The sequence below is a fragment of the Periplaneta americana genome, chromosome 8 (assembly GCF_040183065.1).
Source record: "Periplaneta americana isolate PAMFEO1 chromosome 8, P.americana_PAMFEO1_priV1, whole genome shotgun sequence".
Classification (NCBI taxonomy): Eukaryota; Metazoa; Arthropoda; class Insecta; order Blattodea; family Blattidae; genus Periplaneta; species Periplaneta americana.
In genome coordinates this window covers 182,587,238-182,731,416 of record NC_091124.1, presented here as the reverse complement: position 1 = coordinate 182,731,416, position 144,179 = coordinate 182,587,238, and the positions used below count along the sequence as shown (strand labels likewise).

The following is a 144,179-nucleotide window of genomic DNA, read 5'->3' as shown; positions in this document are numbered from 1 at the left end:
CGCAGTAAATGAACGGTGCTGGCTGAGCGAAATTATGACCCATGCTGACGCCCCTCTCGCAAGCGGGGCGGGACATGGTCCGGAATATTTTGGCGTCGCCCGTTCGACGAATGCAGTGAACTCCGCGCAAAGCAGAGAATGGCCCAGACTTCATCTGTGCACTCTACTGCATTCTGAAAGGAAAAGTACATGTGTTGTTTTTCTGTTATTCTAAGAAGCGTAAGAAGCTTTATTCGGTGGATTTATCCCAGAAACTGCAACGTGTTCATAATGCGTGTGTTCGTTTCATTTGTAATGTCCGCTACTACGATCACATTTCGCCTTCTTTCGATAAATTATTGTGGCTCAGGTTAAATGAGAGGAGAAAGTTACATTCCCTTTCTCTCTTATGCCGAATTTTGCACACCTCTACTCCCTCTTACTTATCTGTCCGATTCCACAGTCTTTCTCGGTATCATAACTTAAATACTCGGTCACAATATGATAACACGCTAGAAATACCACTGCACACATCATCTCTTTATTCTTCATCTTTCACTGGTGCTACTTCTCGTCACTGGAATTCTCTGCCGCCTGAAGTCAAGGGCTGCCGAACTTTAATTTCCTTTAAATGTAAATTAGAAAAATATCTTATGATGAGTTGCCAGACCTAACGCGTTGCAAATATTTAATGGGATGTGTTCCACTGTATTTATTTTAACTTTTTTTTATTTTTTTTTGTTTCTTATTTTTATTGTGTAATCATGTAAATCGTGTTTATTAATCACTTAACGCCAATATGTATCCCACTGTGTTGTTTTTTATTATTAATCTATTTTTTGTGTACATTTTATTCAATTGTCGGTTTCTGGTTTAATTATGTAAATCCTACTTAATTGTAATCTAACACTAATATGTATACTAATGTGTTTATTTTTATTTTTACTGTGTACATTTTTTTATTGAATTATCGGCTTCTGTTTTTATGTGATTCGTATTTGATTCTAACAACATTAATATATATTCCACTATGTTTATTTTTATTTTATGAGGTAATTTTTTACGTAACTACCTCTTTTGATCTCATTATGCACCTAAATTGTATCAGTATGTAATTACTTCATTCCGATCCAGTTTTATGTTCAACTATGTAAGCAAGTTTTAATCCTGGTTGAGTGTAAGAGAAGGCCTTACGGCCTTAACTCTGCCAGGTTAAATAAAGGCATTATTATTATTATTATTATTATTATTATTATTATTATTATTATTATTATTATTATTATTATTATTATTATTATCACTTTGTCCTAATGGCTAAGGGCCAGAAATTTCTCGAAACGGGCGTTTATTCAAATCGATTTCTTCTGGACAGCAGTGTACACACAGTCCGATTTTTTCCCTTTCATAATGAAATTTAAATTATATAAGAGAAAAAAATCGAACCGTGTGAATTAGAGTGCTGCAGAACAGCGCTTAGAATCGGTTTGTATTCGACCGGTCGGAGAACAACCGGCGAGGTTGAACATCCGACCGAATAGCCGATGTTTTGCAGGGTAGACAGAACACCAGGGCACTTCATCATACAAGAACTCTGAGGACATTTTCTGACTACACAAATGGAGTAACAATTGAAGGAAATTTACTTTTCCTAATTAAAATAAAAGTGCTACCTTGAAATGGGCCTATAATTGATTGTACAATTTGGTACATTTATCTTCATAACTAATATATCAATCAATTAATGTACACCGGTAACAACAAAGAAAATAAGCGTAGTGCATAGATAAAATCTGACATAAATGCAAGAATAAAATAAATTGCAATTACTTATAAAATAGAAGAACAAATAAGTACGCACTTACTATTGTAACATTCATACTTAAACTCAAAATGCATAGGTTACCTGTAAAACAGTAATGTTAATATAGCCTATGCCTTTTAATTATTCTAAGTGGATGTAAGTTATTATTATCTATACTAATAATAAATCTGTAGCCGAAATTTTTCTGGTAATTTTCGCTTTTCCAAAAATAACTGGTCCTAACATGTATAATTAACCATCCTGAAACCGAAAATCGCTTTTTATTAATTTTTGTTTGTATGTCTGTCTGTCTGTCTGTCTGGATGTTTGTTACCTTTTCACGCGATAATGGCTGACCCGATTTATATGAAAATTGGAATATAAATTAAGTTCGTTGTAACTTAGATTTTAGGCTATATGACATTCAAAATACTTTACTTAAAAGGGGAATTATAAGCGGGCCTGAATTAAATAAATCGAAATATCTCCCTTATTATTGATTTTCTTGAAAACTATTACATAACAAAAGTTTCTTTAAAAATGATTTCCGATAAGTTTTATTCTAAGCAAAATTTTGATAGGACTGATATTTAATGAGATAAATGAGTTTTAAAATTAAAATAACGATGCCACCTATTGGCCTGTAATGAAATGGAAACAAATGACTCCATCTATAAGGGGCCTTGGACAACAACAATCGAAAGCTATTAAACATAGCCTACAGAGAATGTTTCTGTGTTTGTATGAAGTAATATCGAAAGCTAATTAACCATTTGTACAATTAATTATTATTTCACCATTGGAAAGTGTAGTTTCTCTAAATGGACATAATAGTATAGCAAGTAATACAGGGACATCATTTTATTTTTACTTCAATTTTTATTGTACCTGAGTTTTTAAATGTACTTCACTCTCACCCCTTCTACTAATGAAGTTCAACCGTCCTCCACACAGATCCAAGACCGCATATACAGTCATAGTAGCCAGTAAACAGTACCTTCCAAAAATATGTTTTCCAGTGACGAAAGAGCTTTCAATATTGAATCATTTTCGCACAGGTACTGTCATTCATTTGCCTACGTCGTACCCTGGTTTCCCCCACCAGCTTTTATTAGCCAGCTAGTGGCTGGGCTGTCTTAGCTCTTTTCTGAGAACATTAATTTCTGTTAGAAATTGGACGTCTACGTAATATTATACAACTGTTTAAAATAACTTAAATAAAGGGGCCTCGTTAAGTAAATAACCGTCACGTGATTTCCTCCCTTTCTACGACCCTACGACATAACCACTTGGACGGACAATAGATAGTATGTCTGAGTAATTTTATCTTTTCGGATCGGGCGGAAGTGAAGATTGAATTTACAGTACGTAAGGTACTCTTTTATAGAGTAAGTACAGAATTATTTCAACATGAGTTACTAGTACGAAGGACGAAACTGGTAATTGGAATTAGGTACAATAGTTTATAGTGAGATAATATGCACGAAAGAACTGAAGCCTGTATCGAAATGAACTGCCACCATTTTCAAAAATGTGTTTAAATATCCATATTATGATTATTTTTCAATTTATCTTCATTCTCTGTATTGCACGCTAATGTGCTGTAGACAGTATAATATACACTGCATAATGATTACGTCTGAATGGATAGCTCAGTTCGTGAGTAAAAACACTAATTGTTAATACTGTTCTGTATTTTGATTAAACAAAAACCTAACGAAAATTATCAAACTCAAATGCGCAGTATTTCCCAGTTTACGTAAATGGATGAACTACTTTTCTTCCCTCCTATACCTAGTAAAGTGATTTGTTTGTATATTACGCCAGTATCATCGAACTCCAGTCGTGGAAGGGGGTAGCAAACGGCGTTGATTCAGAGGTATAGGCAAGTTAATATTAAAAATGTTAGTAAAAATAAAATGATGTCCCTGTACAAAGTATACACATTAAAACTAAATGATATGTCAATCTTCATTAAACTATGGTTGCATGTAATAACAATTAAGAAACTTGTTAAGGAATTGTCATTGCACCAAATGAGTTGTCTCTGGATCAAAATGATCGCATTTTAATTTTTTTAAATACAATTTAAATTAAGTAACATACTAAACGATTTAACCTTCTATCAAACACGAATATTCTCTGGATCAAATGTCCTATTTTAATTATGTAATTACTTTATATTTTTATTTCTAATAGGTGCAGCGGAGCGCACGGGTACGGCTAGTTTCATTAATAAATCATTTTAAAGGAGATAAAAGGTTATTAACAAAAATAAAAACACTTTCAAGCTATAATGATTGTAGTTTCATGATCAGTTGCTTCTGACGATACCTAACTGCAATACCTGAATGAATGAATGAATGAATGAATGAATGAATGAATGAATGAATGAATGAATGAATGAATGAATGAATGAATGAATGAATGAATGAATGAATGAATGAATGAATGAATGAATGAATGAATGGGGAGAGAGGAGGAAATATCAATTGAAAGGTACACGGTGATAATCACGTTCTTGAAACTCCTGATGGTTCAATGTCGTCTGTCTTTCTAGATCCAGAGTCGTCCACCCGAGAAACACTCGGACATTCGGATCACTCCGCGAGACGGAAGAGCTTAGCATACTGTCTATAGCGCCAGGCGTTCTGTACCAATACAGAGTATATCATTTTTATTTTTCGTAAGGGTTGTGCACGACTCTAGTGTACACTGCTGTCCGCAAGAAATCCATTCGAATAAATAAATACCCGTTTCGAAAATTCCCGCACCGTGTGAACAGGCTCTAATTCATCAGTTTCGCAAGTTTCTCTTACCGAATGCAAGTTCGACTTTACGTGGTATCGGTACATAATTTTGTCAAAGGAATTTTATTCCATTCTTATGTTTGTAGATAACCAAGTCATTATTCTAATAATAAACAAAGCCACCGGCATAGCTCACCATTCAGAGATGTTTCCTGATGATTCTGAGTTGCACTCGGACATAGGTTCGATTCCCGCTTGGGCTGATAATTTGCTTGGGTTTGTTCCGATATTTTTCTCAACCGTAAAGCGAATGTCAGATAATCCTCGGCCTCATGTCGAATACCATCTCGCTATTATCAATTTCATCGACGCTAAATAACCTAGTAGTTGACACAGCGTCATTAAATAACAACTAAAAAACTCAAAATAATAATAAACAACTTTTATACGAATAACTACCATTTTAGAGCAGTAGTGGAAAGATTCCTGCACTGTTCAAGAACAACGTCTACATAGAGTGGACCCGGTTCTCATCCGAAGCGGTACCATAACACGTGAGAAGCCACCGGCGTAGCTCAGGCGGTAGCGCGTTTTTCTACTGCTCCGGAGTTGTGTTCTGGCGTAGGTTAGATTCCCGCTTGGGCTGATTACTTGGTTGGGTTTTTCCGAGGTTTTACTCTACCATAAGGCGAATGTCGGGTAATCTATGGTGAATCCTTGGCCTCATCTCGACGCTAAACAACCTAATAGTTGATAGGGGAGAAGTGGGTACAGAGAGACAGGGAGAACAGTGAGACATTTTTTTATTAGATGGTAAATTTTGATGTTGAAATGTTTGTAACAGTGGAGTTGTATGTTGCATGAGTAAAGTAACAGTATTTTCATACTCGATTTGATTCTAGTTATAAAGGTGAGTGATGAAAAAATAATTATTAATTTTTCACTCTAGAAGTAAAATTTTGGCTTGTGTTTAATGAATATACAAATGAAATAGAAATATGAATGTTTTGTTACTTAATACTATGGTATTTGACGTTATGTTTGGCAAAGTTTCGTCTTTCTTGTTTTGATTTTGAAGTGATGGCGCCATTTTTAAACGAACTATGCGTAAAGGGAACAGTGAGACATGCCATTGAAGGGTACACTGAGACGTCTCACTGTTCCCATTTACCAATGATTTGCAAAAATAAACTGTAATTATATTACATTTACCGGTAACTAACATTAAAAATGAACATACTAGTAACCAATTTAGGAACTGTAGCTTAAAATAATGGATACATCACATTTTAATGATTTCTCAAATAAAAGATTATTCACAAAATTTAAGAAAATATTAAAAAGTAATAAAGAATTAAATTAAATTCTTATAATTATAAGCTTTGTTATCACCAAAAATTCATTTTTTTCGAAAAAGTTTGAAAAATCATGGAAAATTTACTTTTCCAAATGTTCCAGATGTTTCAATAGTTTCGAAGTCAGACATCAAAATGATTCTAAATAAGTCTACAGAACATGTCAAGATAAAGAGACAGCAAGCTTTCTTTTCTTTTGAAATAAATGTAAATCATTTCATTGTCCGTTAATAGACACTGTGGTGTCTCACTGTACCCTCCTGAATGGGAACAGTGAGACATTTGCATTTTTTTGACAAACACGCATTGTATATTATATCCTTTATCTATTAACATTTCTGTTTATGTATTAGTGTACTCCATGTTTTAATGTATATTTCTATTCCACTTGATTTTAAAATTACTTGAAATTTCACTTGCATACATATGTCTCAATATTTAGTGTCCCCTACAGCGTCGTTAAATAACCAAGTAAAAAAAAAACGTGAGGATGCGTTAAAGATGAATGAGTTGCTTGGATGAACAAATCGAAGTGAACTAAATCGCGTATGTAAATAAATACTGTAAACAATAAAATTAATTATATTGAAGGCACTTTTTTGTTTTAAATGCATCAGTTGGACCAAAAATATGTTAACACACTTAAAAAAGAACACAGAGTTAAGGAATACTTCTTTGAAGAACAATTTAAAATAAAAAACCTGCATTTCTTCTAGAAGAAAGATCTCTAATAATGCATAACACATTCGTGATACACGGCATGTCGCAAGTTTATTATTACCAAGGTTATTCAGATGCACTTCACGATCTATTCCTACGACATCTTCATACTGACTGAAATGGCATATTTTATAATTATGGTTTAAATTAAATTTTCTAATAATAGGGTAGTAGTAACTTTCTTACATACTGAACACTGTGCCCCATTTTCTACCTTCAAAAATAAATATTTAGTCTCTTCCCCACAGAGGATTCAACTGAGATCCTAACATAATTTGTAGGCATCCACACTGTGACTGACTCACTGAAACTCTCTTTATATACAACATTGATTTATTATGTATACATTCAAGCGATGCAATCGATGTTTGTCAGCGCCTAGAGGTTAGGCAGTTTTAACAATGGACACGAGTGAAAGCGCAGAATGACGCACAAGTACACCCATGACTGATCTGGAGAATTATTTACAGCGAGCTTTAAACTGATATTAAATATGATGGGTAAGTAAACAAATGTAAACATTATACCATTCATGAAAAGTAATAGTAATATGCGTTACAAGAGCGGTATGTTGAAGTTTTCATGTTCGAGGAAAAGTTTGAAAAAGTGAAACGTAGTTGAGCTTTTTTAATTTCCGAGAATTGAAAGAAAACATACCGCTCGTGTATCATACATTATTTTGTGCAAAGATCGTTTATTACATACCTGAAAGAGGAATTTCTAATTAGTTGCAATGAAATCTCCATCTTGGTTTCTATTCAATGACGGCAAATTAGCAAAACAAAAATATCTATCTTCAACATTGTTGCTTTAAAATGTTTTCTGTGTTTACTATACTCCAGCAGGCCGTGATATACGTCTGTCTTTTTTCCCCCCAGTCCAGAAATGCGAACTTAAAACAAACGGTAAGGTTATGTAATGATTTATTTTTCATTTTAATATTTTAACAATATTATTTATATAACATATTGCAGTAATAATATCGGCATCTGGAATCTTGTTGATTTTTTCACGGCTTCCTTAATGTTACTTGCATCACGAATGCAGTAACTTTAGTGGAGTTGTAGAGTTTACTTAATTTTTGCAAATATTTAAAAACAATAATTAACAGTGCAATTTAGTTGAAATTGCAGTGGTAAGTTTCCAATTTATAATTATTACTATATTGAATGTCTCTAAAAATAATATGTTAAAAGCCTAAAGCAGTAAAATCAATATGTCACTTAAGCGGTAAGAAGAGGGAAATTGTTATGTGTGTTACGTTGGGAATACTGAATGTGGAATTTTAGACTTTCCGCGGATTGGTTTTGTGCGGAAACCAAGCAAATACGCACGATCTCGCACAAAAGAAATTGTCGTTTTATATATATATATATATATATATATATATATATATATATATATATATATATATACAAGTTACATGTATAACAACGAAGTACGTAGTTTGAAGAAATAGAATAAAAACAAAATGCAGACAGTTAATAGGCATTTTAAGAGCTGTGACAAGAGTAATAAGAAGGAATCGGTTCATGTTAGTAGAACTATGTATCAGCACATTTGCAGAAGAGATTAACGATTACAGACACCGCTGATGAGACCATTAACAATGACTGAAGGATACAATTTATTTTCCGCAGAGACTTTGGAGTACAAACCAGTAGGATGAAAAAATATTGTAGTCCGAGAAAGCACTGATCACAAAAATAGAGGAATTGTAACAAATATTTCGGTCAAAAGTTTAAATAAAGAAGAACAACAATGTAAAAATCATTGTCATATTAGGGGACCGGACCCTGTGATTTGCTCAAAATTTCAATTTTTTTTTCTTTTATAGATTTATATTCTCTGAAAAATTCTCTTTTCAGCGGTATATCATTTATGCACATTATTATGGAAATATATTTTTAAATTTTTATCCAAGAAGATTATGCAGCTCGGGTGTTTGATAATTTTCCGTAAGTTTGTATTTTTCTCTATAAAGTGTACCATATCTCAGCTAATCCCCCTAATTCCACGACCAAAGAAATCAGATTCACAAGAGCATACTATTCATAAAGTAAATGTTGTACCTACATTTTTGTTCTCTTCTACGAAATTACTTCAAAGAACGAGACATTTTTCTCTCCTTTTCAAGAGTTCAAAAATTTCTTTGCTGCAGAGCTCCATTTATTGCTCGTGAAGTCAGAGTAATGAAACCAAAGAAATAATAGCTACAGAAAGTCACATTCTTCTCCACTCTCTCCTTACAGATATGTGCAATGTGAGTTTTTCCATTGTCAAGTTGAACAATTTTTTTTTTCTTTCACTGGACATTTGTCATTCAGTGCAACAACTCTAGTGGAACCGGTCGAAAGCTACCTCGCGCATTGCTTGACGAAAGTGCAGAGAAGAAAATCGTTCTCAAACACGGCAGCACATGATCTCAGAGTGCAAATCTCTCAGCAGAGAAAGTAAAGGGTAAAGTATGAGACATGCTCTCCGATGTAGTATACGCACAGTCTGGGTCTGGCTGCCATCTTGTTTCTAGAAATCAGATGCTAGTTATTTATATTTTTTAAACCAACAAAGATGACCAACTTGCAATGCGCTGGCCTGTTAGAAGCTCTATCGCAAGCACGTCTTTAATCCTGCAAAGGTTACAGAATGTGTTGCAAAGTTATACATTCACACTCTTCAGGTAGCATTACTAATGTAAAATTTTTACATTGAAGGAATTATAGAGGGGACTTAATTTTGTATTTCAAACTTATACAGGGTGTTTCAAAAATACGGGGCATAATTTCAGGTATGTATTTCCCACATGTAGACAATCAAAATAGTTCATTACAACATGTGTCCGGAAATGCTTTATTTCCGAGTTATGGCCTTCACAACATTGAAATTCACCGGAACCATACCTCATGTTTTAGAAGACACTCGACTGATCAATCGTCAACACATTCACTTCTTGCATGATGGCGCTCCTGCACACTTCAGTCGTACGGCTCGCCGGTACTTGGATCGAAGGTTTCCTGATCGATGGATAGGTAGAGGTGGCCCAATTGCTTGGCCTCCACGCTCACCTGATCTGAACGCTCTCGATTTCTACTTGTGGGGCCATTTAAAATCATTGGTTTATTCGTCTCCGGTGCCTGATTTGGAATCCCTTCGGAATCGAATTGTGGCATGTTCTGAGGACATACGCAATACTCCTGGAGTTTGGGATCCTGTTCGCAGGTCAATGAGACATCAATGTGAGGTCTGTATTCAAGCAGGAGGTGGACATTTTGAACATCTTCTGTAATGACAACGACCTGCGGAAAGAAAAACGTTCCGGTGAATTTCAATGTTGTGAAGGCCATAACTCGGAAATGAAGCATTTCCGGACACATGTTGTAATGAACTATTTTGATTGTCTACAAGTGGAAAATACATACCTGAAATTATGCCCCGTATTTTTTTAACATCCTGTATACTATTATTAATTATATAAAAATTAACTACTTTGTGCTATGGTGATAGAAAAAATATGCACTACGGAAAAGTGTGAATTGTGTATTTATGATTAAATATTTTCAAATATTTATTCAAGTATGAAAAAGGGAAAACACGTCTTTTGTGTGAAATAAAACCCGATGTGCATAGGCTACTCAGAAATGCATGTCCATAATATTTAACTAATTCGGAAAGCCTATGTTCGTACAAAAAAAAATTATTTACATAAGAATACGCTTCTTATTTACGACGTTACGTCCACACCTGTGGAGTAACGGTTAGTGCGTCTGGCCGCGAAACCAGGTGGCCCGGGTTCGATTCCCGGTCGGGGCAAGTTACCTGGCTGAGGTTTTTCCGGAATTTTCCCTCAACCCAGTATGAGCAAATGCTGTACTGGAAAGCCGGACTCACTTCACCAGCATTATTATTATTATTATTATTATTATTATTATTATTATTATTATTATTATTATTATTATTATTATTGTATCTCCAATGGGGGGTAGCCCTATTTTGCATATGTATGCTAGGGCTATAGTTTTATACAAAAAAATAGGCCTAAGCATAAAAACAAATTGAAAAGAAAAATAAATTAGCTTACACAATGGAAACAAAACATAAACAATCTGTAATTTAAACATTGCGATTGTAAATCAAACATCAGGCATCAATTTGAGACATACAGAAAACAGTTACAACACATAAACAAAACATTTCTTATAGCCTTTCTCTATAACACAAATATGCAACTTTCCGTAACATACATAATAATTTAATACATAATAGTCACACAAACACAATCAAGCATCCCATAACTATGACTCACATACACAACAAATCAAGCATCCTCTACAACACATACACTTCAACATGATAACCATACTTTTAAAAGTTACAAATTTGGCTGGAAAAGAATAAATAGGACACTGTTACTAAATACTGTTATTTCTACAAGGTCTTAAATACACCTGTAATAAATATGTGAAATTCCTTTATGCAACATTACTTCAGAAGAACTTTTGTTATTGGTGGTGAGAAAGTTGTATCGCACATGCTAGCCGGTATCTCTTGCGTTCTTGTAGCGGACACTCAAATAACAGGTGGTCGACTGTTTGTGTGGGGTGTTCACAGGGGCACGAAGAGCCGTTTGGATTGTCAATTTTGAAAAGTTCAAAATATGTATTAAATTTTCCGTGTCCAGTCATGAATTGCGTGGATATGTATGATGGTTCATAATTCTTTACGGTTAGTCTATCTTTAACTGTGGGAAAATATAGTGATTTTGTGATTTGGCCATTTGCCATTTGTGCCTTCATCTCTTTCAGACGCTAAATAATTAAATATGTTGATAAAACGTCGTAAAATAACCTACTGAAAATAAAAATAAAAAGATTTACGACGTTACATGGCGAGACAAAACCATACCTTAAGCACTAAAGCTAAAATAGCTTCATTGTACAACCCTGTCAAGTGAGCTGCAGGCCCATTTTGTACACTGTCAAGGCAGGTTCTCCATCTGTCGCAACGTGTCGTGCCCGAGCCGTGGCAAAATAAACATATTATTATTATTTTTTTATGTACAAATAATTTTATTCAATTCACCAATTACATTTTTGGAGTGTCATACAAATAAGATTACATGATTGTAGTTAAAATTGTTATATCACATTACTATTAAATGCGGTATATAGAGGAAAAATCGAGAAAATGTTCAAAAGGAGTTCACACAAGATACCCTGAATTGATTTTTATCTGGAAGCGAATTATAGTTTCATATTAACTTGTTTTAAGTTTTTCACAGTGGTGGTGACATTCCGTAATGTCATAAATTTGAATCCTTGCACCATTAAAAGATATTTCACTTGTCCACTGGAAACACAAAGGAAGATGATACAGGACACATTTGAGTAGGCTACTTAACGTGTTCACAGGTCTAACACCATTAACTGTTTTTGTCTTGTACTTTCCTTGTCGAATTTGTTAACATAAGCTCTTCTACTCTGACTAAGAGAGGTCTTCAATTCTGCCAGGCTGTGGTGTTCGTTTTTGAGTATATAGTAGTTTACACCCATTGCTAGCCAAAGTTGAACAAATCGAGTAGATTTATTTTCGATGTCAAAAAATCTTATTAATTTTAGGTGATCGTTTGGGTTCGTGCGAGGATCTATTTTATTGAGTTGCTGTTTAGTCCACCTCCATATGGGTGCTGTGTTCGTACAGTTTGTAAGGAGATGTTGTAGCGTTCCAATGTGACCACACTTCTTACAGGCCGGTGATTCTGTTAAGTTGTGACTATACTTTTTTTCTTCAGTGAGGATGATGTTATTCACTACACAATATGCATTTTCTTTCCAGTCAAGTGGTATGTGTGGGGTATTGACATTTCTCCATATATTGGACCAATGTAAATTGGGAAATTTTTCCATTATATATGGAAGTTTGTATTGAGGTCTTTGTAGATATGTATATATATCCTTAGTTGTGATGTTAATATTATTTGGATGTGTCAAACCTAGATTTGTCATACGTGTGAATATTCTGGCGAAACTATGTGGAACTTTGGTTATGGTAATGTGATTATTGTTGTTGTAATGGCTCCAGAAAGCTACATCCTCTGGATCACCTTGTCCGTGCAGTGTTGTTATGAAGTGTCGCATCATTATCGCTTGTGCTTTATTACTGACCGCAGTGAGGCGAAGACCTCCTTGCTTGTAGTCGTTCCTGATCTGCAATCTGTTAACCTTATAGAGATGGCCTTTCCATAAGTAAACTCCTACCGCTCGTTCAATCTGTTGGGCAAATTTTTCAGGTAATGGTAAAATTCTGGCTGTGTACCAAATTTTTGCAAGGGCTATGGCATTTATATGCCAAATTCTTTGTATGATATTTAAATTTCTACTTAACTGTTGCAACATAATGCCCTTTACTTTACCCACAATCTTAGACCAGTTTATTTCTAGTGTTTCTTCAAGACTGCGTGTGAAAACAATGCCTAAAATTTTAATTTGTTCTTGGGTAGGTATATTTATAAGTGATGCTTCCACGGGCCATTTACCAGGAGGGAGTAAGGAAGATTTTAAATAATTTATTTTTGCTCCTGAAGCTTCCATGTGGTAAGACAAATTTTTTTTAATTGGATGTATATGGTTCGGATCTTCAATGAGAAAAGAGATGTCATCAGCATAAGCTCGTACGGTGTGTAGATTCTTGTTGGTACTAATGCTTGAAACATAATCATATATTGATCTAATACAAGGTTCCATAATAATAGCGAAAAGTATAGTTGATAAGGGGCAGCCTTGTCGAATACCTTTCTCTATTTTCACTGGGGTCGTAAGATATCCATTAACAGATATCTTTGAGTGCGCTGTTTCATACAAAGCCCGAATTGTGTCTAGCATTACTACGGGAATATTGAAACGTTCCAGGACTCGATACATATACTGATGGTCGATGTTGTCAAAGGCTTTTTCGAGATCCAAAGAAATCAGAGCTGCTTGTTCGTTAGGATGAATATGGTAGTGCATAATAGCATTACGTACTGTTGCCAAATTTTCGAAAATATTTCGTCCAGGAATGCCACACGTCTGCCCAATTTTAATGATGTCGGGTAAAACTTCTTTTAAGCGATTGGCCATGACTTTCATTAAAAGTTTATAGTCTGTATTTAGTAAAGAGATGGGACGAAAATCTGTAATGGTCTTGGGAGATCGTTTGGGAATTAGGACTATGATACCATCGGTGAAACCTAAGGGAATCTTATGTTCAATGTAAATTTCATTGAATGCTTCTAACAATGAATCTTTAACATACTGCCAATAGGATTTATAAAAATTATACGTTAGCCCATCTGGACCTGGAGCAGTGTTACTTGTTGTTTGCTTTAATGCGCTCTCAATTTCTTGCAGAGTTATTTGTCGTGCCATGGCATCGTGTTGATCTAAATTGATGTGATGTTTTACACCCTGAAGTAGAAAATTACTAGCTTCTTCAGATGTTGGAGTCCTCTGGTACAGATGTGTGTAATAGTTCCTGGCTTCATTCAAACACTGTTTTGTTGTTTTTAAGTCGTCTCCATTGGTGTTCTTTAAATTAGTGATGTAATGCATTTGTCCTCGTTGCTTTCCTTTTACTATATGATATAGGGCACTTCTTTCTTCTGCAGCCATTGATAATTGTCTTGCTCGGATTGTCGTACCTTCCATCACGTTCTTTTGAATTGCACAGAGTTTGTGTTTAATTTCTTGCATTTCTGCGTAGACACATTCTCCCTGAGATTGTTTTGCATGCAAATCCTGTAGTACACTATAATAAAAGTTAAGAGAATTTGTTCTGTTTTTTGCGTTCATATACCCTACAGATTTAAAAAAGGATTGTATCTTGGGTTTTATAAGTTGTTGCCACATATCACCTTTTGTTAATTTAATTTTGTTAACTTCCTGTCGACGTTTTAATTGATACAGTTCTTCTTGAAATTGTCGTCTTGTATTTTCATCATTCAAGAGCGCAGAATTTAATTTCCAATATCCTTTACCATATAACGGTAACGCTCTGTCAGTGGTTAATTTCATGATAACACTATCGTGATCAGAGAATGGGATTGGAAGGACAGAAATATGACGTACGGATTGTATCATTCCTTGTGTGAGGTAAAAACGGTCAATTCTAGAAGCCATATTTTGACGATGAAATGTGTAATTGGTTTGAGAAGGATGTTTCTGCTCCCAAGCATCTTTTAAATGAAGTCGTGTGACCATAGTATCTAACGCTGGCGAAAAATTATAATTTCCGGATTGATCTTTTGCACTGAGTACACAATTAAAGTCTCCGCCAAAAATTAACTTATGGTACCTATGACGGAAAAAATATGGCAGTTCGGTTCTAATGAAATTCTCTCTTTCTTGCCTTTTATTTGTTCCAGATGGTAAGTATGTATTTATTATCAATGTATCGTCAGCTGTGATTGATGTTATTCTACCACTGGGATGCAATTCTTGTGTAGAAATATGGATTCCGTTCCTATAAACTACAGCGGTTCCTCGTTGGTGTTCGCCAATGTTTACAACATAATTAAAATTGGGGCCGAGAAAGCTAAAGTTATCAGTATTTACCTCCTGTAATAGTAAAATATCGATATCACTGTGTACTAAAAAGTCTCGTAACATAATCTGTTTGTGTCTTTCTCTGATACAATTGACATTGATGGTGGCGATAGTTCTTAATAATATCGCCAATAATGGAATATATACGAGCAGTGGCGTGTGGTGATAAATAATCCTGGTGGTGCACAAATATTTATTATGATTATTATTATTATTATTATTATTATTATTATTATTATTATTATTATTATTATTATTATTATTATTATTATTATTATTATTATAGGTACTAACTACTACATAACTATTAACATATGTTACGTAGGTACAGATTTACATAATTTTGTTAGTCAAGAAATTGTGGTTAATCAGTTTCCTATGTAGGTCCAGTAATAGCAAAGTAAAGTGTTCAATTTCTATTCAACACACCGTAAATAATATTGTTTTCGCTATATTGCGTTTTATAACACAGGTCACACGTTCACAAGCATTCGATACGTGTGTCGTTTCATCAGCCTTAACTGCTAAAAAGTCAGCAGTTTCTTTATTTCTTTGAAATCTCATCATGGCATACATCAAAATGGCTTGAAGGACTTCGTGCTATATAGTGTTTGATGTGCTCTTAAACACTGTTCCCCTTTCCAAATATTCCTTAAGAGTCACTTATAATTTTAATTCATGTGTAGGTCTACGTATCTTCTTTATTTTGATCTTTTCGTGTAAAGGTCTTATAGAAAATTACACATTTAAACGATTTTGCACACTATTCATTGTAACATTTATGATGGAACGAGCTTGAGAACACATCTGAAAGTGCTCCTAACCCCTCCTACGCACACTGTACTGGTTCCCTACCATGCTCCAAAGCCTGCCAGCGAAACAGTACTACTGCGCATGCTCGAATGGAGCAGTGTGCCGCAAGTGTTGAGCGGTAAACGTAAGTCCCAGGCGTCAACAAGAACAGTACACCCATGAAGTGTTATTTTTACACGGTATTATAATAAAGAATTATGTCGCTCACATAGTCTACTGCAGCTCATTGTTATAAATTAAAAAATATGCGTTATTTGAAGAGGTGGTGCATTGCTCCTGTGCTCCTTAAGAGAAATCGCCACTGTATACGAGACTGAACTTAAAGAACATTACAATCATGTGACATGAGCCTGTTTGTTGTTTATGGTATAAGACTGGTTGAACCATGCTTCAAAATATCCTTCTTTTTTTCAGCTTTGTAGTTTTTACTCGATCCTTGATAAGGATGTGGTCGACATTTTGTTTTATCTTTTTCGTCTTTAGACAGTTCCTTATATTCCGGAATCAATTGTTCTTGTTGCTGTGCACGTTCTTTTCCTTCTTGTGTTTCTAGCTGTAAGTCATTCTGGGTAGATTCTTGAATCATTCCTGATGATGAAAGTGTGTCCATTTTTTCCATTGACTTGTCATTCGACGTTACAGGATGATTATTGCCACTGATGTTCGACTTGTATGCTGATCTTCCCGTTGGTGGGTCGATCGTCAACAAAACAATTTCTTTGTTGTCATGTTGTTTACGTTTAATCTTGTCTTTAACTGGTAATACGTCAGATTCTCTCTCTCCTTCCGAGCCTGATTCCGTCTCTTCTTGTAAGTCCAGTTCCGCGGTGTGTTTTCTCTTAGTTGTACTGTTTTCAGTTTCCATTGCGTGTGTCTCTTGTGAGATGTTTTTTTATCTGTGTCTTCTTTACTCTGGGAAGTTAAGTGTGATTGAAGGATGTCACTCATGAGTAGTTTAGTATGTCGGGGTTGTATGGGGAGTCTAGTGCGTTGTTTCGGACATTGCTCTTTTAAATGGGTTGATTCATGACAAATGAAGCATGTCTGAACTTGTCCTGGGTATGAGAGGGATACCTGATAATTGGCAATGTTCAGAGTGGCAGGAATATTATCTTTAATTTCCATTCTAACTGCTTTGATTCCGTTATTAACTGGTAATAGATACTGTGTACTCCATTTTTCATTTTTGATGTCAAGCACTTTTCCATATTTACTAAGAACTCCTGTAAGTATAGAGTTAGGTACTTCTGGTGGGAGATTAAAACATCGTACTGTTATCGTATATGTGTCTGCCGCCGATATTGTAACTTTGGTTATTTCGCCCGATTCATATCTAAAGTCTTGGGGTTGTTGATATTTATGTAACAAATTTTCATATATAACAGGAGACATTACCTTGACATAAATTGCTCGTTCTCTGCTGTTAAGTTGTACCGTGTCCACTTGATCGATGTTCAAACCAATATAGTTTACAAGCCAGTGGTGAATTTCTAATGCTGCGGGTCTTGTTGCTGCAGGGTCGAAGTTGATTTTTATTGTGTTGACACGTGTATATGTTGACATGTTTACAGTATAACATTATAAAACTGTTCCCGTTGGTTATATTATTAATGTTAATAATTTGAAATAATAGACTTAAGTAGACAAAAAAAAAACAAAGTTAGTATCACGTAGTGATGTAAACAAAAGTATATGAAAGTTTCACTATAACACTGGTCAGATGCTTATCTGCTACGCACACAACCTTCACTCACCGTGTCTCTTAGTGAACTGACTATTATGAGAAGCAAGCGTGTTGTGCAATTGGACAATAGTTGCCAGTCAGTGAAGTGAATACAGAGAGACAGCGCTGTGCAGATTGAATGCGAAAACATTGCTTTCGTACAATGCCTGTCTCCGAGTTCAGTAAACCAAACCATCTAATGTAAATTTGATGCCAAATGGTCGACACAATTTTTACCGTAAGTATGAAGGAGAGGAGCAACGTCTGTGTACAAAAATAAACACGACGCAAACAAAGCAGCATTACGAAGGGTATCATTCAGTGCAGTAAGTCTCTAAGATGGTGAGAACAACAAACAAACGAATTATAAACTAATATATGTATATATGACTTGTAAAATTCCATCTCAGCAGTAAATAAAGCAGTATAATATTTAGTAAAATATAGTAATTCAAGGATGACCGAACTGTTAATTTTTATTTAAACTTTCAACAACTTTACACTAACCAGAGAGTCAAACATGGTTGCAGTCTTTTTCCAATTTTGTTTAATGTGTACGTATGAAATAATAACAAGGAATGAAATAAATAATTAAATAAAATTGAGCAATACAAATTACTTGAAAACATTACTATATGCTCGTGACCAGGTAACAGTAGCAAGTACAGAAGACGAACTGCGAAGGAATATTTTTAAATTACATAAAATATTCCAACAACACAATATTGAATATTCATTGAAAAATAAGGTTATGGCATTCTAAGGCAAACAACAAACTAGATCCAAACTAGCAATAGAACACAAAATCATAGAATGAGTAAACTATTTTGATTTCCTAGATGTGACATCACAATTGATTATGGCAATGAATAAGATATTAAAATTACTGTTTTCAGAACATGGGAGGGATGATAGTAGGAGGAAGAAGAATAAAGTGCTTACGATTTGCTGACGAAACGGCGTTGTTAGCAGAAGAGGACACGATACTGAGGGATATGCTACTGGAGTTAAATGACAGCTGTGAGCGGTATGGGATGAAGATAAATGCCAACAAGACGAAGAGCATGGTTATAGGTAGAAAAATAAAGAAGGTAAACATGCGAATACTAGATCAGGCAGTAGAGCAAGTGAACAGCTTCATATACTTTGGCTGTACTGTAAGCAGTAACATGAGCTGCTGCCAGGAAGACAAAAGGAGGACAGCAATGGCAAAGGAAGTCTTTAATAGAAAAAGGAGCATCTTTTTCGGACCTTTGGAAAAAGAACTAAGGAAGAGACTAGTGAAGTGCTTTGTGTGAAGTATAGCATTATATGGGGCAGAAAATGCACATTACGACGAAGTGAAGAGAAGGGACAAGAAGCATTTGAAACGTGGATATGGATAGGAATGGAGCGTGTGAAGTGGACAGACAGAATAAGAAATGAAGCTGTGTCAGAAAGGGTGGGTAAAGAAAAAGTGATACTGTAACTCATCAGGAAGAGAAAAAGGAATTGTTGGGTCACTGGCAAGACTCAACTCATTTCAGTATATTGTTAGAATCAGTATTTGTTCACTTGCCTAAGTTGTACTTCATGTTTCAATCTGCAATGTGCAGCTAGCAGATATAAATAATCTTCTTTTATTCTAGTATCCTCCATCCCTCTTTCAATACAGAAATACTTATACAGTTCGTATAAGCTCCCTCTCGTTGGTAAGCCTTCATTTCTTAATTTTATTTCATAGTAAATGTACATTTAAAGTCCTTTATAAGATTAAAACATTTTCTCCATCTTCTTCACCTAAACATCGTTTTAAAGAAATAAAATAGTTATTACCAGTCGTGAGTTACAGAAAACCCACATGTCCAGGCAATTCACTTTTTTTTTTCAGATAATACTAGATAGTGAAAAAAAATAAATTTCCTCTATGTCAAACACTAGAACTTATTATGCTTCAATAGAAAAATAATCACTTAAAAATACAAACGCTTTCGAAGATAATCAGTTTCCTGTGCCTCCTGAAAAATATACTCAAATGGACATGTGAGGTTTCTATAATTCTTGTATCGCATTATGCTTACATACTATTAAGCTCTGATTCTTCCAACCCGTTTCGCAAAGGAACAAAATATGCATTTATTTTCTCCATCTTTGCTTCTTACCCCACCGTATTTTCGTCCTCCTCCTCTTCAGCGGCTTTGTACCTCACTTGGTAGAGCAGCTCGCTACGGACCAGGAGGTCTGCGCTTCGATGCCAGGGGGTGACTTTCTCGTGATCAAATTTTGAGAACGTTTCCGAGATTCACTCAGCCTCCTATCAAACTGAGTACACTACTTCGTCGATATAGAAGAAAGCCAATGTTTACCTACTTAGATCTAACACACGGACCAAGTCCCCTGCAATCGGCAAGCATCATGTTTAGGTAGAGCATGAAAGTCGAGGAATATTATGGAGAGTAAAAATCTATCATACGGGACTGGGTATTTAAGAGTTCTTAATTCATTATAAAAAGTGAATCTGATACAACCTTAATACAGATAAATTTTATTTCCTAGAATATATGAGTGTCTATCTATAAAATACGGTAATAAATAAATAAGTAAATAAATAAGAAAGTACGAGTAAATAAATAAGTAAAATAAATTTAATTAATTAATATTACCTTAAACTCTCCAGCAATATCCTCAATATCTGCGCCGTTTTCAAGGGGTTGAATAATATTTACTTTGTCATAAATACTCAGACGTGAACGTGTTTGTGACGCGTGCGTTACCGATATGCGGGGACTGGACTCGCATCACAACAGACCACGTTGTGCTGTTTTGATGCTTTCTTTAGACTCAAAAACGCATTCTACCGAATCAGCGTAGCAGTATATCAGGTCTTTCCTGGGAGTAAAAAGGCGGTCGGAGCGTGGTGCAGACCACTCCACTTCATTCTAGTGTCGATGTCAAGAAAGCATGGGACTCTACCTCCATGTTTCTATGTGCCTCGTAGCATGCATAGGGGTATCGTTTACTTTACCTCCTCTCCATCCTCCTGGTTGTCTATTCGTTGTTCGTGTTCTTATTTTAATTTAGAAATAACTTCAATTATTATACAGCTTTTAATGTAATTAATTCATTAGAAATAAAATTGGTAACGAAACCTTGCACAAAAGAAGGCGTTGTGCGATTCCGTGCATCTCACGTTAACAATTCCGGGTCATTGTTTTTCAGAGAGGCGCTTCCATAAATCCCAGCTCTGTGGCGGAGCGCGGCTCGTAATGAAGAGTTAGTGAACACGCGCAGACCAGCATTCCGCGAGCTTCAGTTGCTATGCGTGATGCAGGAACACAGTTCACATTCCACAAGTTTCGCTCGTCCTAAAACTTCATCTACTGAGTGCACAGGTTTCAGACTTGTGTTCGCTATCACTAAGGAACTTCCAACATTCATATCTAAGAAGTATAAATTCACTTTCTCGTAACCTACAAGGACGCAAAACCCATAAAGTTGTCTTTTAGATATACACCAAATATGCCCGTGTTTATAGGAAAACGCCTAATATAGCTAGAGACCTTATGCCGGTCTTAGTAGTTGCAAGGATAAGGCACACAGCGTTGACGTTACCGAAAGACAACAATCGTGGGTTTGAATCCCGCCTAGGATATGGACGTTACTGCGTAGTTAATGTAATATTCCCTGTTATCTCAGGCGGAGACCCGGTGTCGTGCTCACCTCAGGTCATTGGAGTCTAGCCGTTTGTGTTAACGAAAACTTCTACTTAAGTAAGCCAGAGCCCATAAGGACTGTAGAACCATTGATGAATGAATGAGAAGGCCTAGTACCGTATAACAACAGTATGTAACTCTGATAAAATATCTGTTTTTAGAGGTATTCTCTCGTATTGTTAATAGAACAACGGTATCCAAAGATATTATCGACATAAAAACGAAGAACAATATAACTAAATTTCAATTATTCCATTAAGTATTAGGAATATTAAGTCAAATTATCAACCATTACCAAATTTAAAAGATTATGAGATTTGATGTTTACAATATTATCAATATTATCACAATCTAGTACAGGTATGTTAATTGATGCCCACAGGAGCAAGCGCGCGCTTTAGAGCCCAGGAGAGCCTGAGCGCTTTACAGCGGAAAGGAAAGAGACAGACGAAAGAGGTGGTATATGCCGCTTGGTCGAGCTATATTCAGGGATGGCCAGCACTGATTCAATAGATAAAGGGAAGAGAACTTATTAAAACTGTATCCATGGTAATTTTTAGATTTGCTTGAGAAGTATAAATGCATTATAAGAATGTAAGTTTTAATTTTAATGCTCATTTTTCACAAGTTTGATTTTTTTATTCAAAAGAAATATTTTCTCAACTTTTCGTATAGAAAAGTGAAATTTTCAGGTATAGGCCTATTTATTTAGCAGCCTTACAGAATGTTTTCGTAAATCTAATATACCGTATATACGTATTATTGAAGATAGTGTATTGAAAATTTTGAAAATATTCGCATGGAAATTGTTTGTAAGGAAATGAATTAATAAAGCAACTACTGTTACATCATAAGCAAAAGATACGTGGCCATGTGTTGTAAAAATGTCAGCTCTATAGCTTCAGCAGACTTCGAGAAAATAATTTAATATTCTGATGATAGGAAGTTGCTCACAAATATCACCTTAAAAGCATAATGCGATAAGAGTTTTGTTATGTAATATTAGTTACACTTAAAACAGATACAGTACCTAGTTAACTTTGCTTTGTACTGTAATATTGTTTTGATTAGTTTATTGAATACTTTTGTAAGGCTAAAGATACCATCAATATCAATTCCAACTTATGGAATATCACTTTCTTTATGAATGATGTGTTTCATCCACTTAATACAGTATAATATTATACTACTATGGAATTTAAGTGAATATTCCTTCTTAACTCTCTATTATGTTATTAAGATTTAAAACACAAGTGCAATATTAAGAAATCAGTGTTAGTACTTTTGTTTTACAGACAACATAGATAATATTAAACAGAAAGAAGCCATATAAAAATAACGACATAAAATTTCACGTTCCGTTTGAAGTTTGTGCACCACTGTTTTCTTAATCCAACAGGTTGCTTATTCATATACACAACCCTTCCTCTTTCCATACTTAGCGCTTGCTGCCCGCGCACGACGTCAAGGTCAGAAAAATGCGCTTGCTTTGACATCACTGGTCTAATATATACAGTCACGACCTTCAAGAGTCGGCACATTATTTTTTCTGGTGCTGTACATAATGGAATGTTATTCTAAAAAAAATGTCGGAAGTAGGAATTCACTTAAAAATTGTTATGTTATTATTATTAAGCTGAGGATATTTCCTGTTTGCTCCTGTAACTGTTAAACATGCAGAGTGAAGTTAAAAACCAATTTTTGGTCACATTACTAATAATAAAAGGCATTTTAGTGCCTATAAGTGCCTATTTTGCGATAAATGCCTACTTAAGGACTTAAAACGTTGTTTTTTTTTAATTATGTTTTATTTTTTGTCACGATATATCTCTTTGAACGGCAGGAAGCAACAGGTCACTTATGATCTTCGGAACAGACAGCAGACGATGCGTTCTGTTACATCTGATCAGTGTGCAGACTCACGGTCACATGACCAAACATACAGACACTTTCTGCGATGCATTGGGAAGCTGTGACTCCACGATGAATTCTTTCTTTTCTTCCGCGGTGTTGGAAGGTGGTTATATTTTAAACACAGTGGCGAGATTCTTGTAGTGTTTTCTACCTAGTACACTGACATCATTTTATTTTTACTTCAATTTTTATTGTACCTGAATTTTTTAATGTACTTTACTCCCACCCCTCTACTAGGAAACTTCCAACCGTCCTCCACACAGAACCGAGGCCGCGTAAGCAGTACTGAGTGAGTATAGTACGTTCCAGAAATATGTTCGCGTTTTCCAGTGACGAAAGGGCTTTCAATATTGAATCATATTTTCGCACAGGTACTGTCGTCCGTTTGCCTACGTCGCATCCCGATTTCTCCCACCTGCTTCTGTTCGCCCCTCTGTAAAGTCTAGTAGCTGGGCTGTCTTAGCTCTTTTCTGGAAACATTAATTTCTTTTAGGAATTGGACGTCTACGTAATATTATACAACTGTTTAAAATAACTTAAATAAAAAGGGCCTCGTTAAGTAATTAACTGTCACGTGAGTCCCCGATTCACCCCCTTTCTACAACCCTACGACAAAACCACTTGAACGGACAGTAGATAGCATTTCTGAGTAATTTTATCTTTTCGGATCGGGCAGTAGTGAAGATTCAATTTACAGTACGTAAGGTACTCTTTTATAGAGTAAGTATAGAATTATTTCAACATGATTTAGCCTACTCGTACGAAGGACGAAACTGGTAATTGGAATTAGGTACAATAGTCTATAGTGCGATAATGTGCACAAAAGAACTGAAGCCATTTTCAAAAATGTGTTTAAATATCCATATTATGATTATTTTTCAATTTAACTTCATTCTCTATATTGTACGCTAATGTGCTGTAACAGTACAATATACACTGCATAATTAATACGTCCGAATGGATAGCTCAATTCGTGAGTAAAAACACTAGGTCAAATAGTGTAAGTTCTTACAGTCAATTACTCAACAATATTGCATACATTGAACTTTTATGTTATTACATGAAGTAGTATTTAAAAATTACGACAAACGCTTTCACCAATAAATTTAGCATCTTCAGGTAACATTAAAAAACATTAGTGAAAACGTTTGTCATAACTTTTAAATACTACTTCATGTAATAACATAAAGGTTCAATGTATGTAATATTGTTGAGTAATTGACTGTAAGAACTTACACTATTTGATTGATACTATACTTATCGGACCCAACATGCCTTTAAAAAAACACTAAGTGTTAACACTGGACTGTATTTTGATTAAACAAAAATCTAATGAAAATTATCGAACTCAAAATCGCGATATTTCCTAGTTTACATAAATGGATGAACTACTTTTCTTCCCTCCTATACCTAGTAAAGTGATTTGTATTTTACGCCAGTACCATCGAACTCCAGTCTTGGATGGGGGAACAAGCGGCGTTTCCGGTTCTAGACATTTAATATAGCCAGGTTAATATAAAAAATGTTAGTAAATATAAAATGATGTCCCTGTATAACTGCAATTATCCGAAGTTCTTTTAAAATGTCCAAATCACCGAACGTATTTATATTTAAATAATGGATATGGACAATACCTTTAGGACCAAATTCAGGATATTTCTGCAAATAAATCCTGATTGGGAACGTGCAAACAAATAAATGATGAGTTCTGTGGAAATTCTACGGCCTCGTAGAGCTGGCAGCAGTGGAAATGGCCTCATTTAAGTGTTGCCAACCACATCCTGTGAGGCTGAGAGGACATTCAATCAATTTACAAATGTCCTAACTGAAACGAGGCGTAAATTTACATCAGAAAACCTTGAAAATACACAGTAGTCAAATACAATGTAGAGGGCGATTAAGTGGTTTCAGTAAGCTACAGCTTTATTCTATCTTCACAAAATTGAGATCAAAAACCAACTGGCTTGCTTACTTACTTACTTACTTACTTATTTACTTACTTACTTACTTACTTACAAATCTCCTTTAAGGAACCCGCAGGTTCATTGTCGCCCTCACATAAGCCCGCCATTGGTCCCTATCCTGAGCAAGATTAATCCACTCTCTATCATCATATCCCACCTCCCTCAAATCCATGTTAATATTATCCTCCCATCTACGTCTCGGCCTCCCCAAAGGTCTTTTTCCCTCCGGTCTCCCAACTAACACTCTATATGCATTTCTGGATTCGCCCATACGTACTACATACCCTGCCCATCTCAAACGTCTGGATTTAATGTTCCTAATTATGTCAGGTGAAGAATACAATGCGTGCAGTTCTGTGTTGTGTAACTTTCTCCTTTCTCCTGTAACTTCATGTCTCTTAGCCCCAAATATTTTCCTAAGAACCTTATACTCAAACACCCTTAATCTCTGTTCCTCTCTCAAAGTGAAAGTCCAAGTTTCACAATCATACAGAGCAACTGGTAATATAACTGTTTCATAAATTCTGACTTTCAGATTTTTTTGGCAGCAGACTAGATGACAAAAGCCTCTCAACTGAATAATAATACGCATTTCTCATATTTATTCTGCGTTTAATTTCCTCTCGAGTGTCATTTATATTTGTTACTATTGCTCCAAGATATTTGAATTTGTCCACCTCTTCGAAGGCTAAATCTCCAGTTTTTATATTTCCATTTCGTACAATATTCTGGTCACGAGACATAATCATATACTTTGTCTTTTCGGAATTTACTTCCAAACCAATCGCTTTACTTGCTTCAAGTAAAATTTCCGTGTTTTTCCTAATCGTTTGTGGATTTTCTCCTAACATATTCACGCCATCCGCATAGACAAGAAGCTGATGTAACCCGTTCAATTCCAAACCCTGTCTGTTATCCTGAACTTTCCTAATGGCATATTCTAGAGCGAAGTTAAAAAGTAAAGGTGATAATGCATCTCCCTGCTTTAGACCGCAGTAAATTGCAAAAGCATCAGATAGAAACTGGCCTATACGGACTCTGCTGTAAGTTTCACTGAGACACATTTTAATTAATCGAACTAGTTTCTTGGGAATACCAAATTCAGTAAGAATATTATATAAAACGTCTCTCTTAACCGAATCATATGTCATTTTGAAATCTATGAACAACTGATGTACTGTACCCTTATACTCACATTTTTTCTTCAATATCTGTCCTCCATATGTAGATGAAATTATTGGGGATCAACAGTGTGGTTTTAGACGTAATAGATCAACTATTGATCAGCTATTTTGTATTCGACAGATAATGGAGAAAAAATGGGAGTATAAGGGTACAGTGCATCAGTTATTCGTAGATTTCAAAAAGGCATATGACTCGGTTAAGAGAGAAGTTTTATATGATATCCTTATTGAATTTGGTATTCCCAAGAAACTAGTTCAATTAATTAAAATGTGCCTCAGTGAAACGTACAGCAGAGTACGTATAGGTCAGTTTCTGTCAGATGCGTTTCCAATTCACTGCGGGCTAAAGCAAGGAGATGCACTATCACCTTTACTTTTTAACTTTGCTCTAGAGTAGGCTATGCCATTACGAAAGTCCAGGATAACAGACAGGGTTTGGAATTGAACGGGTTACATCAGCTGCTTGTCTATGCGGATGTCGTGAATAGGTTAGGAGAAAATCCACAAACGATTAGAGAAAACACGGAAATTTTACTGGAAGTAAGTAAACAGATACGTTTGGAAGTAAATCCCGAAAAGACAAAGTATATTATTATGTCTCGTGACCAGAATATTGTACGAAATGGAAATATAAAAATTGGAAATTTATCTTTTGAAGAGGTGGAGAAGTTCAAATATCTTGGAGCAACAGTGACAAATATAAATGACACTCGGGAGGAAATTAAACACAGAATAAATATGGGAAATGCCTGTTGTTATTCTGTTGAGAAGCTTTTATCATCCAGTCTGCTGTCTGAAAGTTAGAATTTATAAAACAGTTATATTACCGGTTGTTCTTTATGGTTGTGAAACTTGGACTCTCACTTTGAGAGAAGAACATAGGTTAAGGGTGTTTGAGAATAAGGTACTTAGAAAATATTTGAGGCTAGGAGGGATGAAGTTACAGGAGAATGGAGAAAGTTACACAACACAGAACTGCACGCATTGTATTCTTCACCTGACATAACTTAATTAGGAACATTAAATCCAGACGTTTGAGATGGGCAGGGCATGTAGCACGTATGGGCGAATCCAGAAATGTATATAGAGTGTTAGTTGGGAGGCTGGAGGGAAAAAGATCTTTGGGGAGACCGAGACGTAGATGGAAAGATAATATTAAAATGGATTTGAGGGAGGTGGGATATGATGATAGAGAATGGATTAATCTTGCTCAGGATAGGGACCAATGGCGGGCTTATGTAAGGGCGGCAATGAACCTGCGGGTTCCTTAAAAGCTAGTAAATAAGTATCTGTCGAATACAAAATATCTGATCAATAGGTGATCTATTACGCCTAAAACCGCACTGATGATCCCCAATAATTTCATGTACGTACGGAGTTAATCTTCTCAAAAGAATATTGGACAAAATTTTATACGACGTCAGCAAAAGTGATATTCCTCGAAAGTTACCACAGTTAGTCTTATCCCCCTTCTTAAAAATATGTACAATTATTATTGTATGGATTCGTAATAAGCCTTTTTTATGGTGATGGGTTGTTAGCAGCTACCCTCCATATCTGGAGGCCGTCTCCTCTATCCGCAACCTGAGGACGCGCCATGCCGTGGTGATAGGGACCCACAATACAAGCTGGCACTTCAAAAATAGTAACATTATTCAGCACTCCTGAATCAGGAGATAATTTACGTTTTAAATAGTTAATACAAAGTAATACAAATTTTGATAGTGCCTATTTAGGTTGCCTAAATGTCCTCAGCCTAATTATCATTTTCAGTAAGTAATAATTTGAGAATGTCGTTACTGACATGTAATAAAAATTTTAATTTCCACTTATTTCAATACCAATTTTTTTTTAAATAAGTTATACACTCTGCACTGCCTGTAATATGATTTATACTAACAGCAATACGCCACTCTGTGTTGTTACTTCTGTCCTCAAGTGAACTGGCTTTTGACACATCTGCAATAGGTTCCTTCTGGGTTTCGAACCGGTACGATTTAATTGCGGCCATTGTCTTAGGAATGCTTATTAAAATGAAGGCTATGACAAGTAGGCTTCAGCTATTTGATACTGCTTAGTGTTTCTTTTTTTGCACTCGTCATCACCGTCCGCGCTGATCTTGACCCCAAGGAATGTGAAGCTAAGCGCCTTCGTACACGACGGCCGATAACTCGTAACTGTGCATTATAATGTGAAAAAGAACAGCAAAACTGAGTTTCTATTGAAAACGCTAATAATGTTTTTTTCTTTCTAATTTATGTACTCGACATAATTTTGAAAATTACATTTGTGCGAGATCGTGCGTATTTGCTTGGTTTCCGCACAAAACCAATCCGCGGAAAGTCTAAAATCCCATATTCAGTATTCCCAACCTAACACACATAACAATTTCCCTCTTCTTATCTCTTAAGTGACATATTGATTTTACTGCTTTAGACTTTAACATATTATTTTTAGACACGTTCAATATAGTAATAATTATAAATTAGAAACTTACCACTGCAATTTCATGTAAATTGCACTGTTAATTATTGTTTTTAAATATTTGCAAAAATTAAGTAAACCCTACAACTCCACTAAAGTTACTGGATTCGTGATGCAAGTAACATTAACCCTGCATTACTCAGGTGGGGTGTGGTAAACCCCGGTGCGTATAGTTCAACGAAAATCTAAGAGATGGAGCTAGTGTGTACTCTGTGCATCAGCATAGCTTTCAATCACATCCAGAAGAGTTCACTTAAGAAATTGTTTAAGTGAACTAAGAATAGTATATTTAATTGCGTTTATCTGATTTCTGAAACTTGCGGAAAAATATATTAGTTATTTAAAATGGGGTTTGTGAAACCCCACCTGAGCAATGGTGAGAATATTTATAACATGAGTAACGCAGGGTTAAGGAAGCCGTGAAAAAATCAAGATTCCAGACTCATCATAGACTGGGGGGGAAAAAAAGACAGACATATATCACGGCCTGCTGGAGTATAGTAAACACAGAAAACATTTTAAAGCAACAATGTTGAAGATAGATATTTTTGTTTTGCAAATTTGCCGTCATTGAACAGAAACCAAGATGGAGATTTCATTGCAACTAATTAGAAATTCCTCTTTCAGGTATGTAATAAACGATCTTGCACAAAATAATGTACGATACACGAGCGGTATGTTTTCTTTCAATTCTCGGAAATTAAAAAAGCTCAACTACGTTTCTCTTTTTCAATATTTTCCTCGAACATCAAAACTTCAACATACCGCTCTTGTAACGCATATTACTATTTAACGTAATTAAAGTGAATACGATTAGACTGAGATGCAGGGTGATATAAGTCACATACCGGCATTTATTCAGGTCAAGAAGACAATGACAGTCCTGTCTGCACGGGGAGGGGAGGGGTCGAAGAAATAAGAATGAAGTTCGTTTGATCCAATTCTAAAGCATCGCAGTCTCGCAGGTACGTGACTCACAACATGGCTCACGTATTCATGAAAGTTTGGTTGCGAGGATTCAGATAACGCTTCGTGGCACGTGGTCCGTGTTGGAAGGGAGAAGGGGCTGACGTCGGGTCGCAGAGTACGCAATTGGAGATCTAGGCAACTGAAGAGACAATTCGTAGGCAATTTGAGACATTCACATTTTGTATCGAAGAATCGGAGAGCTCATCACCTACTCTATTAAGTTACTATTAAATCCACCTTAGGCACACACATTTAGCGGCGTTATTGATGTAAGTTGAGGTTACCAGACGTCCTCGTTTTCCTGATTTTCCTTTCTGTCTCCGGACAAAATTCGTCCCCGAAATGTCCCCGGATTTAATCACATTTTCACAGATATCACCGGATTTTCATTGTTAATTATCAACATGGTTTAATGATCCTTGCACATTGCTGTAATAAATTTTGATAATGCAACTTTGCTGCTTTTCCACGATGCCGTAATTAAAACTGAAGATGAGGACACAATGCAGTCGAGTCTTACGTTTTTATCGAAGTTAATAAAAAAATTGATTCCAGGAAAGAAGATAAATGTATTCCACTATCAAATAAGCTACTTTTGGACACCTTTAGAAAAAGTGGTTCTTATTTCTTAATGTCTCCGATGAGTTTTATGAAAATGCTGTCGAATATCCCAGCGCCCGGGTTATTCATTTACAAGATAAGATATCTATGAAATGTACTTACATTACTGGAACCTTCTCTAGAAAGAGAAAAACTTGAAGAGACAATCCATTATTTTTCTTTAAATGTAGATGGACCTGACCTGAATGAAGATAATTCTTTTGATGAAATTTCTTTCTTGAAGAAATATGTGACTTCATAGAAAGTGACAACTTGGAATGAAAAAAATGCACCCTTTTATTTTTCCCTGAGAAAATGATTCTTGTGCATAACTCCAGAAGTTGATTGAATTACCTCTGAGTCTTGGAAGCAATGCGTCAGTGGAGAGAGTTTCTTCAACGATCACGATGTGGACATCTAAAAAATTCCAGAACGAGTTCAGAAAATTTTCGTGCCATGCTTCAGCATGATCTGCCAGGAATTTTCTGAAAAACTGGGATCTGGAGAAGACCTTATTAAAAAATGTATTCGTCTGAAAAACGTTTAGTCTGTAAATAGAATGACTACCAGTTTTTTTTTCAATTTTTTTAATTATGAAAAACCAATATAAGTGGACGTCAAACTAACTAATGTTAAAAGTATTTTCATATGTCGATGTCTGTCTCTGGAAATTGAGAAAAAAACTGGTAACCTTATCGTAAGTGCATAATATATTTCGTTACTGGAGGTACGTTAACAGGAAGCCACAATTTAAGTCACACAGAATCTGTGTGCACTCAAAGTTGGGTTCTGGCGTCTTGTCAGCCCATTTGTGTTGTGTGGATATAAAGAAAAAAAATTGTGACGGTGTCGTGTATAGTTCCTGGGGTAGCTCAGTCGAGAGAGCATTCGCGCTAAGCGAAGGGTCCGGGGATCGATACCCGGCCCGGGAACAATTTTTCCTTGAAATTATTCAAACCTGCTTTACAGGGAGCTACTACGTGAAAGCCAGATTTGCATAGTACCTGCAAGAGTTAACATACTTAAAATTACTTATAACAAATATTCAGGAATGAGATGTGTGTTTAAATCACAGTGATTTTCTCCACATTCCACTTTTTGAGCAATGGACACACTCCCTTTCAGAATTTTATATAAAGGTTTTTAATTTTTTGGTCCTACAGAATTATCTGTTATGATTATTATTTGTTGATGACGGAGAAATATTCTCTTCGGCGCCAAGGATCGAACCCAGGACCCCCAGTTCTACGCACTGGGTGCTCTACCACTAAGCTACGCCGAGGCTCAATCCATAGCACCGAATAGAATCTTTCCTCTTTGGCTCCTTTTCCCTTTGTGGCCTTACTCCATGTTCGACATATTATATTATGTCATCACAGAAGGAGAGCACTCATATGAGTGACTCCGCATAACATGACACATGATTCTATAGAACCAAAAAATTAATAACCTTTACATAAGATTATTCGTCTAACAGTGCAAGTAAGCTGTGGAGTCACTCTTCGATCCTCAGCCCCGGAGCGAATTCTTTCCCATCATCAACAAATAATCCCTTTCAGATATCAGGATACCACTTGTGTCTATGCGACGCCGAATCAGCCGTACGCCGTGCTGGATGTTGCTCTTGGTTTACCCGAAGATTGGTAGATGGCAGTTTTTGTGAGTAGCAGATCTGTAAAAAGAAACTGATAGGGACATGACGACTCCGCGCAAGAGGTATGGCATTCGTTTGGGTAGTAATGCGTAAGAGATATAAAACATTGTTGTGTTTTTAGGTATTTCCTCCAATAGTAGTTGATGTTTTGGATTTCTCTTTAATTGAGTGTATAAGCTGAGACTCTTCTTTCTCAGTGTGACCAAAGATAAGGAGTTTTGGTATTGATCAGAGTGCTGCATTGGAGTTAAATCGCTCGCTTGAACTCGGTCGAATGTCGCACCCTCGAGTGAGATAAGATCGGTCGTGATACGCTCGTAATAAATAGAAGCACAGTACAAGGTCATCTCACCGACTTGTCTTATCTTGTATGGAAGGCGACAGAAAAGATACGCATGTTTTGTTCACACAGTAAAAATAAGGCTTTATTTTCTGTGTTATGACAAACGTTTAATGGAACGTACCAAAATAGTAACATGAAGTTATAAATAAAATAGTATGAAAAACTTCGATATACAGTTATTATTGCTAATTAATAATTTTTCAATATTTGATTTCCCACATATATAATATGATAGGTCCATACATAGTGTTCCGCCTATATACTGCGACAATGTAGAAACGTTTTACAAAATATTATTGATATAGCAGTAGATTAATAACAATATTAGTACAGAGATAACGTCACAGAAAATATAATAAAACGAATAATCATGCTGCACAACTGTTACAGACGCAAAGATTGATACACTAATTATTAGAGATTATTATTATTATTTCTAGAAAACTTGATACAGTTCTTGCATTATCGTGATTGTGTTCTCCGTTTATAATAATTACATTTACATCCAGTAACATCTATCAGATGTGGCAAAACAAAATCACTCCTGTGGGGGGGGGGGGCATTTACTACAACATTTATATTGCATTTTAAAGCAAGTTTTGTAGTTGTACTATGGAGAGGTTAGTTAAACACTGCAAAGTTTTGAAATGATAAACATCTATGATGTTACTACACAGTTCATCACTGTAACAAGAACGAATGTCTAACGCTCAGCTCATACCGTTCGAGGATTTATCGCTCGCGACAATTTTACCCATCATGCATGTGCGCTACCTATCGGATTATGCTATGAACTACTTGGCGCTCGAGCGAAAAAGTCCGATGCAGACCTCTGGTATTGATATTTATGATACGAACTTGTTATGATTTTATGGTGAGTCCTGGACACGCTCAAATTCGTACTTAAGAAGCTAAAATAGTAGACCTAGTATCATTTGCCATATTAGATAGGTTTGATGAAGGTAGTGTATATTTTGTATTTAGGCTACTATCTATTATCAGAAAGCGCATCTCACTTGACGTTATGTATGGTATCAGAAGAAGAACAATTTTGTATACATCCGAAGTCTTATTGCTATAACATGTAGCTAATCGACGATGTAGGCAATGGAGTGGGAAAGAAACTGCTGCCCTACTCCGTTATCTCTTGGCCTATTTGTCTCGAGTGATTCCTTATTGGTATCGCTTGTGAGGTTCAGACCTGTCTTCGGACATTTGACTGAACAACAACTACCTAGAACAGGCAGATCTAGCGATAGTGACGTAGAATGTGCCTGCATTGTATTCTGGCTGCTTCTAGATCTGCCCCGGCTGGGCAGGCCTGATCTAGAACATTCTATCTACGTCGTACTAGTCCCTAAGGGTGGTATTCATAGACATTTCGCAGCACGCGCTACGAGCGTACTAAGCTAGCCCCGGCTATCCACTGGTTACTAGTACAGAATTCAAATCATATGCTATCGCTAACACTGGTTTATGAATACGGCCCTAATACTTTAAAGTTTGTCATCTGTTACTATTTTATGTTTATCTCGAAGTTACTTTAAATTGCATACATTTCGCAGAAATTTGTGATTTATTTATTTTATTATTTTTTTTTTTTTTTGTATTTTATGGTTAAAATTCAGATTTAGTATTACACTTTATAAATATTTGCATGCAGTTTTTTTACTATTTGAGTTAGCTTGCTGAGTGTTTTATTAATTTGGTTGTCTCTATTAGTGTATATAAAAGTAACGCATAATTGCAATTAAAATTAAATTAGGGGATTTTGGACAAAAAGCTGAGACACATCAAACCTTGAATTTACAAAGGAATATTTTCACGGAAACAAAATATTTGAGAGACTATTGTTGTGCGATTTATGACGTCATCGAGATCATTTTTAATATCATATTACATACTTTATGCATAGATCTGATTACAAAGTCTACACACGGGTGAACCCTCATCAGACTTCTCCGTTCACTTGGAATGAAATGGAATTTTCGGGAAGGGGGGAGCACTGCGTCCTTCTACGATCTATTGCACTAACCCTGAAGCTAGGCTCATTCCCAAACCCACACCGGCCGACTACACCAAGGTTCGCAGGCACCCCACTCGTCCCTAGGCCAGCACCTCCGTGCGAATGATGACGAAATGGAGACATGTTGACGGAATGATATTTAGTAACTGTCCGAAGACAGTTTGAATCTCGCGACACCAATAAGGCGTCAACAACTAATGGTGTAGGATGGCCAGTTCATTTCCCCCTCCATTGCATACATCGCTGAGTACCAACACATTAGACTAATCAGACTTCCTCTGTATGCACACAATTAAAGGATGAGGTGCCTAATATGGGGAAATGGGAGAGCCCCGAGAAAAACCCCAACTGCGACCTTCTCCGCCACAATCAATGGAAAATCTCAGGCCTGAATGGGACTCGAACCTAGCTGCTAGGATAAAAGTCAGCAAATAAAAGAATATCAATAAGCTCAGCATTAAAAACCAACCAATTGTAACTTTACACTTATAAGACAGTGAACAAACGAAACTGTGAATAGGCCCGCTCTTCTCCACAAATAGGCTATTATCATGCTGATATCTGTTACCAGCAAGGACACAGAACATGAGCCGGTACATATTCATGAACAAGAATACCACATACTCGTATTTAACAGAGCAGGCAAACAAGTTTCTTCTTCATTCGATTGGAAGCCGTAGACTGCTTTACGATTTTTTCGCTTAAAAGTCCAACGTCTTCAGTCACAACTGAATATTCACATTGTACTAAAACATACCTTGGGTACAGAAGAAAGTACAGTAATAACGAAAACCTCTGAAAACGACATTTTAGTTGGGTTCTGTAAAAACGTTTAGGCTAGCAATTATTGGGTTATTAGGTTATTTAGCGTCGATGAAATTGGTGATAATGAGATGGTATCTGGTAAGATGCATCATAGATTACCTCACATTCGCTTTATGGTTGGGGAAAGGTAATCGAACTCATGCCTGAACGTAACTCCGGATCAACAGGCAAACGCGCTGAGCTACGCCATTGACTCCGAAAATGACGTAAGCTTGAACATAAGCTAACATAGGCTACATACTATTTTATTATCAAGTTACAATTTTGTATATTTTCTTCTATTGGGCGTAATGAGCAAATAGAGTAACGAAACGTCCTTTTTTCCCTGGACATATACTATTTTGAGGACGGTTATTTAATTTCGGTACCTTTCCTCTTTTTAAATGTTAAACATTTAAAAAATTGTCCACACCTGTGGAGTAACGGTCAGCGCGTCTGGCTGCGAAACCAGGTGGCCCGGGTCGATTCCCGGTCGGGGCAAGTTACCTGGTTGAGGTTTTTTCCGGGGTTTTCCCTCAACCAAATATGAGAAAATGCTGGGTAACTTTCGGTGCTGGACCCCGGACTCATTTCACCGTCATTATCACCTTCATCTCATTCAGACGCTAAATAACCTAAGATGTTGATAAAGCGTCGTAAAATAACCTACTTAAAAAAACTTTAAAAAATTAAACTACATTGTAAGCGTATAATATTTTCTAAGGTTCGAAAAGAGGAATAAAAGTGAAGTCGGTAATTTTGTTTCGAACTGCCAATGTCAATGTGAAAAAAAATGGAGAAGAAACTTTTAAAGGATACACGAAAACGCGTCCATAGCAAGGGAAATTGGGACTGAGGAAAATGTCTGTGTGAGCTACAAGTCTGTTGGTCACTTGTTTTGCTTCAATTTTCGCCGTTACATTGAAGGAACATTGGAGAATTTTGAAGGGAAATTGCTTCGAAATCGTGATATTTATGTTATATCAAATATTTTCGCACAGCTGTGTGCCTGCATTTGTAAATAATATTATAATAATGAGCGTTCAAGTTATTCCCACACATTGATGTACACGCCTAGTTCAAAGGCGTAGCAACTCCAACTGCAGAACAAGAGTGCTAATATTGCTGTCGTAAGCGTATTAGAGTATCAGTTATTATTATTATTATTATTATTATTATTATTATTATTATTATTATTTAACGATTAAAAATATTAGAAGTCAAAATAAGTTATCTAGGATAGTACATTGGTGAGAATGAATCGCAGAACGTACTCTTCACTTGACACATTCCGTCAAAATAGTGAGTGATTAACATTGTGTCAGTACCAACATAAGCAACAAGAAATAAAAGTTATAGTATTTAATAATTAACACTCATGTTTCTCTACTTAGCAAGTAATTGTACATTCACAGGTAAGTAAACAGCTGTACAGGTCACAAATGAACTTACAGTATGTGTAAAATACATATTAAAAATTATGCTACGATTATCTATGAAAATATTAAAGATTTCGTTGCAGTTTCATGGCTACCAATAGTGGAAGTAGAATATACCCGTAGTGTTTTTCGTCGTATTATGGTAGCTCATAATGTTATTTAAGGATAGTGACAGAACTTGTATTATTGTCTTAAACTTCTACAAACTTAACATTATGAAATGATTGCATGCATTTTCGGTTACTTGTGTGTGTGACGGTAAGTTTTTGGTTAAGGTTGACGTGGCCATTTATACGCATGCGTGGTGCAGCCTTACGTGGCAAACCCAGCTGGGCCGAAGTTCGGTCGCAAGCATAAACAACAATGATAGTTTAAACTTTATAAGTCATTTGTTTTGTTGTAAGTATTAATAAGTGAAATAGTACATTTAATTATCTCTTTTATTCATAGTTTAATCTCAGCGATGTATTAAGTTTAGCGCGTATAATATTGCTTATAATATCGGTGCTGTGTCAACCTTCAAGAAAGAGGTTAAATCGGGTAATTAGTATTGACTTTGAGAAAGTAGACCACGCCGTTCTTGTGAACTGGGTTATTAATACTACGTGTTACAGTAATAGTTTCTGAATTATTACTGCTATTTCAGATTTTGTGGTCTAAACATGAATCCACAATATTTACCCCAGCAACCTCAGCAGCAATATGGAGCTCCAACAGGGCCAGGTTTTGGTCCTCAATCAAGTGGATATCCACCTGTATCCCAAGGAGGACCAAGACCATCACCATCTGGTACACCGGGAGGTTACCAGTTTCCACCTGGACCCCCAGGACCCGGAGCTATGCATCCCTCTGGGCCACCTGGGCCCCAAAGAATGGGACCTCTGAATCAGGTCTCTCCACCTCTTAACAGCAGTGTTTCACAAGGAGGTGGACCAGTGCCTCCAGGCCCGGGAATGATGTCTATGAGTTCAACAGCAGGATCTCAACAACCTGGTTATAATGGACCTAGCATGACAAATGGACCAGCTGGACCGCCCACTGGTATGTAGAGTGATTTTGAATCCTTTTAAAATTTTGTAGGCCTAGTGTATACGTTGATGCTGTAGAATATTATTAGTAAGCTTACGTGTTCTTTAGGAGATCATGTTTTCTAAGAATACCGGTACAGTATTAATGAGAAAAAACAAGTGGAGAAATATAGCCTATCTATATCATTTTATAACTTTTTAATACTACAGTAGACACCTTATTACAGAATAATTGCATTTAATCTTTAATATTTATTTTATTTTCTTATTTTGATCGTTTTCTGAATTTTAAATCTTCTTGTATAGGCCTACCTAGCCCTATTTAAATTTGTGATTCAGTCAAACCGTTTTTAAACTAAAATGATAAACTCACATTAAGTTATTATTAATTTTTTCTCTTTTATAATGCAGAATGTAGAATAAGTTTTAGAAACTATGTAGCTTTCATTTCACAATTATACTAGTTTTATAGACCTTTTTAAAGATTCATTCATAACCAGAAATATTAAGTTTTAAAATTATAATTTTTTGTGCAAAATTTTATAAGGTGTGAACAGTCCAATCAACAGTGAATAAAATTTCCAATGAATAGAGTACTCACTTAAATATTATCCAGAAGACCAAAATTAAGGCATATTTTTTTATAAGGTATAAATTTATGAATAAAAGTACCAGTAGGCCTATGTTTTGTTTAAATCTGAAAATCTGATGTTATGTTATGAAATTACAGTCACAAGTTTTCAATGCTTTTAATAGGGCCTAATGTAATTTTGTAACATCTGACAATCGTATGCTTTGCGTTTAACAGTTCATTTTCTGTATCATTCACTTATGTTTTACAATACTGAATGGATTAGATCTACTTAACGTAAGAAAAAAGTAATACAGAAATGGTATGATAATACTGGGCGAAGTAGAAATGCACTGGAGGATCACAGATATTGTTCAGCTATGTGGAGGAATCTTTACTTAGATTGTGGCACTGGTGAAGAAAAAGAATCTGGCAACTGTTTCAAGTATACGTTAGGCATAATACCTTGTCTACTTAAGACATTGTGGGATGATTGTTACGTAATGAAACATTCTAGGGCCTACTGAGGTATTTCAATGGAATTAACTTGATGAAACAGAGAAAACAATTTGTATCAACATATTCGTAATGTCAGATCCCGGAACACCGATTTCAGGCTAAAGTATTCACTTTTTGTACGTAAGTTTTATAGCATGGAATTAAACTTTCAAACTCAGACTGGACTGATATATTCTCCATAATTAGTATTTCTTACACTTAGGCAAATAGGCCTAATGTCATGATAGAATTCAATTGATATATTTCTCCTGGATAACAACATTCACATACTCTCGAGCATCCAGTCATATAGTCGAATACTTCGTAATTTGAATCAGGCCTGGAATTCGGATGTCCATAGCTTCACAATTTATTATTGAAGAGTTTGAATTATAACTGTTACTAAGTCCATTGGCTGTTTGCACCTGGAGTAGTGGTTTCATTGTTTGTAGTTGCACTATACAGTCTGTGCCTAGTATCCTTGTGATGTAAGAAGGCATCATCTGTTAATTTCAGTGTATTGAGTTAGTAAAGAAACATGGAGCATCCCATAAAAACACTCAGTTCTGTGTTATTGAGTGTTACAACATTTATTAAGGTTCTTCTGTTGAAATTCTTTAAGAAATATAATAAATTTAATAATTTATAGTTAAATTACACATTATTTTGGTAGTGAAGGGATGTTAGCCTATATCTTTTAATAAGTTATGCAATTTTCTTGAAAGTTACAACTTAAAAGAAAGATGTTTATATGTAGCTATATTCTATTTTCGAAACAAATTGTCGCTGTAACATGGATTTGAATGATTCAGTAGTCATTGTTTTGATAAGCGTTGCAGTTTTATGGAGTTAATGACTATAATCGAAGCTTCACTGTATGTCAAACCATGAGATACCAGTACCGGTATATCTCAAACAAAATGTTTAGTTAAATAATTCTAATTAAGTAATAGGTAAAGAAGACTTGTTTTACTTAGAACATTTTCAAAATCATATTTAACTTTATTAAAAGCCAAACCTTCTGTACAGTTCCTTCCAGTAACTTCTCCTTAATGTTAAGAAAAGTTCAGGTAGGTCTAGTCTTCTTTAACGCATACTTTTTTCCATGTAAGTGTTGAGCTATTGGACAATTTAGTTACGCTTAGGATAATATATTAATATCCCCTCTTCTCCCACTTCCCGATTTATAACAGAAATCTGAAATTTGTAAATGTCACTGACTATGAACTTCATTCGCACAAAGAAAATTTTGTAACTGTAGAACCATTATATTTACAATTTGTAATTATAAATATCTGAATTATAAGTGACAAAGAGTGAAATTATATCTTACCTGCATAGTGGCGTCAATTTAACTCAATTATAAAATATTAAATACGGGTTTGTATTTGTTGTTTAGGCCCACAAGTAAATCGTAATGTACAAGGAGGGCCAGGCCTCCAACAACCTGCTTCCCGAGGACCTCATCCCATGCAACAACCACCTCCAGTGATGGGTCCACCTCCAAATCAGTTAGCAGCTGGGATGTCGGAGATGAACATAAGTGGTCCAAGACCACCTATTCCAAATTCTGTAAGTAGTAGGCTTATGTGTCACCTGTACAATTGAGAAGACTGTAACAGGATTTTGTAGTATTTTGAGTTGTGTTATTTATAGTTACTATTCCTAATTTTCTTGTATAATTTAATTATATACCATGCTACTTAGATGTAGGATTCTTTTGCAATTGTACAAACTGTCCGTGTATGATTAAGAGGACATCTTTTCCTTTGGCAGTTATGTCTTGAGTCAGTTTGTTCCAACTTTTCATGCATAAATTGAGTAACTCAGGATGCCGAAATGGAAATATGAGAATATTTGTGGCAATGTTCAACAACAAACTTTAAATCACAATGAAAAAAAGAGAAATAGATAGTTATCAATATAGGGTCCTCCATAAATACAAGCTTAAGCTACTGTAATGTGTTGCAGTATAAGCACATATCTCCATCACCAGCCATGCCATATTAAACAAAGCTGAATGACTACCAATATTGTTCGAACTTGCAGTACCATACTGCGCTATTAATGTATGACAGCAGATATAGGCCTAGTACCAGAAGGGATTAACAAAAAATGTTAGTTTGAAAGAAGTAAAATCTAAAGAATATGGGAATTAATTTTATTGTGTTTTTGTTACAGAATATTCCAAGTGGGCCTCCAATAAAGCCAGGACTTGGCAGCATGCCAGGAGGTCCATTGCCATCTAATAACTATCCTCCAGGCAGCTTTTCACCTGCTGTCAATGGTGGCCTTCCTCCTACATCGTCTCCAAACCAGACTCCGTCACCTGGACAGCAGCAGCGTGGTCCAATGCCACCTTCCCAGTATATGAATGGCTCAATGGGACCTTCACCAGGGCCTGGAAGAGGTCCTCCTCAACCTGGAAGTATGGCATCACCGTCTGGAAGTATGTCTCCCCAACAGGGTGTGCCACCTCCATCTGGAAGTATGCATCCTCAACAAGGAAGTATGCCACCTCCACCTGGAAGTATGCCTCCTCAACAAGGAAGTATGCCACCTCCACCTGGAAGTATGCCCCCTCAACAAGGAGGTATGCCACCTCCATCTGGAAGTATGTCATCTTCTGGAAGCATGCCTCCGCAACCAGGAGGGATGCCCCATCACCACCCAGCAAGTATGCCCCCTCACCACCCAGGAGGCATGCCGCCGCAGTCAGGAGGGATGCCCCCTCACCACCCAGCAGGTATGCCTCCTCACCCAGGAGGGATGCCCCCACATCCAGGAGGCATGCCGCCACAATCAGGAGGGATGCCCCCTCATCCAGGAGGTATGCCCCCGCAATCAGGAGGGATGCCCCCACAATTAGGTGGCATGCCTCCACAACCAGGAGGAATGCCTCCACAACCAGGAGGAATGCCCCCGCAACCAGGAGGCATGCCTCCTCACCCAGGGGGAATGCCACCACCACATTCAGGGGGCATGCCACATCCAGGAGGAATACCACCTCCAACCGGAGCAATGCCACCACAGCCTGGAAGAATGCCATCTTATGACCCTCACAAACAATACTCACAATCTCCGGTGAGTCGTATTCCTATATTTATTAACTCTTGCTCTTTCAGCATTCACTACCATTTTTGCATTAGTCTACTTCATAAGATAATCATTATTGATTCATCGGAATCATCATAAGTATTTCATAAGAAATTACAATATGATCTGATCTTATTGCACTAATTATATTTTCTTAATAAGTATGCTGTACATGTGTGTGCATGTATGTGTACTTTCACTTGCATGTAATATTTAGATAAAAAAATAACTTTTTTTTCCGGTATTCTGTACAAAAAATTAAGTATGTGAAGAGCTTTGACAGTTGTTTATCAATGTTTCATAAATCACTGTTTTTTATTTGAAGGATGCATTCTTTTTTTTTCATAGGACATGTATCATCCAGGAGCCTCACCTCAGATGCAGCAGCCCCCAATGGGTCCCCCTGGTCCTGGTCCCAATTACCCATCACCACATCAGCCGATGGGTCCAGCACAACCAACACATCCAGGCTTGCAGTCACAACCGGCACGGCGTCTTGACCCAGATCAGATGCCCAGTCCTGTAAGTAAGACATTTTTTACAGATGGTGAAATACACGATGCGGCAGTGAATTGTGTGATTATGGAAATGTCATGAGTATTGAAAAATGTATTACATATAATACACGAAAACACAAATGTGTCATTATTAACAGAGTGACGAAGATAGTTGAAGCATAAGGAAGTTGTTTAACACACTAAAGCCCAGTTCCCATGGTGACCAGCAAGCTTGGTGCTGTGGGGATGCCCGCTGCTGGCTCCCGTGTTTGTTCATACGCAGCTGGCTCTTTGACAGTTCAAATTGGAAAATCATCTGTTGCCAACAACTAAACCATGAGTGGAAATCAACTGAAGTCTTACATTAACAATAGTAAATGTCGTAATAAAGTAATTAAACCAGAAGTGTAAAACAACTAAATTCCAATACAGTGAAACCTCGATCCATCATTTTTTTGGAGAACAGAGAATAAAAACTATAGGCTAAATACAGGAAACGATAATACCGGGAAACCATAAAAATTACCGTATTTAGGCATATAATAGACGCAACAGAGTTATGGACGTGTCCCACTGTTCCCCAGATGATTTAAGGAGGAATACCCCCATAATTGATGCATTTAATTTTTAACAATAATCATAAATAATATAAATCATAATGGACGTGTCTCATAGTATTTTATTCTTGTTTGTAAACTTGCGACAAAAACTCTATTATTTGCTTAAATAGGCTATAAAATGAACAATAGAATAGCTAGTGATTACCAGGCAGCGCATTTCTGTTCCCAAATGTACAGCAGATCGAGTAGTTTCTTCTGGTATATCTCTTACATCATGTGGATGCATAAGCAAGGTACAATTTCAAGCAGGTACGCATGGGTTCATTAAATAACAATGATGTAACTTAATGTATTATAAATATGCCCCTGTAATGTCATATGACGTAGAAAGAACATTCTCTTAGTTTAAACAGATTTTATGTGATGTTCGTAAAAGATTTGCATTTCATAACCTCAGAATATATGTTTTCGTTCACTGCAATGGGATAGGTTTTGATAAATGAATTATTTATATATATTGTGTAAAATATAAATATTGCTAATTTGTATATTGATTTTTTTTATTATTTTGCCCCTGTAACGTCATGTAATGTAGGAAGAACATTTTCTTAGCTTAAACAAATTTTTACTGGCAGTTACAGTAAAAGATATGAATTTCATAATCTCAGAATATATGTTTTTGTCCACCGTAATAGAGTTGATTTCGTTAAATGAATTAATTGTAGCCTATATTATAGAGTAATTACAGTTAATGTGTGTCATATTTACTATTATGTTCTATAATTAGTTCAGTATTATTATCGATGTAATTATATTTTCTATCATATGTAGCACTAATATTTTGTACAGAGCTAGTTTCGCAGTGTTAGTGTGTTTATATGGTTAAAAAGTAGCTGGACAGACCATTCCAATTTAGTAGGCCTAGCAATCCCACTTACAGTTGTCATGCTCCATTGTTATTATGTACCGAACTAGGTTATACCTTTTGTAGCATCCTGACATAAGCATTTAGATCAGAGTTTGAACCCTGAAACTCCAGGATATACTAACCGATAACTTTTCTAACTTGTTTGGGAACGAAAATACTCTGCCTGGTAATTACAATGAATGTGTTAGAACATTATGTACACTATTTCTTGCAAAAAAAAATCCGCAATTAGCTTTGTTTCGTGCACATTTTACACCTGAATTCTATAGTGAATTTTTGATAATAACGATACTGAAGTAAACAGAAAGGTGGAGTTTTACCACTTCCTACACCAATGTACTAAGTCATGCTTAAGATGAGGATGACGTACACACTAGAAATTATTTCGCTATTCCTTACGAGTTGTTGGTCGTTACTGATAACTTAGACAGAAATGAAGTAGCCTATATTAAAACCATAAACCTAGATTCGTGATATGTTCAAAATGCAGATGTGTTACCGAAAATCCATTTGCATAAAATTAATACAATTGATTAAAGTAGGCAGGCTTCCATTAGCCCATACTGTTGCAGTCTCAAATTAGGTCTGTATCATATTGAATGAAAATAATGCCGAAACTTGTCTAGCTCTTTAGTAACCCAACAAAGATACTTCTCCTTTACGTGTCTAAGCATATAAACATATACAGTGTACAGAAAAACTTGCTGTGGAGATCGGTGTCTGTGTTGTCGCAGCATTAAGACGACAAATCTCGTTAGGTAAGACGACTGCATAATATATTCCATAATAATACTGTATGAAATGTTTATACACTTCCATATCATTCTATAAACTATAAAACAGCATTTCTTTTCAGAATAATACCTGTCTTCATAGCAAAGATCATAACGCATTAACAGACTATACCAAACGCATGGGGAGAGTTTGCGCACTGCACTAACATGACGAATCACATCCTGTATCATGACAGCATAATACATTTTACATTTCTCTGCGAAGTTTGACACAGTTTGCGGATCGCATTCTTTTGCATCCTCTTGTTTCAAATATAATAATAGAGAGCAAAAAGTTCACCATTTCAAAGTAAAAGAAAACTATCCATGCAGGAAAATATGGTCTTGGGACCGTGATGTTTCAACGATCGGTGCAATAAAACAAATGTTCGAGGAACTGTGAAAAAATAACGTTATTTATACGGAACTATTTCTGAGATCAAAAAAAGCGGACGAAAAAGGCTGTTTCTTAGGAACTAAGGAATACAGGAAAGAACAGATTTAGGTGGAAAACAACACGGTTCCAGCGCTGATACTGTAGGCCATATCATCTTTGGTTCCAACATGCAAGCTAACACGAAAAATAGCAAGCAACCTAATCTTGAAATTCGGCATGATAGCTAATAAAGCAGCAGGATTTCCATCAAACAAGCACCGTGGGAACTGGGCTGTAAATTCACCATAAACAGTATTGCAGTAGTCATCCATGACAAAATGGGTCCTTTCAACTCTAAAGGATGAAATGGCATTCTTTTTACATTATGGACCGGCTTTTCATGGAATCTTTCAAGATATTCACTTGTTACTAGCCAAAGTGTTGCTTATTGTTAAAGCCTGAAAGGTGAAAATGAGCCTCATTACTCATCAGAACATTACAAGATTATTGACAGGTATGGATTCACATTTATCATGTTGAATCAGAGTGTCTGTTCATGTGGTCACTATCATCCAGTGCTTGTATGAGTTCCTTATAGTATGAAATTCTCTGTACACTGCAATCAGGAATGCCAAGTGCACTGAACAGTAAGACTTTTAAAAGTTCCTTCCACCCTGGCAACTCATCTGAAATATGCACATGTTTTACACTGTTATACCAACTCTAAGTTTTTATGGTGACTGCCCAATGCCTACCTCTCCACGGATGGTAAAGTTAGGCTTCAGAATGGTAGTAGTTGCATTCTCATACTCCTTATACTCAAAAACTGTCTATATTCAATACTGCAAAATCGCCTGATTCACTGCCACATCTTGGGTATATTGTAGATTAGAAAATACTTAACTTGTTCTTTGAAGATTGTAGTTCACCAAGTGTTCAGCAAATCTTACTCCTATTTATTAACTTAAGATGTAGTACATAAAAGATGTAATTTTGTTACCATATTTAACTAATACTACACATCCAAATTGAATGACTACAGGGAATGCAATGACTGACGAAATTTTGCTGTAATTGTCATCAGGGCCACCTTACTCCATTATCTCCTGACTTAGTTGACTCACGAGTGATGCCTTATTGGTGTCACTTATGAGGTTCCAAACTGTCTTCGGACAATTTGACTAAACAACAATGGTATTGTGGAGGCACATGATTAGTTATTGCCTTCTAATGTGTATCATGTTCAGTACATGCTATGTATTACGAATCTGTTTAGATTTACCTAACAAAATGCTATGTTGAAAATTTCTACACATGCCCTTGCGAAAAATGTGGGCAGTTTCTGCCATTTGCATGAAAATAAACTAAAATCCAACGGAACTACTTTTCAACAATGACTATACTGGTAATTTATTTCATTAAATTGAAGCAACATTAACCCTCATATTTTATTTCATTTATTACAGTGAATGAATATTGTTTGTGCACACTTCAAGATTTCAACATAGTTACTGAGATCTGGTCATGCACCTTGACTTATCAGTCTGTCTTCAAATATAGCTATCTTTCGTTGAATTTTATGCAGTACAGTCCATGGCACTATTTTGCATGATATAACAAAGAAGTTTTTTTTTTTTTTTGTTTTGTAAATTAAAAAAAATTAATTCAAAATATAATTATGTCAGAATTTGTCTCTTTAGGAAAGCAGAATCCTATTATCCGTGAAGACTTAATCTTGCCACATATCAATTTTTTATCATAATATTTGGTTTCTCACTTCTTCAGTACCTATTGTTTTGAAGAAACTGACATAATGGGGTAATATGCTGCATCATTGAAGAAAGTTAATTGTTTTTTTAACATAATACACTTTCTAAGGAAACCAGTTACAAAGAAATAATAATAATTTTATTTTCCCTGGCAGAGTTAAGGCCAGCTGGCCTTCTCTAAGGTTAATTTGTTCTCAAAATCGACTTTATAAGGTCGAAGTTATAACTTGTTAATTGCATTTCATGTAGCAATTTTCTGAGTTCGTACTTGCTGAGTTCACCTTGGTATTACCTTGTGTGGAGAAGATTCAGTCATTAATCCATTTTTCATAGTTTCTCTTCTGTTGATTTAATATGCATTTATCTACAGGGTTTTCCAAAAGTAACGAATCGTTGCAATTAAAACTGAAAAATTTAGATTGTACAAAAAGCTCAGACACGTCAATCCTTTTATAGAACGGAATAATTTTATATTGTACAAAGAGCTCAGACACGTCAATCCTTTTATAGAACGGAATAATTTTATATTGTACAAAGAGCTCAGACACGTCAATCCTTTTATAGAACGGAATAATTTTATATTGTACAAAGAGCTCAGACACGTCAATCCTTTTATAAAACGGAATAATTTTATATTGTACAAAGAGCTCAGACACGTCAATCCTTTTATAAAACGGAATAATTTTATATTGTACAAAGAGCTCAGACACGTCAATCCTTTTATAGAATGGAATAATTTTATGGAAACAAAATATTTTTGCGACTATTGTTGTGTGAGTTATAACATTTTAAAATAATATCCTACCCACCCTTCCCTATTATCTCTTGGCCTAGTTGCCTTATAAGTGGTGTCACTTGTGAGTTTCAGACCTGTCTTCAGACAGTGACTAAACAACAACATTTTTTAATATCATCTAAAAGAACATTATTTGTTTTATGCAGTACTTCAGTTGTTTTGTACAAAAGCACTACGGTTATGGTTACTACAGTAACAGTTTCAATGTTGATTGGTCTTTGTGTTAGGGAAGTAGTTTTACGTAGGTAATGAGAAAGTCATCAGTCATTCCCATTGAATAGCTTTTCTTTTTCCTTCCGTAACTTTCCCCAAGACATCATCAAGGACGAGGAGAAAATGGTCAGGGACAAAATATATCCCTGTTGAACTTCAGATTTTATGGAGTCATTCCCTCGTGGATGACTCTAAAGTCATTATATGTCTCTTTAATAATTTCACCAATTTTCCTTAGTACGATATATCATATTCTTGTATTACTCTCTACATGGTACTTGTTTCTAGGGAGTCAAAGCCTTTTCAAAATCTACAAACAGAAGGTGTAGATTAGAAACAACACTACAATTCGTTGCTCAAGACTGCATCTTGTTTTACAATAAAGTTAGCCTACCCATAAGCAAGTATATACTCGTATTTGCTGATGCTTCATCTGGTAAAAGCAGAATGTTAACAGAGGACAAGTCCTATTCAGCAGCTAAGTTTCATAAGTCTAGTGGTGAACTCATCATTTCACTTCATATAATAGCTTAATTTTCTCATTTGTTTCTGAAAACTAAGTTAATTTTTACTGAAATTCATTAAACCTTTCAGCTCATGATAAATGGCTGAAAGTTGAAGGTGTTAAGATGAATACTGGTATTCATAATAAAGTTATTTATTGCTTCCTACATATCTATCTAGGACTTTGTCATGAGCACTTGTTTCAAAGTTTGTTTTTTTTTTATAATGTGAAGTTGTATTGCATCATCAGTGAGTGTTGTTGTCAATAAAATTATATTGCATTGAATATTTTAAAATGAGACCTAATTTAAGATCAGAATTGAAATTAAGCTGATTTACCTATTTGGCAGTTTATTTGCATTTATCTTATTACTGCAGAGCGTCTAGAGGTAGATTGGACCATGGCTGCTCACAGCAAGGTCTGTATCTGCTGCTTGTGAAGGACAGCTGTGCGCGTCAGGAGTAAAATTGTGTTGTTTGTGATATGTTATTCATTATTATGGTTCAGTATATCTTAGAACAACTTATTTTTCTGTATAATATGTATGTGAAATAATCTTCTGCAAGACAGTGTCGGACAAACTTCCGTTGTAAGTTTCCAAATGTTACAATTTCTAACAGGACAACTGTTCATAACCTTGTGAATAAAATCAGACGAACAGGATTCTCTTTTGAACGAGTTCAATAATGCTGTGTGTTGACTGAAGAGAAGCTGGATAAAATAGGGGCCAGGTTAGAACACACGCCCCAAAAATCACTGAAATGTTTAGCGCAAGAGACTGGCATTTCCAAGTTGTCAGCTGTTGTGGCAATGGAACTTCTGAAACTTACGCCATTCAAGCTGACTGTAGTTCTTGTGACAATCACAAGACTCTATAAGTAGAGTAAATTTTTGCAATTGGTTTTTGCAGTTCGTCCATGATGGCTACGTGGACCCACTTTTAACCTTCTTCACAGATGAAGCGTGGTTTCAACTTAATGGTTACATTTATACTCAGAACAACAGATACTGGGCTACTGAAAATCCCCATATTATTCATTAAGTTCCTAACCATGATCAAAAAGTTGGTGTGTGGTGCGCAATAAATTCGAATAGAATTATTGGCCCCATATTTTTTGACACAACTGTTAATTCAGAATTTTATATAAATTAAATTTTAAGAAATTTCTTTCTGCAACTAACAGACAACGAGAGGTTGAATGGCTGGTTTCAGCAGGATTCAGCTACAGTGCACATTGGTAATCAATCTACGTGTGAATTGCGAAGTGTGTTTGGTGACAGAATAATTAGTCGAGGATTGTGACCAGCATGCTCCTTGGACCTGTCCCCAGGAACGTTAAAGAATAAAGTGTACCCGACAAATCCGCACACATTACAAGAATTGAAGAACATTACCACGACAGAAATACAGGCAATCAGTCAACAAGAACTTTTGATAGTAAACAGAAATCTTTTTCGGAGATGTAATGAATGTGTTCGCACTCAGCACCTGTTGTGATGCAGGTAATCCAAGTCTGCAGTATAGTACGTGAATGGCGGCTACTCTTGCTCAGTCCAAGGCCTCCACCACGGTCCACTCTATCTCTAGACGCGCTGTATAATGATTGATTTATTGTATCAATTACACAGTTACATTTAGACAGAAAAGTTAATTCACATTTCAAATTTAACATTATTTGTCTCTCTCTGTCTCTTCACCAATATAATTAATTTAAATCCCCCTTTTTTTTTTTTTTTTCGCTGTACAGATTTCTAATTTTATTCGAATTCAGTGGTTTATGCAGTGAAATAAAATAGTAATTCATATCTGTTATAAGTATTAGCTGTGCAATTAACTGCAAATTGTGGAATTGTTTTTTATTTTAATTATTTGAGCATCTTGGCCACTGTCTTATGCTGATACTTCATTGTTATCCATGTCTCTCATAATTACAGAGCTTCTTTTAGTCTCTAATTGTTTTTGTATCCAAAATTCCAGGAAAATAGACAAATGTTACCGCCCGAAAGTCAGGTATGTAAATTATAATCACTTGGTTGTGGGAAATAGACTTAAAAAATTTTAATTTTATGATACTGAAAACTGCACCTTCATCGAAATAATGTAATGTAGGGTATTTATAGCTTTGCTTGTAATAATAATAATAATAATAATAATAATAATAATAATAATAATAATAATAATAATACCGAGCATGGTGGAGTAATGATTATCATTCCCCACCTTTGCATTCAGGAAGGTCCGAAATTCGATTCCAGGGGCTGACTATCCTCGTGGTTTTCCCAGTACATCCAGGCGAATGTTGATATAGTACCAATTTAAAGGGTTATGATCTGAATCCTTCCCAATTCTAATTAACTCTTCACTGTCACTTCTTATCTATCATCATATCTCCCACTATAGGTCTGCCATTTTTTCATTGATGTATCACATTCGGCAAAAGTGTCCTCTGTGGGTAAAAAAAAAATGTTATGTTTTATTTAACGACACTCGCAACTGCAGAGGTTATATCAGCGTCGCTGGATGTGCCAGAATTTTGTCCCACAGGAGTTCTTTTACATGCCAGTAAATCTACTGACATGAGCCTGTCGCATTTAAGCACACTTAAATGCCATCGACCTGGCCCGGGATCGAACCCGCAACCTTGGGCATAGAAGGCCAGCGCTATACCAACTCGCCAACCAGGTCGACTCCTCAATGAACCACTGAACTGAGGAGAAAATATAAATCATAATAATAATAATTATAATATTTTGGGGTTTATGAAGCAAATATCACTTTTGTTTTTTTTTCAAATGGAAGCTTTACTTTCACCCAACCATCCAAAATTCAAAATAGCCAAGGATGATAAAATTGTCACCTGAAATATTCGGAGTATGATTCATCCAGGTTGTAGAACTAAGGATCCCGTGTCACACTGAATTTGCTGCATGTAAAAGAAATTTCGACATTTTGTCAATAAAATACACAAAATTTACAGTAGCTCTTGTATTGTCCTACAGTTCGTACTTTGAGATAATGTGCTAGTTGTCATTTTCGCTGTAACTCTGTCATAGAATGTAAAGAATTTCACCTTAAAAATAACCCCGCTCCACAAATGGGATTCAACCCTGACAGAATAGTAGATATCCAGGAAGGTCATGAAGACTTTGAAAAACATTTTCACTATTCTCTACTTATATACGAAGGTGATAAAAGAGACTTTGCAGTTAAATGTAAATTTAAAGTTTGCTTTCTAGGTATCACTGCATGAAGTTGGTAATATGGTGACATGGGTAACAATCTTGTAGATTTTACTTCAGCACTGCTTGGTAATAATGAAGCTTTCTAGATGCAGTGGCAGTAATTATATTTTTACGAACACACACATACAAAAACAAGATCAATCCTTATCTAATTTTTATTCGAAAATTGATCATGTTTGTTAATACTTTTCAATATAATGTGAATATAAAATTTATTATTTATGAGTTCTTGCTTTGAAGAAATTTAATAAAAGAAAAGTTACTGTATTCGAAAGTTGGAACGCTTCTACAATTCCAGATACTTTGTTAAAAATATTGCACATAACAATAAAAAACCCTTTATTTGCAAAAGAATAGGGTTTATTTAAGTAAAAGACAATTAGCATAAAATTCAAAATGACTACCATTTTGTTCTTCAGTCATTAATAGCCTGTAATGGATTTTTATAGCATTCAGATTAAAATTCTGAATGCATTGTTCCGAATTTCCAAAATGACTTATTGCTTCATTTCTTTAGTACTGTAAGGTGATTTAGATAGTTTCACTGCCTGAAATCAGCAGTTTGTGTCTTTGAATTGCAGAGACCAGATGTGAGGAACGTGCAGGCTGATGATGCAATTTCAAGGTGTTCCTCAGTAGTTCGTTACCATTTTATGGATATAGGTTGCCATCTCGCATAAAATAAGATTTTCAATGACATGATTCTCATATACGTAGCATTGTCCATTAATTGAAGCCTGCCCTCAAAGAATGTTGTGCATCACATTTTCACGGGAATGAAAAAAAAATACACTCAGGGACAAAAAAAACCGGACACTTTAATATTTGCTGGTATTTTGCAAAACATTATCTTCTCATACAATATTATGGTAGCCATCTATTGTTATGGTGACGTGTATACATTGTTGATTGTTTTTTGTTTTATAAACAAGTCATTGCAACCAAACATTCCAATTTTGCTTTCGGAGTCTCAGCTATAACAATTTTGTCTCAACCATTTTGTGATTCATTATCGTTATCATTCGTTATTTCTTTATTTTCACATTTTCTGAGTTTAAGTGAGGTTGTAACATTTGTCTTAAAACAAGATGCGACCTGAAGATGTGGCTCGAGCTGTAGCCCTTTACGATGATGGACACAGTGTACGTTACATTGCAAATGTTATGAATATGGCTAGAAGCACAACCCATGATGCCATAAAACGGTATAGAGAGACCCTAGAATATACAAGAAGACCAGGTTCGGGTCGTCCAAGAGCTACAAATCCAAATGAAGACAGGTATATGGTGTTGAGAGTTCTTAGGGAGCGCAACCTGCCAGCTACTAGTGTAGCCCAGCAATTTGTTAACATGCATGGACGCCCAATTTCGGCCAAAACAGTTAGGAGGAGGTTGAAAGCAAGTGGACTGATATCAAGTAGACCTGCAACTGGTCCCAGACTTCTCAGGATGCATCGAGTTGAACGACTGCGTTTTGCAAATGATCACAGTGATTGGAGAAATGGACAGTGGAGCTGTATTCTGTTCACCGATGAGTCCCGTTTCAATCTGTGCTCACCTGATGGACGTGAAAGAGTTTGGAGAGGGAGGGGAGAACGATTTTCACAGTGTTGCATTTCCGAAAATGTGCCGTATGGAGGTGGTGGAGTGATGGTTTGGGCAGGAGTGTGTACGGATGCTCGTACAGAGTTTGTTTTTGTTGAAAATGGAAGACTAACAGCTGATAGGTATATAAATGAATGTTTGGCTGATCATGTTGTGCCATTTGGCCAATTTGTAGGCGATAATTTTGTTTTAATGCATGATAATCCACGGCCGCATATTGCCCATGCGGTCGGAGATTATCTCCAAGAAGTGGGAATCCATGTTCTTTCATTGCCAGCAAGGAGTCCAGACATGAACCCAATTGAACATGTGTGGAACATGCTGGGACGGCGTGTTAAGAATAGACGACCGAGACCAGAATCGTTACAAGAGTTGAGGCGAGCACTTGGCGAAGAATGGGAAGTTATTCCTCAAGAAGACATTGCTAACCAAATTGAGAGCATGCCAAGACGTATGGATGCAGTTATTCAAGCCAGAGGGGATAATACCCGTTACTAAAAAGAGTTTTTAATGTTTAAGGCACCATAAAATGAAAAAAACAGTTAGACCAAACGATGCCATAGTTATACGCCCTTTGTAATTTTTTGTAAATTTTCTCATCAGAGATATTTTTTTTTTTTTCAAATGTTGTCGTATAAGGTGCTAAATGAAACATTATTTTTGACTATAATATATCTTCAACATGAAATTCAGAAACATTATTTTGTTTAAATGGGTTTTGTTTCATTTTGAAATAATTGGCACCAAAATACAAGCAAATATAGAAGTGTCCGGTTTTTTTTTGTCCCTGAGTGTAGTTTGTTCTTTATGTAACGTTGATCTTAGTTTAAGTAGTTTTGTAAATACAACTTAGCATTTCTCCTTCATAGTTACAAGAATATTTTATTGTTACATAGTACCATGCAGGGATTATAATGAGAAAACGGCAACCTCCGTGGAAGAAAGTTGTATATCACCACAGATTTAGAACATTGTATATCATATTATCACAAGTTCTGCTCCACTTTTATTTATTGTAAATACATAAATCCTCTAATACGTACATTGCTTTATTAGAAATACATAAAGGAAGGATCATGGGTACTTTTGCAGCACAGAAAGTCTCTAAACACAGTATAAAATACTTAATTTATTCCATTTTGAATCTTGCGTACACTACTTTAAACACTTGAATATAAGTAATTGATTAACTAGCGGACTTACTCGTCTTAATTATGTAAGTCTGTGCGGCTTACAGCTGTTTCGGTGCTATTTGACTCCACTTTTCAACAATCAAACACACCCACACAACAGGCAGAGAAGTATGAGATGACGCCGAGATCTAGTAGGCTCTGAGGATGGTGTGATGAAGCACCAAAACAGCTGTAAGCCGCACAGACTTACATAATTAACACGAGTAAGTCCGCTAGTTAATCAATTACTTAATTTATTATAATTAGGAAGCCATGAGATATTTTATTTATGTAACAAATTGTGAAGAATTAAAACAGAATGTGTCTTATGAAAGTAAAACAAAATTGTGTTTTATGTTTCACAACACACTTGCATTTTGTGTTTTAAATATAATACATAATAAACTTCAAACATACGAGTACAGTCTACAAAACCTCACTCTCCACATCTTATAGAGAGTAAGTTCACGTAAAATTGCTTGTCCTGTGGCTGCAGATATTGACACATGTCAAGCAAATCTCTCTTTCTCAGGTGTGAGTGAAATCAAAGCAGGATATAGCTGAGGGAATTGAATTTCTGTTACAGGCAACTTAATTCATGGCTGATTACCTCTTCTTCTTCTCTTCATTATAGAGTATTTTACCCATGACTGTAGTATATTGTAACTTTTTCTGACAATGATTACCTGGGGATCATCCGCCAAAAATTTTATCCACAGAACTTGTGTCAATTTTAATGTAGGATCTTTTTTTCATATTCATATTTATTGTCATCATACGGCTTTCAGGTAGTGGTTTCCCTCGCATTTCTGCATACGGTCCACCACTACCTTGCTTACATTCCATCACATATCCTTTATATTTCTCTTCTCATCTATGTCTCCCCAAATCTTCCAATTATCTAAAGTTTAACCCTGCTTCTGTCTATTTCTTCCTCCATCCTTTCTGATGTACAGTATTTACAACTCTTAGCCTTCTTTATCTTCCCTGAATATAATTCCCGAATGCTATGTGATACTGTCCACCTTACTCTTATATAGAAACATTCGCGTCTACATCTACTCCTCCATCTCTACTACTATCATTGTCATCTTTCATTACTGTTATCCCTACTTTAATGTTTATCGTTCAAAACCTTTTTATCTCTGACTAGTATTCACTAATATTTCTACTATCTCATCTACTTTATCTTTTTATATTAATTGTCTCAATTATTATTGCAATGTTCTAATGTTTGTGATACCTCCTTCCTATTTCTTGTTCGATTCACTTATCACTTTTTCACTTTATTGGATCGCTTTTACGGTTCACTCTCACTACTTGCACTCACTTTCTACCTCCTCACTTCCCATATTTCCCTCTCAATTACATCAAACCCTACTTATTATTTACATACTATCTCCTACTCTTATTAGTCTCACTACCATATTGCTTTTCTTCTCTCTAATTTACTCTATTCACCTTCTATTAACACTTCATTACTTGTTCCTCTATATTATTCACAGTTTCACTTCAGGTACACTAATTGATCTAATACTCACATTTTTGACCGCATCTAATGCCTCAGACTAAGTCAGATCTCTCTTCTAGTTCACTTGTTACACTTCACACGTCTTAGTTTGCACTTCCTTGTTTCTTTAACTATCACATAGCTCGCTGAATTTTTATGTAAGTTTCATCTAGTTTTTCGCACATCTTTTTTAGTTCCCTCTCAAAAACCTCCAAGGTTGCTGGCCTTTGACCGTCTGCGCTCTCGTCTGTTGTATCCTCGACTTCTTTCCTCTCTTCCCCGCATTCCCTTTCGTAACTTGCACTCGGACCTGCACTCGCAAAGACTCCTTTTCTTATACTCTCCGTATTCCCCTTCGATGATTCTCCTATTATTCCCAACTCTGGACTCCTCTCCTTCTCTTTCCTTCTTCTTGCCTCTATTATCCGCTCAATTGATTCATAGCCATCAGTAGCTCCCCCTTCTTCACTACACTCATTCATCATTACACAACTTAAACCTATCTTTCTCTTATCATTCGCATATTTCTTTACTGCTGTAGCCTTTATGCCACTCTTCTTAGAAGTGTCATTCTCCCTGTCTGCTAGCTTGGTAGAATTATGCTTGGTGATCCGTTTTTTGCTCCCTGGTTCAATGTCTTCTTCCTGCGTGTGTCACCTTCTTGCTCCGACTCCTGATTCATCATTTTTCGCTCCATGCTTCATGTCATGTTCGGATTGTAACAGCTGTTTCGTCCCATTACTCGGTATTAAACCAAACCATTGCTTTACCAACAATTTTTAATGTAGAATCATGTTTCAAGGTTTTATCTATCACAGAAATGCCTACAAAATCTTCCTGAGCCTTCAATGAATGGTCTCTTGATACGTGTATGCTTCCACTGAGATGGAACTATTACATTCGCCACAGTAGTCTTCAAGCATTTCTTAAGGGGTTAGCTACAGCTTACAGCAGTAAAATTTTTGGAAATGTTCAACTTTTTTTTCCTCCATTACTATATCTTGTACAATAATGAGAATTGGTATGTCTAAAACACTGTCCTTCTGCTATATGAAAAAATATTTTTACGATTTAAAAACTCATAACTCATAAACTTGTTAACTTTTTCATGTTCTCTCTCTTTTATTTTATTGCTGAAACTCATGTTTATAATATCATGCTTTTCAATTACGTTCCTTCATAAATAATATATTTTTTTATTTTGTGTTAAAAGAAAATACTGATATTTGACAATTCTTAGAATGAATTTATTTTTTATTAGACAATCTATCAAAGGTAGAGAAGAGATCTTGCATCATTTTGTGGATATGACATGCATAAATGCGCACAACAAATTTCATCACAGAATGTTGGATAGTTTTTGAGTTATGTGGGAAATGCTTCATCACTGCACAGTGAACTGAATTTTGAAAAAAAAAAAAAAAAAAAAAAAAATGTAAATAATTTTTTTAAATCGTTAAAATATTTTTTTCATATAGCAGAACGACATTGTTTTACACATACTAATTATCATTTTTGTACGAGATACAGTAATTGAAGAAAAAACATGTTGAATATTTTCAAAATTTTACTGCTGTAAGCTGTACCTAATCCCTTAAAACAACGTTTGGGATTGCAAACCTGGGCCTAAACGGAAACAAACATTACAATAATACATTAGTATGCTACATTCAGTGAATGTAAATGTGGTACACTGCTATGCAAACTACTCGTTTGTGATATACAACGTTCTGCTCTTACCTTAGTTGGACGTTGTTTTTTTTTTCAGTACATGCTCTGATGTTGATTTCTCCGCTATTCTTCAATCATTTGTGTGTATTCTTCTTCCAATCCAGTTGATTAATCTTTCTCTTCCTGCTTGTATTGAACATTAACATTGTGCTTGGTAACACACTCAGATTGCCAACATCCGCCATCTTTGTTGATATACAACTTTCTTGTAGGGAAGGCAGCTTTCAACTAAAAAATCTGCCTCATTTGTGTGGAAAATGATTTACTTTGTGGTGCTAATATCGCAGGTGCTCGTGTAAAGGGGGTTAAGTATGAATTGGCTAAACTGGAACAAGTACAGGTTTGAACTATCCACAATTACTTTTCTCTTGTGTTAAAGGGGTTAAGTTATTCTCCATCTACGATGCAGTTATAGTGCTCCATAGTTTGTGACAAAGGGTTTTGTTCAGTAACAAAGGAGAGAAGTTTACATACCTTGCAATTTGACTTGACCCCCTTTACACGAGCACCTGCGATATATACCTTGAACGAACTACAATCTTCTCCTATGAAAACCTCATTATGTACAAATATTGATATACAACGTTCTTTGAGGGCAGGCTTCAGCTATTAGTGTAACATTTTGCTCATTCTTAATTTCTCCAATAAAACGCGATTATATGGGAAAATGTGATGTGAAATGAAACATTAACTTTCATATCATATTGGAAGACAGTATTCAGATTTCATTGTTTTGACAAATTATGCAGTTATGGGTAGGCCTTTTCACTCCCCTGTATAACTTGAAATGCACTTCATCTGTTCTCCATAGAATTTTATTTAGTCATTTTGAATTCGTTAAGTTGATACAAATTACTTTCTTAGTCTCCTCAAGCTAAAACTTCTTCCGAGAATTTGCCATTCTGTTTAGTACCTCATTTGTAACAGTCTGAGCTCTTTCATATGCAGAATGTTTACTGACTTCGGCGTCTTGTAAAACCATTGCAACAAATATATTGTGTTTTGGTTTAACTTTCTAAGCTCAGTGGTTGTACTGTCTGGTAGTATTGCATGTGTACCAAATTTGGTGAAACATATAGAGTTTATTAAGAAGGAAGCCCTTTACAAATGGCCGGCCACCTGCCCCCCCCCCCCCACACACAGAGTGTCTCTCTCCCCTCCCTCTCCCTCTTCCTCTCCCTCTCCCCAAGGATGACAAGGCTTGTTTGCTTTCAGTAGCTTAAAATATCACAGAAGAATGAGATCTAATGTGATAATACTAGCTTTCAATTATTTCAGTGCATGAAGTTACTTTGACAATGTTTGTTTGAAAATATAACAAATTCAAGACATTTTTGTTTCCTCCCACCATCCCCGCAAATTTTTTTTTGTCAAAATAATGATTTTCATCTTTGTAAAGTCAAATATAATGGAGAATTTATCAAATTCCCAAGAAAATTTAGGACTCTTTTAAGTGTAAACTTTGTAACAGTGGCGGCTCGTGAACTTATGGATTGGGAGAGCTGCAGTAGATTTTGGTACATACAAATTTTACTTCTTGATACCATTACTAATAAGTATAGGACAAAAATAAATGCACTACAAACTTTCTCACTTAGTTGGGAGGTGTCTGTGATGACATTTGCTAATCGCTAAAAAAAAAACTAATACCATCGATTTCAGTCTGAATTTCTGATCGACAGACACTCAACTTGCACTCTACCAGTTCATTCTAAATTGTCTTAGAATTACCTTTAAACAGTGGCATGTTCCAAATGATTTTTGAGAGGCTCATTTAGATTACCCATGGACTGTAGCAACCCACGAAAAACACCGGAGTCCTTCGAATCGTTTTTTCATCATATCCCCTAAGGGGAAGTTCATATTGGCCACAAAATTTTATACAGTCAATATTTTTTAAAATAATTTCACGATTTTTTCTCACTTCTTGATTATGTTTGAGAATGTTTGTTCTGTTCATTTCACTTAATTGCACAGCAATATTAGTTTTGCTTAACATAGCCAATGAAACAACATTTTTCAGGTGAGATTCGTGCTTTTTAATTTTTAGGGGCAAATGTCCTAAATCTGTCACACCACTCCTAGTCTATGCAGTATCACCACCAAAGAGGAGGCAACCACAAATGCTCAGTGTAAATTTCATTGTTATACTTCCTTACATATATGCACTATTTCGGCTGGAAGAAGCTTGAGTAAGATTTAAGTCGGGTAACGGACGACCTTTAATTTCACTTCATTACATCAATTTTCTCTGCAAGAGAAAGTTGAGAAAAATAAAATTAATATTATGTAATTCACACACACTCATGCTTGCACATTTGCACTGGTTAAGTTACAGTACTAAAATGTCACACCAAAGCAACACTCAGATGTACTGTGCAAATCTAGTCTTACAGGTGAAGCTCCCTGTAAAGCAGATTTGAATAATTTCAAGGGAAAAATTGTTCCGGGACCGGGTATCGATCCCGGGACCTCTGGTTGAACGTACCAGCGCTCTACCACTGAGCTACCCGGGAACTCCACCCGACACCGTCTCAACTTTTCCTTTATATCCACACAACTCGCGTGGGCTGACGAAACGCCAGAGACCCACAACGAGTGCACACAATCTCTGTGTGACTTGGAATTGTGGTTTTCTGTTAACGTACACAGTGACGTTACTGTGTCTGAGAGTATCTGTAAACGAGAGTTAAATTTATCATTATTTCCATATTATTTCAGTTGGGACATAAAAATCTGTCCGTATATGAGGAGTGTCCGTATCTTGGGGGTGTCAATTCTGGGCCTGTAGCAGTCGGGGCGACTGTAGGTTTGATTCTCCTAATCGTCTCCGAACTGTTCTTTGACTCTTGCTGACACCCCACACATGCTGCAGTCGATTTCAGACTTCTGTCCGATTACTCAGAACTTGACTGACAATAAATCAGTCATCACGATTCGAAGTTTTGCATTTTCTGACTGCTCCAGGTCTTGTCGCGTAGCTCTGAGTTTCTCTGAAGCATTTCACAGCTTCTTGAACTGTGCTGTATGGCGGCAGCAGCTCTGTCATCAATCAAGGTGACACTCTTACAACGCTTTTAGGGCTTAAAGGCATTTTTTGAGTGGAATTCAGTGGTAAAATGATAGGGTTGGACTGTAGAAATGATGTTATTGAATTAACAAAACGAAAGGGAAGCAATTCACTGATAGAACATCTAAAAATGTTTGTGATTAACTGACGCGCAATAATTGCAGTACACTCGACAATTTTGAGAAAACCATTGTTGTGAAAGAAAGTGAAGGAAAACAGCAATATTCAGAAGTTTAAAAAATAAATTCCACGTTGGTGCAAAAACGACCAGCTTTATAATTAAGTACTACCACAGTATAAGAAGAATCAGTAGGGACAACTCTTGTCGGCACCTTTGATGTTGTTGGTACTAAATTCAAGCTCAGTAAGGTCTAGTTCTCAATGAATCCACTATGTCGCTAGTATCAAACCACTATCAAAATATTAGTAAAATATTTATTTATTTATTTATTTATTTATTTATTTATTTATTTTATTTGCCAGTAATACGAATAATCTTGTATGTATATTATCTATCATTAATATTATGTCGCTAGGAAGTCAAAATACTTATATCCATTGTTGACGTTCATGTTCGCACTTCACCGCAACGGACGCCATGATGTATTATGTTGTACTTGGATCAATTTTACCAAATAAGCCTCCAACAGTGACTTGAACGTTAGCATCAGTTAATGAATATTTTCATGATGATTGCATACGGAAGTAATTATGGTTATATTGCCATTCCTTTGCCTCATGTCTTTAAAATTATTAAAAAATGAGTAATGAATGTTTTCAGTTAATATTAAATTATGCCAGCATGTCGTGGATGGAGATCCATCTGGTGGAGGTTCCAGATAATACACCCGGTTTTGTGACATGCGCACTCTGAATTTGTTCCCACGAAATGGCTTAGGTGTCTTTACTGTATGTTCTCTATACTGTGGTACTACGTTCATTGAGCTTGAAACTTAATTTTATTTTAATTTTCTAAGTAATCATTTTTTTTTCCTGTCAGTGTAGCTCACCCTATCAAACAATTGTGGACCAAACGTCCTTACTTATTTTTCAAACTGCACAGTGCTCTATGTCGAACGGCAATGGTAAACTTTAGCAGTTCATGTACTTATACATGTTCTGCATGCATTTCCACCAATATAGCATCATTGTAGCAATGTCCCCTCTAATCCAATAACACAACCAGTACATGAGTTGAAACTTTAGTGATGCACATGATGGTAGCCTGATAGGTGTTGGAGTGTGATTTAGTGATTTTGTTAAAGAATGAATGACATTAAAGTTAAATCAAGTGGTGAACAGTGCAAAAATAATGAAAAGAAAAGACTGTTCAGAACAATGAATTAATCAAATTCCAAAACTAGAATTATTTTTTAAGAAATCCGATTCAAAAAGTTCGGCCTAACAACCTGTTACTCCTGTGTCCACTGCTTCTGACGTAATTAGTAATATTGTTGAATCAAATCATAGTAGATTTTTTTTTTAATTAGAAATTTTCCCCATTAGAGGATTGAAGGCATGGACAACAATTCTTCGCCAGTAAGTGATAGTGACATTTTATTTCCTCCGATAAGTACAACTTAGTAAAAGGTATGTCAAAAATATTAGTTAACTGTTGTTTTCAAAGATTATTTTTATAGTCATTTAAATATTTTTAAAAACATTTTTAAGTTATGCTTATTACTGTCAATTTTTCATCAATTCTTCTAAGAGCAGAACCTCTGTTTGAAGCTGACTACACATGATTTATGACTGCTAGAATCTTCTAAGTAATGACCCTTGACTGTTTGCATTGCAATGAATCGATGAAAGAATGGGGTAGCAAAATATAAACTGCCCCGGGCGGCAGAATGTCTAAATACGGCCCTGAACTCAGTGTTTTATTGTACATTTCTTTAGATAAATATGAACTTAAGAGTTTTTCTCCCGAATTTTGAAATGTGCATTACTCTTAGTTATTTCTTTGTTTTTGTTCAAGAATGCATTCAGTTACACGTTTCATTTTGTTGAGAAATTAATGAAACACTGTTATCTGTGTGTGTAATTATCTCCTCTGGTACCAGACACTCAAACAAAATAATAGATAATGAGAAATGTAAAGTAATTGTTTCAAATACGAGCCAGTGAATTCAACACTAGACAGAGCTTAGTGTTGACAGTTTTCAAATAAGATTTACATCGTCAGTGTATAGCCATAGACACAAAAAATGGCCGCTCTCCTGTAGTGTAAAGTTTGCCTAAGTCCACTTCGGGCAGCACCTGGTTCACATGACTGTGGAAAGAATGTGTATTTTGCACTTAATTTACTCCTTTATTATATCTTCGTCATAGATCATTCGTAACACTTGACCTATAAGCAACAAACAGACAAAACAAAGAAAAAACAGAGCGTAGTCGAGCATAAGAAAACCCTTCACGTGTAAATCTAAGCTCTCAAGGAATCAACCAAAGTCTTCCAAAGGGGACATAGTATATGGCAGACAATCATTTTTTTTTGTCTAAGACTGTACATAAACGAATGATTTATGTCTTAGTCTAAACAGTTTGGTCATGCACTCAAAATTAGGAAGACTGTTTTAGTAGAGATTGTTTTTCTGTAAGATTTGTGCAAATTGATCCTATTTTCAGTCATTACAGAGCTATAATTATTTTACCTTACACACACACACACACACACACACACACACACACACACACACACACACACACACACACACACACACACACACACACACACACACACACACACACACACACACACACACACACACACACACACACACACACACACACACACACACACACACACACACACACACACACACACACACACACACACACACACACACACACACACACACACACACACACACACACACACACACACACACACACACACACACACACACACACACACACACACACACACACACACACACACACACACACACACACACACACACACACACACACACACACACACACACACACACACACACACACACACACACACACACACACACACACACACACACACACACACACACACACACACACACACACACACACACACACACACACACACACACACACACACACACACACACACACACACACACACACACACACACACACACACACACACACACACACACACACACACACACACACACACACACACACACACACACACACACACACACACACACACACACACACACACACACACACACACACACACACACACACACACACACACACACACACACACACACACACACACACACACACACACACACACACACACACACACACACACACACACACACACACACACACACACACACACACACACACACACACACACACACACACACACACACACACACACACACACACACACACACACACACACACACACACACACACACACACACACACACACACACACACACACACACACACACACACACACACACACACACACACACACACACACACACACACACACACACACACACACACACACACACACACACACACACACACACACACACACACACACACACACACACACACACACACACACACACACACACACACACACACACACACACACACACACACACACACACACACACACACACACACACACACACACACACACACACACACACACACACACACACACACACACACACACACACACACACACACACACACACACACACACACACACACACACACACACACACACACACACACACACACACACACACACACACACACACACACACACACACACACACACACACACACACACACACACACACACACACACACACACACACACACACACACACACACACACACACACACACACACACACACACACACACACACACACACACACACACACACACACACACACACACACACACACACACACACACACACACACACACACACACACACACACACACACACACACACACACACACACACACACACACACACACACACACACACACACACACACACACACACACACACACACACACACACACACACACACACACACACACACACACACACACACACACACACACACACACACACACACACACACACACACACACACACACACACACACACACACACACACACACACACACACACACACACACACACACACACACACACACACACACACACACACACACACACACACACACACACACACACACACACACACACACACACACACACACACACACACACACACACACACACACACACACACACACACACACACACACACACACACACACACACACACACACACACACACACACACACACACACACACACACACACACACACACACACACACACACACACACACACACACACACACACACACACACACACACACACACACACACACACACACACACACACACACACACACACACACACACACACACACACACACACACACACACACACACACACACACACACACACACACACACACACACACACACACACACACACACACACACACACACACACACACACACACACACACACACACACACACACACACACACACACACACACACACACACACACACACACACACACACACACACACACACACACACACACACACACACACACACACACACACACACACACACACACACACACACACACACACACACACACACACTATATAAGTTCTCTTAAGTGTAAATCAGATATTGATACATTTGTACTTTGCTCACTATAAATTTAATATTCTACATACATACATACATACATACATACATACATACATACCACGTTTTTCAGTGTAATATAATCTTGGTTCTCGAATGTTAAAACAGTAAAATAGTTAAGATTTGTCTGTTGTTTCAGTATTTTTAAGTAGATTACTTTACGACCTGTATCGACATCTTAGGTTATTTAGTGTCTTAATGAGATTGTGATAATGCCAGTGAAATGAGTCCATGGTCCAGCACCGAAAGTTACTCAGCATTTGCTCATATTGGGTTGAGGGAAAACCACGGAAAAACCTCAGCCAGGTAACTTGCCCCAACTGGAATTCGAACCTGGCCACCTGGTTTTGGGGCCAGACACGCTAACCATTACTCCACAGGTGTGGACTGTTTCAGTGTTAAAACTATTTTAAGGTAAGTATTAGTTTTGCCTAGGTTTCGTAAATTATTGTCTTCTCACTGTCTTCATTTTAATTGGATTTTTAACAATAGGTTGCATCTTATACACACTGCTTTGAAGTATTTAATTACTTACAGTGATTGATTTATTTGAAATTAGAATTACACAGAATGTCAGATTTCCAGCAGAATAAGTCATAATTTCAAGATTTTTACCAATCATAAGAAAAATCGGAGACTGAAAGAAATAGGGTGTTAAAAGTAAGTATCAGAGACGTGGATTGTTGCACAGATTTATAAACCTACTTCACCTAACGTGATTCCGGTTGATTTCATCTTCATCCTGTCAAGTACTAGTCCCAAAGAACTGTTATCTTCATCCTGTCAAGTACTAGTCCCAAAGAACTGTTACAGCCTGAAAAGCGATTTTCTTGCCATCTTTTAATAGGTAGACCAAGTGACCATTTCCCATTTGGACGATACTTCATTAGTGCCTTAGGGATCCCAGATGAAACCATTCTTGAGACGTGTTCCTTCCAGTTTAACTGATATCTGGAGATATAGTCCAGTATTGATGACACATTAAGTTCTTGAAGGATATCTTCATTTTTCTTTCGATCCCAGCTGTTCGGCGCACGAATCTCATCTCACAAGCTGTTAGTCTGCTTTCATCTTTTGTCCTTATAGTCCAAGCTTCACTCCCATAACATAGGACTGGTCGTGCTTTTATTTGATAAAGACGAGTACGAGTTGATTTTTGTACTGATGAAGGTTTTAAAACTCTATTAATGTTGCCCATTGATTTGTTGAATTTTACAATCTTCTGTGATAAATACAAATTTTCAACAAAAGAAAGTTTATATCCTAAATAATTAAACTCATTAACTCTTTCCAAAATTGTGTTATTTAAACAAATTTTGCTTGGTATTGGGTATTTACCACAAAAGGCCATTATTTTTGTTTTGTTAATGGATATTTCCATTGAATATTTTTGAGCTATTAAATTTAAATTATGTACTGACCATTGCAAATCATCTTCAGATGTTGTTAGTAAAACAAGATCATCTGCAAACGTTATTACATCTAATTTTAAATTTCTGTTAATAGTGATATATCCTGTTTTGTTTCTCTAAAATCTTTCACAATTTTATGTTTATTTTGGTTTGTTTCTTTAACTTTATTTTGAATAAAATACAAAATAAAAGGAAATAAAATAAGAAGTAAAATACAATTATTAACTTATTTCAGAATCTCTAAATATGTTTTATATAAAAGTATATCTGAAGTTAAAAAATATCCATTTAGGCCTACAGGAAACTACAAGAAATCCATAATAATTGTCTTCATATTAGTTAGTTAACTCGATCACCAGGCACAATGGCATTCATATAAACGTTAAAAGCAAAGGAGAGAGGCCACAGCCTTGTCTCACTCCTGAGTTTATTTCCGTCCAATGGGTTATTTTTTCTTTTATTTTTACTGCAATAAGGTTTGATTTATAAAGGTTATAAATATGATATATGATCTGCTTTGGAATCTGATTCTTTGTCAAAATTTCGAATAACAAACTTCTGTTCACTTTATCAAATGCTTTTATAAAATCAATAAATGTCAAATGTGTTTGTATATTAAATTCTCGATGCTTCTCAATCAAACTTTGCATTGTAAAACATCCATCGCAACATGATCTGCCCTTCCTGAAGCCATTTCCGGTTGTTTTATAAACATTAATTTTAGAACATACAGTTTTCCATATTGGTGGAGTTATACATTTCATTATCAAGTCCTTGTTATTGTGCAATTTCATGATCTTACATTTAATATTGCAGATGAATTGAGGGAAGGGCATATATGTGCATCAGTATCAAACTGATCTATGTGCAAATGCCTCAGTTACGAAGAACTCATTTAAAATGGGTTAGAAATTGGTTTTATTTATTTATTTTAGTGGTATACTTCGTTTATTTTATTTATGTATATGGTTTATTTGTTTATTTTGATTGCACTATACACAGGAATAATACAGTACACACACTTCAAGATAAAAAAAAAAAAAGAGAATTTTATAATTTTATATGAACAAGCAAAGGAGGTGATGTAGGAACAAATGGAAGTAACACATTAAAACACTAAATGGTAACTGTACAAAAAGTTACTATGGAGGCCGTTCTCACTCCAACTTCTACCTAACAAAATCTGTTGGCAGGCGCCAAGTGGTTGTATGCCAGCACACTGCACTACTCAGACGGATCCCACTCCAACTAGCTTCTCACTGTGATCATTAAGGGGAGGTTGTAAGCTGATTTGGATCAAAATTAACATTTTTTTGTTTTTAGCTGAACTAATAAATTAAGAAAAAGTCGGTAGGTTAAGGAAGATCACAACTACAGGTGTGCAAATTTTCATAGATGTAGATTGAATAGTTTCTGAGATAAGTGTACCTGAAGTTGCTAAATTTAACACGGCGAGGATAGGGGTTACAACCTCCCCTTAAGCCAACAGAATCTTACTGCTTGAGACAGGGTCTTCATTGGAATTCTCTGTATTTCTAAATGTTGTTGTTTTCTAATGCCAGGCGTTTGACAATAAAGTCATTTGACCTCTTGCACTCCAATATTTTTCAAAGCTATTATCATGGCCAGCCACTGAAGCACAGATTTTGAGGTGTTCCGAATCCATTTCTTGGTTTGAATTGCACAATGGGCAGTTAGGGGACTGATATATTCCAATTCTATGCAGGTGTTTGGCCAAGCAATCATGGCCTGTTGCCAATCTAAATGCAGCTACAGACGATTTTCGTGGTAAATCGGGAACTAACTGTGGATTATGATGCAGAGAGTTCCATTTTTTCCCTTGGGATTGTGTTATCAAATTTTGTTTGTTGAAGTCTAAGTATGTAGATTTAATAAATCTTTTCACAGAGTAATATGTAGATTTAGTAACAGGTCTGTAAGTAGCAGTGCTGCCCTTCTTTGCTAAAGCATCCGCATTCTCGTTTCCCAGGATTCCACAATGGGATGGTATCCATTGGAATACAATTCTTTTATTGAGTGATATTAATTGAGAGAGCATTTTAGTTATTTCTGCTGTTTGAGATGAAGGTGTGTGTTTAGAGACTATTGATAGAATAGCTGCTTTGGAGTCTGACAATATAACTGCATTCTTAAATTTATTGATGTGGCATAGAAGATTTCTGAGACTTTCACTTATTACAACGATTTCTCCATCAAAACTTGTTGTTCCATATCCAAGAGATCTATAAAGTGAGAAGAGACAGCACGTAACACCTGCACCGGCACCTTATTCTCTGGAGATCAAGGATCCGTTGGTGTATAAATGAAGCCAGTTTTGTGGAGGGTACCTAATATTAATTGTCTCTAAAGACAATTGTTTCATTATTTCAGTGTTTACTTCTGATTTCAGTATTTCTTCTGTTAAATTTAGATTATATTCTATATTTAGGCCGGGATTACGATCGACGTTCGTTTGCATTACGTTACGTTGAGGTGAAGTACGTAGAAGTTCGACAAATACAAGCTCCGTGGATTTCATTACGATCAACGTTAGAATGAACGAACGCATGACGGCGTTGTTTCAACATTGTCAAGGTCAAGCTTTCACAAACGCAAAGAAATGCAAGCTGAACGTCAACCAATCACGAATCAGAAGCCCTTCATATGTTTTCACTTCTTCTTTCGTTGTATATGCGCCATATTGCTACTGAAATATTAAATAAAATCATATTATTTAAAAATTACATAATACGAGAAATGATCTTTGATTGAATATGTCACGTCACATGAATATATTTCCTCTATATGGCATAAAACACATTTTGTTTAAAATTAAAAATTATAGGCAGCAAACATGAATGTCTTCATAACACCTAATTCAACAATTGCATTTCGAATCTCTCCGTAGCGTAATTGTCAAGAGACTGGTCGTGGTGTAGATGGGCTCCGGTTCGAGCCTTGGTTAAACTTATTTTTTTTGTCTTTTTAATAATTTATTTACATTATTTTAGATACGTTATTTTATTTTAACCCGAAATAAAGGGGCTTTTACCTCACAAATAATATATTCGTAATTCGCACTAGTCCAGCTATTTAGTAAGGAAGACTGTTGTACTTTCAGCATACTATAGCTTTGAACATTTTTTTTTTTTTTTTTTGCTACCCAGAGGACTCGAACTGAAGCAGATTGTAGAGAAAGTCGCTCAGTAGCTCTGGTCGTAATTTCGGTTTGATTTATTGCAAAATGTGAGTTCTGTGAACGAAACAATTTTTTTAGTACCAGAAGTAAACATTTCGTTCATTGATATATGTTTTCTAACACAAAACCAAGGAATAAAATCTCAATCAGAGAAGCCTAGTCTGGTTTATGATGGGAAATATATTTTAAATATGATTGTCAGTTTTTACAGCTATATTCCTACCTACATTCCATGTGTCCCAAATTACAAAAGGGTATATTCCAAGGTACATGAACCTATTGTACCTTTGAACACATTACATATCCCTTCATTTTATTTTTTCCATTCTTAATAGATCTATAAAACACGAAAATGCATACAGGAAGTTGTAAAGGAAACTTCAATAATTATTTCAAACCTTTTTTCATTTAAAAATTTCATTTCTCAAAATTAAAAAAAAAAAATGTGAAAAGTGTTTCAAGGTACAACAGTCTTACCTAGTATATGCTTTTATTATTATTATTATTATTATTATTATTATTATTATTATTATTATTGTCATTCTATATTATTCTGTTGTAAAATATTTTTGTAATACCGGTAGGCCTATTTTATTTGTCTCAAAGTTACCATAAAATTCAATATTTATCGTAATCAGCTGACTGACTGACTGACTGACTGACGTGTGCATTTCAGTACTCATTATGGCCGGCAGAGCATGATAGTTGTCACGAACGTCGATCATAATACATAGCCTCTGAACGTTCGGTAGAAATTCAACGTACAGATGAATGCAACATAACGTAACGCAAACGAACATCGATCGTAATCCCGGCCTTAATAGAGTTAGATGTATAACCTGTTATTATGGACTTCTCAAAAGGAATAATATCGATAGAGAGAAGTAACAGGACTTTATAAATGTTAACTGAAACTTGATCAGATCTACAAATTCAGCAGATCTCTATAGAGAAGTATAGATCTATCTCTGTGTGTTGCTCCATGCTGTAGAAATAATCAGGGACTTATGCTTGATGTTGGTTCATAATCTGCGGAGAAGTGAAGTTGGAATGGACAACAGAACCCAAGGCTTGAACACAGTTGATGACAATTATGATGATTGACTGGCTGTGACAATGACAATGAAGAATCAGAATAAGATGACATAAATGTGTTAATGTGTAGTAGTTTATGATGGTATTTTAATTGAAAATACAAGAAGACAGCATTATGGTGTTGCTGTTTTAGATCCAAGTAATGCAAGATGACCAGCGTAATAGGTCAGGTATATTCTACACAAACCAGAAGGGACAAGTCCCCCCTCTTGTGACCACCCACTTCATCACCCAGGACCAAGGCAATGCCAGCCCCAGATTTCTTCGCAGTTCAATGTACAACGTTCCAGCTACAATTGATATGATGAAACAGGTATGTCACTTTTAGCTATCAGTAGAGTTTGATTTATTTTGTTGTGGAGAATCTAATTAAATTGTAATGCCTCGATATCTAACTGATTTTGATGTCAGAGTACAAGTGGTTAATCTTACTTAAGAAAAATATTGAATTCATCTGCGTTTAATATATTAAAAAAATTTAGAATGGAAATACAGCTGAAAGTGGCAGGTCATGATATATGAAGGGTACACGGGAAAAACGAACAAGGTGACAATGCTGTTAAGGGTGATGCCATTATCTAATTCATTGTATTACTACAAAATTTAGTGTTACTTTTACCAAAAGTGGTGAAGGAGAATTAAAACCACGGATACACTCATCATTTCCTTCATTTCAAGTAGAAACACCAATAAATTTTGCAGTAATATACGGAAATAGATCATTATCTCACCCTTAATGGAAATGTGACATTGTTCGTTTTTCCCGTGTACCCTTCATATGTTAAAGGTTAAAATTTGTGGAATATATAGGCCTACATAATTACTTTACAGTCAATAAATTATTGAATAGAACTGCCACTGTACAGCGCTATCTGGTCAAGTATATAATTTATTATAAAAGTGTATAAACGTACAATATAGTGTGTAATCATTTTGTGCACTTCAAATTATACAGAGTGAACAGTAAGTAATGTCATTAATTTCATAGGGTTATTCTTCGAGATATTTCAAACAAAAAAAAAATTCATACAATTTTGTCCTTTTTGTTTCCTTTTCGAGATAAAAATTGTTTTATATGAAATATTTGACTGCATCTTTTGGGAAAGCCATTGATTTAATTGTCAGTATGCCCAGTCAATTTAAGAGAGCAATGTATTATGATAATAAATTATTGAAAGAATTTTAGTTTTGTCCTTGAAATGTGCAGAAATTTGATCTGAACAAATGTAACATTGTAAAATTCGTTTGCAGAACGAAAAATTACATTTGTTCAGGTCAAATTTCTGCACATTTCAAGGACAAAACTAAAATTCTTTCAATCATTTGTTATCATAATATACTACTCTCTTAAATTGACTGAGCATATTGGAAATTAAGTCAATGGCTTTTCCAAAACCCACATGAAATGTTTCATATAAAACAATTTTTATCTCGAAAAGGAAGCAAAAACGAGCAAAGTTGTATTACACTTTTTTGTTTCAAACATCTCAAGGAATAACCTCTTGAAATTAATGTCTTTACTTACAGCTCACTATGTGTGTGTGCGTGCGTGCGTATGTGTCTCTTATTTTATTTATAAAATGTTACGATTGAAGTAGCCTACAATACATACACTTCTGTCAGTAATGGCTAGTAGAAGTTATGCAAAATTCTACTTTTTTGCATTCCTGAGATATCTTAAGGTGAGACAGTTTTCTTCATATTCAAGTTCTTCAAATCAATATATCCCGAAAATATGCACATATAACATTATAATTTTGACTCCAATAAAAGCACATGATTAAATCCATTTACCACAAACAGTGGTATACTCAATGTTGGCTTTAAGGGGAGAGGATGGTATTTTTGATGAAAAACTTCCTGCATTATGGATTTTTAAATCACTCGCCCACTTTTATTGTTGTTTCCGGTAAATTAAATTTTCAAACAAATTTTTTTTCTTTAAAATACCCTTGGATATGTATGGAATGCATTGCATAACATTTTGTGGGTATTTGTGCCCTTATCGGATGTTGAGACGTCATTTTTAAACTTCCTGCGCTATGGATTTTTAAATCACACGCCCGCTTTTATCGGTTTCCAGTAACTTCATTTTTTTTGCTACATTGCCAGGCAAAATGGATATAATTTCTGAACTATTAAAGATACATGCAAGAAATTTAGAACACACATTCTTTAGACTATTAGGAAACTTTTCTCTGTAACAGAATTTTGTTAATTGATTTCATTTTAAAAATACGTCCGTTTGTTTGCAAGAAAGGAAATCAGAAAATTGTTACCAAATTTTAATTGTTTATTTTACAAACGTAGGGACTAATATCAAAATTCTGTTACAGACAGTTTGTAGAACATGCTTTTAATAAACACATTGTGTATTTCGAGCATTGTGAGTATGTCATACACAGTTCTTTGTCATTCATCTTTAGCGTAATATGATAGCGGCAATGTTCTTAGTGAGCACTCAAAGAGGTGATATAGCGGGCAATGCAGTCCACAGATTACACACGCACAATCACTGGTCACCTGGTGAAAACCTTTTCTAGTACAGATGCGGTAGTGAAAACCATGGATTGCTCCCCTTGTGTAATGGTGACGTAGCTCAAAGTTGGCTGCTTTCCATTCCTCATTGTTCATCGCTGGGGTGCAGAAAAAAAAAAGTTGTCACCGAGAATCGAACACGGGCCTCTGGGATGGCAAGCCAACTCCGCAAATACATTGTAAAAACTGTTTGAATCTGTCTTTAAAAACGGTTTAGATATATCGGTTTTAGCATAATCCTGCATTGGGTATATTTTTTTCAAATTTGGACCCCCAAATAATTTTTTTTTTCAAAATATTTTTATTTGGCTGAGTTGCCACAGCTATGAGCTCTCTACATACAAAAAAATAATAATTTACACCAAATAGGAAAAAAGTTTTAAAAAATACCATCCTCTCCCCTTAATAATTTGTTCTTAAATTGTTTATTGTACGAATGATAGTGGCAAATTAAACAAAACATCTCCGAACATGTTTGCTTCGTAATAATAAGTTACAATTTAATTTACAATTTAATTTACTTGCAACACCTCACGTCTAGGTAATTTTTAATGGGTTATTTAACACAGTCGTATGAAGTATGGTTATCTAGCACTGATAGAATTGATGGTGAAATGGTATTTTGTCCAGATGATTTTGAGAAATTGTTAGGGGATTATGTGATATTCGTCCTACACTTGGGGAAAATCTCGGATAAAACTGAACTAAATGTTTGACCCAACAGGGATTCGAACTCACACTTGAACGCAGGTCCAGCATGTTAAGCCCTATGCTACACCACCGGCTTCCTAAGTAGTGGACAAAGTTCTTGAAGTACAGTAGAATCATCATGATGAGGGAGATGGGTTGAGATAGACTGGTCCATATCATAACCGATTTTAATGTGCAAAGTGCACACTACAGTATTTGGAAGTTTCTGCCGTAATACTGCTTTCTGCATGCTGGGCTGGATTATTCGGCCGAATGTTCAGTCACACTTTTCTTAACTTTTTGCTCTCAGATATAGTTACATTGCTGTCAGTGCAAAAATAAAACTCATTCAAGAAATCAGGCAATCATTATCTCTAATTCGGTAACAGGTAATTGATGTTCTACTGTAATTAAGTTGCTGATCTACATCAGATTTTGGGATAAGGCTTGACAGTAAGTCAGCTCTTCAGGGTGACATTTTTCGTTTTTATTGTATGTTGTAAATCTGTGGGATTTAGGTTAGAGTACAGTAGAGAACTCCAACAGTAGAAATTTTGTGAATTTACAACATAAAGAGCTCTGTATAGATGTTATATTGAATAATTTGCAACTGTTTATTTAGTATGATGTTTATTTTAATTCGTGTATAACAAATTATGTATGTAAATACATTGTGAAACTGCGTGTAATTTAATGTCTCCAATTTTTTCATGTTTCTAGACTGCTGTGCCATTCGGCATTGTGGTCAGCCCATTGGCTCGTACATTGGATGAAGAATATTTACCGCCTATTGTCAACATACCAGAAATTGGACCTGTTCGGTGTAATCGTTGCAAAGCCTACATGTGTCCCTTCATGCAGTTCATAGATGGAGGAAGACGCTTCCATTGTTTGTTTTGCAAAGCAACAACAGAAGGTAAAATAGAAACATTGATGTTTTGTTAATTGTAATCACATTGAAATTTTTTCTCATATTAATTTGGTTGCAAAACATAGCGCAGAGGAGTTCATTAAGATATACAATATCATTGTCATTATCATTATCATCATCATATCCCCCACTCATTTTTATGCGAAAGGCTACAATATATCATCAGCATAGATATTGCAGTCGAATACCTCTATCTTTTATGCATTGAAAAACTGCAATATGGTAGCAATTGAGGATGAGGAATTGCTGAGGTCAGTTTTTTCATGTATAAAGATATTAGTTGTCAGACAAAATGCTGTTATTGAAATTGCAAGTGTCTTGATGGTAATAGAGTTAATGTTTATACATCTGAATAATCTCATCTACTAATTCACTGTATTTCTTGAAAAAAAAAAGAAAAAGGAAAGAAAAATGTTTGTTATCTAGTCTGCTGTCAAAAAATCTGAAAGTTAGAATTTATAAAAAAGTTACATTACCAGTTGTTCTGTATGGTTGTGAAACTTGGACTCTCACTTTGAGAGAGGAACAGAGATTAAAGGTGCAAGTTTAGTTTTTCAAGTAAAGCTCCCTTTGAAGCAGACTTGAATAATTTGAAGGGAAAAATTGTTCCAGGCCTGGGTATCGATCCCAGGACCTCTGATTGAATGTACCAGCGCTTTACCAACTGAGCTATCCAAGAACTCCACCCAACACAGACTCAATTTTTCCTATTATATCCACATAACTTGAGTGGACTGACAAGATGCCAAAGACCCACATCGAGTGCATACAAACTCTGTGTGACTTGGAATTGTGGTTTCCTGTTAATGTACCTACATTGAAAACTAGACTTGCATAACATATATGTTACTGTAGATACGTTAACAGGAAACCACAATTCCAAGTCACACAGAGTTTGTGTGCACTCGATGTGGATCTCTGGCATCTTGTCATTCCACTCGAGTTGTGTGGATCTAAGAGAAAAAATCGAGACGATGTTGGATGGAGATCTTGGGTAGCTCAGTTGGTAGAGCGCTGGTACATTCAACCAGAGGTCCCAGGATCGATACCTGGCCCTGGAACAGTTTTTCCCTTCAAATTATTCAAGAGATTAAAGCTGTTTGGGAATAAGGTTCTTAGGAATACATTTGGGGCTAAGAGGGATGAAGTTACAGGAGAATGGAGAAAGTTACACAAAACAGAACTGCACGCATTGTATTCTTCACCCGACATAATTAGGAACATTAAATCCAGACGTTTGAGATGGGCAGGGCATGTAGCACATTCGGGCGAATCCAGAAATGCATATAGAGTGTTAGTTGGGAGACCGGAGGGAAAAAGATCTTTGAGGAGGCCAAGACGTAGATGGGAGGATAATATTAAAATGGATTGGAGGGAGGTGGGATATGATGATATAGACTGGATTAATATTGCTTAGGATAGGGACCAATGGCGGGCTTATGTGAGGGCGGCAATGAACCTCCAGGTTCCTTAAAAGCCATAAGTAAATATATGGATTTTACATTACTCTTTACAGTGATCCTACATGCCTACAAAGTATTATAGAAATCTTTGTTGGTTTGTTTCTTGTACAGTAATAGTTTCTTTGCTTTATTTCCTTATCCTAACGATTCTCAAGATGTGCTGACTTACAGGAGTGCTACAAAACATTCCAATGTTTTCACTGAAATGGTACTGTACTCACATCCCAGTGGTTCTCAAACTGTGCTGACTTGCAGGACCACCACAAAACATTCCAATGTTTTCATTGAAATGGTACCTAGCCCATTGGTGTTACAGTTGGACTATCAATGTGTTGACGCAATTATATAAAAAACATCTAACAGACACTATACAAATTACTGTTCCACTTTTCAATAGATGGACAATGTCAGAATTTGAACAGAGTCTATTAAACTCTGGATTGTTCTAGTATTGCAGTGCAAAAGACAGTTCTTTCTCATCTGTCTGCGCAAATGGATGTGAGGAACTTTTTGCATCAATGTGAATCTAGTATTCTATGACTGAATTATTGGAATTATTTATCAAATTTTCTCGAGAGTTGGTCTTTGTATATAAATAACGGTTTCCACAGCCTTCATTTCTTGTGAACAGAACCAACTGAATGGTGTTGTGATCGAGTGAACTTTTTAAAGTTGTTGTTCTTATGTTCTTAAAAATGGACAAGTTTATTGAACATTAATAATAAAGAGAATGTTCCACAAACAAATGGTGAGGGTGTGAAAAAGTGGAAATATCGTAAATGTGATAACATTTATTTTGATTTTGATTTTATAATGGTAGATGTCAACGATGAAGAGAGAGACCACAGTATGTGGGCTTACTGTGTATGAAAGTTTTGGCAACCAGAGTGCATGCTTCCAAGTAAGCTAGAATGCCATTTAAAAACAAATTATCGAAACATGGTTGATGAACCTCGTGATTATTTTACCAGAAAGTTAATTGAAACAGCAGAAAGGTAGGCTATTTTCTCTTAGCAGGTATCCATACCAAGCAATGCTTTGCTAGCATCATTCAAGGTTAAATATAGAGTTGCGAAATGTAAAAACCTCCATGCCATCATGAAACAACTAATTCTACTGGCTGTTTTAGATATGATGAACATCATGATCGGTGAGTCCGCAGGGAAACCCTTCAAAGGTGCCTTTCTCTAACGATATTTTCAGTTGCAGAATCAAGAATAATGATCAAGTAATTAAAAAGTAAAAGGGAAGGAATTTGGGTTGAAGCTGTATGAGGCAATGACAGCAACGAGAATGTGCATTTGATTTGCTATGTACAATTTGTAACTAATTACATTGTGGAAGACTTTTTCGAGAACCTGGACTGATGCTGGTTCTGTGTTCAGCTGTTGTGGAGTATTGTAAACACTTATTCAAAGCAAAGCTATGGATGCATCGTGGTGAGATTGCATTATTCACAAGGAAGCACTTGTATAAAAGTATTCCAGTCCTCCACTGAATCTGGTCTTAGAGTGTGTGGTGAATATGGTAAACTTTATAAAAACGTATAAAAACGTGGTTTAAAAAAATATATATATGATGATGATGATTTTACAATTGAATACATATCTTTGTTGTACTACTGCACCTCGTGATGGCTCTTTCTTTCCACACTTTAGAATTATGACAGAAAGTGTACATTTTTCTTGCAGAGAAAAAGACCATTATGACAAACACTTCGTCAAAGCAGTAAAACTAGCATGCTTTTGTGATATTTTTGAGAGGTTGAATGCTTTCTGCAGGGAGGCAACCTGCACATTTTGATGCTTGAGCAGATATCAACTTTTAGAAAAAAATACAGCATTGGAGAAGAAAAATGAATGAAAATGGCGGCAATGATTGTGTCCTCTCATTGCAGCAGTTTTGATCTCCAATGAAATTGATTTCTTTGGCAACATAAAAATCTGTTTTTGAAGAGCATGTAACTCAGCTTATCAACTGGTTTGAAAAGATAAGATCGACAGGTTAAGCCATTCAGGGCTGAAACTCCTTCTGTAGACGAAGAAAATCTTATTGAGCTGTCTTGCAACAGTACAGCATGGAAATGAGTTTTGGATGTCAGTAAAAGATGAATGTCCACTGCTAAGTAGTAAAGCTCAGGGAATCTTAATCCCATCTGCGACATCATATTTGTGCAAAACTGGATTTTTGGTGGCCTTCCTGATAAAAAAAAAAACAAATTAGCTTGGAATAGGAAATGAGGTTAGGTGTGTCCAGCTTTGAGAAGATACGAACAACACCCACACCCATCCTACTAATTGAGTCGCTCCATGCAGAAAGGGCTTGTCACAAATTTTGAAAAAAACGAAATATCGATGGAAATCATATCTTTATGAGTGGCTCCATCAGTCTGTGTAGAAAGGTATTCAGTCCAATGCTTGGAAAGATAGAAACTGAAGCGTCGGGCTCAGAGTTCTATGCAGAAAGGAATACAGTGTGCAGAATGTTTTCTTTAGTTTTCTCAAAACTAGGTCTAATGGACTGAAGTACTTTCTGCATGGGGTGATTCAATTACTATCAGTGATATGTTTGTTTAAACTATGTACTCATTTAATACTTTTTACATAAATTGTTTGTGAACTTGAAACACTTAACCACATTAACTGCACCAATTGAGCACTGCACTGTTAGTAGGCCCATGTTCTGACTTGTGTGCCATGGAAAAATCTTAACACACGATCTGGAAACCACTGCTTTACCCTAATATAGCTTAAATCTGCTGGAAGTATTAACGAACCTAAAACCAGGGTATCATTTCACGTCTGAAAGATAACTTCGAAGATAAAGAAACAATTTTTTACATAGCCTAATGTTGTTCATATATATATATATATATATATATATATATATATATATATATACTAGGTGTTCAGTTCAAAGTGTGTCATGCCTTGCTGTATGTCGTCATGTGGCTAATCGCTGAGCCTTGAGAATTCAATCTTCCTACACTTCCGCAGAGGTGTATTACTTATCTGCCAGAGAAGTTGCCTGGAAAGTACGGCGTTCATTCAGAAGAGTACTTAACGATACGTACAGTAATGCTGGTAGTGGCAGGAATGTGAACTGTTTCGAAACATGTACTGAGGTGAGTTTTTTGTTACTGTCGGGATATGGGGAGAGGGTTAAGACGATTACTTACGTATTTGTTGACATTAACTTCGACTATCGACAAGGACATGGAGCATTTGATTTATGTTGTGGAATGTTGCCGTACGCAACCAATGATAACAAATACCCTGCCTACGACTTGCCCACGCAAAACACAGTTCGAAAGAGGTTATGGTAGCACACAGACCGTACAGGCCGCCATCTGTTGCTACGACGTTCATGTTATACCGTACACGTTCTCAAGTTCAGATTGAACGCCTTGATTAATAGGCAATTTCTCTGACACAAAAGCTGAAACTCGTTTCAAATCGCTGACTCATCAACAGTAACGTCATGACACACTTTGAAATGAACACCCACTAGATATATATATATATATATATATATATATATATATATATATATTTATTAATATAACATTAATAAATTGTGTTAACAATGTTTAGGTGCAGTAGGTATATCTACGAAACTAACACTTTCCTTTTCTGTTGAACAGTACCTCCAGAGTATTTCCAGCATTTAGACCACACTGGACAGAGAGTAGATCGTTTTGAGAGACCAGAGCTTATGCTAGGAGCATACGAATTCGTTGCTACAAAAGATTACTGTAGGGTAAGTGGCACATTTTCTTCCTTTCTTTTCCCCTTTCTTTCTCTAAATAGATTATAGTAGCCATATTATCGAAATATGCCATTGTTACACAAAGTTTGAATTTGATTTTAAGCACGACTGCTAATGGCTTCATTGCCAAATGCAAGGCACTAGACGACAACAACAACAACAACAACAACAACATTTTAAGCTTTCCAAACATGCATTTGTCTTTTCAATATCCTTGTGTGTTTTTATCGAAAATCTAAAAACTGTATAATATTTTTCATATTTAATACAGTAGTTTATGTGCTTAATATTGTACTTATGTATAAAATTCGAGTATAGATTAGTGATTCTTTTCTTAATTTACTTCATACAATTTTATTTATTCATACATTTCAGTTCACATATGTATAATTTTGTTAATTTAATGTCACTAGCGTTCTTATTTTAGTCAATGCTGTAATTAACTTTTTAGTGAAGTCTGCCTCTTAATTCTTTCATTTTTAAATTGATACCAAATTTCACATTATTATGATCTACATTCTAACTTAGGCCAGGGAGTTGCACTGAAGTAATGTGAAGAAAATAAGTGAGGGTGTGGGCCTGAGAAACTCTGATGTAATATTTAATGAACTTCTTCCAGATCCAAAGTATATGTATTCATCCCAAGTTAAGAGCAACAAATTTTTGCATACAGTAGGTTCTAAACGTGGCTTCCATCAGATGAAGTAACATTGTCACCATGTAGTAAATTTATTCAAAGTAATATATTTCTTTGTTCATAAATAAATACGAATAGAAGCAAAATTTTCAACTCTTAGGAACAAATGTTATCGTGACAATGTTGGCCTATGACTGGAGTTGGTGGAAATGGCCATTGCTGTGGGTTGAAATACTGGAAGTGTAATTTTCACTGAGAGTTACATATAATCTGCCAAAACCATTTGTTTAAAACTGCACAGTTAGTAACATCCATAGTGAATGAAATGTTTTTATTAGGGTACTAGTAAAAGCATCTTTTTATCCATAAGAACAATGAAGTTCGTGAATTCAAAGTAGCATCATCTTTAATTCTTTGCAGGGCCGCAGATACAAGTTACAGTGAATGAGGTACATGCATAAAAAAAGGCTTATCAAATAAGATGAAACCAGTCGAGAAAAATCAGTGACTTACTGATATTTGTGAAGTGTTTGGTTTTGGAATTAATCTAACCACTCAGTGATATCTAAGTTTATGTGATGCTCAATGTTTGTCAAATACGTTTTTAATAAAATCTTTCAAATATATCCTACAGAAAGTGTGGTCATAAATTAATATAAGATTACGTTAGACTTTATAGTGTGTATTAATTGGGAATGAAATATTATTAAAATAAAGTTCAGTAGAACCTCTAACATCAAGGGGGTGGCCTGAATGGTTAATCCGTACTATAAAAGGTTTTTATAAATTTTCGTAATACTGAGGCCTGTAGTTCCGTAATTTTCTCCATGCTCTTGTGTTCAACATGCTAGTCAGGGGATCAGGAGTTCACTTATTTAAGTCCGGTTGTCAAGTGCCAAGGGAATCCTTGTGATGGTGTCTGCGGAAAGATAGGAGTACAGGCTCGTGTTGTAGATTTACATTCTCGTACTTTACACACTTTATATTTGTTTTCTACTAAATAGCACACAGTTGTAACACCAATCTCGTAATCTGATTCGACATGAGACATAGTTTCTATTTTCCCAAACCCCTCTATTACCTGCACTTTTTTTTCGGTACTGAGCACAACAACATTTTCTTTCGACACTCATGGAAGACATTTTGCATAGAAAGTAAATAGTATGGTCACTCGAACAGTGGGACGAAGACCAAATGGTGCACGGGTTTGCAATTCTGTGAAAGTTATTGGTGGGGTCATTTCTTTGAAAGCAGATAGTGACTATTTTACATGTTGGGAAAAACACCTCCTCCCACAAGTAACAAGTGACTGCCCATGTTGCCAGAAGTGCGTACGACATACTATTGTGTAATAGTTAAAGGCTTCTAGAAGAAGAGGGCGAGAAAGACAGTCGAAAATCCACCGATCGGTTAATAGGGTGACTGATAATCGGGGTTCTACTGTAATTTTAATAAAATAATATAGGCAAAACCTTCTGCATAATTGTGTAACTTTATCTTTTTATCTTATTCACTTGTGCTTTATTTATTTGTAAGAAATAATGTGAAACTACTTCCACCGCCATATATATTTGTGTGCGTGCGTCATCCTCATGTTCACTTATGCTGCTGTTTCAGAACAACACATTCCCAAAACCCCCTGCGGTTATATTTTTGATTGATGTCTCATACAACAATATCAAATCCGGTATGGTTCACCTTCTATGTAGCAGAATGAAAGAGATAGTGAAATTGTTACCTAAAGATGAAGGAGCTGAAAAATCCAATATGAGAGTTGGCTTCATCACATACAATAACACAGTACATTTCTACAATATTAAGGTAAAGGAAAGATTTGTTTAAAATGACATTATTGAATAACTTAAAGCAGACCTGCGTGTGACACTTTCTAAGATGTGTGTTGTTGTTGTTCTCAGGGTTGCTTAGCTCAGCCACAGATGATGGTGGTGGGTGATGTACAAGACATGTTCATGCCTTTGTTAGAAGGTTTCCTGTGTGATCCTCTTGAATCAGAAGCTGTTATTGATAGCTTAATGGAGCAGATACCCACAATGTTCGCAGATACTCGTGAAACAGAAACTGTGCTTGCGCCGGCAATACAAGCTGGTCTCGAAGCATTGAAGGTGAGATATTCACAGCTGTATTTTGATTCAGACATTCCTAAACATCTAAAAGTACCTAATGGCTTTTACACAACACTGAGTCACAGAATATACCGAAAATATACTAATATCCAAATAATGGTAGCTTCTGAGAATTAGTAGGAACCAGAATGTCTTTTCTTGTAAGTAGATTGTTCCACTTTCATACATAGTATTTAAAAAACTGAAATTAGGTTTCGTAAGGATGTGTTTCAGAATTCCTATGATTTTTTTTTTTTTTTATTTAATTTATGATTTTACAAGCTCCTAAGAAAAAAAGGAAGAAAGTATGCATATAGATATTGAATGTTCATGAATGTTTCTCTGTCTACTGTAATTTGTTCACAGGCCTCAGAATGCTCTGGGAAACTGTTGGTATTCCATTCATCATTGCCGATAGCCGAAGCTCCTGGCAAGCTCAAAAATAGGGATGATAGGAAACTGCTGGGAACAGAAAAAGAAAGGACAGTGTTAGGTAAGTTGCATTTATTGCATAGTGGAGCTTCGATTGTTGTCATCTCTGACTGTCGTTTGTCTGTTGTTTGCTATATTTAAGGCCATTAAATTCAATTATCGTCGAATTCCTACTAATGTCGTTTTTGCTGGTTCGTGTACCAACATGTTTCTCCTGCATGACCCACATTCTCGCAATTTCGAGCATCCATCACATGCTCAAGTGTTTCATAATGTGAATTTAAACAGCAATCATGGACTTCAGGGATACATGCTTCACAATTAATTACTGAAGAGTTAAATCATAATTATCGTGAAGTTCCTTGTCTGTTTTTCAGCTAGAGTGGCAAAATGGCACCAGAAAATAAAAGTGCTACGATTGTGAAAACAAATTCCATAGACAATAATTAGAATAGTCATCAATAAGAAATACGTCTGAAACAAAGTGCGAAAATTCATCATGACATCATGATGAAAATGATTATCATTTATTTTCTCTAGCCGTTATTCGGTTTTATAGATTTTACAGCATTTATTAAGCTTTTCTGTTATAGTTCTCTAAACAGTGTAGTAGATTTAATAATTATTTTATCAAATTAACTCAATATTATAACCGTAAAGAGGTTTTTATGTCATAAGGTTCTATTTTCTGAATGAGTTATTGTCATGTGTTTAAATGATATGTCTTTGTTTGATAACAGTTGCAGTCTTGCAGAACTAATGACATTAGTCGAAGCTCCATTATAATTCCTTTCTAAGTTTTTTTTAAAACAAGAAAACACGAAGTATTGATATAATCAAATACAAAAGATTCTATATTAGAAGAAAAGAAATCTTGACAATTTGGAAGCTGAAGTTTGGATCTTCACCCAGCGTGTTAATTAATTTAATGTGCATTAACATTTTCCAGATTTGTTTGAATCTTATGTACATACTTATATCCTTGGACACAGTAAGATATAATCCTTAAAAATAATCAGAGGTTTTAGCTTATTATTTTTGGTAAAATTTGTTGTATCTTTTCAGATTTTTATTAAATTTTGTATACTGATACTTTTGTACAGACCCAGAAACAGAATTTGAATTTTCCAAGTTCCAGTTATAAAATATACTGTGCAAGCTCAATAAGCATTAAGCATGCGCAGTATGTTATAGCTGGAATTTGGAAAATTCAGGTTGCCCAAATTTTGTTTCTGGGTCTGTACACGTCCATGCAAAGTAACAGGGGCGATTTCTCAGGGCATGCTATGCTTGCTGCGCAAGCCCAATATTTTCGTAGAATGTGTATTTCTCAAAATGGCGTTACGTATATTAAAATTTATTTTGATTTTTGGAATACTGTATAGGCGTAATACCATCCGCAGGTTGCACACCGCAAGTATCGCAACGCTTGCTCGTTCCTCAGAGCTACAGGAAAGACGTAGAAATAGCGAGAATATGATGCGCGCGCAAGTGCCTTCCTCCTTAGTCCGTCCTAGGCGCACATGCTTCTGTTGTGTGTTGTTTGAAGCTCTGGTCCGAGAGCTACACCAACGACTATTTAACGTTACACAGAGCAGTATTGGCGGCGGGGATGTGCTGTGCAATGTAATTGTATGAGCGGAATGCATGTGTTAGCTGCTGCATGTATTATTAATTCTTAAACATTAATTTGAAGTATTGCAATGAGTTCGGAATTGTGTGTTATTGAAACCTTATTATTAAATCCATTTTCCCGAAGGACTATTCAAGAGAAGACAGACATTATAGAGAATATGTCCGCTCGTTCAGTGCAGCTCAATACAACAATGTGCATTGGTTGGCAGGGTCGAAAAAACTAAATAAACTGTTTTGTTGGCCATGTTTGTTTTATTATATCGAACTTCTACATCTCATAAGCGAATATGATCCATGACTCATAATGATTTCATAATTATAAAATAAATTATTAATGTGGGTCTGATTATTTTTACTAATTATGAATTATTACATCCTCCCATCTTCCCCTATGAATAAAAGGGCAAGCCTAACTTTCGTGACTAGCATTCGCCCCTGCAAAGTAATATTCTTGTTTCTGGCCAACATTCTTCCTGTAAGCATTTACATCAACTCTGAAGCTTGTATGTTGAGTAACCAGATATTCATCCATCGAGAGAAATATGAGTTTGAATATTGCCCTGTTTATAACTTTTGGTAAAATAATATTGTGTTTGAATATTAACCAAGGACATGTTTCAATTTTCATACTAGCTTAGTAACATAATATTTATTCAGCTCCGCAGGTAAACGTGTACAACAACCTCGGCCAAGAGTGTGTTGGTGTTGGCTGCAGTGTGGATCTCTTTGTGTTCAATAATTCTTACATTGACTTGGCCACAATTGGACAAGTTGCAAGATTAACTGGTGGGGAGATCTACAAATATACTTACTTTCAGGTAAATATAAATAAAAATTGGTGCAAAGTTATTACACGTATGGTACATGAATATTAAACGTTTGTGGAATTTAAATATGTCTTGCACATTCCGACATGAGTATTGCCCATTAGTAACATGAATTCGTTTTCAGACCATTTCGCATTCTGAATTCATAGTTTACTCTTTAGAAAATGGACTTGCATTCCACATCTTTACAAGACAAACTGATATTATTTGAGCTTTAAGGCTGGTTCACAATAAACCAGGAACAAAAACGACAACGAGAACGAGAATGGAAATATTGTTAAATTAAATGCATTTAAATGTGAGTATTCACAATTAACTATTGTGAATGCTCACATTTAAATACATTCATTTTAACATTATTTCCGTTCTCATTTTTCTTGTCGTTTCCGTTTCCGGTTTATTGTGAACCAGCCTTTACAGGTCCCAAATGTTATCGTTTTCTAAGTAGCGGTAAGTACTTAACTTTTTAAACAAAATTCATAATGCGATAATTAACAGGTCTGTTATTTGCACAAGTTTCTAACTCACCGAAGTTCATTACTTAGTACAGCAGTTACTATGTTAAATTAATGACAGAATGATGTTAAGAATACAGCATAATTCTGTTTAATGAAGAGCTTGGATGATAAGTAATGATAATAAAACAGTAGTAATAATAATAATAATAATAATAATAATAATAATAATAATAATAATAATAATAATAATAATCATAATAATGATAATCATCCGCCACAGCAATTCAGCGCTAGAATGCTGGGCTTATAAGCCTGGAGATCCTCGTTCAAATCCCAGTCAGTTCAGCCTGAATTTATAACTTGTGCTAGGCATGTCTGTGGTCCAGGCCACACAGGGTTTTCTCCAGTTCCCTGTTACATCCCCAACATTTCTCCATCATCATCATCATCATCATCATCATCGTCATCATCATCATTCATTACGAGTGTAATGAAGATCCACCACCTGTAGTACACTCTGGATAGTTTCTGACGAACTAAGTATGTAGTCTACACTTCTTGGTACTAATGACATCTGTGAACCACGCTCATAGAGTGGGGCAAATGACGGCAACAAGTTAAGGACCCTGTCATTGCACAAATAATAATAATAATAATAATAATAATAATTGTAATTATGCACAGTATAATATAAGCATACTGTTCTATTTGGAGCTCTGGCCTCGCCTTCTCTTCAGTAGAAGTCATCTTTCTTTCAGACAGTATTAAAAATATTTTGAGAAATTCGAGTTTGGGCATTCTTCATATATGATTCAAATAGATTAATTTTTTGGTATGCATTCTTTATCCAGCTCTTGACCTTAAAAAATCTCATCTCAGATGACACAATATTGGAACTGTTGCTTAACTAAAGTCTAGCATTTAACATCGTTACAAAATATTTATTTTGATGTACCGAAGTACATATGATATTTCCATGCAGATATTCTGCTTTCTCAGATGATGAGAGAGAGATGGAACGGAGAAAAATTCTCTCCGGCGCCGGGATTTGAACCCGGGTTTTCAGCTCTCCGTGCTGATGCTTTAACCACTAAGCCACGCCGGATACAATCCCGACACCGTTGAGAATCGTCTCAGATTAAGCTCCATCTCTTGGGTTCCCTCTAGTGGCCGCCCTCTGCACTACGTCATAGATGTCTATGCACGCAGGACCGAAGTCCATACATGTGTAGAGGTGCACTCAGATGAGTGACTGGTTGGCCGGGGTCCGACGGCGCCGGAGAGAATTTTTCTCCGTTCCATCTCTCTCTCATCATCTGAGAAAGCAGAATATCTGCATGGAAATATCATATGTACTTCGGTACATCAAAATAAATATGATATGCGTAATAAATCACTTTGTGATTTAAAGACGGCGCCCATACCGTCGGACCCCGGCCAACCAGTCACTCATCTGAGTGCACCTCTACACATGTATGGACTTCGGTCCTGCGTGCATAAACATCTATGACGTAGTGCAGAGGGCGGCCACCAGAGGGAACCCAAGAGATGGAGCTTAATCTGAGACGATTCTCAACGGTGTCGGGATTGTATCCGGCGTGGCTTAGTGGTTAAAGCATCAGCACGGAGAGCTGAAAACCCGGGTTCAAATCCCGGCGCCGGAGAGAATTTTTCTCCGTTCCATCTCTCTCTCATCATCGTTACAAAAGACATGAGACAGGCAACACTTAATAACTTTTTCTATGTTTTGCATTTAATGGTCAGTGTACCGTACATTAAATTCTTTCACATCAGTAGTTACGTTTTTGCAATTTGGTCTGCAAGTTTGTGATTCTTTTTGCTCCAACATGACAACTAAGGTACTTAGATAATTAAAATTTCTTACTTGTTCAATGACGTCTAATACTGCGTTGTCAACTTTTCTGCTTCCGTATGTTCTTAAAAATGCTTGTTTTGACAGTGTCTCGTTCATCTGCATTAAATGTCTCAATCACCATTTCTGATCAGCTATATGAAAATGTTAATATTTATACAACATATCAATGGCTAAGAAGTGATGCCTCGCATCTGTGAATTTGCAAGTCAATCAGAAGACTGTTTTAAAAATTAATTTTTCTGAAAATAGACAAACTTTTTACATATGTTTCTGCTTTGCAAGATATTCTACTCGACGACAAAATAGTAGTTAACTGTCCAGTTTTGTGAATGTAATAATAACGTAGTCAATCTAAATAATAATGTAATTAAACTAAATTACCATTCTCGCAGATCCAAGGGATCACTTCTTAGTCATCGATATTTAATAACATTATTCCATACAGAGTGTTGAAGTACATTTTTCAAAGATCTGTACTTTTATTGAGTTAACAAGCTTCATTTCTAATCCTAGAAATTGTTTGACAGATTATTGCCCTCAGTGTTTGAAACATATATGCTACTACAATTTCTTTACATAAAATATAATAAAATTACTGTTCTCCAAATCTCATCTTATGTACTAACAAGGGAGCTCTTAATAAGCTTATGTCAAAATTTTCCCTCATACTGCACAGAAAAATATAAAAAAATTAGCTGTCCATCCAAACTACAAGGTTGTGAAGACTTATTTGGAATGCTGCATTAAGAAATAATGGCTCTTAGGAAGAGTATTTGAGTTGCCATGCTGTAGGACTTGCTACACTAGCTAAGTGAACACTATCTACACAATTCCATAGGCTACTCAGTTTTTCAGTAATCTTTTATTCAAGCTTCAATTTTGCAACCATATGACTCATTGATCTCGGTTATTGACAGTTCAATGAATCAATCTTCGTAATGTATCCAGCTGTTTGCTGACAACATAAAATCCACTATAGTCCACTGTAGTCTATTCAGTTGTTGTTTTTCACGAGAAATGAGGGGTATTTTGATCGGTGTTCATTATAGATGCCTGTTGCTAGTAGCCAGAGTTGGGGTGTAGTCAATATATACTGCAGGGCTGTGTCTTCTGCAACCGGTACCGATGATTTTAATTTACTTCTTTTGTGGTTTATGGATGGACAGTATAGAAGAATGATAATTGAAAATGAAGATTAATTGGAAATAATTTGTGCTATTTAAAAAGGATTTTGTAACTGTATCTAAGAAAATCGAAAATAAACCAGAAACAAATCTCTCCACTATTCTTTTAGTCATTAATATTAATATTAAAAAGAAAATGCGAACATAGCACAAGCAAACAACCAGAAATATCACCAAACAAATCCTGGTCTGCAATACATGGTAACCCCACTCCTAAATCCCAACTTTCGAAGTGCTTTTTAGATTAACAGTGCCCATGATTGATACTCCATATTTATGAAATATTAATTTTTTTAATCACCAAAATGCATTCCTTGTACTCGTAATTACAACTTATCATGACTAGAAGATACCTTCAAGCCTGAAATGAAGTCTGCAGGTTGGAAGCAACAGTTATATGAGGAATATTTGACAGGCTGATCTGGACGGTGAACGCCTTATAGCAGATATCAAACGTGACGTCAGCCGCCCAGTTGCATTTGATGCCATTATGAGGGTTCGAACTTCAACCGGTGTCAGAGCAACAGATTTCTATGGCCATTTCTTCATGTCCAACACAACCGACATGGAACTTGCTAGTATTGACTGTGACAAGGTAAGCCAATAGATTATAGGAACACCTTCTTCTTCTTCTTCTTCTTCTTCTTCTTCTTCTTCTTCTTCTGTATTTTTTTCAAGCCTGTGTTTTTTTATCACTTTCACAGTTTGACTATACCATTATATAATTACTGTTTCTTAAAATCGAAGATATTTCGATAAAATATGAAAGTGGCACAGTAATAGTACATTATGCAACGAGCCTATAATGAAGGTAAATAAGAAGTGAGTATGGATATTTATGAAACGAGCGCAAGCGAGTTTCATAATTTTCATACGAGCTTCTTAATTACCATTATAGGCGAGTTTCATACGACTTTTTATGCTCGACCATATTTCTAACTTGATATTATGAATTTTATTGTATCTGACCTGGAGCAATGTCCCGTATGTTGTGAGATGTGCGCAGACGCGAAAGTATTGATTTTTTCCGAGGAACAGATGTCCACATTGACCTTGCTAGGCCATAAGAACCTACAGAGATAACATTGAAATAAAATTAGACATTGAAAAACGAGATGACAAATTGTATTTATTTGAATATTATTTACAATTAACGCTAATTATTATAGTAACAGAACATAACCTTCTGCGACAGTATTGGATTTCCAGCCTCCATGACTTTTTGCTAATTCTCTTTCGATTGCATATCCGAGAATAATCGATACTTGCTGTTTTATAATGGTAGAAAGCTGACCTATCATTGGCTGAACAGTTGTAACCTGAGTCGTCATTGGCTGAAAGACCTGACCTTTAATGAGTAGGTGTACTTTAATGACATGCATTAAAGGTCTGCTACCAGGTGTATAATTACTACATTTCGGCATGGTCGAGCATAAAAATATTTAGAATTCTTATTGTTGCCACTTTGACATATAATTTTAATAAAACCGGGGAAATAATCATGCAATATTGATTATTTAGGAATATATAGACACGAAAGAAATATAGAATTGAAACATAACAAGGAGACACTCAACTGGATGCATGATTAACAGTGAGAGAGAATACAGTATGACTGGAAATTACATTGGACCAGAACTGCAGTTTAATGTTTCAGAAAGTTTTACATGCTCCATATGAAAAACATGCTTGTGTCTAAATGTTCTATAGATATAATTTTTAGACAATAAGAGGATGATTCAGAGACTGTGTAAGGATTAAGAACATCACGTCTATGTTGAGGACTGGAGGAATGATATATTTACTGATTGTATGCTGTACCATTAAGAAGCATATACTGCTAGGAGCTGACGAGAAAAAGAGCGGGACCTGAGGAGAGGGACGCTGTTATTGCTGTGAATCACCGTTGCACGTGACACTAAGCATTGGCCTGTATCAATCATTCACAAACCTTTTGCTCTTGCTCAGTCGTGTTATGAATCCATGTATTGCGGTTACTGATATTGTTTCATTTTCAGTACAGTGTTTATAAAGATTGTGTTTTATTCATCAGAATAACTAAGCTAGTGATACTATTAGTAGACATATAGTTAATTTTACATAGATATAGAGTATCTTATAATGGAACCTCAGAGGAAAAAAGGAAAAACAATACACAGTGAGGCCCGGGAAGCTATTAGAAGGGTTATACTTGCTTGTGATGAAGAAGCACGATAAGGGAGACTTAGCCACACAGTGAAACAAGCAAATTTACGAATATTTCATTACACTGGTATTTCAGTCAGTTCAATAACAAAAATTCGTAGAGAAGGTGCTGGAGCTGGCGAGACTTCCCTTTCTACTCCAGGGAAACACAGAAATCGCCAAGAGGAAAGAAATGTTCATTTGGACGATTTTGATAAGAGGGTAATTCGAGATACCATTAGTGAATTTTATTTAGTGAGAAAACAGGTGCCCACATGTCCAAAACTGTTGCCTGCATTAAAAGAAAAAATAAACTTTCCATGGGGGGTACATTCCTTGAGAAGTGTTTTGAAAAATATGGGTTATAAGTGGAGAAAATGTCAGAATGCGAGGAAAATATTAATTGAACGCCCACATATTATTGATTGGCGTTGTATGTATCTGAGGGCAATACAGCGATTCAGGGAGCAACATCGCCATATAATATATATTGATGAAACCTGGATAGATAACAATTTGACGGTCCATAAATGTTGGCAGAGTGACAGTCAGTCAGGAGTATTGACTAAGTCAAGTTCAACTAATCGCCTTATAGTCATTCATGCTGGTTCAGAAAGTGGTTTCGTAGAAAATTCATTACTAATTTTCCAGGCTGGTAGGGCTACAGGAGATTACCACGGCCAGATGAATTCAACAAATTTTGAACGCTGGGTTAACACTCAGCTCCTGCCGAATCTGCCAGAAAAAAGTGTTGTTGTTATGGATAATGCTCCATACCACTCTATTCAAGAAAACAAACCACCAACAAGAAATTCTGTAAGAGCAGAAATGATTTCGTGGCTGGAGAATAACAACATGCCTTTCGCTATAGAAATGAGGAAAACTGAACTTTTTATGTTAATAGAAAAACACAAATGCCCAGAAAAGACATTTCGTATCGATCAAATTTTAAAATTTCATGGCCATGATGTCCTCAGATTGCCTCCATATATGTGCGACCTTAGTCCAATTGAGCTTGCGTGGGCGAAAGTAAAACGCGTGATATGTGAAAAAAAACGTTGCTGGAGAAATGTCAATGGTAGTACTGAGGGACGTAACAACGAATGCATTTTCATCAGTTACGGGGAGTGATTGCCCAGGGTACTGCAGTCATGTGCGGAAGCTGGAGACTCAATACTGGGAAAAGGATGGGTTGTTAGAAAACACTATAGATGAGTTCACAATTGCATTGGGGGGTGCCGAAAGTGATACTAGTGACTCGAGTGACTCTCAATCGGATGAAGAAAGTGACGACACCGAGCTTGCCCGTCCACTGCCGGACAGCGAATAAGGAAGCTCAACTTTCATCATATCACGTGAGTTAAATTAAATAATTATTTTCTTTTGTATACCAGAATTATAAGCAGCCTTTATTGTTGCTGAAAATCGTTACAATATAATAATATTAATAATAGTTTAATACAACTTCGTTCTCTTGTTTTCACAGATTACATATTCATTGTTTGCATCTATTATAAAATCGACATTAATTAATTAATTAATTAATATTTATTTTATTTTATTAATATCTTTTATAATTCTGTTGTACAAAAAAAATAGCGTATGAAACTCGTACAATGTAAACTCGTTTATAATATCACGCAATTATTATATTCGTTACTCATGTAACAAAGTGTAACACTGTAAACTTATTGATTATATACTATTATTGCATTAATGTAAACCATTTTTTTTTTCAGATTAAATTATTCTTAAATTGTCGAATTACTGAATAAAGTAACGGACGAAAATTAAATTTAAGTACTTAAATGTTTTGAGAATAACTTATAACTTAATTTATTGTTAACGGTTAAAAAAATTCTTTCGCATTAAAATGTTAAATTAGAAACGCGACGAATATTTTCAGAACATGTAGTACTAAGATGCATGCGACAGAAATGTTATGACTCTAGTATTACGTCACGCATTCCTTCCGCTCTTCTTCTCGTCAGCTCCTTGCAGTACACGTGATGGAAGTCTTATGGCATAATTGGCTATAAAAAGAGATGGCATGATATGTAATCTAAAATATTATTCATTAAGTTGAAAAATTTTCAGTTTCGGAGCAGAGAATGCCATCAAATATGACCGTTTCAGGACTGACTAACTCTGTGTTTCTATATTGAGAGCAGATGTAGGCAAAATGACTCAAAAAAATTAATTTTTAAATGTTGGCATTATTAGATAGTTTTAGGCCTAATTAATAACCTTCCAAAGTTTTAGATCCTAAATCCAGCTAAAAGTACTCTTTAAAACTTGAATACCAAACAGATACAAGTCAGACTTTGCACATATATAGTACACTTTGAAGTCATTTCATCTAAACCTTAAATTTTCCATGTTTAGGTATATTTTTCTCCAAAACTACTGGAACTGGGGCCATGAAATTTTGCACACAATTTAATGTAACCAAGATGTATAAATTGATGCTGGGTTAGGGCCGTTTTCTCCAAAGTAAGTTAAAGTTGGGATAAATTATTCCATTTTCTTCATAAATTTCTGAAACTCGTTTAGTTTAAATGACAGCCCACCCGTTTAAACTAATGTTGGCACTAGATGCTCAAGGCTCCTCTTGTGTTGGCTACACTGAACAACAATAACTGACCAATCAGAGCCAAGTAAACCGATGGCATGTCATATCGTGGTCATGCTTACTTTCAACACATCAGCTGTTTACAGAGAATTAATTAATATAATCAAATCAAAGTTAATAAACAAGAAATGCATCTACTAGTTTCACAGATAAATAAATAATTTATACCCATGTGAAGTATTGTGTATCATCATTTAATCAGCTGTTTTCTCGAATTTATTGGAAAGCATTCTCGATTCCACTTTTCTCTGATAGGCTAGATTGTACAGTAACTCGTGTCTTGTGATATGTGGCATATGTAGATCCATTGTAATATAAAAATTAATTTCCTTTAACATTATTCCTTTCCCTCCGAAAATCATCTCCTTTAATTTCAAGAAAACAATTTCCAGCTTTTTAACGAGTTCGGTAACCCACCAGATTAGGCCTAGGTACTGATGTGCCCAGGATCTTGATAATTCTATTTGTTCTTAATGTTGTAGTATGTGATCTAACCTATAATCCTGTTGCTCTAATTTCCGGCAGCCAATCACGTTGTAGGTCGGCTACATTTAAACGTGTGCGTCTTGTGATTCGCTGATTCATTTCTTAAGGCTCGATAAATACTTAATATAATCGCCCGCCATTTTAGCTCTATCGTTGGCGTTTGCAGAAAGCACACGAAGACGTTATTTGCCGCTCAATTATTTGCTGAATTACAGTGCGTTTGATTTATTATCATAGGAGCTACGACATGATAATGTTTAACGGTGTGGCAAATAGATTCCTCGCATGGTAGCTCGGCAATGAAAGAACAAAAATGGCTAATGATAACGATTGATAAGGCCAAACCATGCCGTCCTTTGCGCTTTGATATAGTTTGCTATGTGTTGGTTTTGTATTAAAATATTGAACTCTTTATTATTTCTAATTCTCCACTCATCATTTGCATCTTTTATTGGGCCAGATATCCTTCGTAATATTTTCCTTTCAAAAACCAGGAGCTTTTGCTTAGACAATTCAGTTAGGGTCCAGGTTTCACTTGCATATGTTGCAATTGGTCTTATTATTGTTAAATATAGTCTTAATTTTGCTTTTTTGGGTGCGTATTTGCTTTTGAATAGGTTGAGATTTGCAAAATATGCTTTATTCGCCATAACTATTCTATTGTTTATTTCTTCCTCGATATTGTTTTCGTCGTTTACTATTGATCCCAAATATTTAAAGGATTTTATCCTTCAAAAATAGTATTGGCCATCTGTAAGTTTTCTGGTTCATTATTTTTGGTTGAACATCTTAAAAATTTTGTTTTCTTTGCATTTATGATTAATCCATACTGTGCTGATTCTTCCATTAAAGTTTCGAGCTTTTCAATTAATGCTTTCTTTATCTTGCTATTAGTAGTATATCGTCTGCATATGCTATACACTGTACCAATCTTGTGCTTATAGTACCTCTAATCTCTAGTTGTTTGATTATCAGGTCCACCACTAGCATGAAAAGGGTTGCAGAAAGCGGATCTCCTTGTTTAACTCCTCTGTTAATGTTCTGTCAGTTTGTTATTTATTTTGACTACTGCTGTTGTATTTGCTAGCGTTATGTTAATCAGTCTGATTATTTTCGGGGGAATTTTATATAGTTGTAATCCTTCAATAATTTTGTTTCTTTTAACTGAGTAGAAGGCTTGTGTATAATCAATAAATATGTTGTATAAATCCGTATTATATTCTCTACATTTTTCGAAGATTTGCCTTAGTATAAAGACATTATCAATTGTGGATCTTCCTTTTCGGAATCCCATTTGTGTGTTCTCCAAGTCTTTCCCTATGATGTTTATTACTCTATTATTTAGAATACAGGCAAATATTTTATATGCTATATTTAGCATATCATATAGCATGTATCATATTTCACAGGTAGATGATGTTAGGTACTCTATGACTACAAACATTACAGTTGCGAACTCTACTTTTATACGCCTTGTTTTAGGGTAGCAAATGATTGCGAAATGCCACACTTCACACCAATTACTTTGGCCTCATGCTTGTTCAGCCCAGAAAGTATCGTGGTGATTTTCTTCAGAAGGTCTGAAAGCATCCCTTGTAAGAGGAATTCGTATAACAAATTTCAAATCTCTAACTGAAATAGTTTTGTAGAAAAATGTGCCTGAGTTATTAAGTGGTATTAGGAAATGTGATAACCCTCAAAAGTACCCTACACGTTGAAAGAAGTGACCTGAATAAAATTCAGTATATAGGCCGCACCACTTATGTGCATGCAAAACTGCAACCCTCTACAATGAAAACTGCAAGAATGGTAAAATAATTAATAATTACTGAATTTTTGCACACTTCTTTCGTTAAAGAGCTACATACAATGACTCTTTAGGATAGAAATCCTCAGGACTACCCTAAATCACTCATACTCTGTTCTTCTGTATATGAAATTGGTATATTCTATAGAGGAATATTGTTATGCGTTTAACTTATGTTTCAGGCTGTTGGTATATTCTATAGAGGAATATTGTTATGCCTTTAACTTATGTTTCAGGCTGTTGGTATATTCTATAGAGGAATATTGTTATGCCTTTAACTTATGTTTCAGGCTGTTGCCATAGAGATAAAGCATGATGATAAACTGACAGAAGAAGATGGCGTTTATATTCAGGTTGCTCTTTTATATACGTCATGTGGTGGTCAGCGGCGCCTCCGAATTCTCAATCTGTCACTCAAGACATGCTCACAGATGGCTGACCTGTACCGTAGTTGTGACCTCGATACTATAGTTAACTTTTTCTCTAAACAAGGTAAGGCAGAATGAATATGAATGCTAAAAGTAACATTTATATCTCTTATCAAGATAAATGATGTTCCTTTTTATTACAGCAATGAAAATTTGAAGATAATTTAAATTATTATCTCATTCTGTCAACCCTGGTGGATATCAATAGGTCTTCTTCTCACAGTCTCAGATTGTGTCATATATTACAGTTACATATTAAGAGTCACAGTTTTTCCACCTGAAATGACAGCCAAAATACTAGGAAAGAAAAATTACTATCCAGAAAAAGAACTAACAAATAAAAGCTCGTTTTAACTTTACCATTTTTAAGGAATGGTGTCAATTTCAGGAAATCTTATTACAAAAACAATGTAAGTGATTCCTGCTTTTAAGGAACCTGACTTTAAGGCAATTCCCACTTTAAGGAATACATATGAATTGATTTGCAAATACACTATCCATTTTTGTGAAATTTCGAACTTGTTCCAAGTGTTTGTGACTAATTTCTTTACAAGGTATGGTCATGCCAATGTGGCGTTGCAATCAATAATAAACATTGGTATCTCAATTTTTTAAAGTACGGTAAGATTGTAAATATGTTGAATGTTTGCATGTGAAAATTGTAAATTTAATTCTTCTTCTAATGGCCAAGATTAGAGTATGAATCCATTTGTTGCTTAGCAATTCAGTAAAGTGCAATGATTAATTCTGTTTCTTGGAGGTATAAATTTAATCATGATACTTAAAAATATGTTATTGTGATTTTACCGAAATACCAGTTGTGTGTTTGTCAGTATTAAATTTAATGGGTACGGTAGAATCCCTCATACTATGGCAACTATGGAATAAAGCCAGTGCCGGATAACCGATTTTGCTGGTTAATTGGAAAATAATTTTATAGGTTAGATATTTAAAGTAGTGCTGTTAATCGATTAAATATTTTGATTGATCAACTATCGAGTTTTGATCGAGTTGCAAAATGTTTTAATGTAATACACAATAATTATTATTAAATTTAACTTGTGTTCGGTGATAAGCATAAAGGTACGGTTTGTTTACAGCAAAGATCGCCAGCGCAGTTTGTTGGACGCGATGCAGATCGCTGGAGGTTGCTTCTGAAGCAAATTCAGGACGCACATCGCTGCATTCGTGTTCAATAATCGATATATAGACAAGGTCATGTTGTAATATCGAATATCTAATCTGTATGCGTTAACCACGTCTGTACATTTTGGCTGCAAAACAAATCAAGACGTTTTGTAATTTTTCGCGGTCTGAAGACGAAATTATTATTGAATATGTGTCACAACATAATGCTCTTTTTAATATGAGCATGTGAATTAATAAACAAATTAAACAATAAACCCTTACATTACAGATTATATTTGTATCACGCCCGAGCCCCAGAGAATTTCGTTCAATGTTGGGTAAGGGGGAAATTCTCTCTTCTGTAAGTTTTCCACCAGCTCCCTTGCACTAGATTTCGGCTGCGTTAACCTCAATAATAATCTTTTGGCTGCAGTGCGTTAATATACAAATTTGAATGGCAGCATTGACCTCGAGTCATATAGCCATCACTCGCTTATCAACAAACAATTTGTATATATACGAGTACATAGGTAGATCTTGTTACATTATATGCACATATAGGCCTACATTTTAAAATTTATTTTACATATCTTTTAACTACGGTATCTCTTTTTATGTAGTTATTTATTTAACTATCTATCTAGTACCAACAATAAAAACATGTTTTTAATTATTTTTAATTTGCACAGTCTTCGTACCTAAGTACTTACGTGGTATTCTGAAATATAGCGTTTTTTTTTTTTTTTTTTTTTTTTTTTTGTAGAGATGTTGTTGATCGTATATACAAGGCATAATAAAAGCCCAAACGAACCAAACCTAACCTATCACATGTTCGTACATGTAAAGTGTATAAGTGGATTACGAAGGGAACTACCTCAGTGCTAGTTTAGCCAATTTTTTTTTTTTTTTTTTTAATTATTGTTTGGAATACACCATGTAATGTAATACAGTATAATAATAATAATAATAATAATAATAATAATAATAATAATAATAATAATAATAATAATAAGTTCATAACCTGAGTTACTGCCAATCTTTTAACTGGAGTTACGGGGTTTTGACAAAATTTGTAGGTAATTTAACATTGTCATTTTCAATTAAACTCAAAACATAATCAAACTGATCAGGTGAGAGTCTGAAATATTCCTTAAATTTTGTAGCATTTTTATAAAGATGTCTCATTATCAATGTGTTAAAACAGAATTCTGTAAACCTATTCCTGAAGATTTCATTAGTCTGTAGCTTGTTCCTTTTACAATACGCATGCGAGATTTTGATATCGTCATCTCCCTCTTCTAGAATAAATAGCAACTTCATTATCTTGGATTTATTCATTATAATTTTTAGGTTATGTCCGTGGCCTACATTAATTTACTTGACCATATGTAGTAGATGAAGGGAAAAACAAATGAGAATCTACAGCGATGTGCGTCAATAAAGAAACCACTTCTCGGTGATCATCGCCAGCATTTATAATCACCGGTGATGTGCGTCTGACGATGATCGCCATAAACAAACTGTACTTTAAGTATTAAATGAGCCGTTCAGAGCAGAAATGGTGTAAGTCAAAAATAGGTAATGAGGATTAAAGTAAACATTCGGTAAAATACAGCGCAAAGTAGCAATTAATATTCAATTTATTTAAACTATTAGTAGTCAGTGGATAGCAAGAAAGATATATTAATTGCTACTTTGCGCTGTATTTGACAGAATTTTTACTTTAAACCTCATTATCTAATTTTGACTTGCACCACTTTTGCTCTGAATGGCTCAAATGTTTATTTATATATATATATATATATATATATATATATATATATATATATATATATATTTATTTATATTGTATCGTTATATTACAAAACAACTATTTCAATTCCTTACTAACATATTTATTATGAGACTTATAATTTATTGTGTCAATTTCTCCGGGAATTTTTTAGACAAACATAAATAACAAAAAGCATGAAGACTCACCTTGTTAATACTGCTTTAGCTTTGATTTTAAACATGTGAGTGTATTCACATGCTCCGAATTAAGTGCCACTCTACGTTTAGTAACAATGTTTCGTGCATCACTAAAGACGGAAAAAAAAAAAAAAAATTTCTGTCAAGTACTTCTCTATATTCGTTCAATTTAAATCCAAATGATTCACCGAGTTTACCTCTCAAATTCTCATATGACATAATGGAGTTTACACTTTTCACAAACCACAGAAAACTGATTTTTTTCTTTATCAAACTATACATGCAAGCTTCATATACAAACTCAATATAGAAACTGCAACTGCAAAACTACAGCAGTCGAAACAGAAGAAAAAAAATGAGTCTTTGAGAGATTCCTTAAAAAGAGGTTTAATATAATATGAATTGTGAAAATTATGAAATAGCATACAGGTAATCAATAGCAAAATTTTGGATTTGGACAGAGAAGACAGTAATCACCTGCAAATTATGAGCACCAAAACTATTAAACAAGAGGAGTTTGTTTGTTTTAGTTGAAAAATCTGCTTAAATATTGTAAATGAGATTATAAATAATGTCCATTGGTAACAAAGTCATGTTAAGTAATTATTTTTTTAAGTGCACATTTAATATCTCATAGTCCTTTCTAATTACATCCACAGTGTTTTCAAAATTATATTTGACAAATTTATAAAATTCATACCCATACTGTAGTTTTTCCAGAAACTTCTTCACTTGACTTCAGAGTTACAATGCAGTTTAATCATGTTTAAAACAATATGTTTTCATTTCCTCCCTAAATTTTTGTTAGGAATAGAAATTAGAAATTATACCAGTAATATTTTTATGGTTATGAATATGGAAAAACAATTTAGAACTGTATATTTTTTATAGTTTTGTAGGTTATAATTATAAATATTTGAATCACATTCATCTGAATCACACAAAAAAACATCTTTGAAATGACTCACAAGATGGATTAAGTTGAAAATGGAGTAATAGTTTTGAACTTTTTATGTTAATAACAGATTTAAAAGTTGTTCATAATAAAATCATAGTATACATCTTGATTACACAACTTTTAACACTGTATCACTTCGGAATATGTATGATAAGTCTTTCTTGTGTTAAATTTTAACCTTGTTAATATGTTTCGACCTATTTTTGGTCATCTTCAGAACTGGTCGTTGTTGGTCTTGGCACCTCTTGTTTCCTGTGTGGGTGCGTTCGTAGTGTAGAATCAAAGAGTGTATGTGTTTTGAAATTGAGTTGGGTGTTGAGAATATCGTTGGGGTGTGTTTTCGTTTTTTTTTATATTTCATATTGTTCTAGTGTGTTGAGTTTCTGGCTTTTTGGTTGGGTGTGGAGCATTTCCATGTCTGTGTTGATGTCTCTGTAGGTGTGGTTGGCATTACAAAATTACAAAACACCTCCACATATGCAGAACACATCACAAATGCCAACCACACCTACAGAGACATGGAAATACTGCACATCCAACCAAAAAGCCAGAAACTCAACACACTAGAACAATATGAAATATACAGACACACGAAAACACACCCCAACGATATTCTCAACACACAACTCAATTTCAAAACACTACGAACGCACCCACACAGGAAACAAGAGGCGCCAACACCAACAACGACCAGTTCTGAAGATGACCAAAAATAGGTCGAAACATGTTAACAAGGTACGTTAAAATTTAACACAAGAAAGACCGAAAATCATAGCGTTTGTTTTCCTTTTATAGAGCAGTCATGTCTTCTTATCAAAGGATTAATTTCTAGAAGATACAGTACTATGAGATGTGAGAGAGGCAAAGTGTTTGAGATGCAGAATTTCCCTATGTACTGTACTCTTTTTTTAAATGAATGATTTGTTAATAAAATTTTAAATGAGAAAATAATGCATGACAATCATATTATGATCTACATCATTTTTCTTTCATGTTTTATTGCAGCGGTATTCCGATTATTGGATTCATCACCAAAGCCTGTAAAAGAAAACCTTGTGAATCGTTGTGCACAGATGCTTGCCTGCTATAGGAAGAATTGTGCTAGTCCATCCTCTGCAGGACAGCTAATACTACCGGAGTGTATGAAGTTATTGCCACTGTATGTCAATTGCATTCTTAAGAGTGACGCAATTTCAGGAGGTATGTATATCTGGGATTTGATCTCTTTAATAATAAACTGTTTAATTTTGTAAAGACTATACAAACAAATACTAGAGTAAAACGTCATTTATACGTATTTATGAGGGTCTTAAAAAACACATTAGTGAGAAAACTGTACTTATACCTGAAATGACATTTAATAACATCTGAAATAGCATTTTAAGACCGTATAGGGAGAGCAAGTTATCAATTTAGTCAAATTTATAACTTCACTGTTAAGCCATCTTTGAGTCTGTACTCAAATACTTGAAGAATGTAAGATTATTTGTAGGAAATCTTGGCTGCTTAGAGCCGAAGCTAGCTGATACATTACATTTCAAACTCCAGTCCAGAAAATTTTACAACATCGACTTACCATGTTCTTCCTTTGTGATGTTCATTTAATAACACGCTACAGACGTGGACAAATTATTAACAAAATTGACGATTTTTATGATATTTTGTTTACAAAATTTGACTTTTCAATTTAGACTACAGTTGACAATTTTGGATATTTCCATCATTACAGTAGAGAGAAATATGCAGAAATGCCAACTGTAGTTTAAATTGAGGAGTCAAGTTTTGTAAAAATATATTAAAAAATCTTCAATTTTTCTAATAATTTGTAAATTAGCAAAAATGTCATCTGCATTGAAGAGTCAAATTTTGTAAAAATATAAAGCAAAAATCTTCAGTTTTGCTAATAATTTGGAAATATCCAAAATGTCAGCTGTAGTCCAAATTGAAGAATCGAATTTTGTAAAAATATACAATAAAAATCTTCAGTTTTGCTAATAATTTGTAAATACGCGAAAATATCAAATGTAGTCCAAATTGAGGAGTTAAATTTTGAAAAATATGCAACACAAATCTTCAATTTTGCTAATAATTTGGAAATACACAAAAATGTCAACTGTAGTCTAAATAGAAGAATCATGTTTTGTAAAAATATGTAATAAAAATGTTCAATTTTGCTAATAATTTGTCCACGTCTGTATTTTACGAAAAAAGAAGAGTCAGTTATTTTGGGCTGCTTTCTCCTAAGAACTAGACCATATCCTCAAATTGTGGTAAGTCTTCAGTAATTTGTTCAGTTACATCATGATGTTACAAAATATTTCATTGTTTCTAGAGTTGTAACAGCATCATTGAAGGATATAAAATTGTTGGCGGCATGCAGAGGCAGTTTCGGATTCCCATGAATTTCAAAGTGGGCCGCATCTTAACAATAAACACTTCGGAATATGTTGTTGTTTTCTAATGCCAGGCGTTTGACAATAAAGTCATTTGAGCTCTTGCACTCCAATATTTTTCAAAGATATTATCATGACCAGCCACTGAAGCACAGATTTTGAGGGTGAAAAAATGGCAAGTTGTGGCCGATTTAAGTGCACACCATATTTTAACATTTTGGTGGCTACTTCATTCACACACAACCCCCAGAGTGTCTGGAGGACCACACCTGCTGTTGGTCGACGGGTCCACTGGACCTAGCTGGGAGATCTTGTTGATCACCAGCTTTCTCTCCTTAAGCCACTGCAGGACGATTTTAGTGTCATAGCAGGTCAGCACTAGGAACAGAAAAGTAGAAAGAGGAGGAAGGAAAGGGAACTGAACCCCTAGGCCTCGAATGCTCTAATGCCGTCGGGGTCGAAGAAAGTAAGAGTTCAGTTAGAGGACTGGATAGGAAAGAGTAAAGAGGGAATTAGGTATTGGTTAGAGGAAAATTATACCAAATTCAGTCATTAACTCATCAAGCTGACCAGTGCTAATTGATGAGTAGCCTCTCTCTTTAGTTCAGCTTGTAAAATTATGCTTACTAACAGCTGCACCACGGGAAGGTAGGGATGGGATGTTGGGTATTTGTCCAGGTTGGTTCCTTAAAGCCTTCAATGGGAAGGATTAATGGCTCTCCCCCCTGTATCCGACAGATACCCTTTTGCAGCCACTTCGGAATATGTATTATACGGTAAAATTTAACACGAGAAAGACATATAATACTTCGGAATATGTATTATATGTCTTTCTCGTGTTAAATTTTACCGTACCTGATTAACATGTTTCGTCCTGTTATGGGCCATCTTCAGAACTGTGCTGTATTTTCGCGTTCTTACATTTTCAGGACAAACCTAATTTCAAGCAAAATTAATTTAGAACATATAAATAACTTTTCATATCTCCAGGGGTTTGAAATGTGATCGTATAAATGTGAAAAAGCGTAACCAAAATAAATTAACGTGGAAAGTGTACGAATTTTGTCTGGGACTTCAGAAAAAAAACAGAGAAGTGTAAAAAACATATAAGTGACAAACATATAAAATAAGTTGTACTGCATTACAATTTTCACACAATGCAGTAGCTAGAAAAATGGCAATAACTGAGATTGAATCTCATTCTTATTTTTACAGTTAGGAAATTATGATATTTGCTCTTTGTTATGCACTCAGGAATGGCACAAAGATATTCACTGAACCTTTCCTAACATTAGCAATGGAGCTTTAAGATGTGGAACAAGTCAAAATTTTACAATTTTTTACAATATTTTGATGAGATGTAGTGAGATGAGGTGAGGTGAGGCCCAAGGATTCGCCAAAAGATTACCTGGCATTTGCCTTATGGTTGGGGAAAACCTCGGAAAAAACCCAACCAGGTAATCAGATCAAAGGGGGTGAAATGAAGTGAGGCCGATGACTCGCCATAGACCATCCGGCATCAATCCCATGGCTGGTGGGTAGTCTAAATATCCCACATGCATTGCACTTAGGCTTTATTATTTCGTCATAAAAATATTTGATAAGAATGTGAAATAAAGGTAGCCAGTTTATTCATATGGATACTTAGTGAATGCTCATCACAGTCTGGCTCAAGTGCATCAGAAATTTCAGTAAAGAATTATACCAAGAAAAATCAGTGTTTTCAATGATTAATTTTTAAATTAAATTTTACAACTTTATGCTTGCTGTGTATAATTAATACGTTGTATATTGTTAATTAACAGGATCTGATATGACAGTTGATGACCGTTCATTTGTGATGCAAGCCGTTACAGTAATGGATATTCCATCATCTGTTGTGTTCTTCTACCCACGACTGATTCCCCTGCATGAAATTGACGTCAACTCTAATGAGCTGCCATCACCTATTCGTTGCACTTCAGACAAAATAAGAGATGACGGTGTTTACCTGCTGGGTGAGTCATTACACAACTGACTAACTGACTATTCCTCTTTGTAACAAATTGTTATTTAATATCGAACAACATTGTAGGAACAAAAGTTTGGTTTATTGCTTTCAAGCGAAGATCAATGAAGATATTTGTCACCTGTTCTGTATAGAAAAAGTGAACAATTTCCTTTTCTCAAATAGTGACATCCATAGTGAAATTTTAACTGCTGTATATTTTCGCAGCACAGTGTTACCACAGTCTACTATATACAGTCGCGAAGCTTGAGGTGTTTTTTTGCAAATCTCGTGATAAAGCGCTCCAAGCGGTTAGCAACTAGAAACAATAGACTGTCCATGGTCGACTTTGGACTGTGTCATACTTCTATTGAGTCCTAGCTCGTTGCATATTTCACATTGATGCTTGTGAAATGTTCGTTATTGGTTGTAATGAAAATGTTAATGGCTAAAATATAATAATTGGAATAATAATATGGGACAAGGAGGAGACGTTTGTAGTGATATAAATTGTAGCAACAGTAAGAAAATGAGGCCAGAGTTATCCTTTTTCCGATTTCCGACAGATTCAGAAAGGTTCCTGGGTTTCCACAAGAATGCTGTGCAGAAACAAAACTCTTAATTTTGAAGTTCTTTGTGACTGTTAGAATACATTATATCCTTAAATTTCACAATGAAATGTTTCAGTCTAACCGAAAGGACATTAGATACCGGTTAAAGTTCTGTCACTTAGGCTGCTAAATTTCCAGAGAAATAAAGGTTAGGTCTACTTTTTTTTTCAGAGGATATATTTTTAATTGTAGCTATTAATTTTGTTATTATTTTTATGTGTTATTTTACTAAAGACGTAGAAAAAAATTAATTTTGTTTTAATGAAATTTATTGATCACGTTTTATTTTCAATTCTGGTGGGGCCTACTTTTTTTTTTTTCAAAGGATATGTTTTTAATTATAGCTGTTAATTTTGTTGTTATTTTTATTTGTTGCTTTACTAGAGACGTAGAAAAAGTCTGTTACAATAAAATTTATTGATCACGTTTTATTTTCAATTCTGGTGGGGCCTACTTTTTTTTTTCAAAGGATATGTTTTTAATTATAGCTGTTAATTTTGTTGTTATTTTTATTTGTTGCTTTACTAGAGACGTAGAAAAAGTCTGTTACAATAAAATTTATTGATCACGTTTTATTTTCAATTCTGGTGGGGCCTACTTTTTTTTTTCAAAGGATATGTTTTTAATTTTAGCTGTTAATTTTGTTGTTATTTTTATTTGTTGCTTTACTAGAGACGTAGAAAAAGTCTGTTACAATAAAATTTATTGATCACGTTTTATTTTCAATTCTGGTGGGGCCTACTTTTTTTTTTCAAAGGATATGTTTTTAATTATAGCTGTTAATTTTGTTGTTATTTTTATTTGTTGCTTTACTAGAGACGTAGAAAAAGTCTGTTACAATAAAATTTATTGATCACGTTTTATTTTCAATTCTGGTGGGGCCTACTTTTTTTTTTTTCAAAGGATATGTTTTTAATTATAGCTGTTAATTTTGTTGTTATTTTTATTTGTTGCTTTACTAGAGACGTAGAAAAAGTCTGTTACAATAAAATTTATTGATCACGTTTTATTTTCAATTCTGGTGGGGCCTACTTTTTTTTTTCAAAGGATATGTTTTTAATTATAGCTGTTAATTTTGTTGTTATTTTTATTTGTTGCTTTACTAGAGACGTAGAAAAAGTCTGTTACAATAAAATTTATTGATCACGTTTTATTTTCAATTCTGGTGGGGCTACTTTTTTTTTTCAAAGGATATGTTTTTAATTATAGCTGTTAATTTTGTTGTTATTTTTATTTGTTGCTTTACTAGAGACGTAGAAAAAGTCTGTTACAATAAAATTTATTGATCACGTTTTATTTTCAATTCTGGTGGGGCCTACTTGTTTTTTTCAAAGGATATGTTTTTAATTATAGCTGTTAATTTTGTTGTTATTTTTATTTGTTGCTTTACTAGAGACGTAGAAAAAGTCTGTTACAATAAAATTTATTGATCACGTTTTATTTTCAATTCTGGTGGGGCCTACTTGTTTTTTTCAAAGGATATGTTTTTAATTATAGCTGTTAATTTTGTTGTTATTTTTATTTGTTGCTTTACTAGAGACGTAGAAAAAGTCTGTTACAATAAAATTTATTGATCACGTTTTATTTTCAATTCTGGTGGGGCCTACTTTTTTTTTTCAAAGGATATGTTTTTAATTATAGCTGTTAATTTTGTTGTTATTTTTATTTGTTGCTTTACTAGAGACGTAGAAAAAGTCTGTTACAATAAAATTTATTGATCACGTTTTATTTTCAATTCTGGTGGGGCCTACTTTTTTTTTTTTTCAAAGGATATGTTTTTAATTATAGCTGTTAATTTTGTTGTTATTTTTATTTGTTGCTTTACTAGAGACGTAGAAAAAGTCTGTTACAATAAAATTTATTGATCACGTTTTATTTTCAATTCTGGTGGGGCCTACTTTTTTTTTTTTCAAAGGATATGTTTTTAATTATAGCTGTTAATTTTGTTGTTATTTTTATTTGTTGCTTTGCTAGAGACGTAGAAAAAGTCTGTTACAATAAAATTTATTGATCACGTTTTATTTTCAATTCTGGTGGGGCCTACTTTTTTTTTTCAAAGGATATGTTTTTAATTATAGCTGTTAATTTTGTTGTTATTTTTATTTGTTGCTTTACTAGAGACGTAGAAAAAGTCTGTTACAATAAAATTTATTGATCACGTTTTATTTTCAATTCTGGTGGGGCCTACTTTTTTTTTCAAAGGATATGTTTTTAATTATAGCTGTTAATTTTGTTGTTATTTTTATTTGTTGCTTTACTAGAGACGTAGAAAAAGTCTGTTACAATAAAATTTATTGATCACGTTTTATTTTCAATTCTGGTGGGGCCTACTTTTTTTTTTTCAAAGGATATGTTTTTAATTATAGCTGTTAATTTTGTTGTTATTTTTATTTGTTGCTTTACTAGAGACGTAGAAAAAGTCTGTTACAATAAAATTTATTGATCACGTTTTATTTTCAATTCTGGTGGGGCCTACTTGTTTTTTTCAAAGGATATGTTTTTAATTATAGCTGTTAATTTTGTTGTTATTTTTATTTGTTGCTTTACTAGAGACGTAGAAAAAGTCTGTTACAATAAAATTTATTGATCACGTTTTATTTTCAATTCTGGTGGGGCCTACTTTTTTTTTTCAAAGGATATGTTTTTAATTATAGCTGTTAATTTTGTTGTTATTTTTATTTGTTGCTTTACTAGAGACGTAGAAAAAGTCTGTTACAATAAAATTTATTGATCACGTTTTATTTTCAATTCTGGTGGGGCCTACTTTTTTTTTCAAAGGATATGTTTTTAATTTTAGCTGTTAATTTTGTTGTTATTTTTATTTGTTGCTTTACTAGAGACGTAGAAAAAGTCTGTTACAATAAAATTTATTGATCACGTTTTATTTTCAATTCTGGTGGGGCTACTTTTTTTTTTTCAAAGGATATGTTTTTAATTATAGCTGTTAATTTTGTTGTTATTTTTATTTGTTGCTTTACTAGAGACGTAGAAAAAGTCTGTTACAATAAAATTTATTGATCACGTTTTATTTTCAATTCTGGTGGGGCCTACTTTTTTTTTTCAAAGGATATGTTTTTAATTATAGCTGTTAATTTTGTTGTTATTTTTATTTGTTGCTTTACTAGAGACGTAGAAAAAGTCTGTTACAATAAAATTTATTGATCACGTTTTATTTTCAATTCTGGTGGGGCCTACTTTTTTTTTTCAAAGGATATGTTTTTAATTTTAGCTGTTAATTTTGTTGTTATTTTTATTTGTTGCTTTACTAGAGACGTAGAAAAAGTCTGTTACAATAAAATTTATTGATCACGTTTTATTTTCAATTCTGGTGGGGCTACTTTTTTTTTTCAAAGGATATGTTTTTAATTATAGCTGTTAATTTTGTTGTTATTTTTATTTGTTGCTTTACTAGAGACGTAGAAAAAGTCTGTTACAATAAAATTTATTGATCACGTTTTATTTCCAATTCTGGTGTGATTATTATTGCTTAACCTCATCCCACTTTGTTAACTACGTAAGCCTACACTACAAGTACCGGTACACGTAAGTTACTCCATTAATTCATATTTCCATTATTATTGTTGTAAAGGGAAATGCAAATTAATAATTATTGGTTTCATAGTTAATTATCGCTATAATCTTGAATGAGTGAAGCGATTATAGTAAATTTCAGTTCGTTCTGCACAAACAAAATAATATTAACCTATTTCTTGCAGGTATCTTCGAGTTTATGGTGGAATTTAATATACTTCATTAAAATAATAAATTAACTTTATGCATTTAATATTTCAATAATGGAAGGAAGGTGTTAATTTTTCCAAAAGAACACGACAACGAAAGTGTAACATATTTTGTCGTCTGCTAGGAGAGAGATCTGCGATGATGAGGCGATAGTAGCGAACCTAGTGGTGGGCAACTACCCATGTTTGCATTTTTACTACATATTGAGCTTCGCGACTGTATATAGTAGACTGTGGTATTATGTTTTAGCTTATATCTGCCCTCAATCTATCAACCATCATGGGAAAAGTGAAAGTGGAAACAGTGCCAAAAATCCTTCAAAAAGTGCTGAATTTCTAATGTTATGAATGGCACGCAAGATAATTTGTTATGGAATCTCATCTCATAGCATAGATCAGCCTCCTGTGCTGCACTCTGGTAACTTGTCTACAGAACTGGCTTCATGTGGATGAATGATGAAAAGTCAAGTACCCACTATTAGTAAAAAAAATAATAATAATAGTTTTAATGTAGAATCTTAAGATCGCTTTTTTTTTTTTTTTTTGTATCTGCCATATAAGATGACCCCTGGTTTTGTGGTTCACTTATCCTCTTACCTACAGAAATATATAACTTCATGTTAGTATGTGTGATTTCGTGGTATTCACAGTGATTTATGAAGCAGTGAACTTCTTAGTATACATTATGCCAAGTTAAGATCTCAGAAATCACCTCTGGGGATTATTGAAAGTCACCTGTAAATGAAATTAGGAGCTCTAGATGAACAATACAGTGGTTGAGGAATAAACTGTCTTTTCATTAATTTTTGTTTGGATTTATGTTAAAATACATGGATTTTTTAATTGATTAATGGAACTGTAATAAAAATTACTTCTGCAAGAATAGTAAGTGTGAATTACATTATTTGCCTTTCTAATAAAATTATATATTTATTGAAAGTTACTGCAATTACATCATTATAATGATAATGATAATAATAATAATAATGTTCGAGAATATTACTAGAATGTGTGTATCTAATGCCACCCTTTCACTTGCGTGTTTCGGCTATATTAGAACGTTAATCAGTTGAATATCACATGCTACAAACTTTGTGTGACAAACATAAGACCCAAATCTACACTTCGCTCTTCGAGCAAGCCATGCTTTAGATGTTTTCATCCTGAAATTCATTGTTCTCAGTTGCATTAGAACACTGATACATACTTAGGTTGAGCAGCAAAGACAGTAATTGCAAAATTATGACGTACAACTAAAGTGAAATTCATTAGTCCCGATTGTATGAAGTCTATAAAGTAGTGGCAACATTATCGCACACGTGCATGCTCTAGCAGTGTTAGTTGGAGTCAGTGTCAGTGCGTGGAGTGCCAGAAGCCAGAGGTGTTGAAGCTATTACCTATGTATATATTGACTACACCCCAACTCTGGCTACTAGCAACAGGCATCTATAATGAACACCGATCAAAATACCCCTCATTTCTCGTGAAAAACAACAGCTGAATAGACTACAGTGGACTTTATGTTGTCAGCAAACAGCTGGATACATTAAGAAGATTGATTGATCTATGTATTTCGAACAGGCAGCTCAAGGTCAAGCAATGGACTGCATTTTCCACGTGTGCTTACCCCAATCTTGGACCATTCTTCTGAATTAAAGTCAGCTGGGACAGTCGGAATTGGGTCATTCCATACAACATTTTAAAATTCGTAACGTCAAGTTCTGGATTTTTTCAATATTCTAGCAAATGAATGTCATAATAATAAATAGTTAAATGGCCTAATATGAACTTCATCTCACCAATGGTTGAAAAGTAATGAAGGGTGAAATATTCGGGGAGTTGATATGTAGACTATTGTTAAAAATATTATTAAAATGACATGCTTCATTGTATCAACATAAAAATTGTGCCAATACAATGAGGACTCTATATATTTAAACTTACTTCTGATTTGTTATGCATTTTTACTTCGAGTATGTATTAAAACAGTAAAATAAAGAAATGTTGATATTTTCAAATCGAATATTTTTTTACCATCCTCTATTTTTTATGGTGAGATAAACAATTTCTTAATCTATTACAAAAATTTTATGATGGGATCTTTAATACTTTGGGAAATATTAAATAAACCAGAATTGCAAATGTTGCCATTAAGGATCAAAGTCGCGTGCGATGTATTACGTCATGTGCTCATACCAGACATCCACACGCGTGCTTAGCAATCAATATGACAAATGCCAGATGTTGCGACATCTGCTCAACAGTACGCTAATAGATTTCGCGTGAGACTTCGTTTTTTTCCTGTTATAATCTCAGCGCAACTTTTTCCCTTCAGTTTAGACGGCGATTTTGATCTGTTCTGTCATTGTAAGTTGTAAGTGTTCAATATGCCTAAATTAAAGACGAAAAGTTGGAGTCATCTGTGGTGTTGTAACACTTTCGGACTTTAAAAACATTCGTCACAAGTCTGTGAAAGACTTTTTTTTTGTTTTATTTTAGTAGGTTATTTTACGACGCTATATCAACAGCTTAGGTTATTTAGCGTCTGAATGAAGGTGATAATGCCGGTGAAATGAGTCCGGGGTCCAGCACCGAAAGTTACCCAGCATTTGTTCATATTGGGTTGAGGGAAAACCCCGGAAAAAACCTCAACCAGGTAACTTGCCCTGACCAGGAATCGAACCCGGGCCACCTGGTTTCGCGGCCAGACGCGCTAACCATTACTCTACAGGTGTGGACTCTGTAAAAGAAAAGTGACAAGTAGCATGTGTAAAAAGGCCCCGCATTTAGTGGTAGGTGATGCTATTTGAGAATGCTTTTGCCATAAGATTTCAAAAATTGAAATAATTAGTGAAGTTGCTGGGACTGAAAGTGAGGTCGACAAATCAACAAGCGAAGAAGAATGCTTACAAACAGAGGCGGAAATTCAACAAGTGAAGAAGCATATGCTCCTGAACGTAAGGAACTATAAATGTATCTATCAGAAATATTGACGTCATTGTTACAGAGAAATTTAGTACAAGGAATGGACGACAACTGACAGGGCCAAAATGATTTTAGGGAAAAGTGACTTTGTAAATTTCATTAATAACTTCATTGGTTGGCTTAAAAAATTCAAGATACTGTACACAACTTCATTCCAAAGCCCTAAGCAAATTATTTAAAGTAGCTGAAAAATGAAATAATGCCCGGTGAGTTCATTATCATTGGTGATTTTTCAGAGAATTACAGTTTCATTATTCAGGATGCTACACAAGGTCATCACTGGAGTACTTTTCAAGCAACAATACACCCATTCACAGTATATTACAGAAATTCAGTTGGTGATAATTTAGAAAACCTTTGTTTTTCAGTAATTTTGGAAGGCTTAGTTCACGATAGTGCAACAGTTCATGTTTTTTAAAGGAAAATGATAGGACATCTGAAACAAACACATACTGAAATATCTAAAATATATGATTTCAGTGATGGAGCAGCTAGCAAATACAAGAACGAAAAAACTCCGTTAATCTACTCAATCATGAACATGATTTTCAAATATCTGCGGAGTGGCATTTCTTTGGAACTAGTCACGGTAAAGAGCCCAGTGGTAGTGTAAGGGGTACAATCAAGCGACTCGCTGCAAAAGCCAGGAACTCTAATTTCAACTCCTAAAGGACTGTATGATTGGTCAAAATGCAATATACAGGGAATTATTGTCATTCACATCCATTGAAAAACATGAAGTAATTACAAAATCTAAATCCTCAAAGATTTGCCGGCCTCAAGACTGTTCAGGGAACAAGAAGTGTTCACTGTGTGGTTCCAGTTAATGGAAAGTTAGCAATAAAACCCTATTCTGCTTCATCAGAAGTACCGAAACTAGTTGTAATCAGACGTGTGACGCGCACCGGTCATCAACGCAGAAACGCTTCTCGCAGTGACCAGCAGCAGTGATAGCGTTCGACGCACCCTTTACACGGCGAGTTGTTTTAATTTATAACTTCCTTATTTTTGAAGACCCCATTATGAAAATTTGACAGCCTAATGAAAATGCTCAGTAAATTGTCATTTATTTTTTCTATTTGAATTGAAGTATTCGATTTTATGTAATGGCTTTTTTTTTATATATATTTTTTAATTTCTTTAAACAGAATTTTCAGAACCGTACTGAATTGTAGTATCTTAATAATCTGTTTTGTAAGCTATCTAAAGATATCTTTAAAAAAATTTTTGTAATTATTCTTATGGTCAGAAAACAAATTTAAAATAGAGCTATGTGCTCAAATAAAAATATTTTAACTGCCCATTACTTTTAAACAGTAGCTGTCGCAAACATAATTTTGTACATGATTAATATATACGACATAAAGAGTTGAATGTACAATTTTTAACAAATTTGGAGATATGAATGTTTTTCGTCATACTGTTTTGCATGGAATTATCCAATTACCTGTGCTTTAGTTCACAGTTTTCAGTTCAGTGATTTGTGCGTGGTTTGTAGCTTTTACGTTTGTAAGGGACCTTGGGAGCATTATGTGTAACAGTCTAAAGCATGTTTACAAAATATGAACAGCAGCATTGGATAAAAGTCCAGGTGGCCATAGAAAAGTGTACGGAAATGTCGTCTAGGCTTACATGGTGGCAACAATGATTTACTATATTGGATGGTTGCAAGACGAGTCAGTGTGTTGAGATCAAACTCCTCTACCTCCTCATGCATAGGGCATTCACAAAGTGCCTCCATCGGACCCTATTTGTAGCCAGCTTCTTCACTTCGCTCCGTGTTTTCCCCTCCCTAGCAATTTCCTCCAAAACTGTTCTCTTCCATGTATTTTTTGGCCTTCCTCTTGTTCTACTGCCCTGGGGGTTCCAATCCAAAGCCATTCTTTCTACTGCTCCATCTTCTTTCCTGATTGTGTGCCCTATCCAATTCCACTTTCGTCTTTTGATTTCTATTGTGATTTCTTTCTGATCTGTTATCTTCCATAGTTCCGAGTTTGTGATTATATCTGGCCATCTAATTTTTAAGATTCTTCGTAAACATCTATTAACAAAAATATTGCAGTTTATTTTGTATAATTTTACTTGTTTTCCATGTCTCACAGCCATATAATAAGACTGATTTCACATTACTCTTAAAGATTTTAATTTTTGTAGATCTAGATATAACATAAGATTTCCACATTGGGTACAACTGGACAAATGCATTGTTTGCATTTTTTATTCGGTTTTTTACATCCTCAAAGGCTCCACCATCCTTGTCAATTATACTACCCAGATATTTAAATTCTTGAACAGTATCAATGGTATTATAACTCTATCTGTCTTTTTACTATTTAATCTCATTTCTTCAGTTTTCTGTGTTGAGATACTCCACGCATATTTACAGACCCATTGTGCTGCCTTTGTTATGTGATGAAATTAATTACTTGTAATAATGGAATAAAAAATGTTGTTGTTGTTATCTAATGCCGGGCTTTGGCAACGAAGCCATTAGCATTCTTGCTCTCCAATATTTCTCTGTGGTGGATCCATCAGGTAGAACTTCACAGGTTTGTAGATGATCTTCAGTCATTTCTTCGTCTTTGTTGCATAGAGGGCAATTTAGATTTGTGTAAATTCCTATTTTATTCAAGTGTTCGGCCAAATAATCGTGTTCTGTAAGCAGTCTGAATTTTGCTACTGCAGATTTACGTGGGATTTCTGGAATAATTTCTGGCATTTTTTATCTTTGGCTTTGGTACATAGTGCTTGGTTTTGCTTGATTTTATATTTATTTTTAATTAGTCTTTTGATGGATGTAAAAGGTAAGCTTGTATTTGTAATGGAATAAAAAATCAAATGGCTTTCCAATGACAGATACTTTGATACAGCCACCATTATACTCAAATATCCCTCTGTAGAAGTGACACTCAAACCTTCAACTATATTGCAATGTGGTATCTGAAGACGGATCTACAGTGCACCAATAATAATAATAATAATAATAATAATAATAATAATAATAATAATAATAATAATAATCAGCAAAAATAGTAATGATGATGCTCATTCCGGTAGCCATTTGTGTCTCTGCCTGTTTTCTGACGATTATTATAAAGAATCCTATTGTGAGGTTGAGGCACCATTAGGTCGGATTCTGTTAGCCCTGAATGATGGATGACGTGTGTGTGGAAGTAGACAGGATGAATGAAATAAAGGTCCTAATGGCAGCGAAATGAGCCCACAGGCCAGTGTCGAAAGTTACCCAGAATTTGCTCTTAATGGGTTGTGGTAAAACCCCAGAAAAACCTCAACTAGGATTTGATTCCAAACCCCCTGCCCACTACTTCAAAACGGTGGACATCATCATCATCATCATCATCCAAAGCTGTTGATCAACTACTGTGCCATTTTAGGTTTTGTCTACTGTGCATCAGTCAGTAACAATGACAACACTGTTGATCACTGTGATTATAATAACGAATTTGATGATGATGATGATGATGATGATGATGATGATGAATGGTGGAATTGTGGTAGAAGAAATGAGAGTAACCTAAAAACTCTGCTGAAGGTTGTTTTTATTAATCTCAAATTGCATTTCGACTCACTGATGTTAGAACCTGGGTCTACAAAGTGGAAAACCAATGTTCCATTATTATGATACTTACGATCATATAAGAAGTGTGTTCTTGTTTCAGAAAATGGCATCCATTTGTTCTTGTGGATTGGACTGAATGTGGGAATGGAGTGGGTGCAGAACGTGTTCGGAGTCCACTCAGCTGCTCAGATCGACATTGACCGCACAGCCCTGCCTGACCTCGACAACCCGCTGTCACAAAGGATACGATCTGTCATAGATTCTGTTCGTGAGCAACGACACCGTTGTATGAGAGTAAGTTTAATTGTTACCATGGCTACATTAATTTATATTTTTAGATTCAATTTTTTCCCCACTACAACTTGCAACAGTTAGCAAATTACGAACTGTGTGCAGAATGAGAAACCTGGACATGACTCAAAGGTTTTCTTTTAAATTTTATTGATCTTGAAGCTTTGACGTAATGTATGGCTAAAGCATATGTCAGAAATGACATAAATTCTCCAAACACTTCAGGACTTCAAGAACAAAGGTATTTTTTGTCTTCCATATTGATCTTGAAAAAGCATACTTCTCATGAAATAGTGTAAAATATAACAATATAGGATGACATGAAACAGATGGTGACGGAGATCTCAGATTCTGGAGCTTGAAATGGGACAATGTGTGGACAAAAATATGACTTTTTGTTTAACTCCTAAAGTACGCCCCCTATGTATATTTGGTTAGGTGCGTGTCTTAGGGTCGAATTCATAGTCATCACTTATAAAATGAGGAAACACTCAAGTAATGAGCATTTCCTTAGCACTTATTTCAGATCGTATTGCAGAGACGCTACTCATTCATATGCCCTGAGCATTCCCTTGACATCGAAAGAAATATGGCAACATGGCTAGACGTGAGCGCTTTCCTACATTCAATTGTTTTCCAGCACCTTCAAATTGTTAAATCGGCATTATTGTCATACACAAACACAGAAGTAAATATTATAGAGCTAAAAATTATACAAGATGTCCAGAAAGCATTTTACAGAAAAGAAAGAAGTGAGCTAAGATAACTAGTTATGAAATATGGAGATATCGTCGAAAGTAAAAAAATTGATAATTGTTCTCTCCAAAAGAAGAAATTGATAGGGAATAAATTTGCAGTTGAGTTTAATGCAAACTCCGGAAATATTCCTGTAAGTAAATCATTTAAATTTATTTTTCAGTTATTTTTATGCTAAACAAAGTGGAAGTGATATAATTACGCAGATTTTAACAGCTTATTCCTTGGGTAGAATACAAACAAAAATGCAAATAACACTTTGTTGGGACGTGAATACTTTTCGAAAAAAAAAAACACCACTTAAATCTACCTGAAATCCTGCTGTATCATAAAATCTCAAAGCAACCAGTACTTTCAGCAGTGGCGAAATCGGTAAGCCTCATGGTTTTATTGTGAATTGAAATGAGAGACACCAGAATATTCACAACAGTGTTCTTGTCGAAACGGTATCTCCTCTTAAATTGTTGATCATTATACATCTCTAAAGGGTTTTCCATATCTCTGATATATCTTTTGCTTGCCGAAACTCGTTTTCATTTTAATTACAGAACTCAATAAATTAAATTAAATCATAATTATCATCCATTGTATACCGAATCAGCTGATTACAATGCATATGAGGAAACACTTGAGTAAGCTGACAAGCTGCCTTATTTGAATAAGTGTTCACTTCAGTGGGATTTATGAATTGGAAATTATTATAAGCAACTGCTTAAGTGTTTCCTTACGATAAGTGTTGACTATGAATTCGGCCCTTATTCCCTGCAAAATTCTTTGTTTCATTTTGGTGTTTTCAAAATTGGAATTCTTGTTTTATTCAACTTGGTTCATGGAGGCCATGGTTTTTTAGCCACCAAGAACAACATGAACCATTCGTGCTTAAGCAACGTTGCCTAGTTGCATTGTTACTGGTGGTGATTTAAATATTACAAGAGCCCAGATAAAATATTGTGGCCACAGAAAACATGAGCTGTATGAACTAAGTTGCGTGAAAAGCATAATAGTTGAGTGATAATATTTTCTATTTGCTAAAGATACAGGATTGTTTTGGAGCTGTTATGTTATTGGATGGTGTGTGTGCAGAAGAAGCATTGAGGCACAATTTGTATTTTATGTTTATATTTTTTAATACAGTTGCTCAGAAGTTATGTGTTCAGTTCCATTTCCATGGAATGGATATCTGTTACTTCCAAAGATTATATTTTTCTTATGTGCATGTTAGCTGTTCACCTTATTTCATACCCATATATTTCATATTTAAAATAAACGCTTTAATAGCAGTTTTGTTCTACTAATTGTTGTTAAGGACATTATAGGGATCATGTAGTGAATAAAGGTTATTAAGAAACATATTAGTCTTGTAACACAACGTTCATATTGTTTCAGTTAACACTTGTGAGACAACGGGACAAACTGGAGATGGTCTTTAAACATTTCCTAATGGAGGATCGTGGCTTGGATGGTTCAGCATCGTATGTAGATTTCCTATGCCACATGCACAAGGAGATACGTAACCTACTTAGCTAGAAAAAGAACAGTTACCAGCTAGAAAAATAATACAACCGAACCTGAAATGCTCCAAGGAGTAGCAAAGTGTTGATGAATTGACATTTTCCGTTAATTCTAATGCACGACAAGGTAGTCGCCATTTTGTTCCTCCCATTATGCTTTGTTGTGGCCTTCTTTGAGAAGCAACACCAAACAGCAACAAGGGATGGAATGAAATGCTGCAGCTGTCCCTTGGGTAAACAAAGCTATCAAACATTTAATAAATGGAATGGGAACTGTGATTAAGTATAATTATTGGCAGAAATGTAAAGTTAAGCTCTTTTATTGTAATTATCATTGTTCTTAATAATGCATTCAACCCTCTTAATCCGAAGTCGTATCGAGAACGAACGCGAAAATTGATCAGGCATTCATAGCATGAGTAAACGCACGGCAAAATAACTTCAAGGGCATATAAGAGAATGATGTAGAATAGGTATCTGTAAGCACGTTGTGTTTCATTATCATATGACAAAATACGTTATTCTGATATATTTTTGTGAATTCCAAGTCAGATTAAACTTTGGACAAATTCTGCATTTCTAAGAATATTATAATATATTAATCAAAACAAAGCATAACATGAAGGTGGAAAAATTATTTGTGTCCATCAAGATGAACATTTTCGCTCAGCATGGCTTATGTGTCTGCTGTATGATTTATAAAGCAATTACATAGAATCTCACCATACAATTACAGCATGTCTTTCAGTTCAGTAAGCAATAAGCTGCATATATATATTTCCTTCATAGATTAAATGTATCAGAGAAAATTTATTATACTTTCCTCATACTCTTTCTGTTTACTATTAATATAAACAATATTAGTTGCAACAAATTATAAGATTTACCATTTTCATACCAGATACAAATGGTTTAGTGACTGAGGTTAAGAGGGTTCTGTACAAACTCGCTGATATTTTTGAGTTTGTTGTATAAAAGTGCGAAGTCAAGTGTAATTAATTTAGAACCTGAAATTAATAATGGCTTTCAATTTAATAAATATGATGGGGTTTGTGGAAACTGATGTACCACTGGGGTAAAAGTCGAAACTACTTTTATTTTTACTGTAGAAAAATATGCAATTGAAAAAATATGAAATTTTCCCACAGAATCTGCAGTTGCCAAATATATTTGTTAATGTACTATATAGTGATATGATTGTAGAACCAGACCAGCTCAATGATGGATTTGGGGCAGTGTGAACCAACAAATATGAAAACCGAAGTATTTAAGAATTGTGTAATATATCCCATCTTTGACAGGTTGTGGGGTATTTGTAAACAGATTTGATGAATTATGTGTAAACAGATTTTTTTTTTCGGGACTTCAAAGGAATATCAGTGATTTTCTCCTTTTATTTTTTCAGCTTCTTTGTCTATTGAGCCTGTACCCTCCCTCCCTTTTTTTTTTCTTTAAATAATATTTCTGTTTATATAGTGATTAATTGAAAATAAAAATATGGCCTCTTGGGCCTCACATTTTATTTCTGTGCCTCATTTTAAAATATATTCATGTTGAATCCAGCAACATCTCTTTATTGTCACGGTCAGCCCTAAGGTCATTTCTTAACATCTTCATTACTGTAACAGACTTTTGGTCTAATCCATGGCGTTCATAAAACTGAGAAATGAGCAGCAAAAGTTTTGTATTCAATTATGTAAGACACACTGATGGAGTAAGTTGTGTTATGTGTAAAGAGTTTGAATTCAGTCTAAGTAAGGTGAAATACGCGAGTGCAATAAAGATCACGCTCACAAGTACCATACGTAATTTTATCCATGACCATAACGAAAAATTCTGTTTTATAAAAGAAAATATGTCCTCATATAATCACATATCATGGCATGGATTTTAGAATCGATACGTGTACTAGGTAGGTTATGATGTAGGAGGCCATGATTAGTGAAGAATGGTATCTAAGGCATTGGATAAATAACAAATTATAATTAATTATATAATTTTAATATATAATTTTTCATTTTAAACGTGTATTTTCATCTTTTCGAAGTTTCAGGCATTATTTAGAAGTGCTCACGGACTAATGTGATTAAAATAATTTCACATTTTACTTCTGTAAACTTAAGAGGAATATGTTGTTGTTGTTATCTAATGCCGGGCTTTGGCAACGAAGCCATTAGCGTTCTTGCTCTCCAATATTTCTCTGTGGTGGATCCATCAGGTAGAACTTCACAGGTTATGAGATGATCTTCAGTCATTTCTTCTTTGTTGCATAGAGGGCAATTTGGATTTGTATAAGTTCCTATTTTATTCAAGTGTTTGGCCAAATAATCGTGTTCTGTAAGCAGTCTGAATTTTGCTACTGCAGATTTACGTGGGATTTATGGAATAATTTCTGGTTTTTTTTATTAAAATGCTCCATTTTTTATCTTTGGCTTTGGTACATAGTGCTTGGTTTTGCTTGATTTTATATTTATTTTTAATTAGTCTTTTGATGGATGTAAAAGGTAGGCTTGTATTTGTATTCTGAATTAAATTGGATCCTTTTTTGGCAAGAAACTCAGCAGTTTCATTTCCAGCAATTCCACAATGTGCAGGTATCCATTGCAATTGAATTCTTTTCTGTAGTTTTTGAAGTTGTTGGATCATTTTGTGACATTCTTTAATTTGGATTGACATCATTTTATATGAATTTATTGCTTATAATGCTGCTTTAGAATCAGAGAGAATGACAGCATTTTGAAATTGATCTATTCTGTACAGTAGGTGTTGGAGTGAGATATGAATAGCCATTATTTCCGCATCAAAATTTGTTGTATGATGTCCTGCTGGTTGATAAAATGAGAATGACGCACACGTAATTCCTGATCCTGAGTTGTTATCGATAGTAGACCCATCTGTGTAGATGTGTAACCATTCTTCTGGTGGGTATCTATTGTTCACAGCTTCTAATGCCAGCGCTTTTAGTACAGGGTTGGAAGTTTCAGATTTTGTAACTGGTTCTTCTAAATCTAGTTGAATGTTAATTGGTTCGAAGGTTAGAGGGTTTTCTCTGCTTAAAATGTTTTCTTTAGATTTAGGGAGATTCAATTCTGTTTTTATTTCCGTGACTTTGGACAGGAAATTTGTTTGTGTTTTCAACTTGGTTGGTTGTAACAGTCTTTTTTCCCATTTTTTTGTTGTTAACTGTAGCATTTTTTCATGGTGTGTTAGTGCCTGCTCCTCTAGAGTGAGATATATTGGAGGTTCTGGGTTAGGGCTTGCATTGCCGTGATTGGGATTGATTTTGCTGCACCAGTTATTAGCCGCAGGGCCTGATTTTGGCATACTTCTAGTCGATTCAGGTTGAAATTATTTGCTGTAATTAATACCTCCGCATTGTAGAGAAGTATTGGCTTGATGAATGTTTTGTACATGATGTTCGAAGTCTGCCGATTACTACCCCACTTTGCTCCAGCTAATCTCTTTAAAATTGGAAGTCTTTTTGTTGATTTGTTTACTACTGCTTCAATATGATTTCTCCAAGATAATTTTGAATCAAAAATTGTCCCTAAATATTTCGTTTCATATGTTTGTCTCAGGTTTGTTTTCTTGAACTGTAGATTTAGTTTTGGGATTTTTTTCTTCAAGCTAAATATTTGAAACGTTGTTTTATCAGTATTTATGGCCATCAAATTGTTGTCAGACCACTTTTCTAATAGGATCAGAGCCTTTGCCATTGAAGTTTAACTATTTGTGGGGAAGATGTCCACTTGACCATGTCGTCTGTAAAAAGAGCTGTCTTTATTTCTGGGCTTGAAACAGCCGGGGGGGGGGGGAGATCATTGATGTAGATGTTAAACAAGGTTGTACTCAGTACTGCACCTTGTGGTAGGCCCATTTTTATTTTTCGGAATTTGGAAGTACTGTCATTGTATTTTGTAGCACAGAAACGCTGGGAAAGGAAGTGAGTGATCCAATTTAGCATGTTGTTTTGAATGCCTATTTTTGTGAGTTTTTCAAGTAGTTTATACCTCCATACTGAATCGTATGCTTTTTGTTGAAAGATTCTTTGACATCTTGGGAGAGCTGAATTGTATTTTCTTTTGTAGATAGGTGTTGTCTGAACCCTGTTTGTGCTGCTGTTGGTATGTTATTACTTTTTAAGAACCAATTTAACCTCGTTGAAATCATACGTTTTGCTGTTTTTGCAATGACACTTGTTAAAGAAATTGGTCTGTAATTATTTATATCATAACCTGTCTTGTCTTTTTTTAGAATAGGGATAATTATTACTTTTTTCCACTCTGTAGGTACAGTAGAAGTCCATGATAGGTTAAATAATTTCAGTAATGCATTTCTTCGCTTTTGTCCAAGATGTTTCAGATATTCTGCATGTATTTTATCAGGTCCAGGAGATTTTTTATCTTTTAACTCATGGATTGCAGAATCTAGTTCTCTTATGGTGAATTCTTTGCGGAATATATCGTTTGTTTGTTCTTGACACTTCTTAAATTTTTTGAGAACTTTTTTGATCTGCCTTTGCTTCTTTTTAGCTTCAGGAGAAAGTTTATGCAGAGCTATAATGCTTATTAAAGGCCTCGGCAGTAGAGCTGCTGGAAGTGAACGTTTTCCCATTAAATTTGAGTGGTTCTTTCCTCGTTTCTCTCTGACGTGATTTTATTTACATATCTCTATACTTTTTTGCATCCTTTCTATAATCAGCTTTTTCGATAAATTCACTGAATGCGGTTTTCTTGGCTACATAGATTTCTTTTTTTAACTTTGCTGCCTTTCTTCGCCATTCTTGTGTATCTATTGGGTTGTTTGACAATTCTGCTTTTTTCCTTGCTATGTCCATTTCTTTTTTTAACTTTGATAGATCTGCATTCCAAAAGGGTTTATAGTTTTTAATTTGTCCTCTTGGAATCCAATTTTTTTGCTTCTTCGAGAATTATGTTTGAATATTAAAAACTAATTAATCATTGTGTCTGTTTAGCTCAGTTCACTAACGCGTATTGTTATAAAAAATTATTACTAATTAAAAAAAAAAAGCATATTAGATATGGATGCAATGCACAAATTACGATGTAGTACATAGAGAAAAGAGAAGGAGATTGAGTGTATGTATATTTAAGAAATGGTAATAAAGAAGTAGAGGTAGTGACATCTAGTAACTAATATATTAATTTCTTGAGTAATAGTTGAATGGAAAAGTATACGTGTGTACCCGGGTACTAGGAAAATGCTAATGAACTGTGAGATGAAGTACAAACTGTGAGGTAAAGTCTTTATCTCACTAGTGGAATAAAGTAATGTTGAATAAAAGCCTACTTTGCAAATGCAAAAGTATTTAGTAAAGGCATGTTTTTCGTTATGGTCATGGATAAACTAAATAATTAGTAGGCTTCGACATTCAAAGGCAATGAATAACCGATAACGCACATCAGTAATACAGAATACAATATTAAACTAATGGTTGTGGTGTTAGAATACGGACATATGCATTAGACAATCATAGTAATTCAGTCCTCTGTGACTATGAAAGCTACTACGTTACTATTGCAATTTACAAAGAATTTCAAGTGCACAACACGAAATGGTACCTATGAGTTCTTTTTTTTACCCACGACTTACCCTAATGCTAACTTTGCTAGTGTTGAAAGTTACACAATTACGGTACATTTACAGTATCAAATCATTGGCCATTTCATTGGCCTGGAAAAATCAGAACACCCAAGTGTCTGACCCTTATCTGACGGGGACGAAGGGACATGACTCCGAAAACCGAAACTGTCCTGACTAAATTGGGATATCTGGTTACCTTGATTTATCACTCCTCAACAGTCCACCAGCACATCTGACCGTGAAATGAGTCCGAGTTCAAATCCTGGTTGGGGCTTTTCCGAGGTTTTCCCTCAACCAATTGAAGCAGAACTGCTGGGTAACTTTAGGACTCATTTACCATCATTAGTAAACAGATCATCATCCACACCATAGCCTGGGTTAAATTCAGTGTGGCATGCTGTACTTGTACAAGAGTGCAGCCATTCGGCTACAAGTATCATTCACAGAATAGGAGTGGTAAGCTTCAGGCTGCAGTGTAAGCCTTTGGGTCCCTTTCCGTGAAAAGAAAAAAATCACCCCTCAACTATGTTGTGAGAGATATACGCTCCATAACATCACCTGTTCATCTGTCAGACCCTGAATTTCTCTGACTAAGCACTGCCAGGTGTTCTGCGTATAATTTCTCTTGATGCGTCTCCATCTGCTGAAGTTGTACATCACATTGCCCACAGTGTCCCATATGGAGGTGGATCTACAATGCAGCAGAATGCTAGTGATGATTAATGAATAAATGGTGAATTGATGTCAGAGAAAACACAGGGAATCTCCTGCATTAATCTGTTTCATTCACTGCCTTTCTTCATCACAAATTTCACTTTGATTTGAACGTGGGTCTGTGGCATGTGAATCCAATATTCTGCTTATTCTGCGTGTTCTACTATAGTATTCTAAGAGATAAATTAATTTTTTTTCATGAAAACCAAAATAATGTTTTACCTATTTAACCGTATTTGTCTTAATAAATAAATATGTGTGACTAGCTTAAGTATGAAGTTTTATATAAAACTCTTTAAGTATCAGCTAACATGTTTCACATGATTTGTCAACACGTGAAATGATACACCAAAGTTGTAAGATGCTCTGTGCTCAGATAGTGAAATGTGCAGGAAAGTTTACAAAAATCTATCAGTTGAAGTTCATCACTAGAGAGAAAGATGAGGAATTGTTATTCATAGTATTCTAGCTAAAGTAGAAGTACATGCAGAAGATAATTAAGCGCATAGTACTGCCTAACAACTTGGCTATTACTTGTCAGTAATGTTAGGCTTTACATGGAAAAAAATCTTATGGTTAGGGCACATTAGATTGTGTAATGTACTGCATACTCAAAACAAAAAAACTGTGTGGCTGTCAGAAAATAAGTTTGATAGAAATTTGCCAAAGGTAACTAAAGCATTAAAGACCACTGCAATTATAAAACATGACTGATATTGCACATGAACTAATGCTACTATCTACCACAAGTGAATATGAAAACAAAGAAAGTTACACACCATGGTTACAAATTATTGGAAGGCTATATTTTCACCAATATTGAACATAAATATGTGACCTTACCACCATTTGAAAGAGAGAAGTTCGAAGTTTTATACTGACCTTAGATGCACTCGATATGAACCCCACATAATACGGCAGACATCCAGTCGGTGATCCCATTCTTACCAAACTCGAGCATGTCTTGTGTGATGTTACTGATTGCTATGTTAATGCGCCTTCTCAATTTGGCCAACATCGCTGGAAGTGGAGGTATGTAAACATTGTCTTTGACAAAACCTCACAGAAAGAAATCACACTGTGAAATCCGGTGAACGAGGTGGCCATGTGCAGGGACCAGGAGGAACAGGGGTTCATTTTCCAACAAGACATAGCTCCTCCACATTGGCATCCGGAGGTCACAATGGCAGTGTTTTAATCTGAAAGGAACTCGGGATCAGGGTTGACAATGTCAGCAGTTTCCCACTAAATCTGGCGGTTTTCGACTTGTCATTGCAGTAAAATTGGACGGACAGCAATCGGCAGGAAATCTAGATACTTTTAAAAGAAATTTAGAGGGTTTTGAGTGAAAATAGCGGTTTTTAAAGTGAGGTTCAAATGAAAAAGTAATTAGTTAAACATATTTTCAGTAGATTAATTTTATATTCCAAAGTTACGATTTCTGTATGATATGATAAAATTATATATAAATAAATGAATAAAAATAAATAAAATAAATATAAATTAATTAAATAAAATTAAATATAAATAAATTAAATTAAATATAAATGAATTAAAATTAAATACAAATAAATAAATGAAGAAATAAATAAGTTAATTAAAATTAAATATAAATATATAAATAAATTAATTAATTACTTAAATGAAATTAAATATAAATGAATGAATCCACTGTGTCCCATGAAGGGTTAGGGCCTCGTACAGGAGGGGAAGCTCGGTTGGTGAGCTATTTCACGTGAACAATATTTACATTCACATTCACTATGTGAGATACACTAGAGTTTGTCAAATTTTAGTTCTGTATATGAATTTGTTCACTATTTTTCTCCACTCGTTCCTGTTGCGGGCGATGGTTGATCAGTTCCCTCCCAGCTGCTGCTTGAATGTATCTGCCCATCTTCTTCTTGGTCTGCCTTGTAAATATAAATAAATAAATAAATGAAATTAAATATAAATAAATTAGTTAAATAGAATTCAATATAAATAAATATAATAAAATTAAATATATATATATATATATATGTATATATATATATATATATAAAAATGAATTAATTATTTGATTTATTTATTTATATTTAATTTTATTTAAATAAAATTAAATATGAATAAATGAATAAATAAATAAACTAAAATTAAATATGAATAAATAAAAAAATTAATTACTTAATTAAAATTAAATATAAAGAAATAAATCAATAAAATTAAATATAAATAAGTAAATAAATAAAATTAAACATAAATAAATAAAATTAGATATAAATAAATAAAATAAAATATATAAATAAATTTACAGTGATGCTGTCGACATTTGCCATGTTCCTGAAGCTTTAAATAAGTGGTCCGAAAAAACGAATAACTTTGCTCCTCCCCAGAACCCAGCCATTCAAAAAGCCTGGGATGAGATTATTGGAGGTCAAATACTGATTCTCTTATATCCTCTTTCACATCTGACAAGGACATCGCTCGTATTAAAGCTCTCCAAGAGAAGGAACCTGGATCTGGCTCCATGCTCTGCCTTCCTCCTATGTTGGTACCTTGATGGACGGTATATCTTTCCAAATCGCTACTGCATTGCGTCTGGGCTGCAAAATATGCCATGTACACCAATGTATATGCGGAGAGACTGTGGATTCCTTTGGACATCATGCCTTAAGCTGTGCCAGAAGTAAAGGTCGCATTCCTAGGCATTCTGCTATTAATAACATCATTAGTAGATCTTTGACCTCCTGTGACATTCCAACTCTTCTTGAACCATCTGGTATTAGCCGGTCGGATGGTAAACGACCTGACGGCTTGACATTAATTCCTTGGTCCAAAGGTAAATCTCTCATCTGGGATTTTACATGTGTAGATACAATAGCCCTTTCCCATTTAAAATCTTCTGTCAATTGTGCCGGATCTGCTGCTGAATCCGCTTATCATACTAAACGACGCAAATATGAACAGTTAACATCAAATTACATCTTCGTCGCTCTTGCACTTGAGACCTTTGGTCCGTGGTGTAGAGACGCTAAAGATCTACTGACCCAAATTGTCCTGTACCGGCGATTCTTGATGTATCAATTTCCTTCGTCAACGCATTGGAATAGCGGTTCAGCGAGGGAATGCTACCGCCATCCAGGGATCATTTCCTAACTCTATTTCGATGGATGAAATCTTTCTCATTTAATGTGTACCTGCTTCAGCACGGGAAGAAAGTTCACAAGAAGAAAACTTCCACGAAGAAAGGAGAGAGGAGTTCGATCTTTAATGAAGCCATGATCTTCAGCATGCCGGCTCACACATCACAGCAGTCAACGCAAACCATGCAACGAAGATTCAATTAAGTATTGGAGTGGTGTAGACCAGTGTGCTCATCAACTCACGGAATCTACTTTATGCAGTATGTAGCAATGAATGTGATGATAATATAGACTTTGAAAATCGTACTTCTGGGGGAGAGTTGTCTCCCAGAAAGAAATATTCGAGCTGTGAGTGTTCTAATTGATGTTCAGTTGAACTTTAATATAATGAAATAAATTAAATATAGAAATTCAATATAGGTACAGGGCAGGGTACAATAGAGGGAGGGATGAGTCAAGCCCAGTCATTAGTAAACGCACTCATCTGGAAACATAACTTAATTCAAGTAACAGACAGGATCGGTGACGGAGACCTGGATCGGTGACGGGGACCTGGGATGTGATGGAGTCCATCTAAATCGACGAGGAGCGACGGGACTAGGAGCGCTGTTCTCGAGGGCGGCGGCAACGGAGAGGAGCAACGACCGGGAATGACAGCGGCAAATAGTATGTACGAGTACTATTACAACGGCGGAGGAAGCGGCGACGGCGACGGGAGAGACGGAGGCGGTAGCGGCGGCCACAGCAGAAACAACAGGGATCACCAATATTATGTCATGTAATGGTAAGTCTTTAGTGGTGCTGCAGGTGAATTGTAGAAGTATTTATAATAAATCAATTGAATTCTGGAACCTAGTAGATTCGCATAATCCTGACGTCATAATAGGAACGGAATCATGGCTTTCCAGCGAAGTAGCAGGCTCAGAAGTATTTAGAAACGACTATGTAACATACAGACGCGACCCTGTAGGAACAGGGGGAGGGGTTTTTATATGTGTAAAAGAGTGCCTGCAAAGCGCTGAAAATTTTAAGGACTCAGAGTTCGAAATGTTGGGTGTAGACATAGAGGATGATTATTCGCGAAACATATTACACATCATCGGTTTATACAGGACCCCGAAAGAAGGCTTGAACGTACTGTGTAAAATAAGAGATATGTTGGAAAATAGAAAAATCCGCGGGCAGTATGTTATCGTTGCAGGGGACCTAAACTTGCCTCAGGTAAACTGGCAGGGTACAATAGAGGGAGGGATGAGTCAAGCCCAGTCATTAGTAAACGCACTCATCTGGAAACACAACTTAATACAAGTAACAGACAGGGCGACAAGGGGAGATTCGTTACTAGACATATTTCTTTTAAGACCCTCAGAAATAGTCGCAGGTATTGAAGTGATTCCAGGTATTAGTGACCACGACGCGGTAATTCTTGAAATATTATGGAATGCTAAGTACAAGCAAAGCGGAAAAAAGAACAAAAATATCTTGCAATATAACAAAGCGGACAGAGAAGGCTTCCAAAATTATCTTAGAGAAAAGTACTCACCATGGGTAGTAAAGGGCAGTAGTGTAGAAGAATGCTGGGCGGAGTTCAAGCAGATTATATTAACAGGAATACAGAAATTTATCCCGGTTAAACGCTTATCAAACAATCCCGATCCGGAATATTATAATAAATACATACGGAAACTGAAAAGAAAACTAAGGAAATCCTACAGACAGCGCAAGGAAAGCCTTGCAAAACAAACAAAATTCACACAACTATCGAAAGAACTGCTTAATGCGAAGAAGATAGTGCAGGAAATTACCTAAACAAACTTTTCAAAGGTGAACAAAACGGGTGGGGGGAATTTTATAAATATGTGAAGAGACGACGCAAGGAAAATTATTCGAGCCTCCCCCTAAAAAATGACCGCAATCAATTTATCGTACAGGACAGCGAAAAAGCAGAAAAATTAAATTCCTATTATGCCACTGTTTTTGGGATGAGGACAATAGTACCACACTTAGCTTCTGTGGAAAATACGGGTCAGTTTTCTATCAAGCCTAGGGACATAAGGAGAAGGATCTCTAAATTGAAAACTCATAAATCAGTAGGACCTGATGGTATCGCCGGAGACGTACTAAAATTGGGAGGGGAAGCCATGGTTCCCTATCTAGTGCGTATATTTGGTTATTGAGTGTAATTAGTTACCACTGCCACCGGGTATATACCCATTGCAGTGTGAATAAATACATACATACAAATCAATAAAAAAAATTAAGTAAAGTTAAATTGACAAATCTGTACATTTTAACCTGATTTTATACTATCTCTTTTAAAACTTTTAACCTGTTTTTGTAATTATCTGGTGATTGTATATTTATTTTTTTTTATTCTTACATTTATTCATATTGTAGTAGCCATGTATTATATATATCTACTCTGACGTCTATGGCTGTAAATCACTGGATGACATTAAATTCATCTGTCTATCTATCTATCTATCTATCTATCTATCTATCTATCTATCTATCTATCTATCTATCTATCTATCTATCTATCTATCTATCTATCTATCTATCTATCTATCTATCTATCTATCTATCTATCTATCTATCTATCTATCTATCTATCTATCTATCTATGAATATATAAATAAATAAAATTAAATATAAATAAATAAAAATAAATAAATAAAGTTAAATATAAATAAATAAATAAATAAAATTAAACATAAATAAATAAATCAATCATTGAAACTAAATAAAATTAAATATAAATAAATAATTAAAATATTAAATATAAATAAATCAAATGAAATTAAGTATAAATATATATAAAGGTATTAATTAATTAAATAAAATTAAATATAAATATATAGATACAATTAAATAAAATTAAATTAAATTAAATACGACTAAAGAAATAAATTAAATTAAACTAAATATAAATCAATAAATAAATATGTAAATAAATAAATTATAAAAATTAAATGTAAATAAATAATTAAATAAAATTAAATGCAAATAAATAAGTAAATAAATAAAATTAAATTAACATAAATCAATAAATAGAATTAAATATAAATAAATGAATAAAATTGAATATATATAAATAAATTAATTATTTCATTTATTAATAAAAGAATTAAATTAATTAAATAAAATTAAATATAACTAAATAAATAACTATATAAATGAATTAAATATAAATAAATAAATAAAATATAACTAAAAACTAAATAAAACTAAATTTAAGTAAATAAATAAATAAAATTAAATTTTAATAATTAAATAAATAAATAAAACTAAATGAAATATAAATAAGGAATATTAAGTATAAATAATTAAATGACTAAATAAATAAATAAAATTAAATATATTATTTACATTTAATTAAATAATAAAGTAAAATAAATAAAACATTAAATAATTAAATTAAATAAAATTAATAAATTTATAAATAAATGAAATAAAGAAAAAATTAAATAAATTAATAAGGTTAATTAAATTAAATAAGTGAATTAAATAAATAAAATAAATTAGATAAAATAAATGGGTAAATAAAACATAGAAAAATAAATAAATAAATAAATTACTTAATTAAATATAAATAAATAATAAGAAAATTAAATTATATGTAAATAAATAAATAAAATAAATTTGAAAAAATTAAATAAAACAAATAAATTGAATTGGAATAAATAACATAAAATAAACTAAATTATATACATCAATAAATTAAAATAAATAACTAAAGGAATATATCACATAAATAAAATAGATTGATTAAATTAAATAAATAAATCAGTGAAATAAAATAAAACGAAATAAAATAAATTAAATTAAATATATTAAGTAAAATTAATAAAATAAATGAAATACATAAATAAATGAAATATATTAAATAAATTAAAATAAATTCCATTTAAATTAAATAAAAAATAAATTCAAAATGATACATTAGAAAAAAAATAAAATAAATTATATTAAAAAATTGAATTAAATAATTAAATTAAATTGAAATAAATGAATAACATAACATAAAATAAGTTAAATATAATAAATAAATAAATAAAATAAAAATAAAATAAATTATATAAGTAAATTAATTAAAATAAATAACTATAAGAATATATAAAATAAATGAAATAAAATAAAATGAAATCAAGTAATTAAATTAAATAAGCAAATTAGATGAAATATATTAAATAAAATAAATTTATTCAGTTAAATAAATAAATAAAATTAATGAATTAAATAAATAATATTAAATAAAAAATAAATGAATTAAATAAAATAAATAAATTAATTAAAGTAAAATAATGTAACCTAAATTAATAAACAAAAAATAAGAAAAATAAATAAATACAATAAATTTAATAAAATCATTTAAATGAATAATAAGAATAACTATGTAAATAAAATTAAAATAAATGAATTAAATAAAAATAAATTAAATTATATAAATAAATAAATTAATTAAAATTATATAAATTGAAATAAGTAAAAGAATATATCAAATAAGTAAAATAAATTAATTGATTAATTAAATGATTAAATAAATCAATAAAATAAATAAAGACATTAAAATAAAATAAATAAATAAAATAATTAAATAAATTCAATTAAAATGAATAAATTAAATAAATAAATAACTAAATCAGCAAAATAAATTAGTAAAATAGATTAATTAAATAAAATAAATAAATTAAATTAATGAATAAATTAAATGAAATAAATAAAAATAAAATAAGTCAAATAAATAAATTATAATAAAAGAAAAGAAAATAAATCAATAAATGAATTAAAAAAATAAATTAAAGTAAATAAAATAGAATAAATAAAATAAAATTAATTAAATAAATTTCTAAATAATTAAACTAAAATAAATAAATTAAAATGAATAAATAAATACATTAATTATATTCAATTATAATAAATAAATAAATATATAAATTGAAAAAATAAATCAAATAAAATTATTTAATTGAATAAAAAATTAATTAAAAGAAAATTATGAATTTAAATAAATTACATAAAATAAATATATTAAATGAAATAAATAACTAAATCGATAAATTAAAATAAAATAAATTATGTACAAATAAAAAATAAATGCAATATAATTGTTTAAATGAATTAAATTAAATTAATTAATTAATCAATTAAAATAAAATAAGTTAATATAAATAAATAACTTAAATGAAATGAAATGAATTGGAATAAAATAAATTAAAATTAATGAAATAAATATGTAAATTAATTAATTATTTATTGAAGGAAATTAAATGAAATAATTAATTAAAATAAAATACACAAATAAGTCAATAAATAAAAATGAATAGATACATTAATTATAATAAATTATGAGGTATAAAATAAATTATATAAATAAATAAAAGTAAAATAAATTAATTGAAAAAATAAATAAAATAAAATAAATGAATTAATTAATCAACTATTTATTTAAAGAAATTGAATAAAATAAATTAAATAAGAAAAATAAATAAATTGAAATAAATAAATAAAATGAACTAAAGTAAATAAATTAATTCATTAATTAAAAGAAATGAATTTAAAAAATTAATTAATTAATTAAAAGAAATGTATAAATAAAAATAAAATACATTTAGTAAACGAATTAATTAATTAATTAAAATAAAATAAGTCAAGATAAATAACATAATTAAATTATTTATTTATTTAAAAAAAATTCAATAAAATATATTAATAATAAAATAAAATAAGTAACTGAAATAAAATAAATATAATTAAAATAATTTAAATAAATAAATAAAATAAAATAAATAAGTAAATAAAAATTAGAATAAAATAATTTAAAGTAAAATAATTTAAAAAATTAATAAATTCATTAATTAAATAAAATAAATTGAATAAATAAAACAACTAAATCAATTAAGTCCATTTTAATAAATGTATTAATTAAAATTAAATATATTAAATTAAAGTAAGAAAATTAAATTAACTATATTGAAATAAAGTAAATCAATAAATATAAATAAATAAATTTATTAACTGAAATAAATAAATTAATTAATTTTATAATCAAATTAATAAATATAATAAAATATAATATAATATAATATAATATATAATATAATTTAAGTTATTTGAAGGCTTCAGAACCATAGTGGGCCAAGCGCCATTTACTGAATACGTAGAAAACAAAGGTTAAAATTAAGTTATTACCATAATTCAATGCAAATCTATAACAAGTAAAATAAAATATACACATTAAATCTAAATGATGTCAATCTTCATTAAACTATGGTTGCATGTAATAAAAATTAAGAAACATGTTAAAGGAATTGTCATTGCATCAAATGAGTTTCTCTGGACCAAAATGATCGCATTTTAATTATTTGGATGCAATTTAAATTAAGTAACATATTAAACGATTTATCCTTCTATCAAACACGAATGTTCCCTGGATCAAATGTCCTATTTTAATTATGTAATTACTTTATATTTATTTCTAACGGGTGCAGCGGAGCGCACGGGTACAGCTAGTGTCTTAATAAATAAATGAATCTTGAAAGTTTAACATTATATGGAATTTATATGTCAATTTGGTGTCCAGTATAATCCCTAATGGTGTTACTAGTGTGTGAGTGTCCTATAGTAATATATCTTAATGAGAACAATATATTCTGTAATTTGTTTAAATTTAGACAGAAACCACTTCGCTGCTTCACTATAATTATGCATTTTCCATTGTTCCAAATAACATGTTTAATTTGATGAATAGAGAATCATATTATCTGCAAGTAACATCGAATTAGTACTTACATTATCAGTTAAGTTACTTACCATGATCAGGAACAAGAAAGGACCTAAATAGACTCCTGTGGCACATCATTTTGTAATGTTTACAGTTTTGGAATATGCATCATTGTAGAAAATCTTTTCAAGTTGTTCTGATAGGTAAGAGCTTATTAATGTATATTCTAATCCGAAGACACCATATAAATGAGTTTTAAAATAATCCCAACAGATACGCGATTAAAAGCTTTAGATAAGTCTTACAGAATGGCGTAGAATTCTTCATGAGCCTCAAAACCGAAAGTAACAGACGAGACTAGTTTTTCAAGTGTCTAATGTACAGTACATAAGCCATATATGAAATAATAGACAAATTATTTAAATTTTCATAATAAAAAGCCGTGCACTACTGTACTTATGCCATGACTACCGTACTACGCCATGCACTACTGTACTTATGCCATGACTACCGTACTACGCCGTGCACTACTGTACTTATGCCATGACTACCGTACTACGCCGTGCACTACTGTACTTATGCCATGACTACTGTACTACGCCGTGCACTACTGTACTTATGCCATGACTACCGTACTACGCCGTGCACTACTGTACTTACGCCATGACTACCGTACTACGCCATGCACTACTGTACTTATGCCATGACTACCGTACTACGCCGTGCACTACTGTACTTATGCCATGACTACCGTACTACGCTGTGCACTACTGTACTTATGCCATGACTACCGTACTACGCCATGCACTACTGTACTTATGCCATGACTACCGTACTACGCCGTGCACTACTGTACTTATGCCATGACTACTGTACTACGCCGTGCACTACTGTACTTATGCCATGACTACCGTACTACGCCATGCACTACTGTACTTATGCCATGACTACCGTACTACGCCGTGCACTACTGTACTTATGCCATGACTACCGTACTACGCCGTGCACTACTGTACTTATGCCATGACTACTGTACTACGCCGTGCACTACTGTACTTATGCCATGACTACTGTACTACGCCGTGCACTACTGTACTTATGCCATGACTACCGTACTACGCCATGCACTACTGTACTTATGCCATGACTACCGTACTACGCCATGCACTACTGTACTTATGCCATGACTACCGTACTACGCCGTGCACTACTGTACTTATGCCATGACTACTGTACTACGCCGTGCACTACTGTACTTATGCCATGACTACCGTACTACGCCATGCACTACTGTACTTATGCCATGACTACCGTACTACGCCGTGCACTACTGTACTTATGCCATGACTACTGTACTACGTCGTGCACTACTGTACTTATGCCATGACTACTGTACTACGCCGTGCACTACTGTACTTATGCCATGACTACTGTACTACGCCGTGCACTACTGTACTTATGCCATGACTACTGTACTACGTCGTGCACTACTGTACTTATGCCATGACTACTGTACTACGCCGTGCACTACTGTACTTATGCCATGACTACTGTACTACGTCGTGCACTACTGTACTTATGCCATGACTACCGTACTACGCCATGCACTACTGTACTTATGCCATGACTACCGTACTACGCCATGCACTACTGTACTTATGCCATGACTACCGTACTACGCCGTGCACTACTGTACTTATGCCATGACTACCGTACTACGCCATGCACTACTGTACTTATGCCATGACTACTGTACTACGCCGTGCACTACTGTACTTATGCCATGACTACCGTACTACGCCGTGCACTACTGTACTTATGCCATGACTACTGTACTACGCCGTGCACTACTGTACTTATGCCATGACTACTGTACTACGCCGTGCACTACTGTACTTATGCCATGACTACCGTACTACGCCATGCACTACTGTACTTATGCCATGACTACCGTACTACGCCATGCACTACTGTACTTATGCCATGACTACCGTACTACGCCGTGCACTACTGTACTTATGCCATGACTACTGTACTACGCCGTGCACTACTGTACTTATGCCATGACTACCGTACTACGCCATGCACTACTGTACTTATGCCATGACTACCGTACTACGCCGTGCACTACTGTACTTATGCCATGACTACTGTACTACGTCGTGCACTACTGTACTTATGCCATGACTACTGTACTACGCCGTGCACTACTGTACTTATGCCATGACTACTGTACTACGCCGTGCACTACTGTACTTATGCCATGACTACCGTACTACGCCATGCACTACTGTACTTATGCCATGACTACCGTACTACGCCGTGCACTACTGTACTTATGCCATGACTACTGTACTACGCCGTGCACTACTGTACTTATGCCATGACTACCGTACTACGCCATGCACTACTGTACTTATGCCATGACTACCGTACTACGCCGTGCACTACTGTACTTATGCCATGACTACCGTACTACGCCGTGCACTACTGTACTTATGCCATGACTACTGTACTACGCCGTGCACTACTGTACTTATGCCATGACTACTGTACTACGCCGTGCACTACTGTACTTATGCCATGACTACCGTACTACGCCATGCACTACTGTACTTATGCCATGACTACCGTACTACGCCGTGCACTACTGTACTTATGCCATGACTACTGTACTACGCCGTGCACTACTGTACTTATGCCATGACTACCGTACTACGCCGTGCACTACTGTACTTATGCCATGACTACTGTACTACGCCGTGCACTACTGTACTTATGCCATGACTACCGTACTACGCCGTGCACTACTGTACTTATGCCATGACTACCGTACTACGCCATGCACTACTGTACTTATGCCATGACTACCGTACTACGCCGTGCACTACTGTACTTATGCCATGACTACCGTACTACGCCGTGCACTACTGTACTTATGCCATGACTACTGTACTACGCCATGCACTACTGTACTTATGCCATGACTACCGTACTACGCCATGCACTACTGTACTTATGCCATGACTACCGTACTACGCCATGCACTACTGTACTTATGCCATGACTACCGTACTACGCCATGCACTACTGTACTTATGCCATGACTACCGTACTACGCCATGCACTACTGTACTTATGCCATGACTACTGTACTACGCCGTGCACTACTGTACTTATGCCATGACTACCGTACTACGCCATGCACTACTGTACTTATGCCATGACTACCGTACTACGCCATGCACTACTGTACTTATGCCATGACTACCGTACTACGCCATGCACTACTGTACTTATGCCATGACTACCGTACTACGCCGTGCACTACTGTACTTATGCCATGACTACTGTACTACGCCGTGCACTACTGTACTTATGCCATGACTACCGTACTACGCCATGCACTACTGTACTTATGCCATGACTACCGTACTACGCCGTGCACTACTGTACTTATGCCATGACTACTGTACTACGCCGTGCACTACTGTACTTATGCCATGACTACTGTACTACGCCGTGCACTACTGTACTTATGCCATGACTACCGTACTACGCCATGCACTACTGTACTTATGCCATGACTACCGTACTACGCCGTGCACTACTGTACTTATGCCATGACTACTGTACTACGCCGTGCACTACTGTACTTATGCCATGACTACTGTACTACGCCGTGCACTACTGTACTTATGCCATGACTACCGTACTACGCCATGCACTACTGTACTTATGCCATGACTACCGTACTACGCCGTGCACTACTGTACTTATGCCATGACTACCGTACTACGCCGTGCACTACTGTACTTATGCCATGACTACCGTACTACGCCGTGCACTACTGTACTTATGCCATGACTACCGTACTACGCCGTGCACTACTGTACTTATGCCATGACTACCGTACTACGCCATGCACTACTGTACTTATGCCATGACTACTGTACTACGCCGTGCACTACTGTACTTATGCCATGACTACCGTACTACGCCATGCACTACTGTACTTATGCCATGACTACTGTACTACGCCGTGCACTACTGTACTTATGCCATGACTACCGTACTACGCCGTGCACTACTGTACTTATGCCATGACTACCGTACTACGCCATGCACTACTGTACTTATGCCATGACTACCGTACTACGCCGTGCACTACTGTACTTATGCCATGACTACTGTACTACGCCGTGCACTACTGTACTTATGCCATGACTACCGTACTACGCCATGCACTACTGTACTTATGCCATGACTACCGTACTACGCCGTGCACTACTGTACTTATGCCATGACTACTGTACTACGTCGTGCACTACTGTACTTATGCCATGACTACCGTACTACGCCGTGCACTACTGTACTTATGCCATGACTACCGTACTACGCCATGCACTACTGTACTTATGCCATGACTACTGTACTACGCCGTGCACTACTGTACTTATGCCATGACTACCGTACTACGCCATGCACTACTGTACTTATGCCATGACTACCGTACTACGCCGTGCACTACTGTACTTATGCCATGACTACTGTACTACGCCGTGCACTACTGTACTTATGCCATGACTACCGTACTACGCCATGCACTACTGTACTTATGCCATGACTACCGTACTACGCCGTGCACTACTGTACTTATGCCATGACTACTGTACTACGTCGTGCACTACTGTACTTATGCCATGACTACTGTACTACGCCGTGCACTACTGTACTTATGCCATGACTACCGTACTACGCCATGCACTACTATACTTATGACTACCGTACTACGCCGTGCACTACTGTACTTATGACTACCGTACTACGCCGTGCACTACTGTACTTATGACTACCGTACTACGCCGTGCACTACTATACTTATGACTACCGTACTACGCCGTGCACTACTGTACTTATGACTACCGTACTACGCCGTGCACTACTATACTTATGACTACCGTACTACGCCGTGCACTACTATACTTATGACTACCGTACTACGCCGTGCACTACTGTACTTACGCTGTGCACTACTGTACTTATCACTATCATCATTGCTATTTCTGTTTTTCTTTCTTTTTCTTCTTGTATTAGCTCGATGAGAGCTCTGTAGCGTTCTTTTGATCCTGTTGACCCTCTATAGGGCTTTAATTTAATTTGTATTATTTTCATCAGTGTTGTATTTCTTTTTTTGTATGTGCTATGTGGTCAGATTAAATAAATAACAATAATAATAATAATAATAATAATAATAATAATAATAATAATAATAATTTTATGTATCATATTCTCTATCTAGGATTCTATCCCCCAGTCATCAGAAATATTAATTCGCACCCTGCTATTAAACATTATGGAATTAACAGAAGAAATCAAGCAATGTATTTTAGTTTATTTATTTATTTAATTAGTAGCCAAAGTGAATAAAAATTAAAAATTATGCAACAAAAATGTGTCTAGCCACTACCGTAAGAGCAAGGTTCGTGTAGCCAATAATACAACAGAAAAGGTATAAAACATAAACATTTGTTTTGATGATGATGATGATAATTATTATTATTGATTATGATGATTATAGCGTTGAATTTAATATTGCTATGTTTATACTTCAGATAAATCTGTAGAAATAAGATTAGTGACTTTCACAGTGGTTATGTTGTACGTGAAGATTTTAGATTTTGCAGCCACAACGTGATTTAATTTTGACAATGTTGTACAACATCAGAAATATTAAATCTCAGCATACTATGGCAGATCTCATTATCGTCAGACGTCAACAAAACTTTCGATTCTAATATTTCTTGAGATCTTGGATTTTAACATGAACATACACCTAAACAGTCAGAATTTCAGAGTTGTAACAGGAGTTCCTTTGAACGCTTTTTTTTTTGTACGAAGCACACTATGACCTTTTAACTAGCTGCATCCTCTCCTCTCCTCGACGACACCTCTTTGTTGTGCAGAGCGTCGCTAATTGACACTGGAAAAAGTTCCAAGAGGCACCACAAAAGAACGTTATCAGTTCCTGCCTTCACACTATAAAATAAATCACATGAAAATTAATACACTTTCCTAAATATTAGTGACATCCTAACCGGTACCAGTACTCAATTTTTACGATACTAGTATCTATAGATAGAGCATTTGGAGTTTAGAAAGTGTCATTGGGAAAACTTTTTTTATTTTTTATTTTAGTAGGTTATTTTACGATGCTTTATCAACATCTTAGGTTATTTAGCATCTGAATGAGATGAAGGTGATAATGCCGGTGAAATGAATCCAGGGTCCAGCACCTAAAGTTACCCAGCATTTGCTCATATTAGGTTGAGGGAAAACCCCGGAAAAAACCCCAACCAGGTAACTTCCCCAACAGGGAATCGAACCCAGGCCACCTGGTTTCGTGGCCAGACGCTCTAGCCGTTACTCCACAGCTGTGGACTTTGGGAATACTATAGGCGTCTTATTAGTGGATATCCACTCTCTTTGTAATATAAACTAAAATAAGTCATTTACTTATTTTATAACATACAAATATATAAAATAACAAAAGTAAATATATTCCATTTATTTGGATAGTGGAAATACAACAAACCAATATATCTGTAAGTAAGTCCATTTATTTATTATAAGGAATATAAAACACTTATATTTGAAGGAATGCTTAGTTTTTTTTTATCTTGTACGGAGGAGGGACCTGAAGGCTTACACTGCAGCCTGAGGCTTACTGTGTTTACGACTCCTATACTTGTGAATGATTGGGTAGCTGAACGGCCACGTTCTTGTACAAGTACAGTTCTTGTACACCGGCAACCAGGCCTTTAAACTTACAGCACTTCACTGAATTAAAACTTACATGCATACTTACTAACTATAATATTTTGCATTTAACATTAATTATTATATTGTGACAGCCACGTGAGATTCGATCTCACGACCGGTAGAAGAAGGGCTAGGTCGGCCGTGGTTCGGCGCAAGTTGCGCGCGCATCTGCTTCCTGGGGCAAATGCTGTAGTGTAGAGAGGAGAAGAGAGGAGAGAGAGTGACCGTGGGAGAGAGGAGAGAAATCCAGAGAATTCGAGAGTGCCATCTCTGGACATCCGTGGAAATCTCTAGCATCGAACATTCTCGTAGCTATGGTTTGGTTTAAATTACGACACGCGAGTGAACTAGAGTCAGCAGCCAGCAAGCCAGTCTTGTGTAGCAGTGAAGCCAGCTTCGAGACTGGAGTTCGACTTGAGTGTGTCCGCAGCTGTGTGAGCATCTGAAGCCCTGAGTTCGAGTGCAGTGGACCGCAGTTGGGGGACCTGAGTTCGAAGTTCAGCGAATTGTCCCTGAAGGTCTGGGGTTCGAGATACTGTAAACTTGAGTGACTGAGCTAGAAGAGCTAGTCAAGGCAAACGAACTGTGAACTGAGAACTGACAGTTCTGTTTTGTAAATAGTGCTTTGTGAACATTAGCTAAGATTAACAGTTCATTGTTGTTCTCGATAAACCAAGTAAATTGTCATTGTCGTCGGTGGAGTTCAATAACGAATACTGTGTTACTGTGTGGAGTGGAAATCCTATTGTTGACGGGAATGTTTACATTCAAATTGTAAAAAAGAGTTATTGTTGTAAGAATAAAACTGCATTGTTTTGAATTTTAAAGTCACAATATGTTATATTAATTAAAGAATTTTGTACTCATCCTCATGACAGTAGCTGCTGGAAGTGTTGACCATTTTGTGCTATACAGAGTTCACATCGCCGTAAAAAACCATCGTTCACATTCATGAGCTCTACTGCCTTATGATGTGAACTCTGTATAGCACAAAATGGTCAATACTTCCAGCAGCTACTGTCATGAAGATGAGTACAAAATTCTGCAATTAACATAACATATAATAATTATTATTATTATTAAATATCCGTGGAAAAGAACCCTAATTCACCAAGCGGTATGCTAGGGTTTTAGTTTTTGTTATGGGTAAACTACTTATCTATACTACTTATTTTTTACACAGATAATGGTGAAATATGTATCTAAAGTCTTTTAAAGATGAAGTTTAGAAAGTCTATAAATTGTCTGTAGCAACAAGGTTTTTTGATCACTTCACATAGTGGAGTCCTGTATTCGGTGTCGCAGTCCAGAAGATGTGTCTTTATTTGAAATCTCTTTGCTTCAATAACAGGACAATCAAATAGAAGATGTTTCACACTGTGAAGGTCTTCGCGGCAAGAGCATGTAGAGTCGATGTGTGCTGGAATGTTGAATCTGTCGAAATAAGTTCCAAATTTCCCATGTCCAGAAAGAAACTGCGTTGTTACGAAAGTAGGTTTGAAGTGATGGCTTTTGAGTCTGTTGTGGATTGTTGGGAAGTAGGTGTCTCTTGTTAGTGATCCGGTTGTACTTGTCGTCATCTAGTATTCCAGTTTTGATGAGTCTGTTGTCGTATTTGTTTCTTGATACAGTATATCATATCGGTTGTAAACTGTATGTCGGAGTTTTGCTGCTGGATGCTGCAGCTTTCGCTAGCTCATCAGCTCTTTCATTTCCTCTTAAATATAATAATTAATGTTAAATAAAACATATTAAGGTTAGTAAGAATGCATGTCAGTTTCAGTTCGGTGAAGTGCTTTGAGTTTAAGGGCCTGGTTGCCAGCAGTCGCTCAAGCACCGTGCTGCCCAGTGGCCAATTAAAAAACTGGTTTTATTTCATTTTTTCATTTATTTATTGTATTCCATAGATCTTACATGAGCAATGAAGCTTTAAGATGTGGAACAAGTCAAAATTTTA

The 144,179-nt window shown here is 34.9% G+C and overlaps 1 protein-coding gene and 2 non-coding genes across 4 annotated transcripts; 2 read left to right on the top strand and 1 right to left on the bottom strand.

The window, feature by feature from the left end:
- The first annotated feature begins 37,439 nt into the window (after positions 1-37,439).
- Positions 37,440-120,755, top strand: Sec24CD (Secretory 24CD). Of its 2 annotated transcripts, XM_069834129.1 has the most exons (18): positions 37,440-37,834; positions 40,290-40,462; positions 41,072-41,974; positions 42,335-42,508; positions 50,382-50,414; positions 71,357-71,536; positions 75,172-75,367; positions 80,489-80,604; positions 82,868-83,071; positions 83,167-83,373; positions 83,740-83,866; positions 86,098-86,258; positions 90,201-90,380; positions 97,185-97,386; positions 102,385-102,579; positions 105,578-105,769; positions 116,776-116,969; positions 119,109-120,755. In XM_069834129.1, exons 1-18 carry the CDS (start codon positions 37,456-37,458, stop codon positions 119,247-119,249), a joined length of 3,957 nt encoding a protein of 1,318 aa, XP_069690230.1. In that variant the 5' UTR covers positions 37,440-37,455; the 3' UTR covers positions 119,250-120,755. The 2 variants fall into 2 exon arrangements, with proteins under 2 accessions (XP_069690230.1, XP_069690232.1); XM_069834131.1 differs by lacking the exon at positions 50,382-50,414.
- TRNAS-GGA (transfer RNA serine (anticodon GGA)) lies at positions 87,759-87,830 on the bottom strand. Its single transcript has one exon. It is a non-coding gene; the product is annotated as a tRNA-Ser (tRNA).
- Positions 88,318-88,389, top strand: TRNAS-GGA (transfer RNA serine (anticodon GGA)). The gene has a single exon. It is a non-coding gene; the product is annotated as a tRNA-Ser (tRNA).
- Positions 120,756-144,179: the final 23,424 nt, after the last annotated feature.

What these genes read in the sequence shown, in the direction of transcription:
- Sec24CD (XM_069834129.1), top strand. Translation starts at nt 37,456, where the DNA reads ATGAATCCACAATATTTACCCCAGCAACCTCAGCAGCAATATGGAGCT. An exon ending in TTGCAAAGCAACAACAGAAG is followed by an intron (nt 75,368 to 80,488) that starts GTAAAATAGAAA and finishes TCTGTTGAACAG; the next exon opens with TACCTCCAGAGTATTTCCAG. An exon ending in AACGACACCGTTGTATGAGA is followed by an intron (nt 116,970 to 119,108) that starts GTAAGTTTAATT and finishes ATATTGTTTCAG; the next exon opens with TTAACACTTGTGAGACAACG.